General features: G+C 33.3%; 6 protein-coding genes and 1 long non-coding RNA gene across 7 annotated transcripts; 5 read left to right on the forward strand and 2 right to left on the reverse strand.

The window, feature by feature from the left end:
- The first annotated feature begins 1,588 nt into the window (after nt 1-1,588).
- LOC133191906 (sacsin-like) lies at nt 1,589-80,070 on the forward strand. The gene is made up of 7 exons (XM_061327656.1): nt 1,589-1,604; nt 19,654-19,764; nt 20,200-20,307; nt 23,177-23,324; nt 24,759-26,354; nt 26,509-36,713; nt 79,770-80,070. The coding sequence occupies exons 2-7, from the start codon at nt 19,663-19,665 to the stop codon at nt 80,058-80,060; spliced, it is 12,450 nt and encodes a 4,149-aa protein (XP_061183640.1). The 5' UTR covers nt 1,589-1,604; nt 19,654-19,662; the 3' UTR covers nt 80,061-80,070.
- Nucleotides 80,071-85,111: 5,041 nt separating this feature from the next.
- LOC133192523 (uncharacterized) lies at nt 85,112-90,758 on the reverse strand. Its single transcript, XR_009721823.1, has 4 exons — nt 90,610-90,758; nt 87,432-87,502; nt 85,775-85,939; nt 85,112-85,314 (listed from the first exon to the last, which is right to left on the reverse strand). It is a non-coding gene; the product is annotated as an uncharacterized LOC133192523 (long non-coding RNA).
- An 8,255-nt stretch (nt 90,759-99,013) lies between these two features.
- On the reverse strand, nt 99,014-103,130 carry LOC133192524 (uncharacterized). Its single transcript, XM_061328515.1, has 3 exons — nt 103,022-103,130; nt 102,230-102,348; nt 99,014-100,754 (listed from the first exon to the last, which is right to left on the reverse strand). The coding sequence occupies exons 1-3, from the start codon at nt 103,054-103,056 to the stop codon at nt 100,015-100,017; spliced, it is 894 nt and encodes a 297-aa protein (XP_061184499.1). The 5' UTR covers nt 103,057-103,130; the 3' UTR covers nt 99,014-100,014.
- A 2,320-nt stretch (nt 103,131-105,450) lies between these two features.
- LOC133192525 (aldo-keto reductase family 1 member B7-like) lies at nt 105,451-114,357 on the forward strand. The gene is made up of 10 exons (XM_061328516.1): nt 105,451-105,585; nt 107,754-107,921; nt 108,601-108,717; nt 109,478-109,558; nt 110,338-110,454; nt 110,556-110,662; nt 112,368-112,449; nt 113,084-113,167; nt 113,345-113,427; nt 114,073-114,357. The coding sequence occupies exons 1-10, from the start codon at nt 105,493-105,495 to the stop codon at nt 114,119-114,121; spliced, it is 981 nt and encodes a 326-aa protein (XP_061184500.1). The 5' UTR covers nt 105,451-105,492; the 3' UTR covers nt 114,122-114,357.
- A 3,168-nt stretch (nt 114,358-117,525) lies between these two features.
- Nucleotides 117,526-123,107, forward strand: LOC133192526 (aldo-keto reductase family 1 member B7-like). Its single transcript, XM_061328517.1, has 10 exons — nt 117,526-117,765; nt 117,941-118,108; nt 118,267-118,383; nt 118,601-118,678; nt 120,579-120,695; nt 120,874-120,980; nt 121,466-121,547; nt 121,712-121,795; nt 122,051-122,133; nt 122,911-123,107. The coding sequence occupies exons 1-10, from the start codon at nt 117,673-117,675 to the stop codon at nt 122,951-122,953; spliced, it is 972 nt and encodes a 323-aa protein (XP_061184501.1). The 5' UTR covers nt 117,526-117,672; the 3' UTR covers nt 122,954-123,107.
- Nucleotides 123,108-124,274: 1,167 nt separating this feature from the next.
- On the forward strand, nt 124,275-125,330 carry LOC133192838 (uncharacterized). The gene has a single exon (XM_061328845.1). The coding sequence runs from the start codon at nt 124,275-124,277 to the stop codon at nt 125,328-125,330; it is 1,056 nt and encodes a 351-aa protein (XP_061184829.1).
- Nucleotides 125,331-129,271: 3,941 nt separating this feature from the next.
- LOC133192527 (innexin unc-9-like) lies at nt 129,272-131,261 on the forward strand. The gene is made up of 2 exons (XM_061328518.1): nt 129,272-129,345; nt 129,983-131,261. The coding sequence occupies exons 1-2, from the start codon at nt 129,329-129,331 to the stop codon at nt 131,259-131,261; spliced, it is 1,296 nt and encodes a 431-aa protein (XP_061184502.1). The 5' UTR covers nt 129,272-129,328.
- Nucleotides 131,262-144,179: the final 12,918 nt, after the last annotated feature.

A 144,179-nucleotide genomic window follows, 5' to 3' on the forward strand; every position in this document is an offset into this window, starting at 1 on the left:
AGCAGTGGTGGAAATTGAAACGTAACATAACTTTTTTGTTTACCATGACTCCATGCATGTGATAGTCACTTCCTAGAGCTCTACACTTCCGTGAATAATTCAGCTTATCCGTTAACAGTCTCTCCGCAGTCTCACGAAATCTTGTCAGAGCTACTGCGAACTCCTCTGGTATTATAATGTGCATGCCCGATTTTTACGGCGAAGATTGGTGCTTAGTACCTACCGATTTTCCAAAGTCGCCAATAACCTGGCAGAAAAAATATGTAATAGCTACTACAATGAAAAACCTTTGTTTACCTTATACGAGGGGTGATAAAAAAGTTCGCAAACTATCTCTATATTTACAAAACCATAATTAAGATCAAAATGAAATTTGGCACACATATAGTCATAAACATGTTCTACAAATAGCAGATGTTAAGTAATGTTTTACTCCATGTTTGTGACGTCACAATTTGAAAAAGATGTCAGTATGTAGATAAATGGTTGAATCATTCGTACTCTACCAACGGTAAAGTATATCTTGGAAATTCCTTTGAAGTAGCATATATATTAATTTGTGCAAGGTTTATGAAGACTTGCTAGAAGTTTAAAAATTAATTGGAATGATTGTTTTAGTAAAGGAAGGGAGATGTTTAAAAATAATGTTAAAAAGGTGTCCATACGTTATCCACAATGGACAAACGACGCACCCAATTAAGACAGAGGAGTCGGGTTGTGATGGTCACCATGCTCATTCTTGGGAAAGATATCCTTATCCACCCATTCTATTGCCGAGATTCGACCATTTGTGAGAAATGGACTATTCTTGTTATAAAAATAACTTGCATGATAAGAAATATATGACTTGGAAAAATAATTTAGCTTCTGTGAGCAGAACGCAACAGAGCATGTAACGTGACAGTGTGGATCACATGAGACAGTCTGGATCACATGAGCAGAAAAGTGGCAGATGTGCATTAAAATAGGAGAGAGCTGCTGTAAAAATAATAAACACTGAAACCTAATTTTATGTCTTTTATAGAAGAAGTAATTCAATTAGTTCGCGAACTTTTTGATCACCCCTCGATGGCTATTGTTATAATTTTTATTGCTTACAGCGGATCTTACCACGAACCATTGTCCAATCATTGAATGAATTGCAAGTATGTTGGTCAACCACATGTTTACATTTTACTTACGCGTGGTTCAGGTCAATCTATGATACAATATTAAATGAAGTTGCGAGAAAATCAATCGAAAATAATAATTTTTATTGTTTGTATTAAAAAAAATACAAAGATAAGAAACATACAATACATATACAATATATATCTTACAACGCACCCATTTACCACTCTGGTTTGACTTGAACAGCAACCTCCCATGCAGAGTTGGTTAGTTCCTCTCTCAGACGCATGCCCCAACCGATTGAAAAATGCATGAAGCGTAACGATTTTTCTAGAAAGCTTGAAAATGTACTCGCACATTACGGGAATAAACTGATGATAGAGGGTGCTTGAACAGTTTAAAGCTGGTTGATACGTTCCTGTGACGTAATTTTTTTTACTGAAGTAGCGAAGGATTGTATTTCATCTTCACTTTTTGATCTCGGGACATCAGTTGTAAGTACAAGTTGAGCGTCTTAAATGCCGTGATGGTTTATAATGTTTTGTTTATAGGTGTTTTTTCGTTCCACATTTACAGAACCCGTTTATCACCCTGCAGGTTTGCAGAAATAGGCACCATTATATAGTAATATTTTTAGAAGTGAACATGGTGAAAGTTATTTTTTCTGAGAACGAGTCAAGAGGCTCGCTACAAGATTAATATGTGTACTTTGTGTACTACAGTGAAGCTGCCAATTACGGGTCACGTCAGACTGTTTCGTTGATATTTTCCAAAGAGGTTCGATTTATATTTAATGCAATATATGTATTGGAAGTCCAAGAGTCTTTTTGTATTCAAAATAGAGAAACGGGAACAATATATATTTCAACAAAGCTTAGTTCCCCCACTTATGAATCTTTTTCATTTCCTTTTCTGGGTCATTTGACGTCATGGTCTTGAAATATTAAGGGATCGTTTCGGAACACGATTTATATGATGTTGAAAAACGTAAATAACACAAAAATAACAGTTTTAATTATTTAACAACACAAACGAATTGCAATATGCAATCGAAAAATCAACAGTAATGAAAATATGACTATATCATATCTATTAGATTTTTTGTTTGTTTATAGTTTAACGTCCCTCTCGAGAATTTTTCACTCATATGGAGACGCCACCACTTGCCGGTGGAGAGCTGCAAATTTTGACCTATACTCGGTACTTAGAGCCATTGAGCAGTTAAGGAATTTTTTTCGTGCCAGCACCTACTGCGACACGGGACCTCGGTTTATACAGTCTCCACGTCCCACAATGGGATTCGAACCCGCGACATAAGGATCAACTCCTTCATATCTGTTAGAATTGATATGAAAAAAAAAAAATACCGAATATATGATTTAATCTCTGTGCCCTCTGGAATGTTCAGTATTTTTTTTTTTTATTTCAGAGAGTTAAGAATTAAAAATCTTTTATTTTGTAAAATGTGTAATTAACAAGGATTGACTATCCCATTCACCAACTCTTCATTTTGTGAAGGCTTGGTGGAGGGTGTGTATGGGTGGGACTTGAAACAGGTTGTCCAGTGAGATCAGCTGTAATCTCTCACATTCCATCTAACATATTACAGAAAATTGATTTTTCTAGACCTTAAATACAGGTAATAATGAGGATTTAGAATGAAAAATAATTATATTAGGATTAAAATAGTACAATTAAAGTTATAAAAAATGTATTTGGAAGGTAAACTCCATTTTATTTTTTTTTAAATATTTTCAGGCAGGCAGTAGCATTTTTAGATTCATTACAACAGAGATTTATAATTATTTATTCGAAAATATTTGCAACGTTCTACCAGTTTTCAGAAAATATGAGTCCGAAATTATCATACCCACAAAATATGATGACACTGCCTCTTTTGAAAAGAATGAAAATATGAAAGCTTCCAATTCTGCAAACAAATCGGAAAAAAAACTTGTAAGAGTATCTTGGGAATCAATGCGAAGAGTAATATTATGTCATTCATCTTCTGCCAAATTTTCTGTCCAACAAGACGAAATACCAGAATTAATGAAAACTTTGGGAATGCAGATATCGCAACCCCCATATTGGATCTTTGACAGTGTAGAACATACTCGATTAAATGTAAATTTCTTCTCTGCAATATCTGTTATCCAGTTTCTGAAAACGTACAAAGACCACAATGCATATATAAGCAATCTCATTAATACAGATGTTCCAGTTGCACAAACAGGGTTTAAAGATTGCGAGACGGTTCGGTCTGTTCTGGAATACTGTGTGAATAGCAAGCCTTTGTCCATAACATATATAAAAAATGCACCTCTACTTTTGACGTCAGATGAGTACATAAGAGATTTTTCAACAGATCGAAAAGTTTTGCTCACATCATTTCCGGATTTGCTACCAAAGTCAGCAAGCCAGATTGCTCACAAAAGAGAACTCTACATTCTCAGGAAGCATAAAACGTTGTTCTCAGATTTTGTGGAAGAGTTGAATATTGAAAATTTTTCTGAACATTTTATTAAAAATATGGGAAGAAATATGTGTAAAAACATTCCTAAACAATGTTTTCATTCATCAGAGCTGTTATCGAAGAAAGAGTGGATGCATGACTTTTGGAAATTCTTATCTCAACAGTTTGATGATATTTGTTATGAGAAGCAAGAAACAAAGGAATACCATAAAGCAATAATGCCTTCAAGAGAGTTGTTCCACTTGAGCAGCTGTAACCTTAGTTACTGCGAATTAATGCCCTCTTCACACAGAGAGTTTAATTCGCAGTAAATTAATGCGAAGTAAAATAATACGAATTAAAATAATGCGAATTAAATTGCGTTCACACGACAACTAATACGAAGTAAACTAATGCGAATTAAAAATTTATTTCTACTATATATGGCTATTCAGTAAGGCTATTATGACGTCATTTGCACATCACGTCACATTGTGCATTTGACATAATTTCATAGAGTCTGTACAGTTTTAAGTGATTAACATAGTTTTCCTTTGTTTTCCTCTCAAAAATAGCACAAATACCTGTATTTGACCACCGACATGTGGCATGTGACTTAAATTTGCCCTTAAGCATGCGTCAAAACTTAATTCGAATTAGCTTCGCTTAGCATTCACACGGAGCTAATGCGAAGTAATTTAATGCGAAGTAAACTAATTCGCATTAAATTCTCCGTGTGAACGCGGAATAAATTTAATTCGCAGTAACTTACGTTTAATTCGAATTAAACTCTCCGTGTGAACAGGGCATAAATTTGATCCGCGTTCACACGGAGAATTTAATGCGAATTATTTTAATTCGAATTAGTTTACTGCGCATTAAATTACTTTGCATTAGCTCCGTGTGAACGCTAAGCGAAGCTAATTCGAATTAAATTTTGACGCATGAGTAAGGGCAGAAGTTTGTCACAGACCACATGTCGATGGTCAAATATACGTACTTGTGCTATTTTTGATTGGGAAACAAAGGAAAATTATGTTAATCACTAAAATGTGCACAGACACTATGACATTTTGTCAAATGTGTATCTGATCTGCACAATATGACGTGATTTGTAAATGACGTCATTATAGCCTCACTGAATAACCTTGTTGTAGAAATAAAATTATAATTCGCATTAGTTTACTTCGCATTAGTTGTCGTGTGAACGCATATTTCATTCGCATTAGTTTAATTCGCATCATTTTACTTCGCATTAATTTACTACGAATTAAACTCTCCGTGTGAACGGGGCATAGAATTAAAATTTAAATGTGCATTAGTTTAGTTCGCATTAGCTGTCGCTAGATCGAAGGCAATTTATTCCCTGTTCACGAGGAGGCTTAATTCCAGGTGAATATAATGTTACTGCGAATTAAACTTGAACTGCGTTCACATGGTGAATTTATTGCGAATAAGTTTTATTCGAATTAATTTACTGCACATTAAATTACTTTGCAATAACTCCGTCTGAACGCTAAGCGAAGCTAATTCGAATTAGATTAGCAAAATTGGGTCACATACCACTTATCAGTGGTCAGATGTAAGAGCTTTTGCATTTTTAAGTGAAAAACAAAGAAAATTAAGTTTATCAAAACAAATGTGTGCAGACGTTATGATATCATGTTGAATGGGTAAATATATGGAGACGAAATTTAATATTTTTTTTCTATCTGAGGCGGACATTTTGTAAAGGCGGACAAAACGTCATATTTCCGATATAGTGACAGAAAATTTAGAATAAAGACATAACCTGACGAATTTTTCCAAAACAGTTGGATATTTTGTGATGGCGGACAAAACGTGACTTTTTCCCTTTAAAATGAGGCGAACATTTCATGACGGCAAGAAAGTGACATAACATCTGCATTCATTTTTTTTTTATTTGTTCTGTTTTTGTTCCAATGTTATATGTAGCTGTTCAAAAAAATCTTACCAGACTTTACTGGATGCAAGCAATCCAATGGGAGATTTATAGGAGAGGTTACAAAGCAATGCATGACTTCAGAGAAATTATTACTTTCTTACGAGGGTTATGTATTTTTTCTGCAACAGCTGCGACATTAATTCCCGTACTAACAATCAAGTAAAGCATTTTATTGTTTAGATTAATTTGATTCCTTAGGATATATTTAATTGCATTTTATTTCCGAAAAATTATTTTCTTTACTGAAATTAATCAGTCCCTTTTCCGAAAACTTTCGTTACCTTTTTTTCTGATTTTTTTTTCTTTAAGTCCGAGGGACCACTAGAAACCTTATGTACATTGGTACATGTACAAACATTCATACCCATCGTCGGAAACTCACAGTTGAGAGAAAGATACGTACAAGTAATCAATCGTTCGCTGATGAGTCATACCTCGTTTTCAACGAAAATCATATTCAGATTCAAATCTTTGTAAGTTGTATTTATAATTGACAGTTTGTAACGTTGATACAGTTACTTTTTCTTCATATCTAATTAAATATGTAAATCGTATTATCACCATTTCCCACTCCGAGATTTTTGCATTATAATAACCGGTCACCCAATTTTTATCCAATATGGTATATTTAATCTGTAGGTCATTTGATTTTTGTAAGCAACAATGTAATGATCAAAACTCCGAAAGCATTCGAACATGCTAGATTACCTGTGTATTACACCTGTATAAAAGGGTATATATATAGTGATGGGGAATCCATCCCTTTTCCATAACTCCTCTTAAACCACTTGCACTGCATGTAGTTTAATGAAACTCTAAAAAAATTATTACATAATTGCATTATGTGTCTCCTATTTTATTTATTCGTCGATCAAACACATATTTGGGGTTTCTCATAGAAAAGCATGTACACCGCCATTCTTTCTATAATATTGGGGTACCCATCCCTTATCAGCAATTTCTCCTATGATTACGTGTATTCAAACTTCTTTGAAAGTTTTGTCAATGTCCTTTTTTCACGTTTTAATTTCTTTTTGAAAACGTCAGTCATCTTCAACATAAAATCGTGTGCTAAACAGTGTAAGGTATATTTCTTGCTTGGATATGGCTTTAAAAAATTTAAATTTCATCCATGCTTAATGCATTTTTTTCAAAATCTGATGACAGTCAGGATTATCAAAAAAGTTCAAAAAAATTTGCGATAGATGTACATGTAATTAGTTGACATATGGTTCCAATTATGCTCAAGCAAAGCAAAATAACACAGGTATTTGCGTTATGGCCAAAATTATAAATTCCTAGTTTGGTTCCGAATCTTAAATGAAATACAAAATAGTGCCATGAATAATTCAACTTTTTTTTAATGGCGCGCAATGTCCCAATGTTATTTTTTAACAAAATCAACAGCAAGATTGAGTGATACACATGTATATGATAAAAAGAAGTATGTCAGGACGCCTATTGTCTTTTCTACTCGTTCTACAATCTGGTTGTATCACCCAGCTTCCTGATGTGTATAAATCCTGTTAAGAGTAACCTTATAGTTATCCATTTGGCGGTTCTTGTGAAAAATCCAGATTCATTGTTTATCAGAAATTCGAATTATTTCAAATACATATAAACACAATGACCTCCCTCGCAAAGCTCAATCTGTATCCCTAGTTCCTTATAAGGTGGAGGTATATTTTTTATTTAATAAAAAGCTGAGGAGGGAATTTTTGTCGCTTATCAACACGATTTATTAAATCTGCGCCTCTCAAACGGCACAACGTAGTCGTAGATTTTTGAAAATTTATTGATTTCTTTCCTAATTTATAGAAAATGCTGACATGTTAAATAGTGATTTGAGAAAATCCATTTATTTTGACAAATTCTTCCGTTATCTTTACTTCTTAGTCATTTGAAAATGTTATGTAATCTTTTAGCCATTGAGGGTGCATTTTATTGTAAAGAAACCTTGATATATAAGGAAATGTTGTCGCATGATAATGCATTTATAAAATTAATGTGCAATCGGTGCGCATGAATTTCTGTTGTGCACAACTCTGTCAAACGTAACAAAAAGGAGGAAAGCTGACAAATTAAATGTTTGTTGCTAGCTCACCTGAGCTAAAAGTTCAAAAGAGCTTTTCTGATCGAAGAGTGTCAGTATCTGGCGATCGTCTTTCTATCGCCTGTCGTCTGTCGTGCTGGCTGTAAATTTTTCACAATTTTCAACTTTCTATAGCTAGAGGCAATTGGCCAATTTCAACTCAGAAAACATCCTTGGGTGAAGAGGAAACAGATTTGCTCAAATGAGGGGCCGCATCCACCTCCAAGGGGAGATAATTAAGAAATTCTGAAAAATTGGTTTCATTATTTAAAAATCTTCTCCTCATAAACCACTGGCCAAGAAAAGACGAAAATTATGTAAATACTTCTTTATTATATAGTGTAAATTTGAGTTAATTCATTTCATTGTCCCCAGGAGTAAGATGAATATTTTCAAATCTTTTTTCTCAAGAACAGGATGGCTTTCCTAAATGATATTTAAATACAAGAATTCTAAGATAGTATAGATTTAAAAGTTTCTTCATACATGTATCATGGCCCAAGGGCGTAGGCTAGTGTACAATAAGGGTCAAAGTTTTACATTGGAAAATATAGGGAAAATCTTTAAAAGTTTTCTTCTCAAAAATAGAAGGGCCATGGTCAGAATCAAATTTGTTCAGTTCATGGCCTTCCTTTTGTGCATTAATCACGTGGAGAATAACCGTATCTATATAATTATGTTGCCGGAGAATAAACGTATCCACGTGACCGGAGAATAACCATATCCACGTGGCCGGAGAATAACCGTAAATAAATATTCTGAGTATTCTTAAAATACAACAATATTCAACGACGAAGAAATGATGTTTTGCTGATAGAACGCAAAATACATGAAATTACAAGTTAGATATTTAAATTGTCTTAAATTCTTGGGTAAAGATAGCATATTCATATAATACTTTGTTTATTTAAGGTGTGTTTTTAAGTTTTATGTGAGTTATCGGTGTGTGAATCGCACAGACTAGTCACGAAGGCATATTTCATGAAGCGAGCTAGCTAGCGCTTCATGGGAAAATATGCCTACATAATGTTCGTGCAAGTCTGTGTGACGAAAACACCAACAATTTACGCTAATCTTAAAAGCATTCTTTATATTTACATAAATATAAAAGATAAATCTGCCACTTCCAAAGTTGCAAATCGGCGCCCGCCAAACTCTTGTTTTACATAAAAAAAACAAACATATATATAATGTGGTAGACCATCACTAACAGAGTTCTAAACTACCTTTAATACAGGTAAATCTCACCTGTCATGCGAGAAAATTACCTTTGATAAAAAAATACCCATGGGAAATTTAAAGTTCCTGTAGAAAAATTGAAAATCCTGAGGGATATTATCCTTCAGAGTTTCATCATTTCCTGCAGGATAGTTAAGAATTCCTGCAGGAATTAAATTTAACAAGGGAGAATTTAATTTCCTAGGGGAATCTACTTTACTATGGGAGAAAGACAAATCCCATAGGAGAAAAAAATATACTACAGGAGAAAAATTCTCATAAGGGAAATTTTTTTCTCCCTTAGGAAAATAATTTCCTATAGGATAAAAATTCCCTTAGAATTTGAGAATTATTCCTATAGGATTATTTTTGGACCTTGAGTAAGTCATAACACATTGATAGTTAATCGATGATCATATACTCATGTTTGAAGTTATTTCAATCAAGAGCCAAGACCTTTACCTTTGAGACATCATGTTGATTCGGTATTAATACACAACTATGTGTCATAGTCAACATCATTATTCTAAGTTTGACTTCACTTAAATCACGGATTTGAGAGTTATGACCCAAAAGCAATTTTGTGACGGACAAGCACTCAGACAGACTAATTGAAAAACCAACAACTAAGCCAAAACTAGCTATTGTCTCCCAAAGAAATAAAGAGAAATAAATTGCCCCCCCCCCTCCTTTTCAAATAAAATATTCAATCAGCATTTATTTACATATCATGCGTACACATGAAAGTATGAATCTAATGTATTGTCTTTTCCAAAATTTCATCTGCACACTTGACAAGTACAAGCATTAGGCCCTATACTCAGTTAAATTGTTCAATGTTCTCAAATTATTAGTATAATTACACACAATACAGTTCAGTATATACACTAGAACCCTCCCCCATTCTATTCACTTATTGCAAAAAAATTAATTGATCACAGGGAGAAGCGGATTCGTAAACCATACTAGAGGAAAACAAAATGTTACCAGATGTCGGATGTTTATTACATAGTATTAATAATTTCAACAAAATAATCAAGAAAACACGGATTCCCTATTCTGAAAGATACATAAAGGAAATGTCTATGAGAAGTGACATCACCCGTCCATTTGTAATAGTTATGTTTTTTCCTTAATTTTTTTCGGGGGGGGGGATCCATCTGCACCCCCATCCCCGTTCTGAAATTCCTGAATCTGTCACTAAAACGTGCAGATTGCATTCTCTGAAGATCAAAATATTAGAAGAATATACATGTAATTATGTTGATGCTGTTTAATATTGTGAAATATGTAGAATTATAATTATATGTCAAAGTGAGAAAGACAGAGAGAGAAATTCCTCCCCCTGCCCTTGACATCAAACCAAATGTTGTGTTAATTCTTTTTTCGCCGTTTTGCAAAATCAGTCACAATCATTCTTTGATAATATATAATACACATTAACTGACACTGTTAAAAAAAATGCAACTTCAACAGACGGCTTTCGACACCTCGATGGGAAATCCCCATAAAATTACATAAAAAAGTAAGCGTATACCTCCATAGTTTATACTTTATTAATTTGCGACCAGTTGTTACTCCATTCGTGTGAATTTTTATGTCCAGCTACTGATCTTTTCTTGAAATTCTCAGTGACCTGAACTTCTGTGCCATTTTTGTGATTGTAGATTATGACGTGTTTATGAAAATGAAAAAAAGTGAAGACAAACAGTGATCGATCTCAAAAAATATAGGGCATTATACACGAACCCTGGGAAATTTCAGAGGTGGGATCAGGTGCCTTGGAGGGGTAAGCATCCCCTTTTGACCAGTCACATCCGCCATCCGGCTTATGTATTGAACAGGTAGACGGAACATTCCGTTATCAAATTCAGCATAAAAATAAAGCCCTACCAATTGGCACGAAAGATGCCAGCTAAAATACGACCCAATGAACCCAACGAGGGGTTATATCCGCCAACAAGGTCACTACAATGACCACAGAATTTACGAAATGCCGACTTTAAATGACGTTGTTGATATCCCTGAAACATAAATTCACCTGTCAGCAGCCCATCCCGGTCTTAAAACCGATCGTACTCGGAGCATGCTCTTGATTATAGAAAACATCCCTCCTTATGTGCTCGGAACCTTTTATTTTTCGGTGTTCTGCAAATTATAATACCAGAGGAATTTGCAGTAGTTCTAAAGAGAGTAAAGTGCATTTCCACTGATATTAAGCAGTGGTGAAAATTGAAACGTAACATAACATTCTGTTTACCATGACTCCATGCACGTGATAGTCACTTCCTAGAGCTCTACACTTCCGTGAATAATTTACCTTATCCGTAAACTGTCTCTCCGTAGTCTTACTAAATCTTGCCAGAACTACTGCGAACTCCTCTCGTATTATAATTTGCATTCCCAATTTTACAGTGAAGATTGATTGGTACTTAGTAGCTACCAATTTTCCAAAGTCGCCAATCATCTGGTAGAAAAAATATGTAATAGCTACTACAATGACAAACCTTTGTTTACTTTATGCGAGGGGTGATCAAAAAGTTCGCAAACTATCTCTAAATTTACAAAACCACAATTAAGATCAAAATGAAATTGGACACACATATAGTCATAAACATGTTCTATAAATAGCAGATATTAAGGTATGTCACTCGTCAGCCTTTTAGAAAATTTCAGTCAGAACCTCTTACTTAAAAACTATTTATTACAATTCAATCTTTATAACATATTTAAATTAAACAATATAAAATGTTCAACATTCAATTAAAAAACTGCTCAAAAATTCACAAAGAAGCAAGATTTATAAGGGACTATTTCTTGTGGCGGAAGGATATTTAGCAGAAATTTCTGCAAATCTACACATTTATTAAATTTAATATCTTGGAACTTTAGCCTCACATACTTTTACTCAGAGAATATTTTCCGTTATGATATGCCTGGAATATTAAATATAGGTCTCAATTTATATTTTTATAACAAAATTTACACCTTCGCTCAACAAACATTGCCAAGAAATGAAGATATATTAAGGAAGTCGAGATAAAATTTACACAGTTTTTTGCCTGAAAATCGCATATTTTGACCAATATTTCAAAATTTACATCACTGACCCCAACTTTTTCTTTCATTATTTTAAACTACTCGATACTTTTGACCGATCAGCACTTAAGTCGTAAAAAGTTTGATACAAGAAAATATTCTATTGCCTATTTAAATTTTTAATACCCCAAATATGATACTTTTTTAGTGCAGAAAGGTCACACAATAATTTATGCGCATTAATTTGCATGATTTGTTCAATGATAAATATTATTCAAACTATTTTACGTAAAATAAGATTGTTTTTTGCCATGGTTACATCTTATAAAATATGATAACGGTTAAAGTGATTAACCAAAGAGTTACAATTTAAGTGCAAAAAGGTCAACTTAATTGTACCGTAGCTCAGTTAGATGCACACTGACCCCCTATTTTCTCTGCGATTTTGAGTCATACTATATGAGTACTTATCCAAAATATACTTCTCAAAAAATCCTTGATATAACAAATTTCACGAGTGACATACCTTAAGTAATGTTTTCCTCCATGTTTGTACGTCACAATGTGAAAAAGACGTCAGTATGTAGATGACTTGTGACAAAAAATGGTTGAATCAGTCATACTCTAGCAACGGACGGCTGTAAAGTTTAACGTATATCTTGGAAATTCCTTTGTAGTAGCATATATTAATTTGTACAAGGTTTATGAAGACTTACTAGAAGTTTAAACTTTTATTGGAATGATTGTCTTAGTGAAGGAATGGATATGGTTAAAAATAATGTTTGTTCTGATACCCAGTTAAAAGATGTGTCTTTAGTTGTGCAATTTTTAATGAAAAATCGTCAAGTTACAGTCAGAAGAATAGGTGAATATCTTAACAATAATATAATCATTAAATTCGTAAAATGTCGTTTACTTTAGACTTAAAACATATCAGATATGATAAAAAGAGAGTCGGGTTGTGATGGTCACCATACTCATTCTTGGGAAAGATATCCTTATCCACCCATTCTGTTGCCGAGATTTGAGCATTTGTGAGAAATGGACTATTCTTGCTATAAAAAATAACTTGCATGATAAGAAATATAAGACTTGGAAAAATCTTTTAGCTTCTTTGAACAGAACGCAAAAGAATATGTAACGTGACAGTCTGGATCACGTATTTCGCGAATGGGCAGAAAAGTGGCAGATGTGCATTAAAATAGGAGAGAGCTGCTGTAAAAAATAATAAACATTGAAACCTAATTTTATGTCTTTTATGGAAGTAATTAAATTAGTTCGCGAACTTTTTGATCACCCCTCGATGGCTATTGTTATAATTTTTATTGCGCACAGCGGATCTTACCACGAATCATTGTCCAATCTTTGAATGAATAGCAAGGTATGTTGGCCAACCACATGTTTACATTTTACTTACACGTGGTTCAGGTCAATCTATGATACCATAATAAATGAAGTTGCGAGAAAATCAATCAAAAATAATAAATTTTATTGTTTGTATTAAAAAAAATACAAAGAAAAGAAACATACAATACATATACAATACATATCTTACAACGCACCCATTTACCACTGTGGTTTGACTTGAACAGCAACCCCCCACACAGAGTTGGTTAGTTCCTCTCTCAGACGCATGCCCCAACCGATCGATTGAAAAATGCATGAAGTGTAACGATTTTTCTAGAAAGCTTGAAAATGTGCTCACACATTACAGGAATAGACTGATGATAGAGGATGCTTGAACAGTTTATAGCTGGTTGATACGTTCTTGTGACGTATTTTTTTTTTTTACTGAAGTAGCGAAGGATTGTATTTCATCTTCACTTTTTGATCTAGGGACATCAGTTGTAAGTACAAGTTGAGCGTCTTTTGCCGTGATGGTTTATAATGCTTTGTATGTAGGTATTTTTTGGTTCCACATTTACAGAACCCGTTTATCACCCCGCAGGTTTGCAGAACTAGGCACCATTATGTAGTAATATTTTAGAAGTGAACATGGTGAAAGTTATTTTTTCTGAGAGAGAGTCAAGAGGCTCGCTACAAGATTAATATGTGTACTTTGTGTACTACAGTGAAGCTGCCAATTACGGGTCACGTCAGACTGTTTCGTTGATATTTTCCAAAGAGGTTCGGTTTATATTTAATGCAATATATGTATTGAAAGTACAAATAGTGAGTCGTCCAAGAGTCTTTTTGTATTCAAAATAGAGAAACGGGAACAATATATATTTCATCAAAGCTTAGTTCCCCCACTTATGAATCTTTTTCATTTCCTTTTCTGGGCCATTTGACGTCATGGTCTTGAAATATTAAGGGATCGTTTCGGAACACGATTATATGATGTTGAAAAAACATAAATAACACAGAAATAACAGTTTTGATTATTTAACAACAACACAAACGAATTGCAAATATGCAGTCAAAAAATCAACAGTAATGAAAATATGACTATATCATATCTGTTAGATTTTTTGTTTGTTTATAGTTTAACGTCCCTCTCGAGAATTTTTCACTCATATGGAGACGCCACCACTTGCCGGTGGAGAGCTGCAAATTTTGACCTATACTCGGTACTTAGAGCCATCGAGCAGTGAGGGATCTTTTTCGTGCCAGCACCTACTGCGACACGGGACCTCGGTTTATATGGTCTCCACGTCCCACAATTAACTCCTTCATATCTGTTAGAATTGATATGAAAAAAAAATACCGAATATATGATTTAATCTCTGTGTCCTCTGGAATGTTCAATATTTTTTTTTTATTTCAGAGAGTTAAGAATTAAAAATCTTTTATTTTGTAAAATGTGTAATTAACAAGGATTGACTATCCCATCCACCAACTCTTCATTTTGTGAAGGCGTGGTGGAGGGTGTGTATGGGTGGGACTTGGAACTGGTTGTCCAATGGGATCAGCTGTAATCTCTCACATTCCATCTAACATATAACAGAAAATTGATTTTTCTACACCTTAAATACAGATACATGTAAAAATGAGGATTTAGAATGAAAAATAATTATATTAGGATTAAAACAGCACAATTAAAGTTTTAAAAAAATGTATTTTGAAGGTACATGTAAACTCCATTTTATTTTTTTTTTTAAATATTTTCCAGGTAGAATACTTTTAAAACTCTAGGTAAATACACGGTCGCCACTAGGTTTTGTACATGTACATTGAGTTTTGACAGGATTACATGAACCGCAATTGGAGAAACTACAACAATTTGATTTATTAATCAGTGTGATTTTATTTGAGCAGTGATCATTATGATTGATTTCTGAGTTAAAACTGAATGCATGTGCCTTGTTTATGCTAGTAATTACGTAACCGATAATTTGGGATTTGGATACAGAGTTTACAAAGCATAGATTATGAAAAATATTTAAATAGCATTTTTATGACTCCTGTTTTAGATGGTGGATCCGCAAGGGGGTGGGAGTGGGGCAAAGTTTAGTTATTAATTTTTTTTTAATAATATTTCCATTAATTATGAAAATCTTTGAAGATAACAAAATGCTGATGTAATATGAATATCCAAAAGTGGACTTGATCTAGACAATTTTCAAATTGTCTTACCTAAGTTTTAATATTTTTGAGATTAATTTTTGCGATGTTGAACAACATTTAAAAAATCATATTCTCTAAAATGTAATTAAATGTATAAATATACAGTATATCAGATTTACATTTGTATGTTTTCATTGTATCGAAGCTGGTAAAAAATCAATCTGATTAAATTCAGATCTTTGTTACGCTCCGATATTTTGATGATCGCTGTACAAAGTGCAGCGACCATCAAAATATCGGAGCGTTACAAAGATCTGATTTTAATCAGATTGGTATAGAATGAAAAAATCATGCATAACTAAATGGACCTGTTTCAGACAATGCTACAGACAGTGTTGTCTGTACACATTAAGACCACGGAAGATTATAAACATGCAGTTTACGTCATTTCCATCTGTTACAGTCAAAACATTCAATAATGATAGACGTTAAACAGACGTCTGAAAAAATTCTGGATTGAAATTCCAGTTTGAAATTCAAGCCACCCACAGAGTCTCTACTGTTTGATCCAAACGACAAAAAATTTCAATTCTGAATACATGAAGTTTGAAATTAATGTAGAAATAAGAATTTTCTATCCAATATTTTTAAGGACACACAAAAGAGATATATATAGAAGATATAGTCTAAGATACTTTCTTTCAGGGGACGGTCATTTGATTCTAAAGACAGAGATGGGGGCTGGCAAATTTTGTGGAGTCAGATTGTTTGTGTTCATGCCTTCACATATATAGCAGAATATATTTATTTCAAGGATGATAAAAGGAATCTTCACGGAAAAAAATTTAACAGCCCGAACGGGGAGGGAGGGGGTGTCCAAACTCAAAAATTCTCTTATTTATTACCAAGATCTTTCAGTTTCCTCCCCCAAAAAGGAATAAAATGGTCGTAACCTTTTTTTTTATTTCTTTTAAAGTACTGGACAGAAAATTCTGAACTATGTAAATTTCAAACTTTTCCGAAATTGAATTTTTTTGTCTTTGGATGTTTTGACTGTAACAGATGGAAAAGATGTAGGCTGCATATTTCCAATCTTGCCAGTTAATGTTCCGCCGTCTTATTTTACTTTGAAAAATGCCATTCCTCCCTCTGAGTGACATTTATTTATTCTTTAAAATTCCTGAGGAAATAGATGTATTGTTAAGTTTTACTTTCAAAATAGCTGGCCACTAAGAAATTTGAATTAATTTAGACTAACCAGCAATACTTTATATTTTCCTTCTTCAATAACATGAATAATGTAAAAATTTCACTGTTCATACAAACTCAAGGTGAATTGATACAGTGATTGGCATCAGCAGAGATTGAATTTCACTTTGCACAACTTTCATTAATGGGGCTCATTTTTAGTATGAGTCATGACAATTTTATTAAATAGCCCAGGGGGGTTGGGGTTGGGGGTCATCTCTGATACTTTTAACCTGTACAAAAAAAATCAAATCAGTCCCTTTTTCTGTCAACACTAATTAATAATTTGTATAATTAACAAACTGAATGAAATTATACATTCAGTGTAGGTAGAAATATTTTTTAAAAGGAAGACTTTATTAAATTCTAATAATCTCAATAAAGGTCAAGGTCAGAGGACAGGTCTAATGATGTGTATCTACACTTACATGTGTCTTGACAAACAACATTTATTGTTTTAAATTTTGTTAGCATTTTAAAGTAACATATGCCTCAAGAGAAAGTATTTTTATAAAGTAAATCAACCTATTAATCAATTCATCCAAAATAAGGAATCAAGGATGCAAACTTTGACAGATATTTGTATTCACTGGGAGCAAATTGGTCAACCGTGTCTAATATATGTGATATTGTTTTGTAATAGATCTTGTACTCAATACGTAATTTACCATTTTATCTTGGCCATTACATTTCATGCATTAAATCAATAACATGCCAAAAAAAAGTACGCATTCTAGTTTTAGAGCGAACTCAATAAAAGCGGAATTAGCGTCTGTGATTTTTACCCCAGGGAGATGTGCGCGAGGCAATCAATGTCAGCAGTTTTGAGGGAAGGATCTTAAGTTTTACTGGTTTTAAATTAAAGCTAGAATACATGTACTTATTATTCAGAAGCCTTTGCACCTTTTTTCCGTTTTTTTTTTTTTTTTTTTTTTTGTTTTGTTTTGTTTTGTTTTTTTGAAGGGGGGGGGGGGATTTTCCATGCAAATCATATGCGGTTAAAAAAGTAAAATAGAATAAAAAGAAAGTGAAATAGATTATAGTAAACTTATTAATTGTTCATTAAAAATTAGACGCCTTTCAAGTTTTTCAGTGTTTCCATATCAAACTATTTTTTTCCTAGTATAAATTAACATCGGGCACGATGAACTTGGTTGTTGTGGAAGTCTCTCGCCTTATTAAGGTATCATACCGGTAATTGACCAATGAAAATGAACTAAGTCAATTGTAGTTCCATACATATCAAATTATTATTTTTTCCTTTTGATTTTTTTTTTATTTCCTTCCAGTCTATTTTTACAATTTTGGTACCTGTGTCTAGTGCATTTTACATAATTATTTTGTAAACAAATTAAGGTTTTTGACAGGAACAATTTTTTCAGGGCATAGGAGGCTACTTCCTGGGGTAGAAGTTTATTTTAATTTCTTTTACTAAGAAAACGGAAAACTTAGTATCCACCCCCTCAAATCTGCTGCCGTTAATTGTCTCGCCAGCGTTAGGGGAATATGGGTGATTTGCATCAATTACACTTTTATTGACTCCATCGCTGAGGAAAAATAGACGGGATTTCTTGGCATGTTCTCAGTTTTATCATGCTTCTGTTTATTGGCGGTTCAAGCAAATTCTCTACGAGTTTGGCAGGCGCCAATTTGCCTCTTTGGAAGTTACAGATTTATCCGGCACAGTGATATACTGGATAGTTGAATTTCTTGCTGCTTTATATTGTTATATCTTTAGCCTCATATCTTTAGCCTCATTGTGATGTCACTTTAGCGTGAGTTCCTCCGTGTACATGTACATTTCTACGCGTGAGTTAGTCCTAAAAATCTTACGTTTTCCAGGCTTTTCTCACGATTTTGATGCTTGACATGCCAGGAAAACGTCAGAACTGGTACAATTATGAAAAGTAGAAATTTTTCCGTCTCCAACTGAAATCGATTTGCAAATCGAATTAAATGTCAAACTCACAACTTATCGATAGCACAATGTCTCTACTTATCACCAATATCGCTTAAAAAATATATATTATTCCACATTTCGATACAGATCTCTGAGATTTTAAGATGCACAAAATCAAAACGCACCTCGACAGTTTGATAAAATGTTTTCATCAGACACGTTATATTACAAAAGAACAATAAAAGCGATATTGGTAAGTACTAGAGGCATTGTACTGTTAATAAGATGTGAGTTAAACATTTAACTCGGTTCGCATGCATCATAAATCGACCTGAGAATGCCGGGTGGATGCGGCGAATTTCCACTTTTCTGATGTTTTCCTGGCACGTCAAATATCAAAATTGTGAAAAACGCCTGGAAAACGTCAGATATTTCGGATTATGCGTGAGTTTATACGAAAATGGCATTCAAATCAATTTCATTGTTGGTAAAGTAGAAAAACAGCAAAACACAAAAATGGCATTCAAATCAATTTCATTGTTGGTTAAGTAGAAAAACAGCAAATGTAAATATTTTCTTACACATGCAGCAAATTGATAATCAAAATAATAATTCGATTAAGTAAATATACAAGTATGCTAAGATGCGATTTAAAAAATCATTCAAAATCTTCAGAAAATGGCTGTTGCTAATATGATTCTTTACGCTTTCTTGGGTGGAACATACAAACAAATATTTAACATGAAATTTTTAAGTATGAAAATAAATTCACCCTTACAAGTTTATGGGTTTGTAAGAAGCAGTTGCTTTGCACTAGGGGAGTATGATTTATCTTTGCGGAATAAATCTTCAAATTTCCTTCACCATAATGCAAGAAATGAAAATAATTTCTAAAAATATTCGATTCTGAGTAACATACAAGAGTAGGAATGTAGGATGTGTAGTGAACAACCATGTCCATTTTGATCTGATGATCCGCACCCATAAACTCATCGGATCAAGTTGTTGTAGTGTTTATACATCACACATGAATCCTTTGTAACATACACTTAAATTTGCGCATGTATATTAAGAAATTTAAGTTTATAGTGAAATAGTAATTTCTCTTTTTTTTTTGTAAGGTTGAAAAGATGCCCCCAAAGGTGAAATATAAGCCTTTCAAAAGGAACACACTTCTTGAGGAACTCCAAAGTATTCTTCATGAATATCCAGATAATGAACAAATTATCAAGGTAATATTTTTTTTTAAAAAAATGTGAGACCTTCTCAATTACATGTAGTTCTTTGTTAACTCTGGTCTACTACTTGAATGGGAACTGTGCAAAATATAGTATTTCTATTTCTATCATGTTGTAATTTTTGAATTTACTAAGGACCGGAGGTAAATGCAAAATTTACAACATGATAATCAGTTATCATGTTGTAAATTTTGCACTTATACCTTCCCCCTAGTAATTCAAAATTTACAATATGATATTTCTACTGTACTTGCAATTTGATGAATTGATACTTTTACGTGATACGTGTACACCATATTTATTTTCCATAACTTGAGATTGATATTAAAGGTACAAATATGCCTTATTATGGGCTGAATATACATTGTATTGCATTTAAATTCAAATTTAATTTAAAAAATGACGTAATTTGAAAATTAATAATTTTAGGAATTGCTACAAAATGCCGAAGATTCAGGAGCGTCTGTGGTTAAAATGGGATTTTGTCCTTCATCGAATGCAGATTATCTACCTGATCCCTACAGAAAATACCTATCGGTAGGATGTTGTATTACATGTATTAATCTTTTAGAAGGAGAAGCTCCAAGAAGATTTCTGATTGCAAGAACCAAAATATAAACGCGCAGATTCTGTCATCCTTTATTGGTCTGATGTATGTCTTCATCTGTCTGTGGTACATGTACATGTATGTTATTAGCACGCTTAGGCCAATGACGCTGGTATGCTTTTCTTATCGAAGTTTGTCCATCGTCGGTCTGTCTGTCGGTCTGATAACTTTTTGAACATTTTGACTTCTCCTAAACCAATTTACCAAGTGCATCAAATTGGCATAGAGTATTCTTGGGTGACGAGATTAAAGTCTGTTTAACCCTTTTCAAAAGAGATACCTTATCAAGAGTCAAAAAGGTTCATGTCATTTAAAAATCATTTTCCCAAGAGGCACAGGGCCAGAAGATATGAAGCATATCCTTTCGTTGGCAAAAGATTTTAAAGAATGCTCATCAAAAGGGGGGTAATAAAAAAGGTCATAAATAAAATATGAACAACAATCTTCTTTACTCCTGGAAATCGAGTAATTAAATTGTTAGCATGATTGTAATAATCATTGAGTCCACTACCAAAATTTTGAAATTCATGGCCCCAGGGTCAGGGGTTTTGGTGCTAGGGCGGAGCTATATAAATCATACAGTGAAAGTGCATTATTTCTTTTGAAAATCTTTTCTGCTCCTGTATTAAGCAAACTAACTAAGTACATAGTTATGATGAGCAAGGGTGCTTAGTTCAAAACTGTGAATTTCAAAGCCCCTGGTTCAGGGTTTCCGATGTTAGGGCGCGGCTGTATTGATTATATAGTGAAAATGCATTAATTCTTCGGAAAATTTTCTTCTCTGCTCCTGGGTATTAAACCGATTAAATACATATAAGTACATAGTTATTATGATCAAGGGTGCCTCTTAAAATATTATGAAATTCATGGCCCCTGGGCCAGTGGTTCTGGTGTGTGTGTGTGGAGGGGGGGGGGTGTTATTGATTATATAGTGAAAACGCATTATTTCTTTGAATTTTTTTTCTTCTCTGCTCCTGGGTATTATTTAAACAAACTAAGTGTATGGTTATGATAAGAAAGAATGCCCCTTCCAAAAATATTGAAATAATGGCCCAAATGTCGGGGCGTCTAGAGAAAGAGGAGGCTATATTGATTAATTAGGTAGTGAAAAAACGTAATTTCTTTGAAAATATTTTTTTCCAGTCCTGGTAAGAAAGCAAAGAAATTAAGTGTAAAGTCATGATGATCAAGAGTGCTTCTTCCAGAATTGTGGGTTTCATGGCCACTGGGTCATATGTTCTGGTGTCCTATTGATAATATAGTGAAAATGCATTTATTCCTTTAAATGACCCTGTCTGCTCCTTAGTATTGAGAAGATAAACAAAGTGCATAGTTACGATGAGCAAGGGTATTTCTTACAACTTTTTTTAAAACTTGTGATCCCAGGGTCGGGGGTTCTGGCGTTTTTCGGTTGAGGTTAGGGAGCTATATTGATAATATAGTGAAAATGTGTTGTTGTTGTTTTTTTTTTTTTTAAATATTTAAGTAAGTGCATAGTTATAAGTTCGAGGGTACCTCTTCCAAATTTGTGGTTTTCATTACCCTGGGTCATGGCATCTGGTGTAAGGGTAGGGATGTGTTGAATCTGTAGTTAAAATGCATTATTTCTTTGAAAATCTACTTTGCTCCATATCGGAGACACGCAGTGTTAAAATTTGAATAAGCAAGGGTGTTTTTATCAGATTTTTGAGCATCTGGACCATTTGATCAAGTGTTCTGGCCCCGGCCAGGGCTCTATTGATTTGTATTCTACTGAGATATTCCCCTTAGCCATTCACTGTAAATAATATATTTGAAAGGTTACATGAAATAGAAAAAGCGAATTATGCAAGAATTTTTATTGTGTAATACAAAAAGTACTTTTATAGTTTAAATAATCAGGTAGACATGTAAATAATAGATTAATAAAAATGAGACGAAATCACTTATCTCTTTAATTGTTCTTCAAAGACAAAAAGAAGCCAATGCGAGAGGTTATGATATGGGATTAAAATAGTACAGTAGCACTCTTTGTTAAGAGTCTGCATAGTGTTAATAATAAATGGGGGACGGATTAGAACATAATTTTTGTGTTGTTAATGAATACTAGACTAACTATATCATTGATCCTGATCACCCTATTTCTCTTGCTTTTAAGCAATAAAGCTTCATCTATCTTTTTTTTAATTTTTTTTAATCTATGGATCCTCTGAATTGTTGTATAATATTCAGGTGAGCGTTAAGGCCCTTAAGCCTCTTGTTTTAAGTGTGCTTTTCTTTTTTGAATTAATTTTTGCACTTATTATGCTTTTTTGAGATTAATGTTCCTAAAAAAAAACTCAGAATATTACTGAAAGATTTGTTAAGGGCGGATTAATTGGTGTATTTTGTTCTTGTGGAGTAATCCTTTTTATAATGCAAGCATTAATATTTAGTGTAGATTCAAAGTTTGTCCCCCACGGGCCAGAGTGAAACTTCAATAGGGGCAAGTTTTATTACATGTATATGGGAATTTAAAGAAAAAAATCTTAAAATCTTCTTAAGAATAGCAAGAGTGAGTCAAATGAACATTGTGGCCTTAGGACCTCTTGTACGGACGTGTCTGTATGTCTTTCGATTTGTCATTTAGATTTATTGATCATACATTTAAAATCTCTCACAATTAAGCATAATGATTTTTTTTTAAATGTATACATGATAGATTTTTTTATGTACTGAAAAGATCTGACTGAAAATGGAAACCATTTGGATAAATAATATAAACTTATAAGCCTAGATTTTTATATCTTGCTTGTATGCATATTCAGCATCACGTTTCAGGGCCCCGCTCTTTGCTTTTACAATGACGCAATCTTTGAAGAGGAGGACTGGGATGGAATCACAATGGTCAGAAAGAGCAATAAACAAGATGATCCACTTAAAGTTGGGAAATTTGGGATTGGATTTAAATCCGTGTTTCACATAACAGGTAATATAATTGTTAAATTTATAAAATATTTCAAACAAATTGTAGACTTCTATTTATACACATAATGTTTAAAAATATTGAATTCAGGTTAACGACGAATAGTGACCCCCATCGAAAGATGACCCCTGCATAACATCTCTTTATTCCCGTACTCTTTGTCATTTACTCATTTGGTTCATTGATGGATTTTTTTGTCGTTTTCTACAACCAATTTGCAGGGGGATGAGGCAATTGATCCTTAAAGTACTGTGGGCACTGTACTAGTATATGCAGTACTGTTTCAACCAGTCTCAGACTTGATACAAATGTGGTAGCTGACCATGTGTATAGGAAATGTCTCACTCATTTTAGTTCACAGCCTATGGTCAGAGTTAGGGTACGGTCTTACCAGTGTTGTAGACATGAATTGTACAGTATCATTTAATTATTGAATCCAAACCCTGCTTCAGAGATGGAATGCTTTTTAATTAATTGAGGCCAGGATTTCAAAAGTCAGTGAAAGTTATCCTGATTCCTTGACAGCGTTGTGGATGCGTTACCTAGAGTACAGGTTGACCTTTTCTTCTCAAACTTCTTAAAGAGATGATATGTAAGAAGATAATATGCTGATTCATTTGGGGTTTTTTACATTGTTTTGGACTCGATATGTTGAGTACAAAATACCTTGCAGTCTCAAATTTGATACAGATGTGGTAGAAAGCAGGAAAACAGACCTACACATTTTAGCTAAAATCAAGTTCAGAGAGTGCAAAAGGTGTAAACTGTGTTGTAAACGAACTGAATGGTCTCATGTTCTATAGAGATACATGGTGTTAAGGGGAGAAAACTCATTGAATAAAAGACGACTAAAAGATCAAAGGCTAAGAACAATTGATATTCATAAATTCGGAACACCATATCAAAATAATAGAATGAGTACAATTTAGAATATATATAATAATGTTAATTACTTTATTGTATAAATCTTTTCAATTTAAATTTGTTTTTGCAAATACTGAAAATTGTTTAAATATTTATGATTGCGAGACATGATTACATTTTATCATTGAATCGTCAATTTTGTTGTGCACTTTTTCAAAAATGACACAATGTTGACAAAAAACCCAGAAAAATTGGCATAAACGTTTTTGCAATAACCTTCTATTTAAAAAAAACACACACAAATGATTGATAATCATATGATCGATCATTTGTGTGTGTGTGTGTGTGTGTTTGTTTTTACCACTTTACATCTCAAATATAGGTATATTTATCACTTGACATTTGAGGTAAAGGTATTTAAATTTATTTTATAAACACTTTACCATTGTGATTCTGTATTATATCATTGAGACTTCATATTTTGAATGAGTTAAAAATTAGACTAATTAAAAAATGAAAACAAACATCGAATTTAGATCTAAATCATGCCATGATTATTTGCAACTTTTTCAGATTTCGTGTGTGTCATAAGTGGTGAAAATATCCTTTTTATTGACCCATTGCGTGAACAGATAGACCCCAATACCATGTGTCCCTTCAATACAATAGAAGAATTTACAGACCAGGAAATATGTGGTAAAAGAGGGCTAGAGCCACTTTATGGCTTGTTTGAAATTAATGAAAAAATAGTGGAAAAAGGACTTTATGATGGTACTTTTTTCTGGTTTCCTCTTCGCAAGTCTGCTTCAGAATTGTCCGAAAATATATACACACAGGAAAAAGTAGAAGACCTCTTCAACTCTCTCAAAGAAGAAATTGGAATTGAACTTTTATTTTTAACATCTGTTGAAGAGTTACATGTATGCAACATGTCAGGTAGCACTCTTGACACAGAAAGCTCTATTTCAGTAGATAGAAGTACAAGTTGGCTGGATAAAATGCCGGCAGAAAGATCTCAATACAAAGAAAAAATAAGGGAAATAGAAAGAGAACTCTCTAATGATGACTCAGCATTTTTCCACAACGATCCTATTCTGTTGAAAACAATTGTACAATACAAAATTCATCTGGATTCACAAGATTTTTTCCAGAAATGGCTGGTTGTTCAGTATTTTCACACTGGAAGTGTTTGCAGGGATGAGATAAATGAAAAATTGTCACAACTTGTAAAAACTCGGCACTGTAAATATAGACCCTATTTAGGTATTGCAGCCAGACTTGATTCACCCACTTCATCAGGGCGTGTATTTTGCTTTCTTCCATTGCCTTCTACCAATGAAAGTCCCACTGGTTTACCTGTGCATGTCAATGGATATTTTGCCCTAGACAGTAATAGACAACATTTAAAGTGGCCATCGCTTGATCAAACTGCTAGCAATTCACACTTGGAAAAGGATATGGATTGGAATGTATTGTTGGTACACAATATTTTACCAATTGTATACAGAGAGTTCTTGAATTCATGGAGCAATGACCTTAAAACTGAAATGGAAACTCATTTGGGAATGTTTTATCAGTATATACCAAGGGTATCAAAAGTTGATTCCCAATGGAGGCATGTTTGTAAAGGAGTTGAAGATCATCTTATTCACTCGGAAATACCCTGTCTAGAGAAAAAGCATTGGATAAAATTTCAAGATGCCTTTCTTGCAGTATTCCAAGAGGATGTATCTAGAAATGTACAATCAACAGTAAAAAGGTTGTTTGACAAATGCACAAAGAAAACAGTTATAATTGAAAATTATTCGGATCTGTACAATGAATGGGAAAAAATGTCATTTGTTCCGAAATGTACAAATCCAAAAGAAACGCTGAACATTCTTAAAATATGGAAGAACTATGAGCAGATGTCATCAAAAGAAAAGGAAGATCTGTTGATTTACTGCTGTAGTGATAGGCACTATGGACTTTCAAATTTGGATGGAATAAAACTAGTTCCAGTAGCCAATGGTGATTTTAAAATATTTTCAAGTGATAAAGCAATCAAAGAAGAAAGAATTTATCTTTGTGAGGAAAATGAACTTGAAATATTGATCGGCATGGAAGGATATCTTGTGAAAAATTCCAATACAGAACTTGGGAATGTTTTGAAATCTTTAGCAGCATCAGGTAAGAATAATTAAACATTAATATATTGTGACATACTTTTTTAAATAGAATATATTCATTTATAATCAATAGTTTACAATGTTTTACTTTGAGGCTTGTGTTGAATTTATTAAGGTGTACTCTTACAATGTTTTATGACTTTTTTCCGTTGCAGAGTTATACAATTTTCAAATCCTTGATGAAAACGATTTTTTGAGACTGCTGACTGATGTAGCTCCCGCGGAGGAAAGTTATGAAATAAAGCTTATAAAAGGCAGTGGAAAGGTGTTTGGAGACAAATGGTTACAGAAAGTATGGAATTATTTGAAAATTCACTGTCAAAACACCCTTTCTCCTGTAGCTGGAATGCCTCTTGTGAAAACGAAGGGGTGCGATGTTTTGAGAAAGTTATCAGACGCTTTTATCAGTGAGGAAAATATCGAATTTTCCATGAGAAACATCCTTGGGTATTTTAACATTTGGATTATTGATACTGCTTTTCATGATCATCCTTTATTGCAACCTGGAAAGGGTATAGTATTGCCATCATCGGACAATGGAAAAGAAAAGATTCTGTTAAAATGCATTGAAAAAGGAATGAACTCATTGAATTCTGGTTCCTCAGAAGAGAAGGAATTATTTAAAACATTCCTACCAAATACAGTTTCCCCTCCACTAATCAATGCAGTAGGAAAATTGGAAATATTCAAATGTTTCTCAAATGTTCAGGAAATGGTCAGCTATGCCTTTTTAAAGGAATGTTGCCATGTTTATGTTGGAAATGAGGATTTCCCTGTCTCATTCCCATGCAACATGATCATAGCTTCTTCAAAACACGAAGAGACACTATTGCTTAGAAACCCTCTATCGGTTAAAGTAACCTTAAATGTTGTTGTGGAGAAATGTTTATCAAAAATGAATCAAGATAGATATTTCTTGAAAGAGAAGGAGAGAAGGAATTTTTGCTTTTATGTTTTGGAAATGCATTCTTCTTTAACAAATTGGATAAGCATTCAAAGGAGTATAGCTGATATCAAATTCATTGAAAATAGAAGTGGGCATTTGCGTTCTCCACATCAGCTTTATGATCCAGATGATGACATTTTGAAAGATCTATTTCTTGAAGAGTCCAAATTTCCATCAGAGGCTTTAACAAAAGAGACTTTGTTAAAGAGTGCAAATGTGCAATTTCTGACAAGAACAAGTGCTACTCTGAAAGATGATATTGTGGCCACATGCAAGGGTCTTCATGAAAAAGCGTTCAGTTCTGCAACAAGTTTACGAAAGGCAAAAGCTCTGAATCAAATTCTTAACGCATATCCAAATTTATTTGACTCCATTTATTCATCGATAGAAAGATACAATATCATGCAATATCAAACCAACAGACCTGAAGACTATCCAAGATCACTCAAGTGGTATTCCGGCAAGGAAATTCTAGTTTCATTAAAGGAAATTTGTTCTGAAGAATGTGGATATCTGATGGGATCAATATTTCCAACTGCTTTGAAGGATTGGGAAAACCTTGTACTTACAAAACCCAAAGCTGTACCACTGAAATATGTGATACAGCATTTTATCAAAGTTACTGAATGTTACTGTGAGGAAGAGCTTGATAATTACAGATATGTTGTAAAAAAGATATACCAATATCTTTCAAAACAATCCGAAGTCAATATTTGGAAGAATCTTCTTCCAGACAAATGTATACTCACAGAACAAGGTTTTATGAAACCAGAAAGTATATATATTGAACGATACAACAATGATTTGAATTTGACTCCTTACTTTTTTCCTTTGGAGAAAGAATATGGTGCAATTCAAAGTCTTTTCAAAAAGCTAGGATGTAATACGAAACAGACAGCTGATTTGCTCATCGAAACTCTACACAAGATAAACTCTAGTCATTCATCAGAAATGCCTACGTCTGATTCTAAATGCGACTTGAAAATAGTTCAAAATATCTTAAAAACTTTAGCAAAAACATATTCCTTGGAGGTACCCAATTTGAGGCATAAGATAATCGTACCAATTCACCAAAAAGATGACAGCTATCTTGTGTTTAGACGTTCAGAAGAATGTGCATATTGTGAATCAGATTGGTTTAGTAGAACCTTTACAGATGAAGATTATATTACTCTAGTTCATTCACAAATTGACAAGGAGGATGCTAAGGCTGTTGGGGTAAGATCCTTAAAAGAATTAACATTATCTGATGCAGAGGATATAATCACCGAATTTGGACAATCTGAACCCCTCACATCTCGATTGAATCGTCTTCTAGAAGAAGGATATACTGATGGACTCTCTGTGCCAAAGGAACTTATTCAAAATGCAGATGATGCTGGAGCATCCGAAGTGTGCTTCCTTTATGATGAAAGGGAAAACGAAAATGCTAGAAGTTGTCTTTTAGACCAAGGCATGGAAAGCTGTCAGGGACCAGCCTTATGGGCTTTTAATAATGCGGATTTCACACCAGAAGATTTCGAAAATATCCAGAAATTAAGTGGTGCTACAAAACGAGATGATGAGACAAAGATTGGAAGATTCGGATTAGGTTTCAATGCTGTATACAATTTGACTGATGTTCCTAGTTTTCTTAGTGGAAAATATTTAGTTTACCTAGATCCCCATCGCAAATATCTAGGAAATACGACCTTAAATGAGAAAAGCCCGGGTATTAAGCTGAATCTTCACAACAAAGTCATGCTTGAAAAATTTGAAAATCAGTTTAAGCCATACTATAATGTTTTCGGATTTGTACCCACAGAACTTGCTAAAGGCAACTGGTTTAGTGGGACTTTATTTAGATTTCCTTTACGAACTAATGAACAGGCAAAAACCAGTGAAATTTTGCAGAAAGCATACACAAGGAACGAAGTAGAAAAATTGTTGAAAGTGATCTGCAAGTCATGTGGGAACATGCTTCTTTTTACTCAGAATGTTAAAGTTATTAAGATATTTCACTTAAAGAGAGAAGGAAAAAATCCCGACGAGGAAATGGAACTAGTTCTAAGTGTTCAAAAAGAGGAAAAAACAGTCTTTAAGACTCATGCTGAAGAAAGTTTCTTAGCTTGCGCTGCAAAACTCAGCGATAAATTGGAGGGTTTGACAACAATTTGCAAGACAAGAATTACAATAAAGGGTATGTGTCAGTCTTGGCTTGGCACAACTGAGCGTATTAACCATGGTGTAGATTGGATATTAGTCTGGACAACAGGGAAATCCGATTCACTACAACTCTACAAGAAAAAGAAAAGTGATGGTGCATTACCAATATCCAGTGTCGCCGTGCCCATTGAAAATATTGAGGAAAACGCAATTCCATTGCTTTTCTATAATGAATTTCAAAAAAGATATCAATATGGTTTCTTTGACACTGGCCATTTATTTTGCTTCCTCCCACTACCAATACAAACTGGGTTGAACTTTCATGTGAATGGAATTTTTGCCCTCTCATCCGATCGGAAAAGATTAGTGATGCAGAGTGAAGATGACAAAGAAATATCGGGTCAAAGTGTTTGGAATACCAGTGTGATATCTGATGCAACGTTAGAGGCTGTATTGTTATTGCTGCTAGATTTAAAAGATCGATGCTCTGAAAGTTACAATTATACAATGTTATGGCCAGATCAATGTTCTGATGGTATTTGGGAAGATTTCCAAAGAATATTTTACAAAGCATTAGCTGAGCGACCATTAGCCCTTTTCAGGACGCACTTCGGATGGAAATCATTTCAGGAATGTGTGTTTTTACATCCAGATGTCTGTGCAGATGTGAAGCTGAAAAACATTGCATTCAATATATTACAAGGCAACCACTCAAATGGGAGAGTGGCGGTTGATCTGCCAAACAATTTCTTTTCAAAATTTGAAAAGTTCACTGGAACGGATTTTAAGAGGCAAGTTATAACCTATGAACATTGCATAACTGAATTATTTCTGCCATATCTCTCAAATTTTCAGGGACAAGAATATGATGAAATCGTTATAGAAGCCATACAGAGCGGAAATAGTAACATTCTAGCTGCTATTAAGGAATCGGAATGCATTACAACACTTGCTGCTGGAATAAGAAAAGCGCCTGGAAATCTTGTACATCCGAAATCTTCCCTCAAAGAAATTTTTCTGCCTGACGAAGAGTTTTTTCCAGAGAACAACTTTTGTAAAGGTGACGTTTTAGATATTCTTGTTGACCTTGGTATGATGAAAGAACAGATTCCATGGGAACTCCTACTACTACGAGCAAAAAGCGTCATTTTAACAGGAGACCGCTGTTCTTCATGTGCGCTTACATGTTCAAACGAAATTCTAAAACATATTCATAATTTTTTTGATCAATTACCAGATGAAACTAGAGAGAAATTGTCTTATGTGAAATTTTTGCCATCAAAAGAGAAACCAAAAGACTGGCAATGGAAATGGTACACCGGTACATTGAAGCAAACCACTGTATCACAGAAATGCACAATCCACAGGTATGATGAATTAGGTCAAAAGAGTCCATTCTTACTCTTTGAAAAACCTTCGAATTTATTTTTTCAGTCAAACAGAAATTTGGTTGCTTGCACTGAAGCAATTCTTGATTTTTACACTGAGGAAGACTTATACAGTGTAGTATTGAAATCAATAGGTGTAAAGTGCAAGAGCGATATAAAACAGCAGACATTAAAGTTACAGCTTCAGGAGGTAATTGAAAACTCAGATGATGCAAACGATAGAATTGTGGAAGAGGTATGCTTTGCAGTGTATGAAGCTCTTGAAGAAAAGCTTACAAAAGGAGAATGGCATGAGTTTGTTGAAAATGACCTTTCAATGTTGCCATGCATTTTGATCAGTAAAACATTTGTTAATGCAAAAAAAGTGTTTTTCTCATTAGGAATTGACTGTAGTCCTTACATATACGGAATCGAGAAAACATCCCTGGGGCGATACTCAAAATTGATGAAAACACTTGGTGTGAGAGAAGAAATTGCCACTGAGGAAATCATCCAAATTCTATCAAAACTCGAGAAAAAATACGAAGGCAAGCAGTTATCAGATACAGATTTGAGTTTAACTTGCAACATTATAAAGCTCTTAGAAGATTCCTGTAAGATTCCATCTGGAGACATTTATCTCCCTGATACAAATGGACACCTTCGACTTGCCAGGTACTTGTGTATGAACGATTTTAAATGGATTCCAGAAAAAGATTCGATGTATTTCTTGCATGAAAAAATATCTCCTAAAGTAGCGACACTTGCTGGTATAAAATCAAAGAGAGAGCATTCTATTCTTGAAGACTCGGAAGATATTGGATATGAATTTGGACAACATGAAGATCTTAAAACTAGAATTAGATCTATCTTGGATGGATATCCAGACACTAGTATTTTACAAGAGTTGCTTCAGAATGCTGATGATGCTGGTGCATCAGAGCTTCATTTCATCATTGATCAGAGAAGTCATGGAACAGAGAATGTTTTCAGTGATAATTGGGCAGAAATACAGAGACCTGCTCTTTGTGTTTACAACGACAGCATATTTACTGAGCACAATTTTCAAGGAATTCAGAATTTAGGTATTGGAAGTAAACGTGAAGATCCAACTGCAACAGGACAGTATGGTATAGGTTTCAACGTTGTTTATCATCTTACAGATGTGCCCTCATTTCTCACAAAAGATTCATCGAAGTCTCTAGATACCTTATGTATTCTTGATCCTCACTGCAAATATATTTTAAGTTCCTCTCTTAAAAAACCTGGTAGAATGTTTCCAAATGCATCAAAAACAGTCAAAGTGAATTATGTAGACATCATGCCATGTTACCTGGAAGATACCGATATATGGAAAAATTTTCGTGGTACATTATTTCGTTTTCCGCTTCGACAAAGGTGTGATTCTGAACTGTCAACAAAAACATATTCAATCGAGAACATAGAACGAATGTTTGAAGATCTGCAGGAAAAAGTACCAGAGTGTCTCCTTTTTTTACACAATGTAAGATCGATAATATTTTCAAAAATAACAATTTCTGGGTCGTTAGAAAGAATGTTTTATGTAGATGCTAAATGTGAAAATATATTACCTAGCAAGGTTTCGTTATTTTCTCTCTTGGGAGATTCAAAGAAGCAAATGGTTGAGAATCCTGAAGAAATCTGTAAAATCCAGCAAAAAGTGTTCAAGTGTTATCTAGAAATGGACATCAATGGATTACAAACGCAAAAATGGTTGTTAGTGAATGGATTTGGTTTCAATGCGCAATACAGTAGTATTCCTTTCTCTGTCCGGGAGGCTTATAAGATTGGCCGATTAGCATTGTTACCTTTTGCAGGTGTTGCTGTCTTCATAAAAAATGAAAACATCGCCGACATAGATAAAGAGGCGAGTGAAAGCCAAGGACGTGAACATCCGTCAATGTTTAAAGCTTTTTGTATTTTACCTTTACCAAATGCCACCGGTTTACCAATGCATATAAATGGACATTTTGCCATAGACTCTGAAACTCGTAAGCAAATTTTTTGGGTACCAGATGACTGCAATAGTATTAAACAACATTGGAACACATGCTTAATAAACAACGTACTGGTGCCAACCTATGTCTCAGCCGTCGAACATGTTCGGGACATGCTATTCAGTACAGATATAATAGAAAGTAATTCGGAAAGCATTGAAAGATTCTACAAAGTATTTCCCAACAATCGAAATATAGGAAGCAAGATTTGTGAATTCATTGCAAAAAAGATTTATGAATATTTATTTCAGAACGATTGCAACGTTCTGCCAATATTTAATAAATACGATAAGCCTGCAAACAGCACAACAACAAAATATGGTAAATGTTTCCCTTATAAAAAGAAAGCGAGTTCAAAGGATTCCTCTTCTGAAGAACCAGAACTGTTAAGAGTATCTTGGGAATCAATGGTAAAAGTAACATTGAACAAAACTTATTCTGACAAATTTTCTGTAAAGTTGAATGTCATACCTGCATTGATGAATACGTTTGGAATGCAAATAGTAGAGCCCCCAAAATGGATCTTTGATAGTATAAAACAAATCGGATTAGATGTAAATATCTTCTCGCCAATTTCTGTAATCAGTTTTCTTAAAAAGCAAAAAGATCATGAGGCATACAAATTTAATCTCTTAAGGACCGACGTTCCAGTTGAACAAACAGGGTTTAAGGATTGTGAAACCGTTTGCTCTGTTCTAAACTTCTGTGTCGGAAGCTATTCTTTACCAAATGAAAATTTAGAGAATGTGCCTCTACTTTTAACCGCAGATGGGTTCATAAGAGTTTTTTCAACAGATCGAAAAGTTTTGCTTACAAGTTTTCCAAATTTGTTTCCAATGTCGGCAAGTCTGATTGCTCACGAAAAAGAACTCCACATTCTAAGAAATTGTAATTCTATTTTCTTGGATTTTATTGAAGAGTTGAGAATTGAAAATTTCTCTGAACATTTAAGTGAAAATTTTGGAAAAGAAATGTGTGGAACCTTTGTTAAGCAATGGTGCCCTTCTTCGGAGATGTTACCAAACAAACAATGGATGTATAGTGTCTGGAAATTTTTATCAGAACAGTTTAGTGACTTTTGTTTTACATGTAAGAGGAAGGAAACTTATCATATTTGTACTCGTTCAAAAGAGCAACTTTTAAAGGAGTTTTCAGATTTATTATTGTTACATTTGGAAAGATGTAACATTTTACCTGTGACAAGAGGAAACAATGGACTATTCATTTTTCCGCTCAGAAGCGGATCGAGAGTCCTACTCACACGGGGATATAAAAGAGAACACCAAGCTTTGCTGAATATGAATGTTCCATTGATTGACTTAGAATGTATCCCTAACGAAGGAAAATTTGCATATGATTTATTGCACAACTTGGTAGCAGATATGAACAATGTTTTTTCCGTGCTTGAATGTCTTCAGTGTAATTCTTCTAGCCTGATATGTGATAACAAATCTGTTGATACCATACTAACCTTTCTCAAAGATCAACTAGAGATTCTTCGAACAAAAGAGGAAAGTAAACAAAAATTGAGAAATCTACCAATATATTTTAGTATATCTGATACATTTAAATCTGTAAAGGACAGAAAAGTAATCCTACTTACAGATGAAATTCCCAAAAATGGACTGTTGGAACTGGGTGATGTAGAGAGAGTCATCTTTCTGCCTGTAAACAAAACGTTTTGTCGGCTCTATGAATTTCTAGAATTCACGGAACCTAGCAAGTATGATTTATATATCATGCATATTATTCCTAAGTTTGAACTTTTACCAACCCGTGCATTTGTAGAACACTTGGAATTTATCAGGGACAACCTTCTGCCTCATCTTTTAAATACTGAAATAATGAAAGAAAAAAGAGAACAAATAAGAAAGTTGTTAAAAGAAACAGCTTTTTTAATGAGAGAAGATCGTCATCTTGCAAGAGCTTGTGAATTTTATAATCCACATGAGGTATTGTTCAAGTTCGAAAATCAGCTTTCTCTGGCTTCAGAATTGCCACCAAAACCATTTAATAAAAAAGTGTGGGAAAAATTTCTCATATTTTCTGGAATGATGTGCGAAATCAATATCACTGCTGATATATTTATTGCATTTGCTAAACGTTTACAGAGTTTGGCAGATAACACGGGCATCAATGACATAGTAGAAAACAATTCCAGTCATTTGCTGAAGATCTTATTCACTGGACCCTTTAATTTCTCGGAGGACCGAACAATCTTACGTAAAGTGAGGGAACTGAGAATTATTTGTCCTCATAAGATGGATGACATTTGCTTATCCTTCCTCAAACAGTACACAGATTCAGGGCGTCTTATATGTTATAGTGAAGCCACGTTACCATCGAATGGTTTGATTGCATGGTCACAAATGAATATTATTTCGAACAAAGCAGACCCATCTCGTCTTCTGCAGGATAGTCTTCACCTACCATATGTCATGGTAGAATTAAACATACGCAACCCTACTCTTCAGTCCGTAGTTGCTCATATTCAGACATTTTGTTCCTCCCTCCAACCGTTACTAGAGCAATTAAAGTATGAAATTGTTGAAAAGGAAGTAGCAAATATCATGCAAGAAGCCTATGAATACTTGTCTCTACATGGAAACGCTTGGTCAATTGAGATCTTAAGTGCCGTTCCATTTGTTTTCTTAAAAGAAAGAAAGATATTGACAACTCCTAATCGTGTTGTTCTAAATTTGAGAGAAACAGACGAAATTTTTCCATATCTCTGCAAAGCATCCGCATTTTTTGGTCAATATCAAGAACTTTTTAAAAAGTATGGAGCAGAAAAAGATGCAAAAAGCAGTCACTATGCAAAAGTTCTTTATGAAATTAAATCAAAGTCAAGTGATAGGGAGTTAAATTTAGACGAACTGAAAAGCGTTCAGACAGCTATTAAGGCGATTTTTAGCATTAGAAGGTCCGAAAATATCGATGTACATTTGGGCGTGCGCACGCTGTATCTCCTGACTAAAGCAAGTAAGTTGGAGGACAGCAAAGAAATGGTGTTTATCGACAACATTCTTCTGCAAAGACGAATCGGCGTAAACATGCCTACTATCAGTTTTTTCATAGGTTTTAATAGTCTTCAAATGGATGTTAAAGACCAGATGTCAGAGATTAAGCTTCTACCCGAAAAAGTCAGACCGCAGTTACTTTCCAGACTTGTAACGGAAGTTTTAGAAGTGAATAGCAGTAAAACCATAATAAAAAATTCTGTTACTGCTTTGTGTCTGGAAGCTTTTATTTGTTCTCCTGAATTTTTGGAAGGAATATACAGAATTATTCTAGATAAACATTCTCGATGTGACATGTCTTTCTCGGAGGCGGAACAACTGACTGTGGAACGCAAACTTAAAAACATTTCTTTCACTCAGCTTGAATACCTGACAACTGTGCTGGAGTATGACGATAAAGTTCTGCCAAATACAGAAGAAACAAACACAGTTTTCGCAAAGAGGAAAACAATTGCGAGTGGTGAAATGCTTTCCATTTACTTCACAATGTGCGGATGTACAAGTACAATTACATGGATGAATACAAATTCAATATCAATATCAACGCAGATAAATGATTATCTTGACAATATTCTGGGAGATAGAATTATATTCCTGCCAAAAATTCTAGAATGCTTCCAAAATGCTGCTGCCATCCCTTGTGTGTTAGACAGTCTGAAGATAATGAAATCTGACGGATCAATTCCTGGTCCAACAGTCCAACCAGAAACACTTGTACCAGTTCCAGCCCTTCCTCCGTCGGAAAGTGAACCTCAACATGAAGAAGCCAAAAGATGGATATTTCAAGCAGAAAAGGATTTTGTTGCTGCTTCCAACGATTGCTTCCCAGATTATTATAACTGGGCCTGTTACAAATGTCATCAGGTAATCCATTTGATATTTGTAATTCAAAAAATCCCCCCTTCTCTCTTTCTCTCTCTTCTGAGAAAAACCTGTTAAAATCTGGGGGGTTTTAAGGTCACCTGAGACACTCAGGTGACCTATTGCTATCTCTTTTCGTCCGTCGTCGTGCGTCGTGTTTTATCATATGTACATTTTCAGCTTCTTCTCTGAAAAGGCTGAACCAATTTGAACCATTGTTGCATATAGTATCTATGGGTGAAGGGGAACAAAAATTGTGAAATTCATGGCCCCTGTCCCCCTGAGGCCTGAGTGGTTGGGCTAAAACCATCAAAATTAATGAAATCTTTTAAAATCTTCTTTACTTCTGGCCATCAAGCAGTCAAACTATTAGCATGATTGTAATAAGCATTGAGTCCTCTACCAAAATTGTGAAATTCATGGCCCCGTGTCAGGGGCTCTGGTGCTAGGGTGGGGCTCTGTTGAATGTATAGTGAAATGCATTTTTCTGTAAAAATCTTCTCTTCTGCTCCTGGATATTCAGCAACCAAACTCAATGCATAGTTATGATGAGGAGTGGTGCCTCTTCCAAAATTGTGAAATTTATGGCCCCAGGGTCAGGGGCTCTGCTTCTAGGGTGGGGTGGGGCTCTAATGATTATATAGTGAAAATGCATTTTTTCTTTGAGGATCTTCTCCTCTGTTCCTGAGTATATACGAAAGAAACTAAATACATAGTTATAATGTGATGACGAAGGGTGCCATTTTCAAAATTGTGAATTTCATTGCCCTTGCGCAGCTAGGTTATATTAAGTACTCCCATATCTACGTCAGTCTATGGAGAGGTTCAGGAAAGCTATTATGGCGTCACGTTAAAACAATTCAAATGGACCTCGAAGAATAAATACTATATGATCTTTTTAAAACACACTAAAATACTTTAGTTTCTCATAAATATTATAAAAATAAATGAATGTGCAACTTATCTTGCCAAAATAGCACTTTGAGTATGTAGAATGAAAACCAGCTTGATCTCGCTGTACTTACTGAGATGACATCATTTCTTTGTTTGACACGCAGTTTCTCTGTACTTGAGGCGTGGATCAAGCTATTATGATAATCGTAGCTTGTAAAAATAAAAATAAATACGAAACAAACTTAATTGGACTAAAATAAAGACATATTTTAAAATAAATTTATCATCATTTGATTATCAAACTAAATTGATAATGTGTAGACCTTATATATAGCCGTAGGGAGCACATTTGTACAGCAATGTGCTAGAATGAAGGGTCCAGCCCCTCGGAAATATCAAAAGTTCAACAATATCCGCTTCACTATAAATTCTGAATTCTTTAAGTACGTGTAGCTATTATTCCTACTATTCTGAAAAGTGTTGGGAGCTGGTTGTGCATTGTTTATTTATTCCGTCATGTAACATTATTCTAGTGCTTATTACATCTATGTCTTGAGTTTCTAGAAAGACGGCTAAATTTTACAAAATTCATTAGCATGCGGAAGTTGCTCCCAGCACTTTTCATGTTAAGAAATTTGTCTTTAAACAAAACAGAATAAATTTTATAGCGGAAAGATACCCGTTTATCGTTGAACTTTTACGATCTTTGTAGTAGTACATATATGTTCTAATTTGAAACTGTCACGTGACAAACAGCTGATGTAAGCGATGTCGCTTTGGCCGAACTCGGCAGAGACCCGATATATAAAAGGCAAACATCACAAAGCATATTCATCAAAACTAATGATGTTAAATTTAAAATTGTATTCATTTTCTCTAAATATATAAGGCGTATATATATGGGCGTCCTTAACCTTGCTGCATGGGTCAGGGGTTCTGGTGTTTTGGGCGGGGCTCTTATGTTCATATAGTTGAAAATTTAAGTATTAAGCCCATGAATTAAGTACATATATATTATGAGGAAGGAATCCTATTCCTAAATTGTGAATTTCATGGACCCTTGGTCAAGGGTTCTGGTGTTAGGGCGGGGCTCTAATGATTATATAGTGAAAAGTAAACAGTAAAATCCATTAATTTTTTCGAAATCTCCTTGTCTGCTCCTGGGTATTAAGCTGATGAATCAAGTACATAGTTACAGACACGTGCCATAAGTCACCGGCAAAAATTAAAAATGGCGGCGAATGAAAAAAATATCGCAGAATAAAAGCATTGTTTACCTTCAAAAAGCGTTGTTGTCTGTTCTATTTTTAGTATTTTGGAATTCCCCCGGATTTCTTGTTACGTAATTTCCGGAAGCTAGATAGTCGTCTGCACTATTTTTAATAGATTGTTTACAGTTTCAAAAATGGCAGAAAAAAGGAAAGAATTGAACCCTTATGTGAAAAATATTATTGTTTCAATGTGGAATGAGGGATATACATTACAGCATATTGCTGATACACTCAACATTCGTCGTCGAACAGTTTCCGATGTTATAGTACGATTTAATAAGAGGGGGAGCACTGAAAACAAACCTCGAAGCGGGCGACCACGGATTCTTGATCCCAGGGATGAAAGGTGTTTAGTGAGACTGGTTCGGACAAACCGTAAAACTCCTTTGGGTGATTTAACCAACAGATTTAATCAACATAGACCCAGACAAGTGTCTCAACGAGCAGCTCAGAGGTGTTTATATCGGTAAGGGTATCACAGACGTGTTGTAAAGAAGAAAGTGAGAGTGAGGGAAGTGAACAGGAAAAAGAGACTGAACTGGTGTAGGGGTAAAGTCAGGTAGAATGTAAATGGTCAATGGGATAAAGTCATTTTTACTGACGAAAGCCAGGTTGTTTTGGGTGCGAATCAGAGGATTTTCATATGGCGTCGCAAGGATGAAGCCGAGTCTCCCGAGTGCGCCTGTCCTCCAGCTCAACGAAAGGTCAGTGTTATGATCTGGGGTTGCATAACCTGGCATGGTGTAGGAACTGTAACAACTGTTGACGGTACTATTAACAGACACAAGTATATTGAAATAATTTATGGCCCGTAATAGCACGGCACTTTCCTAATGGAAATTTCTTGTTTCAAGATGGCAATGCCCCTATACATAGAGCCAGGGATGTTGAAAATTATAAGGCTATGAATAATATTAATTCTATAAGCTGGCCAGCACAATCGCACGATTTGAATATAATAGAAAATGTGTGGTTGAAACTGAAAAGACGATTGCAATGTCGCGCTGAAAACATTCAGACTGCTGCTGAACTTTCACATGCAATAACGCAGGAGTGGCAAGCTTTGACAGTAGAATATATACAGGGCCTCTACAGATCTTTACCAAAACGTATGAGAAAAGTAATCAGGGTGAAGGGGGAAATGACAAAATACTGAACACAGGTATGTCATTTTATTATATTTATTTTCCATTTAAACAATCCCGTAACACAACGTAAACAAAGCCGTGACGCCATTTTTGCCGGTGACTTATGGCACGTGTTTGTATGTTGAGGAAGGGTGTCTCTTCCAAAATTATGAAAGATGTGGCCCCAGAGTCAGGGGTTCGAGGAGGGAGTTATGTAATACATACTGAAAATAAAATAATGCTATGAAATTCTTCTCCTCTGCTCCTTGGTATTAAGGAAACAAACTAAATGCATAGTTATGATGAGGAAGGTGCCTCTTCCAAAATTGTGAATTTCATGGCCCTGGGTCAAGGGTTTTGGTATTTGAGAGGGGCTCTATTGAGTTAAAGCAAAAAATACATTAATACTTTTAAAATCTTCTCCTCTGCCCCTGAGTATTAAGCAAACAGACTAAATGCAATAATATAAAATATTAGATATGAATATAAGAAAATATGCCTTTTCTCTGCTCCTGTGTATCTAGAAGGAAAACAGAGTACAGAATTGTAGTAAGTGAAGCAAATGCGAGTTACTCCTCTTTGCTAAATTTGTGAACATTTAAGAAATTCTTGTATATAATTTAATTACAGGTTATTTGATTGAATGAGAATTCAAGAAAGAATATTATATATATAAAGAAACAAAATAAAAATGAATGTTTGGTTTAAGCAAGCAAAGCAAGCTCAAAGTAGGGCTTTTGCTTGGAAAGCAATATAAACGTTTGTTTTGAAGATTATTTATGTAGCAAAGGGCCAGTTATATTTATTATGCATATACTTTTGTGTCTTGTTTGACAAATGATGAATTCATTTCTGTATCGTTTACCCCCTTATGAACAATATTACAAAAATAATGCTACCAGACATCTAGAAGGGAAAATACTTTCACATAAAATAAAATTTACTTTTTAGGTCACCTGAGTTACTCGGGTGACATATTGCTATCTGTTTTTGTCCGTCGTCGTGCGTCATTCGTTAATATTTGAACATATTCTGCTTCTTGTCTGTACCAATTTCAACAAATTTCGGCAGATAGCATTTATTGATAAAGGGGAACAAAGATTGTGAATTTCATGGTGCCTGTCCCTTTGGGTTCTGGGGGGTGGAGTTAAAATCATCAAAATTGGTGCTATCTTAAATAATATTTTCTTTATTCCTAGATATCAATCAGTCAAACGGTTGGCATGATTGTAATAAGCGTTGAGCCCTCTACCAAACTTGTGAAATTCATGATCCCAGGGTCAGGGGCTCTGGAGTTAGGGTGGAGCTCTATAGATCAAATAGTGAAATGACTAGTACATTATTGCTTAGAAATTCTCCTTCTCTGCTCCTGGATATTAAGCAATCAAACTATGTGCATAGTTATGATGAGCAAGAGTATCTATTCCAAAATTTAGAATTTCATGGCTCCTGGGTCAGGGTTTCTTGTGTTAGGGTGGGGCTGTATTGATTATATAGTGAAAAGCATTGTTGCTTAAAAATTCTTCTTCTCTGCTCCTGGTTATTAAGCAGTTACATTAAGCAAACAACTAAATGCATTGTCATAATGATCACGAGCACCTCTTCCAAAATTGTGAATTTCGTGGCCCCTGAGTCAGGGGTTCTGATGTTAAAGCATTGTTCTATGGTTTATATATTGAAATTACATTGATTATTTGAAAATCTCTGAGTGCATGGACTTGATGAGCAATGGTGTTTCTTACAAAATTGTGAAATTCATAGCCCTTGGCCAAGGGTTTTGGTATTAAGGTGGGGCTCTGTTGAATATATAGTAAAAATATATTGTTTCTTTGAAACTTTTCTTTTCTCCTCCTGACTATATACAGTGTAGCAAACAAAGTAAATGCATTGTTTTGATGAGCAAGGGTGCCTCTTCCAGCATTGTTAATTTCTCGGCCCCTGGGTCAGGGGCCCTGGTGTTAAGTTGGGACTCTATTGATTATATATTGAAGTACATTATTTCTTTAAAAATATTCCTCTCTGTTCCTGGGTATTCATCAAACAAACTAAATACATTGTTATGATGAGCAAGAGTTCCTCTTCCAAATTTGTGAATTTCATGGCCCCTGGGTCAGGGGTTCTGGTGTAAGGGTGGAGCTCTATGGATTATATAGTGACAATGCATTAATTCTTTGTAAATCTTCAACTAACTGTATAGTTTTGAAGAGCAAGTGTGCATTTTACAAAAGTTTGATTTTTATGACCCCTCGGTCATTTGTTCTAGTTTTAGGGTGGAGCTGTTTTGAAACTATAGCAAAAATGCATCATTTGTTTGCAAATCTTTTTTTCTGCTCCAGGGTATCCAGGAGAAAACAGAGCACAAAGTTGTCATAATCAAGGGTAGTTTCAGCAGGTTTTTGAAATTCTGGACAACTTGATCAAGTGTTTTGTTGCTGAGCAGGGCTGTATTAATTTGTATTGTACTGAAAGGAGTCTTTCTCCTTTTCTGTTTGCCTTATGATACATGTATTAAAAGGACAATTGAATAAAAGAGCTTTTCAAGAATTTTTAGCTCACCTGAGCCTAAGAGACTCAAATGAGGTTGTCTGATCAAAGACTGTCCGGCGTCCGTCAGTCGTCCGTCGTCCCTAAACTTTTCACATTTTCGACTTCTTCTCAAGAACCACTGGGCCAATTTCAACCAAACTTGTCACAAAGCATCCCTGGGTGAAGGGGAATTAAGTTTGTTCACATGAAGTAGCACACCCTCTTTCAAGGGGAGATGATTAAGAATTCGTGATTCGTGAAAATTTGGTGGCATCTTTTAGAAATCTTCTTCTCAAGAACCACTGGCAAGAAAAGATTACTTATAAACTTCCATGTATGTGAAACTTCATTACATACTCTAGATTCAAGTTTGTTCATATCATAACCCCCGGGAATAGGGTGGGGCCACAAGAGGGGGTCGAAGGGGTAATAACTCTTTGAAGGGTCGAAATTCATATACGTAGGGTCAACTGCAAAAATCTTTTACGGAGTACATTCTCATGGACAATATCGAAGTTTTACATAGGAATTTATAGGAAATATCTTTAAAAATCTCCTTCTCAAGAACAGCAAAGCCATGATTAGTCATAGTATTATAGAAGTATCCTCAGGTAGTGTAGATTCAAATTTGTTCCATTCGTGGCCCCTGGGGGTAGGGCAGGGCCACAACAAGGTGTCAAAGTTTACCATAGGAACATATAGGATCTTCAGATCTTCTCAAAAATAGCTAGGCCATTATTACTCATATTTATATAGAAGTATCTTTATATAGTGTAGATTCAAGTTTGTTCAAATCAGGACCCCTGTTGGTTTGGTGCAGACACAACAGGGGGAAGTTTAACATGGGAATATATTAGAAATATCTTTTAAAATTTCTTCTCAGGAACAGCTAAGCCATTTTTAGTCATATTAATACAGAGGTATCCTCAGGTAGTGTAGATTCAAGTTTGTTCAAATCATGACCCCAGGGGGTAGGAAGGGGCCATAACAATGGGTCAAAATTTAACATAGGAATATATAGGTGTAATGGTTAAGGGCCAATTGCGTAAAACGCATTGAAGACTTCAAATAGTGGAATGACCTGACAACCTTTGGAATAACTAGCCAAAGTGTATATAAGACAAAGCTTTGGGAAAGTCAGGCATTCAGAAGCTAGCTGAAGAAGTTGGCCATTGAATCAACAATAAAGAAGTTAAGGGTAAGAGCAAAGTAAATGTATAAAAGCTATAAGCACCAGTGGCAAGTATCCTAAGGGATTGTTGTTAAGTTCTGGGTGTAGTAAATCTGAAGAAGATTGAGACACCCGGTTCTTATTTATCAATAGGAACCTAGGGGAGAAACAGTACAAGTAGTACCTTACCCAGTCCAGGTCTCTAGATAAGAGAAAAATTTTAGTACTGAGTGATTTACCCTCAGACAGATAGGTCTTAATTAGGGATGGCAACGAATATTCGAACATTCGAATATTCATTCGATAAGTTGATATTCGAATATGAAATTAAGATTCGAATATTCGGCGTTTTTCAGATTTCATAAAAAGAAGTACTGTGATTAATAAATTTTGATTAGAACAGTGCTGGAATTACCCCTGTTTAATTTACTAGCGATCAATTTCGATCGCCTGATTTCTTTCACTACTTTCTTATCTTATAGATCTCTAAAGTACATGTATTTCGTTTTGAGTAAGATGGTAAAGAATTGTACAATAATGCTTTATGTATAATACAAAAATTACTTCAATGTTTTTATTAGTTAGATACAGTCGAATCTAGAATCGAGGGCAACAAAAGAAAAACCTTCTTAGAATGTCTAAAAGACGGGAAGAGTATACACCACCAAAATAAATTTAATTGATCAATGAATGAATGTCCGATAGAATGTCCGATAGAATTTGTCTGTAATTAATGTAAAGGGCTCAATTTAAGAATACCGGTAAATGTGTAAATTACTTGATAATATCGGGAAAATAGTTAATTACCTATGACAATTTTCTACGGAAATATTTGTTTATATTTTAAAATCATTACATCAAAGATTATTGTCATATCTCTTATTAGGCAGATAATTGTAATTTATTACACATATTGAAATCTGAACAGTATACCGTTACGACTATCTTGCCTTTGATAAGATGACTGGTTCCTCAGTTGGAGCTACTATAAATACACGTTTCACTTTTTAAAATTATACTTCTCTACATTTAAATCAATTATCTATTTTAAACATTGACAAATATCAAATGGAATTTTTTATTTTATACCTACAAAAGTCTTCATACAATTTTACTTCCAATATAAGTATACTATACGCTAAACCTTTCATGAGAGTAGGATGATGCATATTTAAAATAAAACAGATCTGATTTATTTTATCGAATATTCGAATATATTCGAATACTTTCATTGAATATTCGAATATGAATTATTGACAAAATTGACATTCCTAGTCTTAATAATCACTCCAATCATTAACTCAGCTGTATAGCTATATATCCGTTATAATTATAAGGACCTGATCATACACGTTTCATAGGAAATGCCTTGAAAAATCTTCTTCTCAAGACCAATTAAGCCATTATTAGTCATATTACTACAGAAGCAACCTTAGGTATTTGTGGAATCAAATTTTTTTCAAATTATGAACCTCAGGGGGGGGGGGGGGAGGGGACCACAACAGAGAGTCAAAGTTTTACACAGGAATATATAGGAATCATCTTGAAAACATATCCTGCTCAAGAACAGCAAAGTCATGATTAGTCATATTAAAGAAGCATCCCCCAAGTAGTGTAGATTCAAATTTGTTCAAATTTAGGGTAGGTAGGGTGGGGCCACAATAAGCGATCAGAGTTTTACATAGGAATAAATAGAGGGAAATTCTTCTACTCAAGAACAGCAAAGACATGATTAGTAATATTGATATTTATTTGTGTATTTATTCCTTATTTTTATGCAAATGTGTTTAAGAAAGTTTCATATGAAACAGTAGAGAAAAAATAGTTATACTCTTTTTAATCATTTCTAGCTGTTGGCATATTTTATCCCCACTCCGCTTACATCCACCACTCATAAGTTTGAATTATGGTCATCCATTTCTAGTAAGCTAATTTTTTTTATATCTGAACCCATACAGTTGTTTACCCTGAAATAAAATATATAAATCCTTTGATCCACCACAAGTATTTAAAATTTTATTGTCCACTACTCTTGGATCCACATTCAAAAGTTTGGATCTTGTTCACACATGACTTTGAAGTCAACTAGAAATAATTATTAAGGAATAAAAAATTTTCCCAAAATCCACCTTCAAATATTTTGGATCCCAATCACTCATTGAAAATATTCATGTTGATTTAAAGTATTGATATTTGAGGTTACATTGAAAATAAAATAATCAACAAATATCTTCAAAATCTTGAATCCCATTCCCTTTGGATTTGCCATCAATGTCTGGACCTTGATCATCCAACCTGCCTCGGGTAAGACAAATTACACCCCCTCCCTAATATTCACCTCATATATACTGATCAGAATCAATCATGCAACTGTTCATTAAAGTGTTTCACAGTTTAATCTTTTTTTTAAAATGCTCACAATCTTATGTCCTATATTTGTAATATTGTTGCCAAATGATAAAACGGTTTTAAAGTTCAGAATTCATTATAAGTCCAAAAATATTAATTTCACAAATACAATTTAGAACAAACTGAATTTCACAAAAGAATTTCGTAGATTGACTCACATACAAACTCTCTCACATCTAATCTTTGACAACTCCGCCCACTTTCGCACTGTCCAGCCAATTAACTTAAGGATAAGAAAGTTGCATGAACAGGGGGAGGGGGGTCCGTATGACATTAATTTACTTGACATAGGTAGCTCAGATTGTGATCAATACACATTAGTAATTAGCACCACGAGAAACGTTTAAGCTCTTACAGTTAAATAACCTGAGCAAAAAAAAAAAGACACATTCGTACCTGTGCATAATTATATTGATATTAAAAACAAAACTCACCTATAGCTACATCGCAAATCTCAATGGGAAAAACTACTTTCATGCAACTACAAGGCACAAAACAACAAATATACAGGTCTATATGAAATGTACTAAAATAACTACCCTGTCGCATGCATTAACATATATACACCTCAGAATCATTGCTTTTTAAACAAGAAAATTATAACAGTCAATAAAGTGTGATCGGACAGCTTCACTGACTTTCGCATGGCAGATAGTTGATGTTACACAAGAAGTATTGTCTGTGGGTATGCCAGCTCTTGACTCTCTGTGGCTTGTGACTTCGACCGACAATCTTCTGGACTCGGTGGTAGCCTTCACTATAAGAGGAAGCCCTGTAGGTAATAAAGAACTTCGGATCATCATGGTTCTCATCTCTAGGTCGAATAAGTGGTTGGATAGTCATTTTAGAGCTAGGGGAAAGTTTCGGAGCCGGAGTCTGGTCCATTGGTACATTTTGCATGGCCCTGTTGGGAATCCTCATCCACGGAATGAAGCGTCAAGTGTGGGTAGGAGGCCATGCATACCAAACACAACTGAGCACAGAAGTTCAGAAAATGCAGATCGTAGCTCTTCCGTCAAACTAAATTTTACGGGTTTTTTTCCATTAATTTCTGCTCTATAAATTGGTAAAGCTTCGAGAATCAAATAATCCAATCAAATTGATGAGTGATGTTGAGTTGGTTTATGTCCAAAGTTTGCTGTCATTTTCACTAATAGTTTGATTTGGGAAATATACTCCAAAATTTTCACAGCTTTTTTTTTTTAATCTAAAGACGTAAAAAAAAAGTCCAAAAGGTAAAATTACGAAAATGGCTGTCTTCTGGCATTTCAAGAACAGTTTGATTGGGCGAACAAAATTCAAAATATTCAGAGTTGTTATCCATGACGTAATAATTAAAAGTCCAAAGAAAAAAAATTATTTAGATTCTCCACCATGTAATATTGTTGCCAAATGATAAAACGGTTTTAAAGTTCAGAATTCATTATAAGTCCAAAAATATTAATTTCACAAATACAATTTAGAACAAACTGAATTTAACAAAAGAATTTCGTAGATTGACTCACATACAAACTCACTCACATCTAATCTTTGACAACTCCGCCCACTTTCGCTCTGTCCAGCCAATTAACTTAAGGATACGAAAGTTGCATGAACGGGGGGGAGGGATCCGTATGACATTAATTTACAAGACTGGAATTAGGTAGACCTAAGCATAACAAATTCAAAGAACACAATCCTAAGATCTAACCATGAAGTTGATAACACGTATGAGTAAATGACATTGATATCGCGAGACAGGAAAGAGATGTCAAGGATTAGATATTGCTACCATGTGCAAAAATGCCCTTTCTAAACATCAAATAGAAACAATTAACTTTCAACTACAGATGTCAAACAAGGCTGAAAATTAATAGAACAAATATATAGAAATAGATTGATAATTAATAATTTGTCATTTATAAACCCTCATAATACATAATCATAACATATTAATATCAACAGATTGTATACATGTGTAGTAGTCAAAATAAATCAAATATTTTTCATCATGTTCCATTCAGGTATATACAGGCCTAATAACGTTATATAGGTCTCTCATTCAACTTGCCAGGGTTTATAGCATGCCAATACTGAGTACTTACATCAGTTACATCTATAAACAAAAGTTGCTTGTCTGTAATGACAGCAGAATGGACAGGTTGGTGATGTTAGTGGAGTAATTCACACACGCTAAATATCAAAAAGACTGATTTAAAACTTGCATTAATTAATTCTTGTTAGAACTAACTTCTTACTTTCATCAGGATACGATAGCTGACAGTGACAGGTGACATGAACTTGATTATTAGTCAGCCCGCGGACTGACTAGTTATCTTACGAAGACCTTCAAATGCGCTTGCGTGTTCTGGAATTCTGGGAGGTAGACTGGTACCCTGACATTGGTTAACCTAAAGGAGCGCAAACGATTCTGGGAGGTTGACGTAGAATAATTCACTCCTGTTGATTTCGTTTCAGTAAAATCAATACTGATTAAACAACGACATCCCTATTTTAACACCATATACCAATAAAATGTAAATACAAGTTTAAAAAGTAAGGCGTTTGATGCTGTTTTCTTTGGAAAAACTGCCTATATAATATTGAGGTTTTGTAGTTTGCATTTTCAACAGTTTTATAATCTGGTTCGCAGTAATTTAACTGGTTTGCATCTATTCATAAATCGTGTGTTGAATCTACGCAACGAAGCATAAAATTGTATAAATTAATTTTACTCAGTGTTTGGCGCGTCAGTTGAAACTCTTTTGAAAAGTATCGTAAGCGTATTTTACATGTGTATTCAATTCTGCAGCAGAAATATTGGATTATTTCAGATTTTGAAGCTTTCCAGTTTTTATTGGTTTTACACTCGTTTTCATTTAAAGCATTTCGATCCCGATGTTAATTACCAAATTGGCCAATATTATTTGTAAAGGCATGCAATGGATAGATCGAGAGAGAGAGACAGCTAGCTTCGCCTGCTACATTCACTTTAAGCTCACCTGAGCTGAAAGCTCAAGTGGGCTTCTCTGATCACCCGTTGTCCGTCCGTCTGTAAACTTTTCACATTTTCAACTTCTCTCAAGAACCACTTGGCCAATTTTAACCAAAGTTGGTACAAAGCATCCTTGGCTAAAGGGGAGTTTAAATTGTTAAAGTGAAGGGCCAAGCCCCCATTACTAGGGGATATAATCAACAAAAGACCAAAATAGGGTGGGGTCATTAAAAAATCTTCTTCTCAAGAACCACTGGGCAGAAAAGCTGAAACTTATGTGGAAGCACCCTAGGGTGGTGTAGATTCTAAATCATTCAAATCATGACCCCCGGAGGTAGGGTGGGGACACAATAGGGAATCCAAGTTTTACATTGAAATATAAAGAAAAAAAAATCTTTTAAAATCTTCTTTTCAACATGTTCAAGAACCACTGTGCCAGAAAAGCTGAAACTTATGTGGAAGCATCCTGGGATAGCGTAGAATTTTGAATCTTCAAATCATGATCCCCTGGGGTAGGGTGCAGCCACAGTAGGTATAACAAGGAGGAAAATCTGGTGAACAACGGCAAAGCTAACGTTACGCAGGTGAGCGTTGTGGCCCATGGGCCTCTTGTTTATATTTAAATCCTTATTTGTTCGTCTATCTTTCATTAAATTAGACTATTAGGCTGTGGAAATTCAGGTTGGCTTGTAATTATATAGTTATAAGCATGAAAAGATTGGTAATAAATTTGTAAAAGTGTTTTATTTTATTTTCAAATTCTACATTATTTCAAATGTCAAGTAAAGCATCAAATTTAGTTAAGGAAAATAAGAAAAGTCGATAGACTAAAATATAAAATAAAACGCAAAGTACAGGCTGTAACGAAGCTTATATGTTACGTGCATGATGTCTGTGTTGTTCAGTAAATATTTATTTTTTATATTCTAAAAGTTACAAGATTCAATATTTTGCAATTGTCATTTATTTATAGTCTTAATTAGGGGGTTCAGTATGGCTGTTAAGGATAAAGGTGTCTCCTCCTTTGTCTGGGTGCAGTTGACCGAGACAATCTCTACCAGAGAGCACTTTGCAAGTTTCATGCGAGGTTAGTGTAGTGGGTTTTGAAAGCTGCCTAAACGCCTTTGTTGTGAACACGCCCCCCCCCCCCCTTTTCATAAAATCCTAGATCAGCCTGATGTGAGCGTCTGCTGACTTTTAATGGAATTATGCTTTGTGAATTTGAACATACATAATTAAACTTTTCGTTTTTTATTTAATTCACAAAATAATGCGAGAACCTTCATGCATGGCACAGGGACTTGAGTCAATCTTAGCAAAATCGGGTATATAGTATAATAGGGGAGAAGGGACCTAACGAGCCGCCATTAATTCCCCGGTGCCTTGCTTCAAACTCTAAAAACTTCGATTTATATTCAAAAACCCCATGAAAAAGTTTTGCCAGTCGAAAGGCAGAATGTTGTCCTTTATTGTCATAAATTGATCATTTACCTTACTTCATTAAAACTTAGAAAAAAAAAAATATTCGAACTTCTGAGAATTAGGTCGCCGTCGTTAACCCTACACCATATTTTCCATGCAATTTTCGTGCATTACCTTAATTTTTCCGCACTTGTCATCTGTTGCACTCTATCTTAGAGCAACGTTTAAAAATATACTGTTTTTGGTCATCCTCACAATATCTGAGGGACCGTTGATCGTCCGTCTCGAGAGATCAGCTCTATTTTCACCTTCGGTTAGCCTCTGAGTTCAATCGGGTTATGTTTCAAATTCTTATTTTCTTCCATGACCTTAAATGCTTTAAGTCTTGACTTTTTAGTAATGTTAACAAATTAATGATGACAGTGTTTGAAACAATACTTTACTTTTAATTACTTCACTCTAGAACTATGATTTATTAAATTATCGATTAAGAGATATAATACACTGCCGCATTTTAGTGTTTTCACTATCAGCCTTCGGGTCATCAGGTCATCAGGTCATTGTACAGTACAACGGCCAAACGTCAAAACCAGTAAAAAAAAATGTTAGGTATCAGTGGCATACAGGCTATAAGTTAATATGCCCGCTAAGTAACAACGACAATTGTTAACTAATTAAAATTGCTCTGATCCATGCATATGATTAATGATGTACTTTCAAATCAATAAATAAGATATTAATCATTATTAATAATTCTTTGATCTTAATTCCTTCAAATTGTAAGTTTTAATTACACACATTATATAAATAGTGCACGTTTTTGAGGGTAACAGTTAAAATTGACACCCCAAGGAAAACCATTGTCAACCGACGCGTCAGCGGAGGTTGACAATGGTTTTCCGAGGGGTGTCAATTTCAACTGTTACCCTCAAAAAACGTGCACTATTTATTTTATTATACTGAATGTCTTATTGATTTCGGATGTCATAAAAAAAAATTCGGAGATCGTCGTTAAGTTCACGCTTAGAAAGCTTTCAAACGGTTAGAAAGCTTTCAAACTCACCGCTTCTATTTTTCTCAATAAGAAAGCTTCGGAAAAGATATACCAACCTCTCTATTGTTTGTTTGCTACTCAAAAAGTCCTCGCAAGGATGTTTCGTCTGTCGTTTGTTGTTTTCAAGTAAGCTACATCGGACGCAAGCTTTTATTGACGTCGTTTATTTGGCTTCTTTCAAACGCACAACTGACGTTTTGAGAATTCTACGGTGAACCGTACGCGCATGATTTGAACGCATGTGACATTTTCGTAATGTTACCCGTTGCCAACTGTGTTGCTAACGCTGAGGGTAATATTACGGATTGTTAAATGCGTCTAAACCAATCAGATTTTAGTATTTAACATGAAAGTATAATAATTGTAAATAATATACGCATAGCATAATTTTCATTCCTATATGATGGAATATTATTTGACTGCCGTCATGAGAAAAGGGCCCTTATCTTTTGACGTCACAATGCGCAGAAAACGACGTCAAAGTCGCGGTATTGTAAACACGGAAGTAATTTTCTCGACTGCGTTTCGTGAACAAAAAATAAAATTGGATTTCCAGATGTTACAAGAAAAACATTAAATCATATGAAATTTGATGCCGACATTTTTAATAAATAATATAATAACACACTAATATATGCATTTATTAATTATATTGTTAAGGTATTTAATTGATATCACATAATTACGCTAAGTGCGACATTGAACTCCTTGTTAATTACGACGATATATAGCGATGCGTATATATATGATGCATGGCTTAAGTTTTCTGAGCAATTTGCAAATGTTTAAATTTGACTCATATTACGTAGACTAAGTCTTAATATTAAATGGTATTCTGCATACAGGTATATTTTTTTCAGAGAGAGAGAGAGGGAGAGCAATGCACGTACATGTATACACTTCTTAATTCTAAAAAAAACACCTAATGTAAAATGTATTTAGCCATTTCTATTGATCCACAGTCAATAATATCGATATGTGCAGTTAGACCAGCTCAGAGTGAAGCGTCGATATCCCATTGTGCATGTTTGAGGGGAAGGGGAGGGGGTGGGGCGCAGATCATTGAAAAGCAAAAAAAAAAAATCTCCTTATAAAACATCAATCGGTAAGAGTTCAATCTAAAAAAGAGAACCTATCTTTTTTGGGGGAGGGGGATATAGTACTGGTATCTGATATTATGGGAGATTCGAACCTCCTACTTCAGTAACGAATGAGAGAGAGAGGGGGAGGGGGGAAAACGGCCCCGATATAGATATTTCTTTGCTAAGTTAACAGCAAGAGAATATGCTAAGGGGAAAAACGGAGGAGGTGGATGCCACGGAAATTTTGCAAAAAATAAATTATGATTAAGAAAACATTTTTAAATGATCAAATAAATACATAAAAAAGTAGTTTCTGATCAAAAATGACTATTGTATCAATTTTCTTAGATGGTTCCGATAAAAGCTGAATTGAAACTGAATTGCAATACATTTAGGATATAGATACAACTAATGTGGACTTTCTCCAAAAGCATTATGATTAATGATGAAGAAAATAACAATTACATCGACGATGATATTAGGATTAAAAATATTTATGAAACAAAGGAAACAACAGATTAAACAATAGATTAGGCTGAAAAGAAATAACAAACTTTTGGTAAATATTGATAATGCGACATCTTTTGAGAATAAGTCACTGACAGGGGAATAAGAACTAGCAACAAGTGGTTATGGGTGTCAAATTCAAATGTTAAGAAAACTTTCAAAATATCAACCACACCAGTCGTTAGACAACAAAGACAGTGAAGAAATCTATATTTTGATGAAAAAAAAAAATAACACTGCTGATGTTTCGAGCGGAAAAACGGAGGTTCAGGCAAAACTTTGATAACCATAAAATGTGTTAAAAAGGCATTGGGGGGGGGGGGGGGGCTGACTGTTGCACAGGCACTTGACGTTTTTAACCTTTCTTTTCATAAATAAAAAATTCTCCATACTATTATAGTATGGAGAATTTTTATATATGAAAAGAAAGGTTAAAAACGTCAAGTGCCTGTGGACTGTTGTATTCATGTACATCTGTATGTAATAAATTAGTCACGTTTCATGTTGAAATCTTGACCTTCGAGTCTCAGCTCTGATATCTCGATACCCGGATATCTCGACATTTTTTGAAAGTTCCTTTGATATAGGGATACTGAAGGAAAAATATTAAACAAGCACACACGTCTTTCTGATTTTAAAGAAAAAAAGTTTCTATTTCAGTCCTGTGGTAACAGGCAAAAATAAGAGTCTGGCATGCTCTTTAATTTCGAGATTCTGACAAATTGTTATTTTTTGAAACAATAACTGGGAAAAATGGTTTGTCTATTTTATCTTTAGCTTTCAAGACAAAAGCAGATACTAAGTCGATCGCCCATCAAGTTCCAGTTAGAGTGGTAGAGTTACAAACATTCAATGGGATATTGCTTAACCGAATCGCCTCATATACCAAAAATGTATACACATATATTTGATATTGTTTAAGAATATAATTTTATGTACATTTCATCGCATCGAAAAATGAAAAGATTAGGTGTCATGTTAGCTGATGCCACAGAGAAAGATGAATAGATGATCTTAATTATGTTCAAATACATATATTCAAGCAGGTCTGTAGTTAGTTTTAAATGTTCGGGGGGGGGGGGGGGGGGTCGGGGGAGGGCAACTTCCTCCAAAAATCTGAAAAGCAAAAAAAAAAAAAAAAAAAAAAAAACCAAACAAACAAAAAACAAACAAACAAACCTATGTTGACTAAAGAGTTGGGGGGGGGGGGACAACTTCCCAAAATAATCTGACAAGCAGAAAAAAGGGAAAAATTTACCTGTACAAATCCTGGAATTTACCAGTGCTCCACCTTACAACAACAAAAATGGGGGGGGGGGGGCGGAGGAACCAGCACGTATAAGACGATAAAATGCCCCCCCCCCCCCGCGTTCAACGGGCCTGTTAAGTCTCGCATGATATTCGGTTTCAATTTCAAAAAGATTTCATAAATATTGTAATGCAACTGTATTTCATCTCGCTCAGAAAACTCCGTTTAGTTTGTATGTATATCAAGTTTTTTTTTTTTTTAAATTAGCGGCCCTTTTAAGAAATGATGAACGATACTGATACAGCAGTAGCGTCGAGGGCACAGGTGCTTCAAAATTTAAAAAAAAAAAAAGGGACAGAAACATTTTAAACCGCTTTTGATTGTGTGATTTACTGAAAAAAGTAAGTAGTTGACAAAAATTTTTCATATACAGAATAAACGTTCATAATACAATCCTTGATATCGTTATGTGCCTCTTTGTTATGTTTCTACTCCATGACTAAGACAGGAGAAGAAATTGAATTGTAGGCCTATAAATAAACAATGGAAACTTAATTATTTAATCATTTTTATTAGAGAATTAAGAAAAAAGCTAAATAAAATAATCCCCTTGAAAGTAGTGAACAGATTTTTGTTTTTTTTTTTTTAATTAATTATGGTGTTTTTAATAAAACTTAAAAAAAAAGAAGGGAAAAAGTTTACACATCATGGCGTATCTGAATTTATTTCCCGTTAGAATTTTTTGGTGATACAGAAAATACATGAGGTGTTATTATCCCTTCGTAACAAAGTTATAGGGGATAAAGTAACGTGCGTACATGTGGGTGAGTGAATGCGTGCTTATATCGAAAATATTTTTTTATATCGGGATCGATGTGCTCTTTCGCGAGGGGATGCCCCGCTTTAATTGCAAGAGGTGCATTTCTGGGACATCTATATAGAATTTTTTCATATTTTAATAATTAATACAAGTGCTTTATTTCTTTTATAAATTGAGCTAGAGTAGGAATTTTAAAAAGAATACCTTATGATGTGGAATTCAACAAGTATTAATTTTTCGACTGAATAAAAACCGTTCCTATATCCTGTCTAGACCCCCATCCCACCCTTTACGAAATTACTAGACTTGCTCTAATAAAGTATGAGAATAGTATGCGACTTCCCTCATGAATAATTACATACTAGTTGCTTGGAAGAAATTTTTTTTTTCAAGTTTATATGAGTCAAAACGATTAAGGTTATTTAAAAAGTGTAGTTTTTAAAGAATGTTTGGAAACTGAATATTACGCACGCGACGTCATTACGTTTTCAGTAAGTAACGTCAACGTTGTTTTGAAGCGGCCTTACTTAAATGCTCATAAAATACTTATAAAGTGAGATATTTTAAAAATTGATGTTTATTTGTATTCAGAAAGAGTCAGGCTCTCAAAATTTAACAAAAAGTCAATTTGTGAAATTTTGACCTTAAGGGCCTTTTTCTCATGACGGCAGTCATTTATTAATTTGTTAGACTTCATTCATCAGAATTGTTTTCAGATGTGAAACAGTGTTATGCTTGTGGTGATAAAAAGGTTGAAGTGGAAGAATTAATAAAAAAAAAAAATGTCAGCGTGTAACAATTAATATGGTGAATATTATGCCAATGGTTCAATAAGCTTTGTAGTCCGATGCTATTTTGATTATTTACCCATAAACATAGAAAATAAAAATATTTGTCTTCTAACATATGTTTTTTTAAACAAAGGAAATAAAGATACAACTAATTTCAATAACTGCATTTTAAACTAGCACTGCACCTTTGCCCCCGTTAACTTATCATAATTATCAAACTCACTCAAATTTGATCATATGATTATACAGATGTATGCTTTTTCATCAAATTAAAACATGTGAAAGTGTCTGTTTGAAAGAAAGATTGTGAGATTCAGTTCATGATTGCCCTTTTCAATGTTTCGGTCGTAATAAATTGGACCGTGTATACATCTTCAGACTACCCTCTATTGTTATCGATTGGAATTGTATACCCTGTATATACATTATAGTACACACACACAGGAGTACAGGAGAGCGGTTGCAAGTGCCCGAAGAGAGACGGATCCAGTACATATTTCCCGTCATTCGAAAGTACATTTAAAGGAGGGAAATCCGAAACAAGATATTATGATAATACAAGCACTCTCAAATTGCCCTTAATCAAGTTCAAGTTCTTTATTTCTTTGCGTCATACGACACATCAGATTACATATATTAATAATTAAACACTAGACTTTGACCCGTGCGTGCACGGGTTGACATTGTTATGAATGCATCCATGTGCATATCGGACATTTACAAAATAGATACATCGACACATTCATATTGTAAGGTACTTTTGAGATAAACAATGAATGTGAATATAATTCTGGGTTTTTTGGGGGTTTTTTTGTTTTTGTTTTGTTTTGTTTTGTTTTGTTTTTTTTTTTTTTTTTGCAAAATTGTTGCGTAACGGCGTAGCGCAGAATGGCTTTGACCACCAGTTAGCTATAAATCAAGTCATGAGTTAGAATCACGCCGGAGCTTACATAAATTTCACCTTTCCAAACAAATTTAATAAAAGAAATTATGGATATCTATTGAAAATATGACAACAAAGAGTTCAGCACTGCTGATACATATCAAGCAAAGTAATGAAAATGATGAAATGTGCTACGCTGGTATTTTTACACAATCAGTAAACTAAAGGTGTAAAAAATTTTGTAACAATTTTAACACTGCAGGTCTCAACTTGTTCAAAATATGACCTCAACAATAAAAGAGTTAAGCACTGCTTATACATATACTTTATATATACACAGGTAATAGACATGTATAGAATCTGTTAAAGCAGAAATGAAAATGGACAAATGCGCTACACTGGTATTTTTACACAATTTAGCAGATGTGAAGCAGGAAAGATTTTCTTGCAAATACCCCCCCTCCCCCCCCAAAAAAAACATACTGGTTGTTCAAGAGATCATAATAAAAATTAAGAATATCAAAATTTTAATGTACTTTATATATGATATAAGAAAATGCTCTCGTGATTGTCTGTTTTGATAAAAATTAATGTGATATCCTTGAATTTGTACAGTATAAAATATATGGGAAACATAAATTATCATTATTATTAGATAAACCAAGCTTAGTAGGAAAGTAGGAACTTGAAAGTACTTCTTGCTGCAATAATGAAGCCTTTTCCGGGGCGGGGGGGGGGGGGAGGGGGGGGGAGTTACAACTCTTTTTGGATCATACAATATCATTTCCATTTTTTAATTGAAATCATACAATGTAATCAGAAACATTTTAAAATAAATGTATCTGATGTAATTATTCAGAGCATAATTTTTTCCAAAATATTTAGTAAAGTCTGAGTTTACTGACCTTGACGGATTTTATTTGGGACAGCCAATGAGAATTTGGGAGCGGGATCTTGAACTGAATGTGGGAATTTTTCTTACTTCATACGTAAATAATGCAGCAAAAATAAAATACACACCTCATAAAAATTTATATATCTGTTTAGTGATAACAAAAGGTAATCTACTGCAGTATTAAACGTTTTCAATCAAAAGTCATTACATCACTTGAGAACTGTCATGGCTGTTGAACAAGACAACTTGTTTCCAGCTGGTGTATTTTTTCTTGTGGCGATTTCATAATACGTTAGTTTGTTTGCTACGATTAAATATAATTCATTTCATCAATGAATAAATATTTTTTAAGATCTTAATTTTGTCCCACCTCATAGTTTTGAGATTTACTATGCATGGATTATATTTTAAAAACGATCGATATTTTTAGAAGCATTGATAGAATGAACTGTACGGACCGCAAGGGCCGACTTCAGACTACCTATCAACGTAGTTACCATGACAACCTTTACATATTTAGAAGAACAGGCTGTCCCTTCTATATAACGTACTAAAGATCAATAACAATAATTTACATATTTCACCCACAAGAATTTTTTAGAGGTGAATTTAAATATAAACAATAAAATGCTTTCTTTGATGGTTCACGTGGGAAATGCACGGCGCAAGCATTGCAGGGGATGTTCACTGTATTGTTGACATACTAGGGTCAGAGGTCATTACATGTATTTACATAACAAAGCTATAAACCTACAATAATGCTATTGATTTCACTAAACTTCTAAGAAATATTATGTGAATTTTTTGCATGGAATCAAATATTTCTTTGCCCTTAGTTTATGTTTCATATTTACCGCGTTATAAATTTCAGCAGTGAAGGTAATAGTAAACATGGCGAACAAATTCAAGTTGCAATCATTTAGACACATTTCAAATTGAAAATATCGCATATATCGACGATATTTAATTACTTCGATTTATTTCAAAGTTAATAAATGAAAATAATGTTATTGTAATTTTGGGCGGAAAAAGAATGCCTACTTCACTAAGATGTGATTCTAGCTGGAGTTGTAACACCCCCCCCCTTCCCCTCAAAAAAGCATAAAAGAAAGGAAGGATAAAATAAAATCGGGTAGTTATATTAATATTGCTCCTACGATCATGAGCTTTTTGCCCCCATTGTGATGGCCAGAGACATAAATAACATACAATAAATGTGTCTCCGAGATGGCGAATGATTACCCACGTGGCCACAATATCACATATGTATGGATAAGCTCAGAAAGATAATACAAATACGTGTAACTTTTCATTGGAAATTTGCTATATATTCTGTTCATATATATTTATGATTTCTTATTAGAGAAATTATAAAATAACAAATATATATCTACTTCGTACTTCTTTTGTCTTCTCTGATTTGAACACCGTGATTTAGCGTGAATGTAATGCGCAAGCGCAAAATTGTAAAATCCAAAAAATCCAGATGATTTCCGGAATTTTCTGTGGAATTTTCGTTGATTATTAATTAGCAAAGGCTAATTGAGAAAAAATAAAAACAAATTGGTAATCTTCAAGTACCAATTATGTTTAAAATATATAAAACAAAAGACAGTACTCTTCCGATTTATCGGTATTAAAGGCCAAAAACTCGAGTCTATTATTTTAATATAGTAGTATAGATATATACAATATTATAAAATATAACAATATGAGAGTGAGCATAATCAATAAATAGCAAGTAAGCTATGTAGGACGTGTTTTCTAACAGGCAACTGTAATTATAAAATACTTAAAAATTTACAAATGTTTCATTCTTCTAGTGGAAGCTTGATATAAATATTTTCCAAGGTTACAAAGTTCCTTTATATTTTGTACACTTAGAAGTTGAATTAATTTCCAAACACTGGATTTCTTATAATAATACTTTTTCAAATACTTAGATCTAAGGTCATGATAAAAAGGACATTGTAAAATAAAATGAAATTCGTCTTCGATAACATTCAAAGAGCACATTTTACATAATCTGTTTTTTCTAATTTCATTAACATATCTACCAGTTTCAACATTTAGATTATGTGCAGATAGTCTAATTCTAGCACTTTGTATTTTGTACATATAATTAATAGGTTTACGCAAGTAATATTGTATACCAAAATTATCAACCAAATGTTGGTATAGCGGGCTACGGGCATTGTTACAAATATTAGAAATCATAGTATGGTTATTCACCTCAAGGAATCTTTGTTTTACTAACATGTAAGTATTATCAATGCAATCTGCATCAAATATATAGCCAAGTCCCAGTTTATTAAGTTATTAAGTTTATTAATCAATTAATCGCAATTATACAATAATAAGCACAATGTATTGTCATAATCACCACTTGTTCAGTAATTAGATACCTGACAGGCATACAAAACTCTCATTCAGTCTAATTAAAATTAACCCCTCCTTTTTATTATTTGTTACGGCATAACAGTAATAAAACGTAGGGGCTAATTTTTATTAGACTGTGGCATAACAATTAAAATGTTAAATTAAAAAAAACGTAGGGTTAATTTTAATTAGACTGAAATCTCATTTTACAAAAAAAGGGGGGTGAGGAGGGGAGTTAACTTAAATAAAAAAATCACTATTCCAGCACGTTCAATCACCTGCAAACAACGTCGAGCATGTAAAATTCATAATTATGAAGTATGCCTTCGCAGATCTAAACGACGGGGTAGGGGATGGGGGGTAGGAAATGTTGAAACCCCAGTCTAATTAAACTGTTGGAAACCTCCTCCTTATAGAAAACACGGACCCCTTGTGAAATAGTTAGGAAAGTTGTTTGCTTGACAAAATAATTTCTCAGTTCGATATTGTATCTGTGCCTGCGGAAAATTTCCGACTGGATCCGCGCATGATATAGTTGTATATTCAGGCCCGTAGGAAGCAATTTTAATTTGGAAAGGGGTGGGGGGATCCAAACAATTTCAGGGCACTACCGACCAAAAATACCTCGTCGAGAAGCAAAATGAATATATATATATATATATATATATATATATATATATATATATATATATATATATATATATATATATATATATATATATATATATATATATATATATATATATATAATAAATAAATAATATAAATTATGTAATATTACTATCATATAATGAGGGGCATATCCATAAAGTAGCTTTGTTTTCTGGTATAAATAAATCCTACAGGCCTGGGGGTCGTAACATAGAGGGTACTTAAGTCTAAGACCATGCTTAAGTAGGACTTAAGTACAGTCTTAAACTTAAGACCGTAACTAGAATCCTTCTAAGATTTGACAATCTTAGCAAAACTTAGGCGGTCGGAAGAGGTGACTTAAGTAAGTCTTAACTTTTTTATACACATATTTAGAACTATTAAATGTTGAATCTCGACGTTATAACATTCCTCTATTCATATTATGCATTAAAAATAAATATCTCTAATCAGTACTGGTATAAGAATTTTTGTTTTTCGTCGGTGTGTGTGTGTGTGGGGGGGGGGGGTATTGATTATTGATTCCAATATCACTCTCAACATGGCATAAATGAAGATACTAAATTCAATTTTTCTGGATACTTTTGAAATACTAGTGGGAGCTAGGTTATAAACCTTAATCATTATAAGTAAATTGTACACAATAATCATGGATTTGTGTGTTACTGTGAAAATGCGAGATGAAATATTTTTAACGATGGTGACTAGAAAGCCAACAAAGAGTGTGTGAAAATTAGATTAAACGTAGAAAGCAACAAGCGCAGATTCAGACAGGGGTTCGGATTCAGACAGGAGTTCACGACCGTCAGAGAGAGAGAGAGAGAGAAGTTGATACAAAAAAAATTCTTTCCGATCCTTGATTAAATTGTAAATAAGTATATCATAAAATGTCTACGGTCTTTGCTTGTTGGCATTCGCTGATAAGAGGGGGTTTATTAGAGTTTCAATTTCAAGTAGATAGATGTTCGGTTATCGTGCCATGTCTGCGAGAATGACAAGGCGAGTGAACATAGAATAACAACAAAAGGTAACTGAAAATATTGCAGTCTCGAGTGATAAACAAAAGTCATGCATTTAAATTGAACCCTGGTCACTTTGTGAACGTGCAGTATTTGTTTTTAAATATTAAGAATAATGTTAACAGAATTATATTAATTTTTTAATACGAAATCTAATCTAACCTAACTTAAATCGATAAGTAGAGACGTCGACTTATATATATATATATATATATATATATATATATATATATATATATATATATATATATATATATATATATATAATTCAATTTAATTCAGTATATTGGCATCACCATGTTGGCATACAGTCAAAATAAGAAATCAAATGACAGATAACAGAAAAAAAGAAGAATATTATACCATAATTGCATGCATTTCAATTTTACACAGTTCCTTGTGGACCTTGGGATTGTTTCCTCTGCATAAAGCACTTATCTAAGTAGATACATAAACGTTTTGTAGTATTATAATCACATGGGTTAACAATTTCTTTAATGGGATCAGTACCACAGTATAATTTATCATAAAAAATATCACAATATTGAAATCGAAGATTGTCATACAGGACAGTAAAGTACAAAATGTTTTTCATTTTCAACCAATAATTTACAAGCATAGCTTAAACGTTTTTCCTTAGGGATTATTGGTTTGCAGTATCTATATGTGCCTGTTTCAATGAATAGTGAATGTGCACTGATTCTTAATTTTGTTAGCTGTGATCTTTCATGCTTTTTTAAAGGAAACTTTAAGTAATCCTGCAATTTATAATCAGTACAGTTTAAGATTTTACTATAAAAATAAAGTTTTCCTGAGTTAGAAGATGAGATTTTGTTCAATTGTTCAAAGGTCATAGCAACAAAAGTTTTATTTAACTTAAGCCTCAAATCCTTATGGGAAATATTTAAAAATGTCAAGTTTAGTTTTTGTTGAAGATTGAAAATCTTGCTTTGCCATGAAGTATAACCCTTTTTCAGAGCTAACTCTTTGTCCTCTTTGAAAACTGATACTAAAAGTGCATTATTATATGTGGAATTTGATTCCATATTTCTTAATCTGTTATAATATTTTAATATGTTTTCATAACATAAATAGTAAAGTGGATAACAACCTAGTTCAGCATTGACTGCTAAATTTGATGCTTTTCTATGTACACCTAGAATATCTTTGAGAATATGATTTTGATTTTTTTTCAAATGGAAAACATTTTGAAGATTTAATATCTAATTTATAGTCTGTGATCCATATTTCAGATCCATATGTTATAATTGGAACAATCATTGAATTGTATAGTTTAAGTAACATTTGAACTGAAAGATTGTTATTTCCAGGTATACTTGATTTCAGTGCATAATATGCCTTTTTAGCACGTTCTGAAAGTTGCTCAGAAGCAAACTTTAGTTTTCCATTTGATGTAAACTCAAGTCCTAAATATTTATATTGGTCTGTTATAGGTATAATGTTATGCTTAAAACAAAATCCATACATATCATTCACTGATGCTTTTCTAGAGAAAATCATTACATTGGTTTAAAGCAAAAATGCAAAAAATCTATACTATAAAATTAGTTTATTTACCAATTAAACATGTTGCTTGAAACGAACGCCGAAGTGGATTCCTCTATTTTTAGCTCACCTGAGCCGAAGGCTCAAGTGAGCTTTTCTGATCACATTTTGTCCGTCGTCCGTCTGTAAACTTTTCACATTTTCGACTTCTTCTCAAGAACCACTGGGCCAATTTCAACCAAACTTGCCAAAAGTATCCTTGGGTGAAGGGAATTTAAGTTTGTTCAAATGAAGGGCCACGCCATGTTCCAAGGGGAGATAATTAAAAATTAATGAAAAATTAATAGCATCTTTTAAAAATCTTCTTCTCAAGAACCATAGGGCCAGGAAAGATGAAACTCATGTGGAAGGATTCTAAGCTAGTGAAGATTCAAATTTGTTCAAATCATGACCCCGGGGGTAAGGGCGGGGCCACAATGGAGGATCAAAGTTTTTCATAGAAATATATAGGAAAAATCTTTAAAAATCTTCTTGTCAGGAACAGCAAAGATTTGATTGGTCATATTTATATGGAAGCATCCTCAGGTAGTGGAGATTCAAATTTGTTCAAATCATGACCCCTGGGGGTAGGGTGGGGCCACAATGGACGAAAAAAATTATACATAGAAATATATAGGAGAAATCTTTAAAAATCTTCTTCGCAGGATCAGCAAAGCCATGATGAGTCATATTTATATGGAAGCATCCTCAGGTATTGTAGATTCAAATTTATTCAAATCATGACCCCTGGGGGTAGGGTGGGGCCGCAATGGGCGATCAAAGTTTTACATAGAAATATATAAGAAAAATCTTTTAAAATCTTCTTCCCAGGAACAGCAAAGCCCTGATTAGTCATTTTTATGTGGAAGCATGCTCAGGTAGTGAAGATTCAAATTTGTTCAAATCATGACCTTGGGGGTAAGGTGGGGCCACAATGGAGCATCAAAGTTTTACATAGAAATACATAGGAAAAATCTTTTTTTTAAAAATCTTCTTCTCAGGAACAGCAAAGCTTTGATTAGTGGAAGCATCCTCAGGTAGTGAAAATTCAAGTTTGTTCAAATCATGACCCCTAGGGTATAGTGGGGCCACAATGGAGGATCAAAGTCTTACATAGAAATATATAGGAAAAATCTTTAAAAACCTTCTCAATAACAGCAAATCCATGATTGGTCATTTTTATGTGGAAGCATCCTCAAGTAGTGTATATTCTATGTTGTTCAAATCATGACCCCAGGGTGTAGGGTGGTGCCACAATGGGGAATCAAAGTCTTACATAAGAATATATAGGAAAATATCTTCCTCTCAAGAACTGCAAAGCTATGATTAGTCATTTTGATATGGAAGCACCCTCAGGTAGTGTAGATTCAAGTTTGTTTAAATGATGACCCCAGGGATAGGGTCGGGCCACAATGGGGGATCGAAAATTTTACATAGGAACATATTAGAAAATATCTTCTTCTCAACTGCAAAGCTATGATTAGTCATTTTGATATGGAAGCACCCTCAAGTAGTGTAGATTCAAGTTTGTTAAAATGATGACCCCGGGGATAGGGTCGGGCCACAATGGGGGATCGAAAATTTTACATAGGAACATATTGGAAAATATCTTCTTCTCAAGAACAGAAAATCATGTTAAGTCATTTTGATATGGAAGCATCCTTAGGTAGTGTAGATTCAATTTTGTTAAAATGATGACCCCAGGGGTAGGGGGGGGGCCACAATGGGGGATCAAATTTTTACAAAGGAATATATAGGAAAATGTTTTTAAAAAATCTTCTCAGGTACAACAAAGCCATTTGTTATATTGACATGGAAGCATCATAAAGTAGTTTAAAATTCAAGCCCCCCCCCCCCCGTAATCTTTCAGTAATCTTTCAATACTGTACTGATTTGTGCTTTTGCCTAGCCAATGTGCTCAGGTGAGCGATGTGGCCCTTGGGCCTCTTGTTAAATAAAGGCAAGGACCCTTTCAAAGAGAGAGAGAGAGAGAGGATGTACAAATCAGACATGATTTTAGACACATGGTCATTTGACTGCTCCTACAGTATACATGTAATGTAGGGGACCTACCTATAAAAATATATTTCTAAAGGCAGTTGTATTGTGCAGAATTATTAAATGGTCAATTAATATTAAATATGGTGAAATCATACCAATATATGGGGCAAGAGAGTGTGATTTATGTAAAGTTCACTGCTATTTTTATTGGTCTGAGGCTCAGGGTTGTTGACGGAATTCATCTACTGAAATGAAAGCAAATAATCTCATAGATATAATAATGATTTTAAAGAAAAGTACATATATAAAGAAACATTTGTGTGTCCTTTAAAATATAATGTCGCACATGGATTGATTCTTCTGTATCAAAAGAAAAAAAATGGGAAAAAAAATATTATTGACTGCTTAACCCAGCAACTCTAATTAAGCAGTTACTAAAATAATTGATGAGTAAGAAAAAAAAATAGTGAAAGTAAATTGAAATAAGGAGAAGAAACAGTGTCTAGATGGCTGATACAGTTGATCTTCGATATCTCAACAAACCAATATCTTGAATACCAGGCCTAGGGATATCATATGTCAAGCGAGTTGTTGTCTGTCCCAACCATATGTTCTTAATGTTTTTTTTTTTTTTTTACATTTAGTTATCTCACATCTTTGGTTTTAATTTGGTCCCATCGAGTTCGAGATAACAAGGTTTGACTCATCAAGTAACTCAACAGCTCACTCTGCTACATGCAAGACAATTTCCCTGATTGGATAAATCATAATGCTATACCTTGGTATCTATATTAGCTAATAACTACATGTTGACCTAATTTTTTCTCAAGATTTAATTGACCATTTGTAGTACTAATTAAGTCCTGTACCATTTCAATTGGAATTTTAGATTCAAAAAGTGGAAAAATGGAGAAATATTGACATCTTGTGCAAGTTGTATTCTACTGCAAAGTAAGACTTCTAAAAGATAGATTGTAAGTTTATCATTTATATTTTTAATATTCACATCTCAGTTTATAAATTAACCAATCTCAAAAATAAGATTTCTGATGAATTAAACAGTGCTTGTCAGGGGAATTTATCTTGATTTTTTGGGTGATTTTAAAAGGATCGGAACAAGATTTGTTTGGGACTGGGTCATAGCTGCATGGCTTCTACTGGACCTACTTGCATCAGATATATACACATTTTTACATAGCAATAGATACATGCCATTTAACTTTGTAATACAATGAAATCAATGGTGTTTAATAGATAGGTCAGTCATTAGGTGTGTTGGGTTTCATGTTTTCTTTTGGATAATATGTACAAAGATTGCTGTTAAGGTTTGGTCAGTTAAAAAAATGTAATATACAAGGGATATCTTAAAGTGATTAATACATAGAATTTTTGGAATTAAAAAATATGATTCTCATCTTCATTATCTCAAACCTTCAAAAGTTTTAGAAATCAAGCAACACCTATACTTTTTAACTGCTTTCAGTCATTCCTTAATTTCTTTGCAGTAGTATACTTATTATTTTGTGATATTTAGGGCCTTGCATAAAATGCGGGAGCCCAATAAGAATCACATTGTCCATCCATCTGTCCATCAACACTTTGTTTTGACAGGATAAGTCCAACAATTTTTAGATTTTGTACAGAAGTTAATTCTTTACAATGAAAGGAGTACCTATATCATACAGATTACTTGTAAACATTGGTAATTGGGAGTGATCAAATTGTTGATACCAGATTTAATTTTATTTAATTTTTTTAATAATATAAATTGTTTGAAAGTTAGTATTAATAAAATATTATCAGCTGGAGATGTAAATGGAAGGATCATTAGTAGGTTATACATGTATTAACATCTCAACTGACAGACCCAGAAATTAATCTTTTTCTTACAAATTGTTTTGTTTTTCCTCCTTGATTGCTTCTGCTGTAAATTTCAATGTGATTTTTAAGTAAACCTAACTTTTAACCACTCTCAAACTTATTAATGCTGTTGTCAGTGCATAACAAACAAGTGTAGGTTCTGGAATCAATGGGAGGTGATAGTGAAGTCTTTTATCTGCCTTTTTTAAATTTTTAATTTTATTTCCTTATAATATTTAAAAACAAAGATATATTAGTATGTGTTTACAATTTAATAACAGATAATAGGGATCAAAATCTTAAATCTTAAGTTGTGGATCCAAAGAAAGAGGAACTCTATCTAATCACAAATACATTGATTTAATTTCAAGAAAAAAAATCAAATATAGATCCAGAGAATTTTGTCGTGGATCCAAGGGTCTTATCTTTTGAGAGGGCGATCCAAGGGGAGTGGGAAATATTTTATGAATTAAAAAGTTTGATATATTAAAAGTATTTTTATATTTAAGAGTAAATGATTTTGATATGTGAACCAGGTTTCAAGAATATGAATAATTGATAACATAGGCATGTCTAATGTTCACGGCTGTGGATCGAAAGGGAGAGGGACGTAGCTGATATAGTATAAAGTTTTGATTTAAACATAATAATGGTATTTAAAGTTCCAAGTTACATAACTTTAAGCTAAACATGAGTGAGTTATATAGCTCCAAAGAAATAAGTGGTGGATCCTAGGATCCATGTTTTTGAATGGGGGATCCAAGGGGAGTGGGAAATAATTGATCAATTAAAAAGAATGAGATATTCATGTAAGAAAATTTGAAATATAGCAGTGTAACTCTTCTATATGGAAGATAAGAAAATTTATCATTTATATGAATGAGTCTTAGGTAGCTAAACACAGTTTCGTATAAAATCCAGGGGGGTTTCCTCAGAGAAAAGCATGATGGGTAGGGATTTCCCTGCTAATTTTATGCAGTGTACATGAAAATTGCAGCTTTTTTATTTTTATTTGCATAAAGTAGAGTCTTATCTTAAGATTAAATGAAAAAAGTATACAAATATTTTTTGAGAATTATTTTTTGTGTGACTTTTTAATAGTGGGAGATAACTCTAAAATCACCCATTTTTCACATGTGCAGAATTGCATGATTTGAGTAGCAGGTAAAGTAGCTCTTTAAAAAGCTGGAAAATGTACCCTAAAAGTACAACAAAAAGAAACCTAAGGACTTGCTCTGTTAAATGCACAGCACTTATATTTTCTGATTTCTGCGCTGTTTGTGATCAAGGGAGCTAAAAATGCATAGGTGTACTACAATTAGACGCATAAACTTCCCTATTTCCCTCATGTTTCATGTGTCAAATACACCTTATTAGTAAGTGATAAATGCAATATATTTATATATTTATAAAATTCACAATTTTATCTTTCTACTGATATATAGATGTCTATGTAGCAAGTCTTCATATTATTTCTTTATGGGGGTCACTTTTGCATGTCCCTCATTTAGTAACGTCATGATAACGTCATACATAAAACTGTGTTTTGCACCCTTAAGGAGTGACACTAAATGACATTTTCCTTCATTTATCTATCTGTAGGTCAGAGAATATTGCTATCTTAGCTTTACTTAATGTATGAAACCATGCATGAAAGCTTCATGTTGACATTTAATCTTATTTAATGCATAAGGTACATGTTTTTAGCTTTGTTACATGTTATATTATGACGAGTCGGATTGTGATGTATTATTTTACATTATGATGAATTTGCATTGTGACATCAAAGTGTGACGTCATGTCAAAAAGGAAGCTTCATGAGGTCGTGACCTTGAATATAATTGATCATAATCAAGGGATATATGCATTTATATCACATTGCATAATGAATATTTTGCTATGTTGATACAGTCTGGTCTTCTAAGGCAATCTCTCAATTTAAGACTGTGACGTACCCCCCCCCCCTTTTTTTTGGTTCATACTGCAACCAGAAATTTGTGTAAAATATAAAAATTTGTATTTTTCGGATGCTTTTTAATTTATATTTTAACATGTCATTCATATTCAAATACTCATCTTCCTCGGTCATGTTCATCGTATAAAATAAAGTAAAATTTGTAAGCTGCTAGTCACAGTTTTGAAATTTATCTCCAAAGTCCTGCTTAAGAAGTCGACCAATGTCAAAGACATGTAATACTAAATTGACAATTTCTTGGCTATTTCTGGACCGAATTTAACTTTGTATACACCAAACTGTTTGGAATTTTGTCCTCCTTGCATCTAGACACCAGAAAGTGAAATACAGAATTTTTTTATTTCCTTTAAGGTAGCTAAACACAGTTTCGTATAAAATCCAGGGGGGTTTCCTCAGAGAAAAGCATGATGGGTAGGGATTTCCCTGCTATTTTTATGCAGTGTACATGAAAATTGCAGCTTTTTTATTTTTATTTGCATAAAGTAGAGTCTTATCTTAAGATTAAATGAAAAAAGTATACAAATATTTTTTGAGAATTATTTTTTGTGTGACTTTTTAATAGTGGGAGATAACTCTAAAATCACCCATTTTTCACATGTGCAGAATTGCATGATTTGAGTAGCAGGTAAAGTAGCTCTTTAAAAAGCTGGAAAATGTACCCTAAAAGTACAACAAAAAGAAACCTAAGGACTTGCTCTGTTAAATGCACAGCACTTATATTTTCTGATTTCTGCGCTGTTTGTGATCAAGGGAGCTAAAAATGCATAGGTGTACTACAATTAGACGCATAAACTTCCCTATTTCCCTCATGTTTCATGTGTCAAATACACCTTATTAGTAAGTGATAAATGCAATATATTTATATATTTATAAAATTCACAATTTTATCTTTCTACTGATATATAGATGTCTATGTAGCAAGTCTTCATATTATTTCTTTATGGGGGTCACTTTTGCATGTCCCTCATTTAGTAACGTCATGATAACGTCATACATAAAACTGTGTTTTGCACCCTTAAGGAGTGACACTAAATGACATTTTCCTTCATTTATCTATCTGTAGGTCAGAGAATATTGCTATCTTAGCTTTACTTAATGTATGAAACCATGCATGAAAGCTTCATGTTGACATTTAATCTTATTTAATGCATAAGGTACATGTTTTTAGCTTTGTTACATGTTATATTATGACGAGTCGGATTGTGATGTATTATTTTACATTATGATGAATTTGCATTGTGACATCAAAGTGTGACGTCATGTCAAAAAGGAAGCTTCATGAGGTCGTGACCTTGAATATAATTGATCATAATCAAGGGATATATGCATTTATATCACATTGCATAATGAATATTTTGCTATGTTGATACAGTCTGGTCTTCTAAGGCAATCTCTCAATTTAAGACTGTGACGTACCCCCCCCCCTTTTTTTTGGTTCATACTGCAACCAGAAATTTGTGTAAAATATAAAAATTTGTATTTTTCGGATGCTTTTTAATTTATATTTTAACATGTCATTCATATTCAAATACTCATCTTCCTCGGTCATGTTCATCGTATAAAATAAAGTAAAATTTGTAAGCTGCTAGTCACAGTTTTGAAATTTATCTCCAAAGTCCTGCTTAAGAAGTCGACCAATGTCAAAGACATGTAATACTAAATTGACAATTTCTTGGCTATTTCTGGACCGAATTTAACTTTGTATACACCAAACTGTTTGGAATTTTGTCCTCCTTGCATCTAGACACCAGAAAGTGAAATACAGAATTTTTTTATTTCCTTTAAGGTAGCTAAACACAGTTTCGTATAAAATCCAGGGGGGTTTCCTCAGAGAAAAGCATGATGGGTAGGGATTTCCCTGCTATTTTTATGCAGTGTACATGAAAATTGCAGCTTTTTTATTTTTATTTGCATAAAGTAGAGTCTTATCTTAAGATTAAATGAAAAAAGTATACAAATATTTTTTGAGAATTATTTTTTGTGTGACTTTTTAATAGTGGGAGATAACTCTAAAATCACCCATTTTTCACATGTGCAGAATTGCATGATTTGAGTAGCAGGTAAAGTAGCTCTTTAAAAAGCTGGAAAATGTACCCTAAAAGTACAACAAAAAGAAACCTAAGGACTTGCTCTGTTAAATGCACAGCACTTATATTTTCTGATTTCTGCGCTGTTTGTGATCAAGGGAGCTAAAAATGCATAGGTGTACTACAATTAGACGCATAAACTTCCCTATTTCCCTCATGTTTCATGTGTCAAATACACCTTATTAGTAAGTGATAAATGCAATATATTTATATATTTATAAAATTCACAATTTTATCTTTCTACTGATATATAGATGTCTATGTAGCAAGTCTTCATATTATTTCTTTATGGGGGTCACTTTTGCATGTCCCTCATTTAGTAACGTCATGATAACGTCATACATAAAACTGTGTTTTGCACCCTTAAGGAGTGACACTAAATGACATTTTCCTTCATTTATCTATCTGTAGGTCAGAGAATATTGCTATCTTAGCTTTACTTAATGTATGAAACCATGCATGAAAGCTTCATGTTGACATTTAATCTTATTTAATGCATAAGGTACATGTTTTTAGCTTTGTTACATGTTATATTATGACGAGTCGGATTGTGATGTATTATTTTACATTATGATGAATTTGCATTGTGACATCAAAGTGTGACGTCATGTCAAAAAGGAAGCTTCATGAGGTCGTGACCTTGAATATAATTGATCATAATCAAGGGATATATGCATTTATATCACATTGCATAATGAATATTTTGCTATGTTGATACAGTCTGGTCTTCTAAGGCAATCTCTCAATTTAAGACTGTGACGTACCCCCCCCCCCTTTTTTTTGGTTCATACTGCAACCAGAAATTTGTGTAAAATATAAAAATTTGTATTTTTCGGATGCTTTTTAATTTATATTTTAACATGTCATTCATATTCAAATACTCATCTTCCTCGGTCATGTTCATCGTATAAAATAAAGTAAAATTTGTAAGCTGCTAGTCACAGTTTTGAAATTTATCTCCAAAGTCCTGCTTAAGAAGTCGACCAATGTCAAAGACATGTAATACTAAATTGACAATTTCTTGGCTATTTCTGGACCGAATTTAACTTTGTATACACCAAACTGTTTGGAATTTTGTCCTCCTTGCATCTAGACACCAGAAAGTGAAATACAGAATTTTTTTATTTCCTTTAAGGTAGCTAAACACAGTTTCGTATAAAATCCAGGGGGGTTTCCTCAGAGAAAAGCATGATGGGTAGGGATTTCCCTGCTATTTTTATGCAGTGTACATGAAAATTGCAGCTTTTTTATTTTTATTTGCATAAAGTAGAGTCTTATCTTAAGATTAAATGAAAAAAGTATACAAATATTTTTTGAGAATTATTTTTTGTGTGACTTTTTAATAGTGGGAGATAACTCTAAAATCACCCATTTTTCACATGTGCAGAATTGCATGATTTGAGTAGCAGGTAAAGTAGCTCTTTAAAAAGCTGGAAAATGTACCCTAAAAGTACAACAAAAAGAAACCTAAGGACTTGCTCTGTTAAATGCACAGCACTTATATTTTCTGATTTCTGCGCTGTTTGTGATCAAGGGAGCTAAAAATGCATAGGTGTACTACAATTAGACGCATAAACTTCCCTATTTCCCTCATGTTTCATGTGTCAAATACACCTTATTAGTAAGTGATAAATGCAATATATTTATATATTTATAAAATTCACAATTTTATCTTTCTACTGATATATAGATGTCTATGTAGCAAGTCTTCATATTATTTCTTTATGGGGGTCACTTTTGCATGTCCCTCATTTAGTAACGTCATGATAACGTCATACATAAAACTGTGTTTTGCACCCTTAAGGAGTGACACTAAATGACATTTTCCTTCATTTATCTATCTGTAGGTCAGAGAATATTGCTATCTTAGCTTTACTTAATGTATGAAACCATGCATGAAAGCTTCATGTTGACATTTAATCTTATTTAATGCATAAGGTACATGTTTTTAGCTTTGTTACATGTTATATTATGACGAGTCGGATTGTGATGTATTATTTTACATTATGATGAATTTGCATTGTGACATCAAAGTGTGACGTCATGTCAAAAAGGAAGCTTCATGAGGTCGTGACCTTGAATATAATTGATCATAATCAAGGGATATATGCATTTATATCACATTGCATAATGAATATTTTGCTATGTTGATACAGTCTGGTCTTCTAAGGCAATCTCTCAATTTAAGACTGTGACGTACCCCCCCCCCCTTTTTTTTGGTTCATACTGCAACCAGAAATTTGTGTAAAATATAAAAATTTGTATTTTTCGGATGCTTTTTAATTTATATTTTAACATGTCATTCATATTCAAATACTCATCTTCCTCGGTCATGTTCATCGTATAAAATAAAGTAAAATTTGTAAGCTGCTAGTCACAGTTTTGAAATTTATCTCCAAAGTCCTGCTTAAGAAGTCGACCAATGTCAAAGACATGTAATACTAAATTGACAATTTCTTGGCTATTTCTGGACCGAATTTAACTTTGTATACACCAAACTGTTTGGAATTTTGTCCTCCTTGCATCTAGACACCAGAAAGTGAAATACAGAATTTTTTTATTTCCTTTAAGGAGTGACACTAAATGACATTTTCCTTCATTTATCTATCTGTAGGTCAGAGAATATTGCTATCTTAGCTTTACTTAATGTATGAAACCATGCATGAAAGCTTCATGTTGACATTTAATCTTATTTAATGCATAAGGTACATGTTTTTAGCTTTGTTACATGTTATATTATGACGAGTCGGATTGTGATGTATTATTTTACATTATGATGAATTTGCATTGTGACATCAAAGTGTGACGTCATGTCAAAAAGGAAGCTTCATGAGGTCGTGACCTTGAATATAATTGATCATAATCAAGGGATATATGCATTTATATCACATTGCATAATGAATATTTTGCTATGTTGATACAGTCTGGTCTTCTAAGGCAATCTCTCAATTTAAGACTGTGACGTACCCCCCCCCTTTTTTTTGGTTCATACTGCAACCAGAAATTTGTGTAAAATATAAAAATTTGTATTTTTCGGATGCTTTTTAATTTATATTTTAACATGTCATTCATATTCAAATACTCATCTTCCTCGGTCATGTTCATCGTATAAAATAAAGTAAAATTTGTAAGCTGCTAGTCACAGTTTTGAAATTTATCTCCAAAGTCCTGCTTAAGAAGTCGACCAATGTCAAAGACATGTAATACTAAATTGACAATTTCTTGGCTATTTCTGGACCGAATTTAACTTTGTATACACCAAACTGTTTGGAATTTTGTCCTCCTTGCATCTAGACACCAGAAAGTGAAATACAGAATTTTTTTATTTCCTTTAAGGTAGCTAAACACAGTTTCGTATAAAATCCAGGGGGGTTTCCTCAGAGAAAAGCATGATGGGTAGGGATTTCCCTGCTATTTTTATGCAGTGTACATGAAAATTGCAGCTTTTTTTATTTTTATTTGCATAAAGTAGAGTCTTATCTTAAGATTAAATGAAAAAAGTATACAAATATTTTTTGAGAATTATTTTTTGTGTGACTTTTTAATAGTGGGAGATAACTCTAAAATCACCCATTTTTCACATGTGCAGAATTGCATGATTTGAGTAGCAGGTAAAGTAGCTCTTTAAAAAGCTGGAAAATGTACCCTAAAAGTACAACAAAAAGAAACCTAAGGACTTGCTCTGTTAAATGCACAGCACTTATATTTTCTGATTTCTGCGCTGTTTGTGATCAAGGGAGCTAAAAATGCATAGGTGTACTACAATTAGACGCATAAACTTCCCTATTTCCCTCATGTTTCATGTGTCAAATACACCTTATTAGTAAGTGATAAATGCAATATATTTATATATTTATAAAATTCACAATTTTATCTTTCTACTGATATATAGATGTCTATGTAGCAAGTCTTCATATTATTTCTTTATGGGGGTCACTTTTGCATGTCCCTCATTTAGTAACGTCATGATAACGTCATACATAAAACTGTGTTTTGCACCCTTAAGGAGTGACACTAAATGACATTTTCCTTCATTTATCTATCTGTAGGTCAGAGAATATTGCTATCTTAGCTTTACTTAATGTATGAAACCATGCATGAAAGCTTCATGTTGACATTTAATCTTATTTAATGCATAAGGTACATGTTTTTAGCTTTGTTACATGTTATATTATGACGAGTCGGATTGTGATGTATTATTTTACATTATGATGAATTTGCATTGTGACATCAAAGTGTGACGTCATGTCAAAAAGGAAGCTTCATGAGGTCGTGACCTTGAATATAATTGATCATAATCAAGGGATATATGCATTTATATCACATTGCATAATGAATATTTTGCTATGTTGATACAGTCTGGTCTTCTAAGGCAATCTCTCAATTTAAGACTGTGACGTACCCCCCCCCCCTTTTTTTTGGTTCATACTGCAACCAGAAATTTGTGTAAAATATAAAAATTTGTATTTTTCGGATGCTTTTTAATTTATATTTTAACATGTCATTCATATTCAAATACTCATCTTCCTCGGTCATGTTCATCGTATAAAATAAAGTAAAATTTGTAAGCTGCTAGTCACAGTTTTGAAATTTATCTCCAAAGTCCTGCTTAAGAAGTCGACCAATGTCAAAGACATGTAATACTAAATTGACAATTTCTTGGCTATTTCTGGACCGAATTTAACTTTGTATACACCAAACTGTTTGGAATTTTGTCCTCCTTGCATCTAGACACCAGAAAGTGAAATACAGAATTTTTTTATTTCCTTTAAGGTAGCTAAACACAGTTTCGTATAAAATCCAGGGGGGTTTCCTCAGAGAAAAGCATGATGGGTAGGGATTTCCCTGCTATTTTTATGCAGTGTACATGAAAATTGCAGCTTTTTTATTTTTATTTGCATAAAGTAGAGTCTTATCTTAAGATTAAATGAAAAAAGTATACAAATATTTTTTGAGAATTATTTTTTGTGTGACTTTTTAATAGTGGGAGATAACTCTAAAATCACCCATTTTTCACATGTGCAGAATTGCATGATTTGAGTAGCAGGTAAAGTAGCTCTTTAAAAAGCTGGAAAATGTACCCTAAAAGTACAACAAAAAGAAACCTAAGGACTTGCTCTGTTAAATGCACAGCACTTATATTTTCTGATTTCTGCGCTGTTTGTGATCAAGGGAGCTAAAAATGCATAGGTGTACTACAATTAGACGCATAAACTTCCCTATTTCCCTCATGTTTCATGTGTCAAATACACCTTATTAGTAAGTGATAAATGCAATATATTTATATATTTATAAAATTCACAATTTTATCTTTCTACTGATATATAGATGTCTATGTAGCAAGTCTTCATATTATTTCTTTATGGGGGTCACTTTTGCATGTCCCTCATTTAGTAACGTCATGATAACGTCATACATAAAACTGTGTTTTGCACCCTTAAGGAGTGACACTAAATGACATTTTCCTTCATTTATCTATCTGTAGGTCAGAGAATATTGCTATCTTAGCTTTACTTAATGTATGAAACCATGCATGAAAGCTTCATGTTGACATTTAATCTTATTTAATGCATAAGGTACATGTTTTTAGCTTTGTTACATGTTATATTATGACGAGTCGGATTGTGATGTATTATTTTACATTATGATGAATTTGCATTGTGACATCAAAGTGTGACGTCATGTCAAAAAGGAAGCTTCATGAGGTCGTGACCTTGAATATAATTGATCATAATCAAGGGATATATGCATTTATATCACATTGCATAATGAATATTTTGCTATGTTGATACAGTCTGGTCTTCTAAGGCAATCTCTCAATTTAAGACTGTGACGTACCCCCCCCCCCCTTTTTTTTGGTTCATACTGCAACCAGAAATTTGTGTAAAATATAAAAATTTGTATTTTTCGGATGCTTTTTAATTTATATTTTAACATGTCATTCATATTCAAATACTCATCTTCCTCGGTCATGTTCATCGTATAAAATAAAGTAAAATTTGTAAGCTGCTAGTCACAGTTTTGAAATTTATCTCCAAAGTCCTGCTTAAGAAGTCGACCAATGTCAAAGACATGTAATACTAAATTGACAATTTCTTGGCTATTTCTGGACCGAATTTAACTTTGTATACACCAAACTGTTTGGAATTTTGTCCTCCTTGCATCTAGACACCAGAAAGTGAAATACAGAATTTTTTTATTTCCTTTAAGGTAGCTAAACACAGTTTCGTATAAAATCCAGGGGGGTTTCCTCAGAGAAAAGCATGATGGGTAGGGATTTCCCTGCTATTTTTATGCAGTGTACATGAAAATTGCAGCTTTTTTATTTTTATTTGCATAAAGTAGAGTCTTATCTTAAGATTAAATGAAAAAAGTATACAAATATTTTTTGAGAATTATTTTTTGTGTGACTTTTTAATAGTGGGAGATAACTCTAAAATCACCCATTTTTCACATGTGCAGAATTGCATGATTTGAGTAGCAGGTAAAGTAGCTCTTTAAAAAGCTGGAAAATGTACCCTAAAAGTACAACAAAAAGAAACCTAAGGACTTGCTCTGTTAAATGCACAGCACTTATATTTTCTGATTTCTGCGCTGTTTGTGATCAAGGGAGCTAAAAATGCATAGGTGTACTACAATTAGACGCATAAACTTCCCTATTTCCCTCATGTTTCATGTGTCAAATACACCTTATTAGTAAGTGATAAATGCAATATATTTATATATTTATAAAATTCACAATTTTATCTTTCTACTGATATATAGATGTCTATGTAGCAAGTCTTCATATTATTTCTTTATGGGGGTCACTTTTGCATGTCCCTCATTTAGTAACGTCATGATAACGTCATACATAAAACTGTGTTTTGCACCCTTATATGTAGGTTTGATTCATATATAGATTCAAAGAATTTAGTGGTAGATCCAAGGGTCTATTCTTTTGAGTGGGGGAACCAAGGGGAGTGGTTCATAATTTATGAATTAATTAATAAACCGTTGTATTTGTATTTCCTTATATTTATAAACAAATATATTATATGTGTTCACAATTTAATAACAGATAGTTGTGGATCCAAAGGAAGAGGACCTTTATCTAATCACATATACATGTATATTGATTTAATTTCAAGAAAATAATATTCAAGGTCCAGAGAATTTTGTGGTGGATCCAGGGGTCGAATCTTTTGAGAGGGGGATCCAAGGGAGTGGGAAATATTTTATGAATTAAAAAATTTGAGATATTAAAAGTATTTTTATTTAAGAGTAAATGATTTTAATATGTTAACCAGGTCTCAAGAATATAAACGTCTTAAGTTCAGGATGTGGATTGAAAGGGAGAGGAATGTAGCTTTATCTGATAATATAAATTAAATTTTGATTTCAACAAAATGATATTTAAATACTTAACTTTAAGCTTAACATGAATGAGTTATATAGCTCCAAAGAATTAAGTTACGGATCCAAGGTTGATGGATCCAGTTTATTTGGAGATCCAAGGGGAAATTTGAAGAAAAAGAGATATGAAATAAATATTGAAATATACATATGTAAATAGCAATGTTACTCTTCTGTATGGGAGATAAGAAATTTATTCTTTATATGAATAAGTCATATATAAATATATCTATGTAACATGAATCATACACAGATTCAAAGAATTTATTGGTGGATCCAAGGGTATATTCTTATGAGTGGGGGATCCAAGGGCAGTGGGACATGATTTATGAATTAATTAATAAACAGTATTTGTTATTACTAAGAATCAATAATTTTGTTATACTAACCAGGTTTCAAAAAAATTGAAAAAAATTGAGAACAGTCATGTCTGAAATTAGTATATTATCTTGGGAAATAAGTTTGAGAATAAGATAAAACAATAATTAATGTCTCCTTCATTCCAATTATCATGAAATCAAAGATACATAATGAAGATTACATGGGGTTTTATTTACCCTATGCAACAAAAATGTGGGGGGAAAAACCCACATGTAATTTTTAGTCATATATGGGTTTAAAAACCCCACGAAAGGTTATATTTCTCCCATTGGGAAAATTTTAAACCCCATGGGGTTTTTGTGGGGGTTTTCATGGGGTAATTTTAAGTACATGCATGTTTCCCCAAGGGATTTTTATCTTTGCCACTTTAAAATATCTCAAAAACTAGTGAAAATCTATGATTTTTTTAATTTCAGAAATCAATTTAAATATAAAAACCCCACCATTTAAAAAATTCCTAAGATGATAGCTTTAAAGGAAAAGGGTGCGCAAGTTCGGAAAAATGTCCATTCCGAAGTTGTCCGTCCCACTGTATTATATATATATATATATATATATATATATATATATATATATATATATATATATATATATATATATATATATATATATATATATATATATTATAATAGATAGAGAGTAGAGAGAGAGAGAGAGTTTTCATTCATGTCAATACTTATTTTAATTGCAGGCGGCTGAAAAGGCATTGAAAGCTCTTTGGTATGAAACAGGTGGAATCGAAAGAGTTCATAGCTCACACAATCTCAAAGAACTGCTGCCTTCAATTGCTGATATATCATTACGCGACCTTATCAATCAGCTTGAAGGTGTAACAGGGAATTATTTCGGCATGCGTTATCCCGATGCTGTTTCAAGGAGCTGCATTCCATCCGAACTTTACACGGAAAGCGATGCGACAACGGCAAAAGAACTTACAAATGAAATTCTACAAATTGTGAAGAACAGACTATCCAGACATTGATTTCTGTAAGTTATTAACGATAATGATATTAACCATGCTGTTCTTAAAATTTTTAAAAAGTTTGATTATTTTTTCTGATCAATTTTCTTTCAGAAAAAAAAAATGCACCCCAAAACAAGGAAAATAATAGGACATGACTGAAAACTAAAGAAAAAAAACAGAGAAGCCATGTTTTGTTTGATTGTTTGTTTGTTTTTTAAAACTACTCTTATATTTTGTGAGACTATTAATAATGCCTGAAATTCTACTTACTGTATATAGCAATTGTGCTTTTATTTATTCACATGTATTAATTGTGTATTTATTGTTTTTAGTAAAATGAAAATGTACCAAGATAATTTTTTTCCTCTTAATTTTTTTTAATATGAAAAATAATTTTGTTAATTTTTGAAATAGATATGCTATTGTTCAAAGTGATTTTTTGTGTAATATCTATATTTTCAATGCCCTAATAATTATAATTATACTGAACTATATGTCATATTAACAAATTTTTTGTTGGTCTTTACTGATGTTTAATTTGTGTTTTGAATTTCTAATCAACATTTTATCTTCAGAGAAGCATGTACTTCAAGCTTTGGACATTTAATCTATCATATGTTCAAGAGATTTTCACTAGTAGCCTATATATGCAGTGAACACACGAAGTGCCTGTGACATTCAAGTTTGCTTATAAGCGTAATTCATTATATCCGTTAATTGTTCAATATACATGTATTTTAAATCAAGGGAAATAAAAATCACTTTGCTATAAGGCGCAATTCATTATAAGTGCGTTCGCTATAAACGTGTTTTACTTGTACTGGGATCTGATTCATTATATGGTGGTGGAGGTACCTCAATTACTTACTGTTTTACCTTCATGCAGTTGCTACATGTATGTCTTTACATATATGTATGGTAAATGTCCAGTAATTGTTGTTTATATAAACCAAATCTGAAACCAAAATCATGATGAAGCCTTTATCAAAATGCACCTTCATGTGTTTGGAACTCTGATACTAATGCTACGACAACAAAGAAATATGTGTCTTGTAATTGGTTTTCCCTTTGATAGATGTGACTTAAGTGTTGAAATTTGGGTGACTATGTAAATATCTGAAAATAATTTACATGTTTGTAGATAATTTACATCTTTGTATGTATGTAAAATAAATACATCTTTTTATGAATGTAATTAATTTTCATCTTTGTATGAATGTAGATAATTTACGCCTTTGTGTGAATATAAAAAATTACATCTCTTTATGTGTGTAAGTAATTGAAATCATTGTATGTTTATAAATAATAATTTACATCTTTATATACATGTATGAAAATAATTGACATCTTTGTATGTAAAACATGTAAATAATTGACATCTTTTTATATATGCAAATAATTGACATCCTTGTATACATGTATGAAAATAATTGACATCTTTGTACGTAAATGCATGTAAATAATTGACATCTTTGTATGCATGTTAATATTTTACATTTTATATGTACATGTATGTAAATGATTTACATCTTTGTATGATTGTAAATAATTTAAATTTTTGTATGTAGCTAAATAATTTTCGTGTTTGTATGTTAATAATTTACATTTTCGTATGAATGTAGATAATTCACATTTTTGTGTAACACAGTTTCATTAAAAGTATATCTGTTTTCCCAGACTTTCTTTGTACACGGTTTTGGGCTTGATAACACAACATTACATACTGTTCTAAATTAAACAAATACATGTATATTTCAATTAATTTAAATATGTTACCTGTGTTACCGAGGAATAAAGATCCCGACTGTGTTAATTTAATCTACACGTATATATAAAAATACTACATGCAATTCCTGTATGCTATGATGATAAAATTGTTGTTCTGAAAACATGTACATGTACCTGTCAATATCAGAGATTTTCCACTCCATTTTGTGAACGGTGTCTGGGTCCTTGGAATTAGGAATTTAACGACATTTTATCATTAATATGGAATAAACACTAATGATAAATTTTGATATTTTAGTTTTCTAGCAGTCCCAACCTCACTTGTCTTGTTTTACACATACATGTAGTCTTTATCTTTATGTGGGAAGTATGAAGATGCTTATCATTTCTTTTTTGCCTGTAGAAATTATCCAAACGCTAGGAATAATCATTTTAACCAGCTATTTAAACTTGACGAATTGGTCATTATTGACACAAATTTGTTATTCTGGGGTGATGTAAATTTGCCTTTACAGACTATATAAATATTTTTGCTGCTGTGCATAAATTTATTGATGAAATCACCTGTAGATTTTAATTGCTATGTTACTGAACAGAATTAAGTAAGTTGTAAGAACTTGTCTGTGATCCTTTTGATTCATTCAATAAAATATGTTCAAAACAAAGAAAAAAACATGTAGTCTGATCCAGTTAAGCTTGTTAATTTTTTGTGTCGTCGAAAATTGAACACGCAGTTCATTTGGGGGAGGGGGAGAGAGGGAGGTGTTTTGCAGTAAGAAACTGGGCATAAATACGGCCAAACACAGGGTAGTGGAAAATCTCTGAATACAAGTATATATCAATAAAATTCTGGATAATTGATATGGAACGCCGAGACTGTCTTATATGAGGATTAAACATTATATGCAGTGTTCTCTTCATTATATGTGGTACTATTTTAATTATATGAAGTAGTTTTTACAGTATATCGTGTGCAACTTCCATTATATACAGTACTTCTTTCATTATATGATGTAGATGTGTCATTATATTATGTACATCTATCATTATATGAGGTGTTTTTATCATTATATGAAGTGCTTTTAACATTATATGCGGTAGATCTAACATTATATGCAGTGAACACAACAATATATTATGTACTTCTCACATTATATACAGTATATTCATCATTATATGTAGTATTTCTGTTATTATGATGATGCTGATCGTTAAATATTATGCCCGGTCCTGTTAGCATTCCGTGCGGTAGATTTTGCATTTCGTTATGATGTAGACACAGTATTATATGCGGTGCTTTCTTCTTTATGTGTATGATCTTTCGGAAGCTACCTTTCGGAACTCTCTGTTAAAAATTCGGTACCTTGAGAACTGCGACCTTTCCTGTTGAATTCAGTACAACAAAAGCATGCGTATATAACAATTAATGCTCCGTGAACAGGTTAAAATGTTTTTTTAAAGATATGAAGTATAGGGTAATAGAGTAAAATAAAATCCATTCTATTTCATGGTATGAAGTAAAGAGAGAGGGGGGGGGGGGTGATGATAGAAATATTTTGGGAGTGGAAAAAAAATTGAGGCATTTTCTATCTTTTTTGTGAACAATATGACTTTCAAAAAGATTCATATCATATATAGGACAATCAATGTCAAAAAGATAATAAAAAAACAGGGGCGTCGGCAAGAATTTGACATTGGGGAGGCGAACTGGATCGAAAAGGGGGAGGGGTCCTAACCAACTAAAATAAGACTTCAGCCAAAATCTTGATATTTTTATTTTCTTATTAATAAAGAACAATTAAACATGCAACCCAAAAAATGTTTTATGTGAATTAAGTTATATGCACTATAGATTTAAAAAAAAAACGGAATATTTTTAATTAGCTAGGAGCTAGTGTTTTTTTTTTTTCCGAAACGGCATAGAAAGAACTTTGAAGGGTTTATGAGGTAAAGATTAAAATACATATAATTTTCTATTATTGTATAATATTTATAGTTACTCGCCGAAAGAATGCATACATGCATGTAGTCACGGTTAAGAAAAATTTACTTGGCTTTGGATTGTATCTTATATAGTCAAATATCTGGATTTCAAAACTGCGTTCAGCATGGATAATGCTTACAAGTGAAATGGCAAGCTTTTAAATAAGGACCTCTCCGTTTTTCACGAATTTCATTCAATCCGAAACATAGGAAAAAGTATGCATATTTTTAAAATCAATTCAAGAAAAAAAACTAAAAGGGGGGGGGGGGGGGGAGCTTTTCGGTCTTGTTACATGGGAAGAAATTCTGTGGATTTTCTCCGGTGTTGCTTTAGACTGAATACAATCAAAGCGCAATTAACGCTAATCTTTATATTACCCGTGAGAGTGATGCGAGACAAATGATGGCAGCACTGTTGAGGGAAGGATCCAACATTTTTCAGATTTAAAATTAAAGCTGTAAAAGAACAATATAAGACCTTTCATTGGAGGGGGGGGGGGGGGGGGCGTGATTTCAATTTCTTAAGTGCTCAATAATAATAATAACGAGTTTAAAATGAAACATATAATTATAGAAAATAAACGAGTAAACAATAACACTGGGTGAAATAAGCAGTTTCCCGTCATGGGAAACTATATGGAAACCACATGGAAACCTCATGTTTACATCATGTTTCCTAGTGGTTTCCGCAGCGGATGCCAGGTTATTCCGTCAAGTTTCCGTACCACGGAAACTACTACGCTCCGATTCCATAAGGTATCCCGAACCACGGAAACCTCAGGAAACCTGAAGTTTCCTGAGCCTCCATGTAGTTTCCCGTAATGGGAAACCTGAAGATTCCACTGGTTTCCATAATTAGGAAACTATGTGGAATCGGAGCGTAGTGGTTTCCATGGAATGGAAACTCGATGGAATCCTCAAATTTCCCATGAACGGAAACTAGAGGAAACCTCGTGATTCCTCAAGTTTCCATGACTCAGGAAACTATATGGAATTGGAGCGTAGCGGTTTCCGTGTGATGGAAACTTGGTGGAATTATCTGGTGTCTCATAAAAGGAAATTACAGGGAAACTTCAAGATTCCCTTATTTTTCTAAGACGGGAAGCAATGTGTAATTGTGGTGCAATAGTTTCCATACCATGGAAACTACAGGGTAGGTTGAGCATTTCAATTTCGAAAAATGATTGACAAGCAACTGGAAGCTCAAGGATCCCTGTATTTTCCATGGTTAATCTTTCTTGTCTAGAATGTGAAAAGAGAACAGCAGGTTTAAATCAAAATATATATTATTAATTTCCTTGGTAAACTGTGTTTTCTTTTCAAAATCTATCAAGAAAATGTATAAAAAGGAAAAAGCATTATCAAATCATATGTTTAATAATTCATTTGATGTGCAAAAACATTATTTGAAAATGATATCAAAATAAATAAAATCATATATCTTGGTACACAATGAAGTAGTCTTTCACATCTAAGTCCATTCATAAAAACTTCTTTAAATACTCTATACTTCTTTCAACATCAGCTTCCGTTGTATTTTCTTCACATCATCTGCATTGATCTGCAATATATTTTCATATAAAATTATTATTTGATGTAAGAATTGTATGCTTGAATATTATTTAGAAATCTTACAAGATCACTCAATGTCCTTTAATGTACCAATATCAGTGATTATAATTAGTTTCAGTCTTTAAATTTAATGACATGAAATCCGAATAATGAACATTACATAGTAAGGTTTTAAGCCAGATTAATATTAAAGCAGGTAAGATTGAGAATATGACCATCTCGTACATGTAGAACACTGCTTTTAGTTGAGTGAATTGGAGAGAAATGTGCTCTGGACAAGGATATTACGAATCTTTTTTTTTCTTATTGACATTTGACCTAGAAATTTTGTTAAAGATCACTAAAAACCCTTCATCCCATGGCACACAAGCAAGATCATACCAAGGGAGAAAAATTATGCTCTGGACAAGGACTTTAAATAAAGATGTATAGTGTGTTTTGATACTGACCTTTGACCTTGATAATTGGTCCAAGGTCACTTTTTACCCTCCATCCACAGGCACTCTATGAGTTAAATTTGAGTGAGATTGGGCTAAGAGGAGAAAAAATATACTCAGGACAAGTGATATCAGATGGACAGACAGATCATCTCATGGCATCTGCAGAACAGGACCCTAAAAAAACAATGCACATACATGTTAAGCTATATCCATACAAGTCAATATGAATTCATCATATGTTGCATTGCATACACATGTTTTAATCATGTTTAATACCTTATGAATAATTTCATATTGCATGTACACTCAGTTTACATACAAATAATCTAAATTTCATCAAAAATGACCAACATATCAGCCATTCAAGATTTAGCTAATCAACATTCAGTACAAGTTCTATATGCTATATCATATGTACAGACACTTACTAGTATTATTTACCTGCATTCTAAATCTTGTTTTATGTCATTGAAAATTAAGGCGATAGCCATTACCGATAACCAGTTTTTACCCCCAATTTACATACACGAATGTTGTAATGTTTGTTCAAAACTTCTCATTTATAAATATTATCTTATAGTATATTTAGTTAACATATACCTACAGTTAAAGCTTCAAAGTGTTTCATTGAATATTTTAGAAATTACAGTCATCAAAATACTGACCAGCCAGAAATCAGTAAATTTTTATTTTTCAGTTTTGTCTTGTTTCATTTAACATATTTCAATGTTAGAAAGTTTTAGTAAGTTATAATATTTACTACTTTAGCATAGCCATACAGTTGAACTTTGGCATCTTGAATACCACAGATATGTCGAAGTAATTGGAAGTATTCTTTAAATATTTTACTCCTGATATCTCGAATCCTCAAATACATGTATCACAAAATAATTTTAATTGAACTTTGAACCTTGACAAAAGGACTCTTAAACAAATATTCATTATTCTTAAAATAAAGTCTACAGGTTACAAAATTATAAGTTGCTCAACAATGATCATATCAATAATATCTGAAAGAGTTGATCATTTCCCTTTGGGAGGGGGGAGGGAGGGGGCTTCCTCTGTACAATTTAAAATATCCTTACTTTGTGTCAACCTTGGTTAAAATTAGTGGTTCTTGAGAAGAAGTTGAAAATGTGAAAAGCTCACTGATGGATCGACAGTTTGATGGACAAAAGACAAAACAAAAGGTATCAGAAAAGTTCACTCGAGTTTTTAGCTCAGGTGAACTAAAATCCTCACTGCATGGTGTATATTATGCTAGACATCATCCAGACAGAAAATTTTATAGAGAAGTGAAAAAGACTCCAAGCCATACAATTTCATAAGGCCAAACAAAAAAATATGTTTGTTTACTGTTACATGCTGAAATAAAATAGGGTTGGTAGGTAGATTAAGATGCATGTAAAAGTTAAACTGATGAATGAGTGACTTATGGATTTTTACAACGAAAAAAAAATTGTGTTGGCTATTAGATATTGGGTCGGGGGGGGGGGGGGGGGGGGGGGGGGGGGTAACCATAAACAAACATTTTTTTCTATTATGCCTAACCTGTTGTAGTTTGCAGCTGGTAGTTCAACATTCCAATTAAAATTGGAATCAAGTTCTTTTCTTTTAATGCAATTGTCATACATGCCTATTTATGATTGAATTTATTACCACTTACCACATGATCACATCTTGATTCATCATACATCTTTAGTTACTGGTTCTCCTTTAATGTCAATTTTCTTCTCTCTGAAAGAATATATTATGTACAGTTACTACACTGTATTGCATTCTGATTTCACTTATAAGACCAACAATAGCACTTTGGGTAGGAAAAAGCATAAATCAGTTCTGTATTTAAAAGTAAAATATAAAAGTGGTTCGGGGGGGGGGGGGGGGGGGGGGGGTATGAATTCTATACTTTCGAAGGATGCTTTTGAATTAATATGATACATATTAGCATTGCTGTTCTTAAGAAGAAAATTTTTATTGATATATTCCTTTTCTTCCTTTTTACAGTAAAACTCGGTTATTACGAAGCCACTGGGACCTGTGAAATTACTTCGCTATATCCTTAATTTGTTATATCCATATAAGGAATTAGTGAAATTTATTTCGCTGGGGATCCAAGAAAACTTCGCTATATCCGTGAATTCACAATATCCGTGTTCGTACTAAATGAGTTTTACTGTATAACTATGATTCCCTGTTATGGCCCCTTTATTCTCCTGAGGAGGGAGGGGGGAGTGTCATGATTTGAATAAATTGAATCTACATTACTTCAGGATGCTTTTATATTATTATGACTAATTTTGACTATATTGGTCTTGAGAAGAATTTTAAAGATCTTTCCTATGTATCAGTATTGTTAGTAAAATGTTGATCGCCGATTGTGGCCCCATCCTACCCATGGGGGTCATGATTTGAACAAACTTGCATCTACACTACCTGAAGATGCTTCCATATAAATATGACAAATCATGGCTTTGCTGTTCTTGAATAGAAGAAATTTCTAAGATTTTTCCTATGTACTTTGATCCTTCATTGTAGCCCCGTCCTACCCCGGGGGTCATGATTTGAACGAACTTGAATTTACACTAGCTGAGGATGTTTCAACATAAGTTTCATCTTTCCTGATACAGTGGTTCTAGTGAAGAAGATTTTCAAAGATTTTATCCTATGTATTCCTACGTAAAACTTGATCATCAATACGTTTTATTTCCATCAGTGAACTCTTCAAAATTAGAGGCGCGTTTGGCCGTCTGACTGGGACAGCATGGAGTTGCGGATAATACAAACCTGCCAATCTCAATCCAGTTTTAAATGTTAAATGTATTTGTCATTCCAATTAAAGAATAGAAGAACTAAAAGACATATGTGAGAGAGTGAGAACCCTAAATTTATCATCCATAATGGTCCATTAATAAAAAATACGACATTTCCAAGGCATGTGTACCGGTATTGTATTTAGAGGTACCATACGATAAATAGATACTGTATCATACATACGATCAACAATAGACATAAATTGATATCGTTGTCATTCCTACTCTTGATGTATATAAAGTTCACAACAATAAAATATTTCATTTGCATTTTCTTAGGATTTGTTCATTGACATTCAACATATTGTTTACCATGTTTACATGTTTATGTTAGTTTGTCCCAGAAATCCCGCGAGATTTGTACATTTTCCGACTTTTTCACAAAAGAGTGGCACTGTGCACTAAGAAGTATAACTCTTCCATAGTGGAAATAGAACGTATTGTGGCCCCACCCTACACCCGGGGGTCATGATTTAAACAAATTTGAATCTACACTTCCTGAGGATGCTTCCAAATAAGTTTAATTTTTCCTGGCCCAGTGGTTCCAGAAAAGAAGATTTTAAATGATGCCATTAATTTTTCATTTATTTGTAATTATCTCCCCTTAGAAGAAGATATGGTCCTTCATTTAAATAAAGTTGAATCCCCTTTACCCAAGGATACTTTGTAGCAAGTTTGATTGAAATTGCCCCTGTGGTTCTTGAGAAGAAGATTCAAATGTGAAAAGTTTAAGACAATGACAGCGACAGACAAATTTTGATCAGAAAAGCTCAATTGGCTCAGGTGAGCTATGACTGATTTGTTTGATGTACTCCAAAAGATCCATCAAAATCACCCCTACCCAATCATTTTTTTTAAGTATTTTAATTTTACTTCATTTTTTTTTGGGGGGGGGGGGGGGTTCCAGCGAAATAAAGTTTGTTTCATTATAAAGTTGAGGTTTATAATTTCTCCAAGACACTTGTTTTAACGAGAGCAATAAATATTAAACCTGTCTAGCTGTCCAGTGTGTAATGAAACATCAATAAATTTCTAATTCTGTGTTTTTGTATGACAAAAAATCAATTTGTTAGATACTGCCAAAAAAAAAAATCTACCTACCTACTTACCTATTTTACAAAATTTGGGTCGAAGTACACAGGGTTGTCCCTATGAATTGAAATAGAAGGGGACATTTAAAATGTAGAAGGGGAACTGGGGTTCCTCCCTTACTAGGGAGTTTAGGAGGAATATCGAAATAACCAGGGGATTATTTACATCATTATAGTTGGGGAAATTCCTCGGCCCCCAGGTCTTAGAGACAACCTTGAGTACATCTGATCAAACAAAAGTATTTTTAATAATGGCCAAAACTTCAACAACTATCAGGGAGGAATAAAATAAACAAACAAAAATTTATCATTATCATACAACATATATCAAACAAAAATTTCAAACAAATAACGATTCACTCATTTTTACCATTAGACTTCTATGATGTTGCGACCACCATCAATAACTGATGATTGTTACTCAGATGATTCATTTGCATTACTTGAAATACTATCAAAAATGATCAATATTTGTACATCTTGTAGGCTTATTATTTTTAACATTTTCAGTAAATCTCTCAGCAGGTCACACATGAGAAATTTTGTCTTTTGAACAGTAAACTATTTCAATTTACAATATATCACTAGATTGTTAAACAGTTGTTATATTATTATAGACAGTACTTACAAACCAATACATTTTCCCTATACATATCATTATGCATATGAATAAGGGTTGTGTTATGACTTTGCAAGATGTATATGTACTCTAGTTACAGACAATCTATTTAAATTGTTCTAATGATTCTTCATAATTTCTAATATTATCTGCCAAATAAAGGCGGCTTACAATAGTCAGAACTCTCTCTTTTAACTGTTTAAATTTCCATCGATGATGATGTCCTTCGTGAATAATCTGATAAGCTGAGATTGCGGACACTTTTTGTTTAAATATTGATGACTTAATCGTAATTTAGTAGGAGAAATAATTCATTTTTACCTTGTCGTTACATCATAAAAAGTTCTAGAAGTCCAAAAGTACAACAAGTTGCATTCCGAGAACACATGTATTCAAACCGGATATATGTTTGTCTGTATTAACAAAGAAACCATATTCGGTACAAACATTATTATCCGATTTAACAACGAAAAAAAAATTTCATACACTTTTCATTTATTTATAGAGAGAGAGAACTATTATAGTAAGCATTCATTTTCATTAAAAAAAATCTACAAAGGCAAAACGTTAACATACAACATACATCATGGAAAAAGACAAATGTGGTGCCATAGGGCCTAACTATACAAAGTCTACTATCTATACATCTATGATTGAACGTAAAACACTAAATATTGTATAATTCAAGTTTCTCTTTCCGTTTTTTCAATGTGTAAACTAACATATTTAAAACTTTGATATCAAACTTTTCAAAATGGCGTCAAAACGAATGTGGTCTTCGATGGGAAAGATTTGTTCTGCCCAATATTAATATTATTTACCGTAAAAAGTATATAAAAATATACGTACACTAATCCTTGGTTGTTGATCATTGCATTTTTCATAGTTTTAAAGGCACTGGGTGGCGAAAACATCGTTAACTTTTCACATTTGCACCTTACACCCGAGTCCATCTCCGTCTTGCTCAACTCCAAAAAATGGCGCATCGTGAAAATTGACCAATGAAATTAAAGCCTCTGCAGAGCGATGCATTATGGGAAACGGAACCTGTTTACGTTAATTATGTTAGAGGGTAATAAAAGTTTCTACATATAATATAATTTCCCTATTACGGTGATTATGAGTTCATATCCTTAGTGAAGTTCTTCACTAATCATAGAAAGGGGGTGTTCCTCAATAAATTTGCTGATAATTAGTATACTATAGAAAACAAAGAGGTTTTCTGAGAGTGACATTTTATGTTTCTGGTGTGACCCCTCAAATTATTTGACTTGGGGGGGGGGGGGTACGTAGTGCCCATCCAAACAGAAAATGTCCGATTACCCCCCCCCCCCTACTTTTTCATTAAATTATTCATTATTCTGATTAATGTATAATGTCACAACGAAAGATGCTAAACCTTTATACATGTATACATGTTTTAGAATTTGAAGCGTCAGAAAATGAATATTAGTTGAGGACCGTAGAAAATTAGGGGGGGGGGGGGCATAGTGGACATGCCATACGTCCCTAAACATATTTTTTACAGTATAGAAAACAAAGCTTATTTCCTGTTGCGCCCCTCAAAATAAACGTTTGATGACTCTTTATCAGCTGTTTTTTATTTTGTGACAAGAATGTTGTCCTTTGAAGTCTGCCGTAAATTTTGATCTGCATTTGGCATGTAAATGAACTACATGACATGTATACAGAACAGTATATTTTATTTTTAGTGATGATGGAAAAGTTCGGTGTCAACAATTGCTAGTTAGTAGAAGGAATCAGGGTATGTTAGACTAGTATACACTAGTGAAAATCAAGACAAAATAATTTAATTACCAGCAAGGACGGTTCAAGAATAATAAAGATTTGATGATTTTTTTCTCTTGTTCGTCTTTAGATACTATTTTGAACCCCCTCCTTTTTTGGTTTCGATTTTAGCCTGATATCAATAATAATCAGTGGACGAAATTGCTGGACTTTTTTCTATTTGCTATATTTTACTTCAAACATCTTTGCCTTTAGTTAAGATAATTCTCACCGTTATAATGTATCAGAATTTTTCACATTAAGTTTGAAAATTGATTTATAAAAAAAGAGAGTAAACACAAGGTGGAAAAAACGAATCAATATCTAGGCAAAGGTAGGGAAAACAGTATTTTGATTTGGAAAACACCGGCCCGTAGAATGCCGGGGGGGGGGGGGTGAAAGTAAATGGTTATGCTCTTCTTATTTTTTTTTGTTGGCTTGTCAGATTTTTATGGAAGCCCCCCCCCCCCCCCCCACACACACACACACTTTTGAAACTGCTGCTACTGACCTGAAACACATAATTAATATAAGCTCAGAATTATTGTAGGTAACCTACAATCATGTCCATTGCGTTCAGAATTTTAGTCGTAACTGGTAACAATTTGTCAATATTTGATCATCTGATTTGTTGGAAAATAATGCCCGGTGTATACTCGTTGATGTGCAGGGCTGTATATATATACGTGGCTTTAGCCGTTCAGCCAGTACCGCCCTGTATCTTTCATATATAACTTTTTTCTGGTAATTTCTGGTAAGGTTTGCTAGTTAAGAACGTATTAACTTTCTGGTAAAGTTTGTGCCCCAAACTGAAATTATACAGGCCTATGGTTTGAGTAGACAGTTTTCAGTGCAGTTTTTTTTTTTTAAATAAGTAATGGTGCATGTAGGGGTATAAAAATCAAGAAATGGACGGCATGTATAAAGAAATGTTTGTACATGTAGAAGTATTGACAATCACCACATCAGTACATTATACCTAAATATCGAAAGAAACTATTTTCTCTCCATTTTTTGAAGGAGGGGAGGGGGCTTAAATTTGAAAGGGGTAACCTTCCGTTTAACATAATACACGATTTAAAAATATTAAGTTTTCGCTAAGCATCTACGTGTAAAACAATTAATTTTTTTCTTCTTCAATGAATTGCCTTAGCATGCAGTTCTTCAGAAGACGTTGTTCTTAAGGAAAAGAAAATCATGTTATATAAATATCATAGACTTTTCTTTATTTAGAGCCAGCATTGGTCTTTGTGTACAAAATGGCTAAATTAAATATACGTGCATGTATGCATTTAAGACCAACATTATTGTAATTCCCTGCGAAAAATGAAGACATATCAGGGTCTGTGTACAGATATATATATAAAATAAGTTATTTAGTTAACACTCATTAATTTTGTATATGAATATTATTCTGCTGTGTTATCTTATCAATGTCTTTGTAGAGGACTATATACGAAGTTCACACAAAACATTAGTAATTTAGTTCTTATGTTGTATAATAGATCCACCTGCATCCTTTCTCATAAACAATTTGCGAATTAAGCAGGCAACAAAGTTGATAATTAACAATTCTTTCTATGTTTTCAATATTCAAAGTTTACATTGATGTCAAACAAGGACGATTCGTTATTTACCGATTAAGAAATTTTATTTCATTTATCTATGCACTTACAAATTTGTTTGAAAAAGAATTATGATTTAACACATAACGAGAATTTAGATTTATTCTAGACCGATAGAAAAGTATATTTAATTTTTAAATGGTTAGGAAATTTTGTTTTGTAATCAGTAATGAAAAAATAAAATACAATTCTTTTTTTTTTCCTTCTCTCATTGAACATCTTAAAATTAATGTAGCTTATTTTATAAATATTCTGTGGTCTTATTGATAATTTAAATTATTTTTTTTTAAATCAAATCAATGGCCAGCAGTTATCACGTAAATTTAAACTGAGTTTGTGGAGACTATGTGTATGTACATGCTTGACCATAGCCCATTGTTCCCCTTAGGGAGAAAACCCTCTCAAATCACATAGAATATACAAAAAATACACAGTCGCAGGTGTCTTCGCGACACGTGTCTCCACCTGTGGCACGTGAGAACAGGTGCCCGCAATTACAAGGGTTAGCGCAATGATTGAATTTTATCTGAACAGTTTACACTGATTTTTCTAAAATTAAAAGTTGTATTAAATCTTCTCTTACTACTAATTCCAATTCACGTGTCTTTATGAGTTTTACCGAGACTAAAATGTTAAAAAAATCTTTTATTTGTCACAGAATGTTCAATTTTATTACACAGAATTACACAAACAGTTTTTTTATTATTCTTTTGATACACGTTTCCAAAATGTCTATTATCGGGAAAATAGGTGTAAACCACAGCATACGTATTTTCCATATCTGGAAAACATGCAGGAAACTACAGGTTGATTGCTTCCATATCGGGAATATACGTGGAAACCACTACTGCATGTTTCCGCGGTTTCCCATATTGAGAAACTTACGGGAAACCACAGGTTGGTTGTTTCTATATCGGGAATCTACGTGGAAACCACTACTGCATGTTTCCACGGTTTCCCATATTGGGAAACTTATGGGAAACCACAGGTTGATTGTTTCCATATCGGGAATCTACGTGGAAACCACTATGTGGTTTCCATAAAATGGAAACTATATGGAAACTACTGATGTCACGATTCCCATATGTTTCCATCGGGTTTCCAAATTTGGGAAACCTGGCTTTTCATCCTGTGTAAACAAATTAAAATAAAAAGGAAATTAAAATACATATTTGAGTTTGTAACCCTTATTTTGATGTTAGAAAGCATAAGTATATCACAGGTTACTAATTTACGCAAGTAGTGCCATGTAAAAACACAGTTTTTTTTCATAAATATGTCTTCGGATGTATAAGGGTGGAATGGGCTGATTTTAGGGCATAGATGGGAAGGAGAGTGTCTGGGGGAAAAAAATTAAAATTTCAAATATTGAGAAATATTGCCTTTGAATGCGTAGTAGGAAGGGTGTAAATAGGCCATGTTTACCTTCTTCTCAAGGGGTAAGTTAAATATGCAGGGTATGGGGTAACTCACGATGTCTTAGAGGGACTTGTACACTATAGATTCTCCTTAGATTTGAAAATATTTTAAGGCTATAATAAAAAAGAAATCGCTAAATTTCAAGATAAATTTAATTAATTCTAAATAAAATTTAAATAAATTCCACATGCAAAAAAGCAGAAGAACGCGTGGTAGCAAAATAATATTGAGCATATTAAAGGAAATAATGCTATAATTATCAATGACATCCGAAGAAAATATTTGTAAAAGTATTTTTTTTTAGATCCACCTCCAAGATTCTGCCATAAATTGTCTCGAATCACTCTTAGGGGAATATCGGTGATTAGCGTTAATAGCACTTGTATTGAGTTCAGCTCAAAGCTAAATGTATGAAATTTAAAATGAACAGGGTGATTAATCCCCCCATTTTTGAAATGCAGAAATGTGTATGACATAAAAAAAATCATCTGAAGTTGTTTTAAATAGTATTTGTTACCCAGTATTTTAGTATATTGCTTTAATTTTAATAGCTTACAACTTCGATTCATCAAAGATTTCCAAACATCGATAGACCAATTCATTAGACAATGAACAGGCCTGTTATACGCGGGGGGAAGGTGTCAGGAAGGGGTGCTCTAATTTTTTTTTCCCAATTTCTCCACTTTTTCTGAGAATAGGCTTAAGTTTCGATATGTAGAAATTCATTAACGCTGCTGCCCTCCCCCCTCCTTTCATGCACACTATCTGTTGCTGTCAGGTCGAAATCGGATAAATTCCAAAAGAATTGAAAAGAAAAAAAAATCCGGCAACTTAGAGAGTCCCCCCCCCCCCCCCAAATAGAATTTCCAAAAACGTTGCTAGCTGTGGGCCTGATGAAGAATTTGTAGCAAACTTGCACGTAGAGCGATGGATACCATGCTTATTGTTTACAAACGCCAGGTTTAGGTATAATTATACACGTACACGTACATCCCAATTTGCGTCTGTGTAAACAGTAGCTTTCACACTTCGCCGCTCCATTGACCACAGATATTGCCATTACAAATGTTGTGATTTTGTTTTTCTCATTTATTTTTCTTTCATATTTCATTCTTTTTTTGTGTGTGGGTGTGTTTGTGTGAGTGTGTGTGTGGGGTTTTTTTTTTCAAAATTATCGGGGCGGCGATCGCCGCCCCTTTGCCGACGCCCCTGAAAAAACTAACTGCATTCCTACGCCTTCGAGTACGCAGGGCTTTAACGACGGCTTATAGAAAACACTACATGTATTTACTTATTTGTTTGTTTTTTAGGGGTGGGATGTGCTAATTTTTCACAATGTAAATTACCCTTTTATCTCTCATTTTATTTGGAAGAGGGGGCTCCACATGTATATATATATATATATATATATATATATATATATATATATATATATATATATATATATATATATATATATATATATATATATACGTTGTATTATTGTGTAATTTTACCATATATCTTTTTAGAAGTAAAATCTTGAAGTACAACCCACGACTCAATACATTTTCTGTTCTGAAAATCGTTTATCTTTTCCTGATACATTACATAACATTCACATAGTATTTAACTAAAGACAATTTCAGCAACTTTTTTTTATACGCCATAGTTAAACAATTAATACTATGGAACAATAAAATTATTTCAGTAATACATTGTAATAAGTGCATCTCTCTCTCTCTCTCTCTCTCTCTCTCTTGTTGTAAACTACTGAAGTATTGATATGACTTCGAAATTCCTTTAATATAGGGATAAATATTGTGTGGTATGTGATTATTCCGCGATGCTTTGGCTGACGTGTGGTTGATTACCAATTATTAAAGATAACCCAAAATCATATCTAAGAACGAAAAAAAGGTAGAACTTTCTAAATCTAACAAGGGGGGTTCCGAAAGGTAGCTTCCGAAAGATCATACACATAAAGAAAAAAGCACCGCATATAATACTGTGTCTACATCATAACGAAATGCAAAATCTACCGCACGGAATGCTAACAGGACCGGGCATAATATTTAACGATCAGCATCATCATAATAACAGAAATACTACATATAATGATGAATATACTGTGTATAATGTGAGAAGTACATAATATATTGTTGTGTTCACTGCATATAATGTTAGATCTACCGCATATAATGTTAAAAGCACTTCATATAATGATGAAAACACCTCATATAATGATAGATGTACATAATATAATGACACATCTACATCATATAATGAAAGAAGTACTGTATATAATGGAAGTTGCACACGATATACTGTAAAAACTACTTCGTATAATTAAAATAGTACCACATATAATGAAGAGAACACTGCATATAATGTTTAATCCTCATATAAGACAGTCCCGGCGTTCCATAAATTGAATCAAGTATTCATGACCATATGATAGATCAACGAAAACAAATGAGCTCAAGATTTGACATTAATTTATTCAATTCAATTGTTACTTTCAATTGCATTCCTAGTTCAAAGGAATCATTATACGATATAAAAATATTTGTTAATTACTTTGAATTTTTATTATGGTTTTATTACGATTTTGTACTGAGTACTTAAAAATAAAATTATTTTCTATATTTATTTATGTATATTTATTGTTCTTTGTGAGGATTTTTAATTTGACACAGAGAAAATGATGTAGAAATTTAAAATATATATTTAATTAATTATAATGCACAATATTCAACTTCCTGCATCATCTATATAGAAATCACTATAGATCTCATATATAATCATTCATTCTTTGCTAAAGTAATTGAAGAACAAAAGAACCCAGTAGGCCTTCATTGTTAGACAGCTGAGTATTACATGTATTCAATATCTTTAAAGTGTCAGCTACATGTAGTCCAGATAAAAAAAATGCTCTTCTACGGTTTAAATCAATACAATTTTTTTTTTTCATTTGGCACAGCCAATTTGTTCACCTTCAGTCAACAAATAACTTCTTAGATCATACTCTTAAAATTACCAATGGTCAGATGCAAATTTATTGTCAGACATCAATTTCTGCCTTATATCCCCAATATGAATCTGAAATTCTTTTTAAAATCCCTGTGCTTATAATTACGGCGCCGTACTCGTCCACAGATAATGATACCAAGCAGACTGTGGAACCCATTTTCAGCTTGGTAATCTGAGAAGAGGCAGATGAAGTGCCAGAGCCTATGGAGGAAACATAACAGACAAATCTCTTTAGATCGAAGCTACAATTTAGATGTGGTTATCAATAATTCATTAAAGCGACAGAAAAAAAAGAAACCAAGGGCTGTCATTTCCATGTTCCCTTTCTCGTACAGAAAAATGAACATACAATGAACACAAATCTCGGGGCCAATTTTCATTACTACTTCCATGTAAAACAATTTAACATTTATTAAGGCCCATCCTTATCTCAGAGGCCATGGCTTTTAAAACGTTATACATCTACATTTAATTGGCACACCTGTTACTGAGATGACTCCAGTATTTTTTCCCAATAAATTTTAAATTTTACCTTTGCATTTGTATGTACATGACATCTGACATGACCCAATCCTAGTCTTAGATGCCATGATTCAAACAAAGTTGAATGAACATTAGTCAATATAGAGGAAAAAATTAGCCCAACCTCTATAACTAATGTTTATCACTTTTTATTCACAAGAAATTTATTTTCGCATAAATACAGGAGACCCTCTGCTTGGAAAAAAAAATTCTCACATAAATTTATAATTCTAAAGATTATATACAAGAATATCTATAATAATATCTGGCTAAAACTTACTTGAGAAAATGAGTTGTTTTAAAAATATGGTGATCTACATTAGATGCAACAGAAATTATAATTATTTTGTGATTATTAGCTCAAGTATTTTTGAAATAAAGAACAAAGTCTTAAAAATTATACACCCTATAATGACGTGAAAGCTATTTTGTATGATTTGGTTTAAAAGAAAAAGGGAACAACTCTTTAAATCTATCCAAATTTTTTTGCTGTGTATAAAAACATCTAACTACATCTTAAAATTCCATCTAATAGATTTTTATTCACTTGCTTTCTCTTCAAGATAAAAAAGTGCACTAAAAAATGGGCTAAAAACACTGTCATGAAGAGTTATGCCCCTTTTTCTACAGTAATTCTTATTTTAAAAAAGTAAAGCTTTCCACTCTAGATTTTGTTAGAATTTCCATCATACAGTAAAACTCGGTTATAACGAAGTCACTGGGACCTGTGAAATTACTTCGCTTATGCTATATCTGTAATTCGTTATATCCGTATAAGAAATTCGTTAAATTTATAGCTGGGGATCCAAGAAAAATTTGCTATATCCGTGAATTCGCTATATCAGTGTTCTTACTAAACGAGTTTTACTGTATATTATTTGTGAATAGTACAGTTTACATTTTACATAATGATTTCTGTTGCAATTAGGTTGATGTTAAACAATGAATTGACTAGATACATGTATACTACATGACGGTACACTATATTAGAATGCTTTCATTTCAACATACTACATTCATGTACATGCAACTGTGGGTTTACTAATTGAGAAGACTGACTTTGATTCAACTTCAGTCCTCATATACACTTGTTGTTCTGTAAAATGCATGGAATTACGGACAAAGGGAAATAACTTCAGCAACAGAATGTTACATGTATCTCTTTAAATTGATGGGGACATTACACAGAATATAAATAAAATTTTAATATCTTAAATTCAAAATCAGAATATATTGCAAATTTACATAATACATGCATATTCATGTATAAATTTGATCACTAAAAAGGTAATGTGCATTGCACTAAATAGTATACAATATACATAGTTATGATGGTGAAGAAAATACCCAGTTATTTTTCTCAGCTACTAAAAAATGATATAACACTTTGAAATAAGCATTTCTCATCTTTGTCAATGTGGCATTTTAACTGATAACATTCTCCCAAATCTTCCCATACATGTACAGTGAGCTCATCTCCCTCTAAACTCTCGCCTAAATAATGAGATTGAATCTTACTGATTCCCTTCCCTAGATTCTCTTCAAAGCTTGGCAGGGAACCAGTTCTGGCTGCATGGTGGGCAGCATCTTTGGCATATCGGACATAAGCACTCCAGGTAGTATGGTTATTCATATCAGTGTCACTCCATGCCACTTTGGCTTCGTATATGCTTGTTTTTTCTGCCCTTGGAAACTTCTCTAGTTTGTAAGACTGAAAGTTTTTAGCTGTCTCTGCATACTTCATTTTCCACCATGAGGGTAAGGGCTTAGGTCGCCTGGTTTCAAAATCAATACTGACAACCTGGTTGATGTTGCTGATGAGGAGTTCATTGGTTTCTGTTTTCAGGAATGAGTGTGAATTAAAGGACGTGTTTCCAATGTAACCTCCTTTGACAGTTGTCAATAGTGTACTTTTAGGCACGTCCGGATCATACAGGGCTTTTGTGAAACACACTTCTGAAGTCACAAGGAATGTTAAACAGTCACTGGTCAGTTTTTCAAAGTCCCTGAATGTTCTGCCACTTTCATCTAATGGCTGATGGTGAACAAACATCCTGCCAGACACCACTAAGTTCATCATGTTCCAAATTTTTGGCTGCCCTAAAATTTGAAACCAAATAACAAATATTACAATGAATTCAATTGTATAACTTAAATTACTGTGAGTAGTAATGGCATTTTAATCTTTTCCTCATCAATGGAAAAAGTATAGCAATGCATGGTAAGTATGCTCAATGCTTTATTTTGATTAAAATTTCCTTTTAATTATAAATACTATAACTTAAATTGTTCAACAAAATATTTTGTTGTAATATATAAAAAATATATATATTTTTTTAAAATCTAATTTTTAGCCCCAAGTTTGATAAGATTTTCAATTATATATATATATATATATATATATATATATATATATATATATATATATATAATATATATATATATATATATATATATATATATTACAAATTAAACTTTTTCAACAAGATATGTCCAACTCTTAAAGAACCAGTCATCATTCAAAGACATGTTGTCAACTAATCAAAAGTTATACCTGCTGAAGCAACAAACCAAAGGAAGACAACTCATAGTAAGTGACAACGTAATAATTGTGTAGAAATACAATTTGAGAATTTTTTTTTCAGATTCTCAGATTCTTTTGCTGTGTCTTATCATTTTCACTGAGATTATGGGTTAGGAGGGAATAAATTTCATTCATTTAGTCCTTTACAATGTAATAAAGATTGACTTTTGTATAAGCTAGGACATAATTTGTTTATGTATGCCAAAGAAATCAAAGACACACAGACTTACTGGAAATTTAACTAGCTGGCAAATTGCAAGACTTGGCATTGATGCATAAAAATATTATTAAAATACCACTGAAGAAACTAAGACCACAATCATAGTCCAGGCCCCATAAAATTTTATTTGAATGATCTATAATTTTAGTATTTTACTGCATTATGAAATATGCTTTTTCTGTGTTAATAAAAATAGAAAAAAGATTATTACTTTTGAATATTTTTTGTGAGGGTCTATAAATTGTTTTATCCATGAGTTGCTCATTCTATGACTTGCCATGTTAATGAATTGTCTTAAAAAAAAAGCTGTGACAAGTTGAAAGAAACCCACATTCACAAACATGTAACACATTTATTATGGTACTGGACATGGCTCAAACAATTTTTATTCTGATTTAAAAAATCAATTATGTGTCAAGTATTTTCTTTTAAAGATTGGTTTAATTATCTCTCTTCTCTAACAAAGTAATTCAAACTATGCTTGTTTTCGTTTTAATTTGCACAAATAATGCACATGAAGATGGTATAAAGAAATTCGTATATTTCAAATACAAACACTGCATCAACATACACAGCTCTTACTCTTTTATGAAAAGCAGTTAATGATGAAAAAAAAAAATAATGCTTACTTTAAAAATTTTCTCCAAGGTTTTTTTTTCTGCCTGTGTAACTTTTGCAGAGAATTTATGATTATGGTAATTTACTACGTACATGTAACTACATGTATGTAGTAAACATGTGATGCATAAGTTGCAGTTTGAATATAATTACCATAAACATCGTAATCCGATACTGTAGGCCCTGGATGACTGACCACCGCTTCCACTGCTGTTTCATCAACTGAAAGAAGCTTGAATCCACAGTTCTTCAGAAAATGTCGAGATATCCTCCTAAAGAAAATAAGATTTTAACTTATTATATATATTCAATTGAAAATCATCAGAAAACATCTAGATGGTACATGTAAGTTTTAAAAAAAAGATTAGCATAATGGGTATATATTACAAACTGTACATGCATGCATATTTTACTTGCAAATATGTACTTTTACACCTTGGTCCTGTACTACCACCTGTTCTTAAAAAATGATGCAATATTTAGAATCAGGGATTTATATACGTCCCTGCTACAATATTATATAATTAAAATGCTGCATGAAAAAAATCATATACTGTACATATTATTTGTTTCTGTAATCTACTACATTTAATATTTCTTACAATTATCATTAAAGTCGTTTTGTTTACAAAGCACATCATTCTGGAATGATTTTCACTAAGATAGAATTCTGCTTCTGTTTAATTAAAAGAAAATCCTGTATAGTATATATGTATATTTACATGGACTTGTAGAACAACACACTTATGCACTCTTAGTTAGAATAATCTAACTGTGTCTCGGGACAATTAAGCCCTCACCACAAAACCGGGTCCGTAGGACAATATCATTTTAACGATAGAACGTTCTATCTAATGCACTCTTTAAAGCTGTTTTAGGTCCATTCTTGAAAGAACAAGTTATTGAAGTACATTCATTTATTTTATCATATCAAACTTTTCATACTTGTAACCTGGATTCCGAGCGACTGATGCCATCATTCAATCTTTTGCATGTGTAGGACGATGTTTGTTTGTAGGCCTAATAGTACACAAAAATAGTCGTCCGTTTTGCTTTTGGTCTAATTATACACTGTATCACGAGCCCGAACTACATGTATTTCCCCCCACCATACCCGATCTTTATCTTTAACCTAGCTAGCGTATTTTCGACATTTAACATGTTTAAACGCCGAGGCTGTGAAAGGTTGGTTTACATCCGGTAAGTATGAGGAAGGGACAGGGCTTAATAAAAGCAAATGTGAAGTTCTGAGCATCTTCCAGATTGTGAAAAATTAAAAAAAAAAACTAAATAATAAAGTCACTTTAAATGTTGTTTATGCAGAGTTTGCTCTTTAAATAATCAACAAGTCATACACCATTATAGTTAAAACTTTGGATAAAAAAACACAACCAATAAGCAGAAGAATAAGCCGTCAAATATTTTGGTTATAATTTTAAAATTAATAAACATGGCGGAGTTGCGAATTTCAGTGTCTTATTTATGTTGCTGTTCCTGACACTTTATTTACATGTACTAGACAATTAAGCTTAATACTATGCATGTTTTAAAATCACACCAAACCAACAGACATAATGGAAACTCAACAGGGTATTACTTGCCCCTGCAGTATCTTTCTTAAATTTAAGCAACTTTTAATCAAAGTATTCCGTAAGACGAACTTCTATTGCTATGTTTGACAATGTAACCTGTAGATTACAGTTACTGTAATATTGACATTTTCTTCTATATGTTTTGCAATGGATTTCTTCCTTAGTAAAGTAAACACGAAGATATTTTTTTTATTGAGAGATTATGGAATTCAAAGATATCTGTCTCTCAGACAAGAACAAATTACTATAATAGCTCTTTGAACTGAATATATGTCTCAAAAGAAGATTGTGTATTTTATTTTACCTCCACTATGTAAATTCAATGTATATACATGTATGCATCCACATCCTCAAAACGCCAGGGGTCCTGCATGAGTCCACTCGTTGCCGTGGACCACGGCCACGTCCCACGAGTGAACTCAGGACCCATGATGTTGTGAGGATGATGTACCGCATGCATAGTAGAACAATTCTAAAGTACTTTAAATTAAAGAAAATGAATTCCCTTGAAACTGGCCGTATATACCAATTAATGCTTATTAACATGAAATAAAATTGAAAGTTACATATGTGATATTTTGCAATACATGTATATGATATGTATATGCATCACATATTAATTCACGTTTTTTTTTATAAAGGTTGATGTATAAAATGAGTATAGAATTAAGAACTATAGAATATCACATTAGAATAGAACCTGATTATGAATGTATTGTCGAACGCTAAATTAATTATACATGTGCATGCATGTACAGCACTGCATCTGCACTTTTCCAAATATTTTTATAGTTATTATTAATTGTCAGTACGTGTCAAATGACCAGGGAGTAATAAATCCTTTACCTATGGTGTCCGGATAGGGCCATTTGCAAAAGCTCGACAGCGCGTTCAGAAAAACACGCCGTCACGCTATCACAAAACACGACATCACGCTAACACACAACTCGCCGTCGCGCTATCACAACATTGAACAACACGCTGTCACGCTAACACAAGTTCGCACAACAAGCCGTCGCGCTAACACAAAACACGCTGTCACGCTAACACAAGTTCGCACAACACGCTGTCGCGCTAACACACAACACGCTGTCGCGCTAACACACAACTCGCGACGGCGTGTTGTGTGTAAGCGCGACGGCGTGTTGCTTGAAAGCGTGTTAGTGCGACGGCGTGTTGTGCGAACTTGTGTTAGCGTGACAGCGTGTTTTGTGTTAGCGCGACGGCGTGTTGTGCGAACTTGTGTTAGCGTGACAGCGCGTTGTGTGTTAGCGCGACGGCGTGTTTTTCTGAACGTGCTTTTGAGCTTTTGCAAATGGCCCTATCCGGACACCATATTTACTAGTGATGCAAACTTTTTGTCCCTGGACCTCAGCAAAATAGGAAGCACAACTACTCGTGGACAGGATTGTCCCTCCCCAACCCCCACCCCTTGCAGTAATTTTTTTGTTTTGTTTATTTATTATCTCCGACAACTTCATCAATATGTATTTGTTTGAAAAATCAAATAATTATAAATCAGATGCAATTAACTTCTTTTCGACAGTTGTTTCACATATAAATGCGTGAAGTAACTGTCAAAAGAAAATGCATCTGCTGATTGAAAAAAGGGGGATAGGGACAACCCTACCCACGTGTACCTGTGATAAGGTGGGGTGTCCCTAAACTTGACATACATCCACCATTGTAATTTAATGTACAGTGGTGCTAATGGAAGACCTTACATATAATGACCTTGATAAAAACACAATCTTCATACTTAATCTTTATCTTACTCTGTCCCCATTTCGATTACCAGGATACACTGAGCTTTTATAGGGTACCATGACTGCTGAAAAAGTCCCCGTTGTTCCAATACCAGGAACTTGTGGATATCCAATGATAGGACTTGGGACCTTCAATGACTTTCAGAGAAGGGTAAGATCAGATATTTCATTTGATGATTTACATGTACCATGATCATGAAAACCAGGCTAACATTCCTCCAATGAAACAAGGCATATCTTAAAACATGGCGACATCCCTCTATAGTGTGCTCGGCTCCAACAGTGGTCAGTCTAAAACCTAGCTAGTTCCCTATCATAACGGTTACGTGTAGCACCATAACGTGGATTGAAATTAGACGATTTTGACATGCACTTTACGACAGATTAATCTTATGGATAAACATGTATGATTGAAGTTTAATGAACTTTTATTTTTTATTGCATTATGAATTCGCCCGAGTTATTCAGATGACCTGCTTCTACTGAATATAATTACGGGGCTAATTTCAACCAAGATTTTTTTAAAGCTATATATGGCATATCTGAGCTAAAAAATAAAAATACACATGTACGAGATAGAGTGTAGATAAACATTATATATGATATTTACGTTCAAATTAAAATTTTCACCGATTTTAAACTTAAATAACCCCACTTTTCTAGTTAAATTGACTTTAAACTGTGTCTGTTAATTATATGCGGAGTCGGTAGATAAATCGGTTATTGTTTTAAATTTCTAATGTCTTTAAAACATGATTGATTTAAATTGTGTAATTCACAGGGAAGTCCTATCTTTATATAAAGTAATACAACAAATAGAGAGATCTTTTTAATTTTAGTTAGTCTGAACTTATAAAAAAGTACGCCATATATTACTTTAAAAAGAATCTTTTGGAAATTAGATTTAGTTTGCTCAAATGATTATTTTTTTTTCTAAAACAATAGTTGCTCCATTTACTGATGTAACCGGTCTGTAGGCCTCTCAATATTGGTATAATATTCACCTTTTCATTGCTTTATTATATATATGAAAATTGATAATTAAACCTGGTTAGTCTGCTGCTGTATATATGAAACTTGTCAAAATTAAAGTTGATTAAAAACAATCCAATTCTTATTATAGTAATCTGATTGTGTCACTCGTGCCTACTTAAGAAACAACAGCAACAACTTTTTAGCTCACCTGAGCTGAAAGCTCAAGTGAGCTTTTCTGATCATATTTTGTCTGTAGTCCGTCTGTCCGACCGTCCGTCTGTCTGTAAACTTTTCACATTTTTGACTTCTTCTCCAGAACCACGGGGTAAATTTCAACCAAACTTGCCACAAAGCATCCTTGGGTGAAGGGGATTCAAATTTGTACACATGAAGGGCCACGCCCTCTTCCAAGGGGAGATAATTAAGAATTGGTGAAAATTTGGTGTCATCTTTTAAAAATCTTCTCAAGAACCATTGGGCTAGAAAAGTTGAAACTTATGAGAAACCTTCATTACTTAGTGTAGATTCAAATTTGTTCAAATCATGACCCCTGGGGGTAGGGTGGGGCCACAATGGGGATCAAAGTTTTACATAAGAATATATAGGAAAAATCTTTAAACATCTTTTCAAGAACAGGAAAGCCATGCTTATTCATATTGATATGGAAGCATCCCTAGGTATTGTAGACTCTAGTTTGTTCAAGGCATCCTCCAGTAGAAGGGTGGGGCTATAATGGGGGATCAGAGTTATACAAGAGAAGATTTATGGGAAATATCTTTAAAAATCTTCTTCTCAAGAACAACAAAGCCATGAATAGTCATATTGATATAGAAGCATCCTCAGGTAGTGTAGATTAAAAATTTTTGTTCAAATCTTGACCCCCCACCCCACCCACCCCCTGGTAGGGTGGCAGACATCTTTACAATTCCGTTTTCAAGAACTTTAAAGCCATGATTAGTTATATGAATATAGAAGCATCCTCAGAAAGTTAAGATTCAATTTCATTCAAAACATGGCACCTGGGGGGGGGGGTATGCCTAGGACAGGCGATCAAAGTTTTACATATGAATACAAGTATATAGGAGAAGAAATCTGCTGACGAGGAACAGCAGGGCCATATTGACTCAGGTGAGCGTTGTGGCCCATGGGCCTCTTGTTTTTCTGTTGTACCACCAAAAGGTAAATGATATAAACTCAAATATTAATCGAATTTCTAGAAAGTATCATGTCAAGTAAAGGGAACAGACCAATAGGGTGATATTAAAATAAAAACAGTGTTAGACTAATAAAAGTGTATCATGATGGAATCCAATGCTGAAACAAACTGTGATAGGTTTATTTCAGGGAAGCAACGATGACGTAAAAGAGGCTATAAAATACGCCATTGACTGCGGTTATAGGAGCTTTGACACTGCGTACGTATATCAGACCGAAATAATGGTTGGTCAAGTAGTCAACGATAAAATCAAAGAGGGTGTCGTGAAAAGAGATGATATATTTATTACGACCAAGGTATGTCTCAAAATATTTTCTTTTGGCATTTCTTTTAACACGTAGAAACTTTTTTGATTTGCAGTATTTGTTTATATTTTCAAATTGGTTTAAACTGTCTCAAAAAATTCTAGATAGAGTTAATTTGATTATACGAAGTCTAATTATCAACCCTTTTCAAAGCATTGCAAAATGCACTGCACTATTATAATAGTAATCACCACGTCCATACGTGCATCCCAAACACTTAATGTGACGTGAATACAAGAAAAGCAGACACCACAGTCACCCTTTTATTGATCTCCATTCTTAAGAAAAGAAGCAAAGCGAACCCTTCACTCAGTAACATAGAATTTTTTTTTTAGAAATGTGTAAGATGTTATTTTTCCCCTTTCTTACTTCCAAACAAACGAACATAGTGACACTCATAGAAAATTTGACAAAACTGACAAATTTTATGATTTTATTTTCTTATTTATGCTCGAAGCATTAACATGAATTTAAATACATTGTACATGTGTAATAATCATAATTTAAAAAGATATTATACTTCATTGATTTTTTTTTTCATAATTATACAAATATTTACCTCTGCATGTTTTTAAGTCTGAATAATGATGAATGAAAAATGATGTCGAAACACAGTTCGAATCATTGTGCTTTTTTCCTTCTTTTTTTTTTCTTCATTTTTATATTGTAGCTCTGGAATACACATCACAATCCTGCACATGTACGTGTCAACTTCTTTAAATCCCTCCAAAATCTGAACTGTGAATATATTGATCTGTATCTTATCCACTGGCCTTTTGGATTCGAGGTAATTTTTTCAAAAAAATTAAATTGAAGTACTGCATGTATTTTCTAAAAAAAAAAAAAAATAAATAACTTAAAAACAACATTGAGAACATAAAAAGGGTTCCTTTTTTAATTATAATATTAGCTGTTTTTAATCACTTAATCTAAAGCGGGCCCAAGAATTCGAAAAAGGATCTTATTTAAAAAATTCTTATTGTTAGCATCATAATCTTGTCGCAACAAAATTACTACGGCATACCGCTATTGTCCTCTACATTACATGTACGTGTACGTGCGCTTACCTGCTTACAGCTTGTGTATATGTGTGTCGGTGTATGCTTTCATATGTTGTGTATATGTTTGTCAGCGTATACGTTCATAACTTGTGTAACATGTATGTGTTTTGGTGTACATGTGTTTTTAACAAAACTTGCGGTAGCATAGTGCAATGATGTGGTTACTCGTCTTAATCCCCGTATCCCAAAGAAAATAATTTCAACAATTGAATACTGAGTTTAAGACCATAGGCACTCCCCAGCTTAATTTGTTAAAAATATATATCTACTATACTATAAATAGTTATGTTATGTTATGTTTATAGTATAGTACATACATGTATATATTTTTTAACAAATTAAGCTGGGGAATGCCTAAATCGATGTTTAAGACTGACCGCCAAACTTGGGTTTATTTGCTCATTTAAACGCGATTTGTCAGCGGATTTAGATATGGCTGTTTATTTCATTGTGATGGAAGATGAGATGTTTTTAATTTTGATCCAGGATGACGCGAGCGAGGCCTTTCCTATGGATGACAAGGGATATGCTAGATTTTCTGATCATGATTACATGGACGTGTGGACGGTAAGGTGGTATTTGGTAAAAGTAATTGCATATACAATGGAGAAAAAATTCTAAAATTTGACAGTCACTATAATCTGGTAATTTTAAAATATCATCCTTGCGCATGCACATTGGTTTCAAAAATATATCTTCTCTGATCCTGCAATAAGATAATTCTGGACTGTAACAGAAGGCAAGTAGTCCTAGTCCTTAGGATGTACATGTATGTTGTGTTAAAGTGACAAATGTCCTATTTTTCGTAGAAATCAGCCAGTAAGTATTTAACTGTTTAAAGAGTGCCCAGAGTATTTGTTTGTTGTACCCAGGTAACCTGCGGTGCAGCATTACACTTATCCTGCAAATTAAAAGATTTTAGCGATTGTCTTTTGTGGTAACTTTTGTTGTTCATTTTGTTGATACATGTCGATTTTCCATACGTGCAGTATTATCTCTCAACCCGGTCACTTTACTGATTTTCTAAAATGATGTTTTTTATAGGTTTATTTTGTGTAGATTTCTGCGCCCTACATCTCTCCAAAATTGTCAATTTCATTAATTTTGTAAACTCCTGCAGTGAACTTCAAAGGCAGTTGTTCCAATTTAAATCACACTGTATAACTTGTAATGATGCTTGGTTACATTATAACGACCATACTTTCAGTCCTTGTATTCTTTGGATATTGCCCCCCCCCCCCCTCCCACCCATCCCCATTTTTTTTAAATATGAGACGGAATGTTTGACATCGTTTAAAATATTTTATTTGCAAGGATATGGAAAATTGGTTGATTTTATTTGCAAGGAAATGGAAAAATTGGTTGATGAGGGTTTGGTAAAAGCAATAGGACTTTCTAATTTCAACAAAAGTCAAATTGAGCGTGTCCTGCAAAACTGCCGAATTAAACCCTGCAATTTACAGGTAAACAAAACATGTTTTAAATGAAATCTTTCTATTAAAAGCACATTGTTTACATATCTGTGTATACAATTTAATCAGAATTCTAAAATTTTAATATTCAGATTGAAGTCCACCCCTACCTTTCAAACAAGAAACTGATTGATTTTTGCTCATCAAAAGGAATTTCAGTTACCGCTTATGCACCGCTTGGGAACCCAAACAGATCTTGGTAAATTGATTTTATTGTCCCCCGCTTTCGCGAAAGCGAGGGGACATGAAATCTCATTCGTCTGTCAGTCTGTCTGTCTGTCTTTCTAGCTGTCCTTCTGTCACAAAAACTTTAACCTTGGTCATAACTTTTGAATGAGAAGAGATAGGGCTTTCATATTTCACATGTACATTACCTGTGACAAGACCTTTCTAAATATGCTTTGATTTTTGACCCCGTGACCTTTGACCTTGAAGTTTTACCTACTTTTCAAAAATTTTAAAATTAATTTAAATTGGTCATAACTTTTGAATGAGAAAGGATTGGGATTTCATATTACATATGTATATTATCTGTGATAAGTCCTTTTTAAATGTACTATGACTTTTGCCCCCGTGACCTTTACCTTGAAGTTTGACCTTCTTTTCAAAAATTTAATCTTTGCTTATAACTTTTGATTAAGAAGAGAAAGGACTTTCATATTTGACATATGCATTATCTGTGACAAGACCTTTCCAAATATGCAATGATTTTTGACCCCATGACATTGACCTTGAAAATTCACCTACTTTTCAAAAAATTAACATTACTTTAAATTGGTTATAAAATTTGAATGAGAAAAGGTAGGGCTTTCATATTACACAAGTTCATTACCTGTGACAAGACCTTTCCAAATGTACTATGGTTTTTGACCTTGACCTTGAAGTTTGACCTTTTTAAAAATTTAATCTTTCCTTATAACTTTTGATTAAAAAGAGATAAGACTTTCATATTTAACATGTATATTACCTGTGGCAAGACCTTTCCAAATATACTATAATTTTAGACCCCTTGACTTTGACCTTCAAGTGTGAACAAGACAGTTACTAGATATCCCATAAATAATGGCATCGCATCCACTAAGACACCAAAAGTGGGGGACCACAATTCTTTGAATTTGCTTGTCGATACATTGTTCTAGCTCACCCGAGGTCAAAGGTACCCAAAACCTTTTTCTTTGAAAACTGAACTAGAGTTAACTCTCTTTTGACAGAGCTTTTGTTTAGTTATGATGTTTCAAATTTATTTAAACCCCAAAGGGATGCTGATGAAAGTTTTTAATAAAAAAAGTCATCACTATCCTTAAAATGACAGTTACTTTTTGACTGCTTGTAATGTAGAAGAGACAATTGCAAAGTCTTACAATTCACTATACTTAAAGGGAGCCTTTTCTACGTCTATGTAAAGTCTATCTTCGTAATAAGTGTTTTCTATAATTTTTTGTCATTTTAATTTCGATTTCTTCCCCGACAAATGAGCCGTTTTCCGATAACTTGTCTTGATCCAAGGCAATACGATTATAAGTTGAAGGAATTCTGAATTTTTTTAAATGAAGGGTCTTACCTGGTATCATGAGAAATGATTAAGTAATGTTGACAATTGGGCTGTAAAAATGCTGTGTTCGGCTGTCCGTGAAAAATATACGGAACCACAGAGTCGACCCCCCCCCCCCCCCCGAAATTCCAAAGGAGTTTCTCCTGGAAACCTCGTGTATAGTTTGGAATTTGTTGACTTCATAGTTCAAAGATCTATAAAACTTTTTTTTCTTGATAATATATAATACACGTTTCATGTTGTTAAATAATTTTGAATTTACCATGTGGAGGTGAATGCAAAATTCCTCCACTATAGTAAATTCAAAATTTACATGTATGAATAGCTTAATTTTATACTTGTTTATTTCCAGGGCCAAAGGAAAGGAACCTACAATCTTCGAAGAACCCATTTTAAAAGAAATTGCAGAAAAGAAAAATAAGACCATCGCACAAGTAAAAAAAACGGTTTCCCTATTCCTTTATCAATCAACATGTCAAATATGCAGGAATGACTTTGACTGCGCATGCACAATCATTTACTCAACAAATGAGTTGTAATTCTACTTATATACCCAAGTGTGTATCACTCAATTTTACTGTAGATTTCGTACAATCACTTGACGGTGTGATCCGACTTTCCGGATCACCACACTGTGGTTTTCTGAATCCATATCACCCCTCTCTGAAATTGATGACGTAGTACACAGAAACGTGACGTTATTTTTCATGCGCATCAAAAAATTCCTTGACAAAATGCTTTGTTTAATAGGAAAATCTTATATAATTGATCTCAAAAGTTTTTTTAAAACTATATTTTGCTAGTTGTAAGGGGGGTATATAATAAATTTATCATTATAACAGTAACTTGATCCGAAGAGCCGTATCACGTCTCGTTGACAGGCGCGGATCATCAGATCAAACTCGACGCTTCGCGTCTCGTTTGATCTGATGATCCGCGCCTGTCAACTCGACGTGATACGACTCTTCGGATCAAGTTACTGTTATAATAATGTATATATATGTATCTAATTGTTTTGACATTTTACGTTTAAAAATATTTTATTTATCATGCATTGTTTTTTCAAAGGTATGTCTACGATTCCTGCACCAGAGAAACATCATTGTGATCCCAAAAAGCGTGACTCCAAAAAGAATCAAAGAGAATATTGATGTGAGATATTGAAGCTTTTATTTAAATACAGAAAATCCAAAAAGAAAAAAAATTATGGTCCATAAAGTTTATAAACAAATAGGTCTTAATCAATTAAAGTCTCAATGACAATTAAATTTTGTGATTTTTGTTAAGAAATAAACAAAATGATTCTTTGAAAGCAAATATATGTTTCAGATTCTGGATTTTGAATTGAATGATGACGAAATGAAAGCCATTTGGAGTTTGGACAAAGGATTAAGAGTTTTAGAAGAACCCGCGTAAGAATGCACAGGCCTATTCATAATCGTTGTTATTATAACCCCCCCCCCCCCCCCCCGCTTGAAAAGAGGAGGAGGGTAAATAGTGATCGGGGGGTGTCCGTCCTCAAGTTCGTAAGTCCGTCCGTTACGCTTGGGGGTAAACATCCCTTATTCGCAACTCCTATCACACTACTGAATGCAATTTAATAAGATATTCACAGAATCTTCATTATATAGTGCCATTGTGCACTTCCTATTTTATGTTTCGATCGAACAGATATTTAGGGTTTCCCATAGCAAAACTGCTATTCTTTCTATAAAATTGGGGGTACCCGTCTTTTATCAGCAAATCCTCCTGTACAATTGAATAAAAATAATAAGACTTTCACATAATCTTTATTACATATTACACCTCCTATTTTATGTTCTGACTGTAGCAAAACATGGACTTTGTCCTTATTCTCATATTGGAGCCGGGGGGGGGGGGTATCATATTGTAAGCTCAGTAATCACAGTTACTGTATCTCTAGTTTGTTTTTTTTTACACCTGAATATTAGACATTTCCCTGTACATGTAAAATGAACCTGATTTACAATGCAAATGGTACAACTCATTTATTGAATATATATTAACATGTATGAGTTAACGCTTTTTTTAAACAGAGCCAAATGCAGAGGTCACAAGTATTACCCTTTCGACGATGAATATTGAAAGCAATGCTATGCAATTTGGCCATTGGTGCATCAATGTAGATAGAAGTCAAAGGAGTCTCCGCATCATCTCTCTGTCATTATTTAATGAACTTTTTTTAACCAAATATTTTTCCTAAACATGAGGCTGTTTTTCTTTGTTTGCTTTAATTTGTTTGTTTGTTTATTTTTTGTTAAAGCAACTTTATATATCCTAGTGTACTGTAGCTGATGATTGTCTATATTTTTCTAATAAACTGTGAAACTCAAAATGGTGTTGGGATAATTTTACATGTCAGAACTTCATAATTCATTCAAATACATATACAAATGTTTCAACTACTACAAAACTCAGTCGATAGAGCGCTCGGTCCTCCAAAGGTCGTGGGTTCAAGCCCTGGTGTAACGAAGAATTTTGATCTGGTTTGAAACTGACCCAAGGGATCATTTTTCAACGTTGAATATTAAGAACAACAATGTGGACTTTAGACCCTTGCCAGTGAGCTGCATCGTGGAATTTTGATCATCAACCCGGATATAAATTCAACGCCATAAAATAAATTGTAATATAATGGAATGATGTTCACAATTATGATTTTTTACTTTAAAATATTATATACCTTTGAATTAATATTTTGCTTAATTTATTTTTATCCTTTAAATTTCTTGAACATTTTCTAGGCCGACTATTCAAACCGTCGGATGATGACTATGGAGATGAGAAACTGTGTTACCATATTTGTCAATCCTTAGAAAAATAAAGCATATGGCAGTAGCTGATCAGAAATTTCAAGGCGGTTGGGGGGAGGGGGAGGATAGTGGATGGATCGTAAAAATATTTCATGGAAGGGGGGTCAGTTTTCATAGACAGGCTTCTTCCCTTCAAATATAATATGACTTTTCTTTCTAAGTAGGTGAATTTGTGTTTTCGGGGGGGGGGGGGGGCATTTTTAGGGTATTTTGCTACTAGTAATTTCAATAACTCTTAATATATCACTCGGTCTCCAGACCCTTTTTTTCACATGTATGTTGAATTTATATATCTATTATCCTAAAATCAAAGGAACAAAAAAACCCTCTTATTTGTAAGAATTCGACAGCTTCCGGGTGCTTCGCCCCAACCAGGGCTTTGCCCTGGACCCACTGGGGGCTTCAATGCAGCCTCAGACCCCCCTGCCTTTTACTGCGCCCCTCTTTGTGAAATTCCTGGATGCGCTACTGAAAACTACATTGCCCTTACTGATAACTAGGTAATTTTTTGCTACAAAAGAATCACGAAAACACTAGAAAAGAAAACAAAAATGTATATTTAGGTTGAAGAGGCATCTTATTGAATATTTCTAATTTTATTTTTACTTGCCTTTGATAAATGAGGTTGCAATTAATATATTAACTTTCAGAAATTCTTATTACATTGTGAACCAAAATATAATCAAAATTTGTATTGATCATTTGGGAACATTCTCTTTTCCTTTAGTCTGGTGGATGAACCCGCTACTCCGTGATCACTACATTTTTATACATATTCAACATCTTGTGTAATCAAGGAAATTTCGAAATCAAAATTGTTTCTTAGATAATTGTAGGGCTATACCGGGGTATATCAGCAACTACACTCCCCTGGACTTCAATTAGTTCATAAATTTGTGTATCTTACATCAATGGCATGTTTGATATTCTGTGTATTTTACTTTACCAAACATTTCAATATTTGACATGGTTTGTCTTATTCATAACCTTGGCGTCTATGCTAAGCAAGGTTTAAGGATGTACAAATACAAGTCATTTGCTGCATACTTTGAAGCCAGGACATGTACTTGTATGAATTACAATAAAAAATGAATTAATGAGGCGATTTAAGGTCAATCTAAGCTAAATTTACTTAACATTTCGCGCATGTTTCCAGAATTATACATTGCTACACTTACAAAGATAATGATATAGGAACTTGGATCGCTAAAGGTTTACAGCTTTCAGGTGAGCATTACGACCTATGACGTACTTGGTAATCTCTGGAAGTTGCCTCATTGATGAGTAAAAATGATTAAACATCCGCAGATGTACTAAGTTTACAATATTCATACACATTCTTGTAAATAATAAACACCGGACAAGAATACTTTATTGGAGAAAATGGGCAGTGATACGTGTGAACTGGAGAATTCTGAGACTCTTTCTCCTACTCTTCGATAATTTTTCATCCTTCAAACTTCGTCGCGAGTGTGTGCGTTCTTTATTTTGTAATTTATGTATTCGTTCCCTAATACTGCCCAGGTGCTTCCAGAGTTGCGATATTACTGTTCTTTAAGGTTAATATATTTACGATGACTTAGCCACCTGAGGAGTAAAAATTCACCGAGCCCGAAGGACGAAGTGAATATTGTACTTTTTCAGTAGCTAAATTATCGTTTTGACTGATAAAACAGCAATAAATGTTTTATTATATTCAATGATTAAATGATTCAAACTCATTAAGCAAACCATACAATCTCTCTTGTTTATGCTTAAGTCCTAGCCAAACGTAGCGAGAGAAGCTTGGTTAAAATAAACATAACCAGTGGTATTAATTTGAAATCTTTTTATCTATTTTAGGTGTGATGTAGAAAGAATAAATGTCAGGCACGCAGCGTCGATTTTGATACAAGGGATGCTTTATTTACATTCAGAAAAGAGTGGGGAGCACGCCCCCCCCCCATTCTATGTACCTGATTGTTACATGTATGTTCACCTGAGTGGAAGTCGGTTGCAGGTGAAACATTGTGTCAGTTTGGAAGTTATCAATCTATTTTTAGTCCAATGTAGAAAAAATAAATCATTGTGTTTACCTACAAGGTCACGTGCAGGGGAACATATTGTAACATTTTTTGTTCTACAATGTTGAATCTCAGCCAATCAGAGAGCTAGGAATTATTCAATCATAATAGAGGCTTTTAGTCTGACCTATATCAACACCAATCTTTTACATTCAAATACTTTCGGGAAAAAATATATATCTAAATTGGTAAAAACATATTTCCTGGCATGACATGGGAATTGGACTAAAGGGAAGGATAAATGTACACACTTTTTACACATAAAATTATCAAAAGGGACACCTTTGAGCTTCACAGTGACCAACTGGGAGGGAATAACTTTACTTTCACCTTAGATGTAAATTTAAGTCTAGGAGAAAAGACCCCCACCTATCTCTCTCTCTCTCCTAGTCTTTCCTGCATATGCAAATTGTAAGCAAATGCTGATTTTTTTATTCATTTAAATATTAACATTAAATACATTGGGAAAAAAAACCTGCAAATTTAAAGAACATCATTGTTTCTTCGGACATTCCATGTGAACTTAACTTTCGCTGCTCGGACAATTGGCCTTATCAATGTTTACAAAAATCGGGATATCCGAAATCTAACTGAGCTTTGCAAATATTTGAAGATATTCTGCCAACGAAACGTACACACGTGTAGAAGAATTGAAAGTCATATAATCCTTTCACGTTAACCTGCCCTTGATAGAGTGGACGACTATCTCTTACACTATACAAGTCTTACGGCGTCCCAATCTCAGTTGTTAAAGTGCAGCATGGCGGCTGAAAAAGTTCCCGTTATTCCAATTACAGGAACTCGTGGATATCCGATGATTGGACTTGGGACTTTCACCATCTTTGAGAAAAGAGTAGGTTACTTTTTTGAATTTAAATTTTTGGTTGATGAAGATAACTGAGGAGTTTTATCTAATTTTTCAATTGAATGCTGTATAAAACGTACGTCTTCATTCAGCTGCATATAGAACACAGGCATATTTGTTTATCAGCATTTAGATGTATACTGTGCACACGTGTTCATTTCAGGGAAGTAACGATGAGGTCAAAGAGGCTGTGAAGTGCGCTATTGACTGTGGCTATAGAAGCATTGATTGTGCTTATGTCTACCAGAACGAGGCTTCAGTTGGTCAAGCTATTAGTGATAAAATTAAGGAGGGTGTTGTGAAAAGGGAAGATTTATTCGTCACAACCAAGGTATGTTAGATCAATATATAAAAAAAAATCCTTTGAGATTTTAAAACTGGTGATCATGTTGATATTTTTTATATTTGAAGTTTCAGATTGTTTCATGAATGTTTTACAATGATGCACAGAGATTTGGTTAAATGTTGAATAATTGTATTTTGTTTCAGCTTTGGGATACACACCACAACCCAGCACATATTCGAGAAAACTTCTTCAAATCTCTGAACAAGCTTGATTGTGGATATGTGGATCTATACCTCATGCATTGGCCTTTCGGTTTTGAGGTAATTTTAAATAGAAGTTAACTGAAGTAAATTTTTAATCTAGAATGAAAGGAACATTTTCTTAAGAATGAATTGTTGAAAATTTTAATTGCAGACAGTTTACTTTAAATGCATTAAATTTTGAATGATCACATTTGACTACAGAGGATACATGTATCTTGTTTTGTTTTTCAAAGAACTGTTCGAATTTGTGTTAATTAAATGCCTTTTCTCCCAGGATGGCGATGTGTGTTTTCCAATGGGGGACGATGGAAAGGCGAGATTTTCTGACCATGATTACTTGGACGTTTGGAAAGTGAGACATAATATTCAAATTTTGTTCCCTTGCCTGGTAGACTTAGTGTATCAATTTAAGTCATACATAACAACAATATTGAAACACATACATGTAACATTTAAATGTACAACATACATAACTAATTATGAGTAATATACAGGGTGTTTCATTATATATGAATCTTCAATTTCACAAACACAAGAGAAGATATGAACAAGTGTTTTTATCGACTTGATGCATGTATCTGTAAGATTCATTATGTTCAATTACCAACTAAAATATTACACATTGGACGAAATCTCAAACATCAATGAAAATTAGTGAAATTTCTAAATTACGTCATTTTTGTTACGTTGAATTTCACAACGTCAAAAGCCCACATTACATGTTCTTAATGATCTCCACTATTTCAACTACAAATGAAAGTTGCTTCTCGAAATTCTTATCACCTTGTCACACATTTTTGCTCAGACACTCCTCATTTGAGCTCTTTAAGTATCTGCAGTCTAGGATTGTAGACCCTGTTCCTAAAGAACCCCTACAGAAAAAGGCCCAAAGATTGAGAGGTCAAACTATTTCCTTTGGGTATTGCATTATAGAAAAATTGTACGCTGATAACTTCATATCCTATTTCAAACTTCAATATATATGCTGGAAAACTGATATTGCCAGCATCAATTTCTGAAAAACATCTATCTGACACTTTTCTCAGGAGTTTGATAAACAATCTCAGCGTCTACACTTCACCAATGAAATCTTCGATTATTGAAGTCCTTATGCTTTCTGGAGCACCGTGTCATTTATCGCATATTGCCCGTCCCTGTCCTTTAACCTTGTTACTAGCCTTCTGATAAGCATTCTAAAAAGCTTCCATTCTTTTGGAATATTTCCTTTATCAACCTCTGAATGAATATTGACGACATGTATTGAAAAACAGCTTTACAATTCAGCAATATGTTGATAAATTAAGTCCATTTCGAAAAATATTCAAATTATGAAATCGGCGTTTACGTCAGAATTAATCATTGTGATACCATGATTTCCTTGACTTTTTCACATGGAATAATATGTAGGACTTGGTGTTTAAAATGATATATGGTTTGTAATAGAATTATGATAGGTAAGAAAAATAATTAGATTTTTAAAAAATGTAACATATATTATGAAACACCCTGTACATGTACATGTGCCTATAGTACATATGTACATATGTATTTACATTTCCAATGTCTTTGTCCGAGATAAAATTTCAAATAGTAAAAATACTTTATTCTTCATACATTGTAAATCTACTGGTTCATCGATAGGCGTGGTGAAAAAAAAAATCACGTGCGAGGCGGGACAAATAGAGACAGAAGCGGGGCTTGTAGCACGTGAATTTGCAGAATCAAGAGCATGTAAATATAAGGAATAACTGTTAGATTTTTTTGGTTTCATGACGACGATCAATCGATTGGCTTGCGTGATAATTTTATGCATAAACGCCTTCGGCGATTATGCAAATAATCACGCAAGCCAATCGATTGATCACATCATGAAACCAAAAATTAGACAGTTATTCCTTAAATAAATGTTAAAAAATGCGAATCTCAATTTTCCGTAATGCAAATTAGGTTAGAACTTGATTAACTATTTAATTTATTTTGCACATTACTTGTGCAATGTAATGAATATATGTTTGTAGTTGAATAAAATCATGAAAACTTATTGCTATCAATATTAAATAAAAGCTTGTTAATCTATCAAAGTCTAGTTCTAAAATCATAAAAACCTGAGATTGTTTTTCTTTTCTTTTTTGTGGAAATATCTTTAACATTAATCCAATATCTTTAACATAAATCTAATGAAACGTTTTGTATCAATTTGGTTTATCCATGTTGTTTAAAAGCTTACATATTCCTTAAACATTATTTTCAAGGAAATGGAAAAGTTGTTTGATGAAGGTTTGGTAAAAGCAATAGGACTGTCTAATTTCAACAGAAGCCAAATTGAGCGTGTCCTACAAAACTGCCGGATTAAGCCAAGTAATTTGCAGGTAAATAAGCAAAAGTGTTTATTGATACATGTTTAAAGCCTGGCCGTAAAAATTAATTTTCATATTATACACAAGTTCTTATAAAATCAAAATGTATGATACACTCTGCAGCCCCCCCCCCCCCCTCCACACACACACAATTAATTTGAAACATTTTCCATTTTAAACTTTTATTCAGATTGAAGTCCATCCCTATCTTTCAAACAAGAAACTGATTGACTTTTGTTCTTCAAAAGGAATTTCGATTACCGCCTACGCACCACTTGGAAACCCGAACAGAACTTGGTAAAATTAATTCATATATGCTTAAAATAGAAACAATGGCAATTAATTCATTGTTTTGTTTTGTTTGTTTGTTTTCGTTTATTTTAGTTATTTGAAGGTACTGTATAGAATCCATGAACTCTCTCATCGTTGGTAATCCACCGGTTCCTATCCGTTCACATTTTTAAACTACCTGTATAAAAGGACAGAAAGTCTTGGATTATAAACGATGACATTTTAGTCAAAACATTTTTTAAGCATGATTTATACAGCATGAAATTGACATTAATTTGAATTTGGACATAAAACTTTTAAGATTTGACTTCATTTACATAGTGACTGTTTAAAGGAATGTTGACTTGCCTTTCATTAGTGAACGATGTATTAATCAGGCATTAGATTCAGATAACATTAATTTTATTTTAAAATCTTTTTTTAATGAAGAGTTACCTTATTTTACAAGTGTGGTGATATGTATTGTATTTAATGGGTTTTTTTTTTGTAAGGGCGGACAGTAAAGATCCAATTGTCTTTGATGAACCTGTTTTGAAAGAAATTGCACAAAGGAAGAAAAAGACAATTGCACAAGTAAATTTATACACATCAAAGTGTAACGATACCTTTCTTCTAATTTAAACTTTAAAAAATGAACTTTTTAAAGTTATTAAGATAGATATTGATTGTAATTGACTATTTTATTTGTCTTTTGTGCACTGTATTTTAAAATTACCTAAAGTTTGCTTTTTTTCTAGGTATGCCTAAGATTTCTGCTGCAACGAAATATCATTGTCATTCCAAAAAGCGTGACTCCTCAAAGAATCAAGGAGAATATTGATGTAAGTTATGGAAGCTTTGAAACAAAGTTGTAATTCCTATGATGTGTTAATGAAATTGGTTACTTGTATCAGAGCGGTCTCATTTTAAGGAGAGAATTTTCAATGCACAGCAAGTATTTTGTACGGTTTAAAACGCAGATTTTGGTGCTAGTAATTCTTTTTATATGTTCTTAACGGATAAGGGTTTAGTTTTCCATATACTACCTTATATAAGCTGATTTTGCCATGATTCTAAAGACATTTTTTTTCTTATAGATCCTGGATTTTGAATTAACTGATGATGAGATGAAAGCTATTTGGAGCATGGACAGGGGAAAGAGATTCTACGCAGAGAGCATGTACGAATGTTACAATAGATACATAAAACATACATAGATTTATTACATTTTCAACAATGAAATACTGTGATTTATTTATTGAATAAAAGTGATATTCTCTCACAGTATGAAAGTATACCAAAATGATATTCTCTCACAGTGTGAAAGGATATCAAAGTAGGTAAAAAATAATTTCTGGCCTGTCATAAGACAGAGATAGTAACTAAGCATCTTGATAAAGCTAAAACTGCAAATTTCTTCCCAGATATGTTGCTAAAATCCATGCTATGTAATGTTTTCAATCACACAACTGCTAAGCTACGATCGACGTCTCAACCGCTCAACTATGACGTCAAGCCTATGACACTGTGTTGAGAAAAGACGGAGGCAAAGGGAAAATCAAAGAAAATGTAATAAACAGAAAATTCAATGTTTTGTAGATGAATATGGAATTTATTTCACTCGTGAGACAGGATTTTTTGATATTTTCACTCGTGCTTCGCACTTGTGAAAATATCAAAAAATCCTGTTCCACTCGTGAAATAAATTCCATATTCATCCACAAAACATTGAATATCCTCTATATATATATACATAAACATATAAAGTACCAATATAAACTAAATTTATCTAACTTAACTTGCTCAAAAATATATTCAGTATTTGATTTACTATTACATGTATATTACATTGAATTAGGAATCAAATTAGAACTTTTATTTATTGTCGCTTTCGACGTCCTCAAAACATTGATTTTCAAGATTAATATTTGTTTGTTATTATTACTTTTTTTTACAGTGCCAAAGGTCATAAGTATTATCCATTTGACGATGAATACTGAAAGATTTGCCGCGTGTGTAACGTTAAAGAAGATCATCGATCAATTCAATACTTGTCTACTTATAAACATGTATATATCTTTATAGGATTATTTGTACTATATGTACATGTATATCACAACATAATAAAGAAAGTAGCAATTAAAAGATTTTATAACGGCGACAAGCTGTGTTCATAATTGAGTTGCTTTTGCACGTACACTGTATGTACTTAAAGGCATTAATGGAAGGACTTGTTTAAATGGATAAAGATATAATTGCGTATTTATTTAAATAACAATTTGTTCAACCAATCATGCAGATAAATGCATACGTTGGGATATGTTTAGCTAAGTAAAACGAAGACTGGAAAATACATAAAACCTACTTTTCTCTTGAAGACATTTTATTTGACTTGAAAGTATGTTCAACCTGACTGTCGTGAAGAAAGTGTAATGTGCCGCGCATCTCTAATTTAAAAAAAAAGTTACATATATTATCAACAAATGACAGGGAATGATTATTCAAATCAATTATTAATTCCATGTCATCCTATTGGTTTTGTTTAATTGAATATATATATATATATATATATATATATATATATATATAGATAGATAGATAGATAGATAGATAGATAGATAGATACATGTATATGATATACTGTATTGTCCTGCTGTGAGCAGAAAGTGAAACATTTTTGCGAATTCACTTCCGCCTGTGTTTGAAACAGAAAAACGGTAAATTCTGTATTGAATTTATATTCTTAAAAAAGATCCCTATGTTGCTTTATCTTTTTTGCTTGGTAAAATACTTCATTGGATTCCATTACTAAGCCTTGAATTGGTAAATAAATATAAATTTTCCCCAAGACGTACCTTCTTTACGTTATTAGATTCCTATCGATACATGTAATTTGACTTCCAGCTTTTGAAATATTGCCCTGTTATCGGGTATCAAAAGAAACAAGCCATTTAATTTTTTTTTAAAAGAAAAGATATGATGCACTGACTAGATCCCTTTGCCGGTCACGACATGATACTTATCACAATGAACGTCAACCGAACAAAACCTATCCGCTTCATCAGATAAATTAATTCTGGTTAACATAGCACAGCCAAGTCCTTCAGTCATTGTAATATTTGACGGTATTTTGAAACATTAAGCATGCCAATTTACTGAAGTTTTCATCTCTGTCCTGTCGAGGTAAATCAGTAAGTATTTTTTTTTATTGGTTCTTAATCTATAATTCGAAAGTGGGCTTAACTTTTGGGGGGTTAAATTCATCCATTTACAAAAGTTAAAATCTCATAATATTTTATTTTAAATACTAGATAGAAAATTATGGATAGCTATGCAGTTCATAATTTGGCACCAAGAAGAGACCCAAAATCACCTAAAAGTGGAACAAAATCACCGATGCTATTGGCATTGAAAAGAACTACTACTAGGGCCAACATTACTCCAATATTAATAGAGGATTTGGACGATTTTGGAATTAACCATCAAGATGAAAGTGAAAGTAACAAAACTTGCGTTCTTTCCCCAAGAACTGCGTTTGAATTCAAGTTGGGTTCAAATTTTGGTGACTACAACCTTGGGGGTATTGTGCGTGTTCGAAAAGAAAAATTCGTTATACTAGACTGTGTTTCTGGAAAGCTCAAAATGTTCAAGAGGGTCACAAACAAAAACAATGAGCTGCAATTTCGTTGTATAACAACTTACAATCTATCAGATCACTCACTTGGTGTTGCGGCTGTGAAGGAAAACATGATCGCTGTGACGTCTGAAAAGAAGATTCAGTTTTTCAGGGTAAGGAGATCCAAAATTAAATGCTCCCCAACAACTATAAAAGCGCCATCTAGGTGTTTTGCCATAACCGGGTCATCAACTAAAGTGTTTTTCATTGGCCAGATCACAGATTCAAAATTTGGTTGCATTAAGTGTTATGAAAAAATCAAAGGAACATTAAAATCACACTGGAAGCTAGACTTCATCGTCGAACGACCATTCAATGAAGATCTTTCGATTAACTCCTCGATGGTAGCTGATGTAGAAGAAGCCACGATATATTTCACAGACCCTTCAAGCAAATTTCTAGCGTCGATGTCCTTTCGTGGAGAAATGATCAGAATCGTGCGTTTTGATTGGACACCCAGAGGTCTGGCAGTGGTGGGGGATTTCCTGATTGTAGTCAACGATACTAATCGTTCTCTCTGTTTGATGAACAAAAATGGACAACTGTTGAAAATCTTGATCAGCAACCTTCACGAGAACCCCTCACATCTATGCTATAACCCGATAAACCAGGAACTGTTTGTATGTGCTCTTCGCTCGCAAAAAATTCGTGTTTATTCAGTAGAGGCAACAGGAACTGCAATGGCTTCTAGCGAATGTTAACTACAGTTTCGTACAGAAATTGGAACAGTTAATCCACAACAAATACATATGGTCTTTTATGTGCATCTGCTGAATTGATGAAACACACTAAATTTAAAATCATGCCTTACTTCCTTTTTTCTGTTGTGCCCCTATTTCGGAAACACTGAATGTTAAAAATGCTAAATAGTTTAGACATATTAGGCAAATTATGCCAATTTGATTTAATATAAAACTTGGTATTAAATCGTAATTGTACGAAAGGTTCACATGATTTGATTAATTTTCCTCAAGGCTTCATCAAGTTGATTGACAAGTAAATTGTACATGTATTTCTCTCAAATGATAAAAAATGAACAAAAATCATAATCCAACTTTAATTCTATACAAATGCTGTTGTTTTTATGATATATAAACTACATGTATAGTATGATGGTACAGGAATTTATTTTAGCACAAGATTTATCCACATATAACTCGACTGGCACAAAGATTATTTCAGTGCATATGAAAAAGAGTAAACAATCATGATTTTCTTCATAAATGGATGCACAATCATGGGCATTTCATATAATATTGTTTCCTCTGGCAATGATTTATGACAATTAAACATTTTGTGTACTCTGGTCAAGAAAATATGATGCAATAAAGTATTTTAAATTAGATTGTGCAAACATTGTACTAGTTTGTAAAATGGTCAGACCGTTTTTCTTTTTAGAAAACTGACTGCTGTCCATGGTATTTGTGTCAATCTGTGTGATAAGGTAATTTTATCGTGCTGTAATAAACTATCATGAAAAGAGTCTCCGAACAAGAAAAAGAAATTGACCATATCAGCTGTGATTCAATCAATCAAAATTTGTAAACAAGCATAAATTTGAGTTTTATATTTTACCCTGTGTGTTTTGTCAGGATTGTGTCTTATTTTTGTTTAATGTAAATATTTTGTAGTACTAGTAAACGATACAATGAAATATTTTGCTAACGTATTTCAAAATATTATATGTTATGTTGTGCAATCATATGAATTTTGATTTCAGCCTTTTTGTGGAAAATCATGTGTTTTAAAGCTTTATCAATTAGTAAAGTTCTTGAACTTCTCTTCTTGTATAATTGCAATATGCCTTTCAACTGGCCAATAGGTACAGGGGGAATACAAAGAACCAAGTCTTACAATGTACAGAAGCAGTTGACTTACTGCAAAATCAAGGCAAAAATATTCTTTTCAAAACCAAATATTACTTATGTACATATTAAAAATATAATTTCAAAGTTTGCATATGAAAACAACAATCTTCTCAGAAAGCCAAGTTTATTCCCTGTTTTCTGTGTTGATGTTCAAATTATTTCTAGCTATACTTTGAATAAAAAATTAAAAGTTTTTGTACAAAGTTAAATTATCAAAATTTATGTTTAAGAAAAACTTTGGACCCAGAAGGACCCAAACGTAGGTTCTGAAAACTGACTTGTAATTATTTCATATGTACTAAGTATTGGCGACTTTTTTAAAACAAAATGATTGGATGGATTTTCCAGTCAGATTTTCGGTAACAGCAGAAACTTGAGCGTTTCTCAATACAATCAACGAGTAATATAAACAGTTCTTTGTTATTAGGGAAAAGTAAGGGGGCAGAAAGACCCCCCCCCCCAAAAAAAAGGACTGTGAAAAAAGTTCTGATCGGTAAATATATTATGTTATTTCCTGATGATTTTCTGAATGCTGAACCCACAATTGCCAAAAAAGATTTATGATTTAAAATTTCTTTATAAATTTGAAAAATTAGTGAGATTTATAAAGCCATATACATGTATATTGAATAAGTAAATTTCATTTGGATATATATTCAGTCTGTAAAACTTCTGAAAAGTATTTTCGATCTCTGGAAAAGGCCGAGTTGGGAATCTCTCTCTCTCCCCCTATCTCTCTCTCATGATAAGGAAGTAATTTCTTTTATATATGATATTCTTCCGAGGATATTTAAAGTTATTGAGCGTGGTTTATATTTTTAATGCTATACGTCAGGGAAAGGACAAAGAGTAGGTTTTTCAAAAATTGTGAAAAGAGGCACATTAAGGTTCACTGATATTCTGATAAGAGAGATAACTCATAATGGCATAAATGTCTATTATTCCTTTATAGATTTGTCAAGATGAAATGTATTTTTATGCCCCCCTTATCGAAGATTCGGGCGTATATAGTTTTTGCCCTGTCCGTCCGTCTGTCTAGCTGTCTGTTTTTCTGTTTGTCCGCAAAAACTTTAACATTGCCCATAACTTTTGATTGGTTGAAGCTATGGCTTTCATATTTCACATGTGTATTCTTTGTGACAAGACCTTTCTTCGGGTTCCACCATATTTGACCTTTTGACCTTGACCTTGGAGTTTGACCCAGCTTTGCAAAATTTTACCCAACTTTAACCTTGGCCATAATTTTTGAACAATTGGTGTTAGGGCTTTTCATACTTCACATGTGTAATCCTGTGACAAGACCAACAACTTTGACCTCTTGAACTTGATGTTGACCTACTTTTGAAAAACTTTAAACTTGGCCATAACTTGTGAACGGTTGACTGTAGTGCTTTCATATTTCACAAATGTAATCCTTGTGACAAGACCTTCCTTTGGATACCAACAACTTTGACCCTTTGACCTTGACCTTCGAGTTTGACCTACTTTTGGAAAACTTTAACCTTGGCCACATCTATTGAACTGTTGGTGCTAGGGCTTTCATACTTCACATATATGATCCTTGTGACAAGACCTTCCTTTGAATACCAACAACTTTGACCCTTTGACTTTGACCTTGGAGTTTGACCTACTTTTGGAAAACTTTAACCTTGGCCATATCTATTGAACCGTTGGTGCTAGGGCTTTCATACTTCACATATATAATCCTTGTGACGAGACCTTCCTTTGGATACCAACAATTGTAATCAATTGACCTTGACCTTGGAGTTTGACCTTCTTTTGAAAAACTTAAACCTTGGTCATAACTTTTGAACGATTGGTGCTTCAGCTTTCATATTTCTCCAGTATATTTCTTGTGAAAAGGCCTTTCCTTAGGCATCATTAATTTTGACATTTGACCTTGACCTGGATTTTTGACTTACATTTAAAGAAACTTTAACCTTTTCCATATCTATTCAATGGTAGCTGGTAGGGCTCTCATATTTCACAGGTATATTCCTCAACACAAGACCTTACTTTGGGTACCAACTATTTCATTTGCATTTGAGAAAGTTTAACCTTTGCTATAAGTTGCCATATGGGGGCATCAGTGTTTCACAAACACATCTCGTTTTGTTTAATTTTGAACCGCAAGCTATGATAGAATTGTTCATTTTTTTTTTTAATAAAATGCAATTCTTTCGGAAAATCATAAACGTTAATGCAACATTTTATATGAGTGGGCGGAGGGTTTATGAACCTTAAAAGAAAAATACAATGTATTATAAAATGAAGGGAAATAATCATGATAGACAATTGATTGAATAAAAATCATTTCTGAAATTCACTTTAATTGGTGACACGATTATGTAAGAAGGATGGCTAAGACTCTGAGTACTTAGCTTGATCGTGATTATAAGATGTTTTGACTTTAACGTTATTTGTATACCGTAAGAATAAGGGGATGACCGCCCCCCTCTCTCTCTCATATGAACAATAACCAATCCATATTGTACCGGTAGACGAAGAACTTTAATTATGGGTTTAAAAAGAATTGCAATGATATCGATGTTAACTAAGGTTGCGATTAATTCTTCTAATTTTCTTTTGTTATCGAAGGAAGCGCTGCACGCAAACTCGATACGTGATATCAAGGGAAATATTTTGTTTCACAAAAATATTTGGTTCCATTAAAAAATCTTTCTTTACATAATTAATCAAATGTAATTAATGCTCCTAGTATCGGACGTTATTTTTTTTTTATCTCTCTGGATTCTTTGCGGCTAATTTGAAGCAGAGCAGGTGCTCCATATTATATATATTTTGGTTTATTGTTTTTCAAGGAGAAAGCTATGCCTTATGTTACATTGTAAGTATTACATAAGGAAAAAACTAATGGAAATTTAAAAATCGAAGAAAAGGTAACAAAGTCGAAAGAATTTTTATTTTTCTATGCACGTTCTTGTATATATTGCTTTCTTCCTTCGTGTTCCTGCTTTCTCCTTTAATATGTTTTGTTACAAGTACTCTTAAAGTTTGATAAATGTTAATATGCCTGCTTTGAATATCATTTCACAATTATATTTTTAAAAATTTAATAAGGACTCATTCTTCCGTTGTTGACACTTTAAAAAATGTTTCCGAAAGTTCCCATTCAATTTTGTGTCTTTTACACATTTTGTTTACGAAAACAAAACACTCAACGGTATGGTTTCCTTTTGAGTCAATATCAAAATTAGTTGGAATATTTTATGATTTGTTTCATAAATAATTTGATGTGCACATGATCTTTTTTACCAAACTGTTGTGAAATTTTAGTATAAATAATCTTTACAATGAATAATGTGACAATGTGCAAAATTTACGTTTTGGTTCTTCGCAATACATTTGATATAAAGTATATTATTTTTTTTTTCAAACCTATTGATTTTATTTCACTAGCTACATAGTAAAATTTCATAATTCTTAACTACACAAAGTTTATAAAGAAATATTCTTTACTACAGCTTAGATTCCATTCTTGGACCTGTTGGAGTGTACGAGGGTCTGCGATCAGTCCGCGATGACAACTTTATAGACCGGATGAGTCACTATTATACTAACATATTCCTGCTCTTTTTTGTCATTGTCGTGGCCACTGAGGACTACGCTGAACCCATACACTGTTGGTGTCCCGACGAATTCACGGACAACGAGATATTATATACACAACAATTATGTTGGGTTTCAAACACCTACCGGATACCATTCTCAGAACCGATTCCCCCTCAGTTTGAACCCAGAAATAATGACGAAGTGACGTATTATCAATGGGTTCCTTTAATACTCTTGTTAATGGGAGCATTTTTCACATTTCCTCGGCAAGTGTGGAGATACTGTTCGCAAAGGTCTGGAGTAGGGATCAAGAAAATGTTGTCTATGGTAGAAGAGTCCATTAAGGACACACCGACTGAAAGAGAAAAGAAAGTCAATATGGTGGCGGAGTACATTGACAGTTGGTGCTCAAACGTGAATCCTTTTCGCGGTGGAATATATTCTGGAATTCGGGAAAAATATGGACGGTATTGTAGTTTGGGTTTCGGGCGACACTATGGGAACTATCTAGTAACATTATGTGTGTTTGTAAAGTTTCTTTACTTTTTAAATGCTGTTGCTCAGTTATATTTTCTGAATGAGTTTCTCGGAGGCAAAGATTTCTGGGTCTATGGATATGAAGTAATATACAAAATTATTTTGGAGAATAACTGGGGTTCATCCTCTCGGTTTCCAAAAGTTACTCTTTGTGACTTCGATTTACGACAACTTGAAAACGTTCAGCGATGGACTCTGCAATGTGTGCTTCCGGTGAACTTGTACAACGAAAAAATCTTTATTTTTCTGTGGTTTTGGATTTCTCTCGTCGCCTTTCTCAGCTTCTGTAACCTTATTTACAGCTTATTTTTGGTCTTCTATCCACGTCATAGAACAACATTTACCAAAAAATATCTAAAAATGGAAGACGTTTACGACAAAGGAAATTATTTGTCAAGGAAAATGGTTCGAAAGTTTGCAGACAGCCACTTGCGACAGGACGGCATCTTCCTTTTGAAGATGATAGCTTTTAATACAAATACTGTTTTCGTGTCTCAGATTATCAAAATTATTTGGGAAAAATATCGTGAACGCGTTCATGAAGTTGGAAGAACAGTTGAAAATGAATTTTACGAAGGAAAGCGGGCAACTACGAGGTATATTCCAGAGCCAAATTATGGTCACTTAACAGATGGTTATGAAAGTGAAGTTTGATGAAATTTCTCTGCTGAATTTTAAAAAATGAAATTTAAGTATTATTTTTTTCATTCATAAAGCACAATTCATTTTCATATTCTTATACAAAATCTTACATTCCAGATTCGGTTTATGTAAAAAGAGGTAAAATCCACTAATAAAACTAAACTTACAATGTATATATTTACATTTTTCTATATATTCAAGGTTAAATTTAAAAATCCTTCTTACTTCCTTTAGATATCTTAAGAATATTTTATGATATTCTTATTAAACTCGTAATGAATATCGGAGCTATATGAAAACATTTCCATCTTTATCATCCTCTCTAACGGTCTTTTAATGTCATTTGTATCAATGTAAACATTTTTTTTTTCGAACGCGTGTTGTATGCTTTAAGAAGGATAATAATAAACATGTATAAAGCAATAGCTGTTTTCTAGTTCTTTATTGACAGTCTATTTATATTTTCAAAAATCAGGCAATTAAATAAAAGAAAATCTGAAAAAAGTTGTTTTCAACAATCAGAACACCCAGTCACAATGTTCAGAGCAATATTACTTGAAAAGCATGATCAAAAGGAATATTACTAGTTCATTCAAAGTATTGAGTTTAAAAACGTGTTTGACTGCGCACACCATTTTATTTGCCTGGTTCTTATTCATAATGACACTAATCACTATACTCCTTGTATACTATATATCTTCATTAAACAGTGAACTAATTTGTTAACTTATTTATTTAATATCATATATTTCACCATAAACTTTGGATATATACTGTGTTCTATCCCAAGTATCGTTTTTCTATCAGAAAAAGAGATAATGTTACTGTTATTCCATAAGATTATTTGAAGCTACTCCTTTGGTGTATTGTTCGAAACTCAATAAGTTTGCCTGCGCTGAAGTCCAAATTCTGTGTTGGTTAAAGATATCAGTTGAAAAGTTGTAAGATCTGTAGAAAAATTACTATGTGAGGGCATAGGCACTGACCAATCAAAAGGAATATCATCAGTTCATTCAAAGTTTTGAGTTTAAAAGGTTTCTTTGGTTTGGCTTCCAACAAAGTGAAGAAAAAAAACTTATGCTCACCGTTTAGATTTCATTGTACAAATTGTTACTACAAGGTTAAATACTCTGCGATCTGAATTCAGTTATAAAGTATACAGTTATTTGCTTTCATAGTATATTTCTCGAGGAGAAAACATACATATATATAAAATCACAGAAACTATCCTGTGCAAAACTTACTTTTATGGCAATGTAAACATAAGGATCAACTTATGGGGTTCTGTTCTTACATTTTAGGATATTTTCATGGATCAAAACAAAAACAACCTCCGTTTTTTATGCTGCTCAATATTGTTAAAAATATAGAAAAGTAAACTTTTTATGGAAGTACATGCGTATTCGCGACAACAATCTTAAAAAAATAAATCTTAATGTATCTACGGTAACTTAGTCTTTCTGACAGTTAAAAAGAATTTAAGGATATGGTAACCGTTGCTTCTTTAAATTCTTTAGGGGTGTGTTTCTCCTGAAATACGATCTGGTTGATTTATAGGCTCACTTCAGGAAAATGAAAAAGTGACACAAACATAATTTTGTGTATTTGGATATGAAGTAGAGCTTTAATTGGGGGGGGGGGGGGTTACTAGCATTGCAAAGAGCTCTACATTTGGGTTGAATTTAGCCAAAGATTTATAATTTTCAAAAACCAATACATGTATTTTTGAAGATAAACATTTACTGTATCAATGTCACAAAAAACTACCATTTTTTAAATGCATGGAGCAAAGGTTTTGCGATGATTAAATATATAGCTTTTACAACATCAAGAACCAAGCTACAAGGAGCTCAGCTACATATTGAAGCATGTAAATGATTTAGGTTAAAAATAAAATGCACGTATAGTTTAAATATAATTTAGACAAAACTGACACTGCCCTCAATTTTGGTTAAGTATAAATTCCGTTTTAATTCCTCTTTTATTCTAACTACATGTAGAACAAAGTTTAACACATGTATGAAATATGCTCATGTATTCATGAAATTCTGATATCTGAATTCCATTCTATATGAACAATTTATTCATGCAAAGAAAAATTTAGAAGTTATTCCGTCATAGATCTAGAGTGTATACATGTCATACATGTATCTTAATAGAAATATAACACTGACAATAGCCACTGGCGATAAGAAACATGTCCATAATAGTAATTACGTCGCCTCTCTGCCATATATGTATGCTATATAAAAAAAATATTTATATTTGCTTCAAAATTGGTATCACTGATTTTTTTTTCTCATTTTGTTTAAAATATATAATCTACATTTAATTAACTGACCGACACAAAGAGCTAAAAAAGAACCAAGGATCTGAAGTTTAAGACGACAAACAATCTGCGAAGTTGCGGCGTACTCCTATAATAATCTACATGTAGCTTCTTGGAGGTCAGGGTTGGTGGACAATTTGAGGGCGGGAGTCCTGCTCTCATGTGACCTATGTCGATCGGACGTCCGCACTAAGCAAGGCATCAATATGGTCACCTCGGGGGAGCTCAGGGTGTCCAGGTTGTCTAAGGAGGGACGTACAGGCCTAGGGTGGAAACACAGCAGGCAGAAGTCCCCGTGTTCTGCAGTAGTGGGATCGCGGCCGTGAATAGGCACATGTTGGCAGCCCGTCCAATACAACTGAACCTAACTCCTTTTTTTATAATTATGTTCACAACATATCGAAAAATTAATGAGTATATCAAGGATTTTAAAAGAAGAATTTTAATGAATGACTGTACTAAATATAACCATTTGTAAATGCATGTTAATTTGCTTTTTAATATTTAATTATGATAATTTAATATTTATCAAATTTCTCAATTTCATGGAGCAATTTACTAAGGGTTTCACAGATAACATATGCGAAGTTATTTTGAGCATTCCTTATCTACTCTGCTAGAGCACAATGCCTTAACCCTCAGACATTTTTTTTAGTTTCCCAAGCATGTAATACACTATAATGTACATCTACATCCACGTGCACGAACCAACTTGACTACCATTCCTCAATTCCCGGGTATTGAGATGTGCTTGTGATGATTTTTTAAGCGTTTAGGACTTTATGATCATGAAACAGGCACGTAGTATCGTATTTGAAAGGGGACAGCCGGATTAATAATTAACAGCTTACCTTAAAATCTCTGACAACCCAAAAAAGGAACATTGTCCAAATTAGAAAATCTTATGTCAGGGTATGGGGGGTTGTGGTCAGGACTTAGGTTCCAATTTTTTTGACAAAAAAAAAATTATGAATATATACGTTAACATGAAGAATTTCACTATACTACGAAAAAGTGAGGGGCCAACCGGCCTTTCAAAAACCATTTTCAAACTAAAATAACAGTAAAAACACAGTATGTTTGTAAATAAGATATAACTGATCCCGCCCAAAGTGTGACGTTTATATGCTGTCAAATATATCTCTTCGACAGGTCCAATATCTCGCTCTGCAGTCTAACATAGATTTTGTTGGACCGCTCGGTAAAACATTGGAAATACTACTAGACTTTTTTCAATAAAGATTTATATAGAAAACAATTTTTAAAGGTATATCAATCTTTATCTTTGATTTTGATAATACAGACAGAGACGGCTAGGTTTGAAACAGGATTTGTAGTACACATTGTCTGAATAGAATTGATCTAAAAATTAGACTTGAACCACAGGGGCATCTGATATGCTCTTTTCTCTACTACACATATAAAAATACACAATGGAAGAATCGAAAGTAGGACACGGTTTGTAATCATAGTCAAAAAACAACTTACTTGAGAAAAGTTATACAAATCCTTAAATGCACTAGCGCAAAAGAAGTAAACAAGTGAAGATAATGAACAGTGATCAAACTCAAAAAACCTATAAACAATACAAATCTGTGAACAGGACATACATGTAAAACACAGACGAAAATTCTAAAATTTGAATTAGGTGCCTAAGGAGAGTAAGCATCCCCTGTCGTCCGATCTCATCCACCATTAGCCATATGTATTGATCTGATGGATGAAAGTTTGAGACAATGAACAGTAATCAAGCTCGAAAGTCCATTGAAACAATACAAATCGCAAACAGAGCAAACACGGACCTCTAAAAAACATGAGAGGTGGGATCAGGTGCCATGGAGGAGTAATCATCCCCTGTTTACGGGTCATACCCATCGTGAGCTCATTGTCATGATCGAGCAAACGGAAAAATTCCGTGGACAATTCAGTGTTTAAATGATGACCTAAAGTTAGTATGAGAAAAGTGCCAGCATTCGACTTAATGATAGATTGTATTTGCTCGACCAGTGATCGTTATGAATGTAAGTAACTATTGTTAATCGTCAATATATCTAAATGTCAAGTTGAAGGCCACAGCAAGTGTCTTCTTCTTCTCATTTATGTTTTTGAATAAATTCTGCTTCATATGAATTCAAAATATAGGTCTCCTATAACAGGGCGCAATTGTTACTCAAGGGAATTCCGACAGATTGTTGGAAAACCTGATCTCCAAAAAACTACAAAGATATTGTCAATCAGAAACTCAAGCATCTTTTTAATATCTACTTCAGAGTACTTGCGTGTACAGAATGTTTTTTAACAAAATTAATAAATAGATGTATGTGTTAGCTGTTCGCATGCATTGTAAGCAGATGCTTCTTTATTAAATATCAAATGTACACTGGCATTTCAATTTAACATAGTTGAAATAGTATTATTTTCATCATTTAATATGGACAAAAGTCCGACAAATCCGACTTCAAATTACAAAATTTGTATCTTAATTATTCCTCGTGTGATCTTTTGTCAATCATTCTACAGTTTTTACCATTTTTTTTTATTTTTGGTTTCATCTATTTATTTATTTATTTTTTATTTATTGCGATATAATAAAAGATCGTATTTAAATAATAATAAAAAAAATTGTCTGTTTAAAGTGTTAGCTCTTATCTCTAACCTACTACAATAATAGAATGATCCAACATGTCTATAACATTTACTCAATATAATCCATCCTAACCTATCAAAATTTATCAATATACTGTAGGAAGAGGTGAGAGAGAGATAAATGCGCATTGCTTTTCATTTTATTTTAGTCAGGGATATTATATCAATATCACACTAAGGAAGTACATGTTACGTTTTCATATTGTAGCAAACGTTTAACGCTGAATAAAACTTTTTTACCTGCATCAAAAACAAGTTGAATGACACAGCCTACGTGTTTATAAAAGCATCATGTAAATTTACTGGGTGGAGATATAAACATTAATCAAAATTAATTTTCATGTTGAAATTGAAATTTTTGGAAACGTAGTATAATTATCATTTTTTAATTTAGCATTATCAAAAAATGCAAGTAAGGTAAATATATATATGTTTATGCATTCTTGACATTTTTAAAATGAATTTTATTCAAGCTGAAAGTTGTAGTGACAATTTATTCATGCAAAGAAATAGTTTGAAAATATTCTTGCATATATAGCGTAAATACATTGAATTGATGTTAACTGAACTTAATGAACAACAGTAAAAATAGCCACCGGCGATAAGACACGTGTCCATAATGAAAGTATGCATGTACGTCATCTATGTACCATATTGCAACGTTTTATATTATAATAAAACAATCATTTGTGCTTCATTTGGTATCAATATAATTTTATTCATTTTGTTTATATTATTTTCATTTTAAAATAATTGACGGACACAAAACTAAAAAAATCCAAAGATGTGAAGTTTATAAGGATAAACAATCCACGAAGAAATCGACTGGGAGTTGTGGCGTGCTCCTGTAATCTAGCTACTTGGAGGTCAGAGTTGGTGGACGATTTGAGGGCGGGAGTCCTGCTCTCATGCGACCTATGTCGATCGGGCGTCCGCACTAAGCATGGCATCAATATGGTCACCTCGGGGGAGCTCAGGGTGTCCAGGTTGTCTAAGGAGGGACGTATCGGCCCAGGGTGGAAACACAGCAGGCAGAAGTCCCCGTGTTCTGCAGTAGTGGGATCGCGCCCGTGAATAGGCACATGTTGGCAGCCCGTCCAATATAATTGAACCCAACTCTTTTTTTTATTTCATATTTTTTTATTATTATTATTTCAACAATACATCGAACAATTAATCAGTTTATGAAGGAATGAAAAAAAAGTTTTATTCAAATTAAATGACTGCTATATACATACCACCATGCATGATCATTTGTTTTCAATTATTTTTTTTTTACGATAGTTCAATATTTATCATGTTTATCAAACATATCCCAATTTTATTGACAATTTTATAACGGTTTAACAGATAATATGTGTGAAAATTATTTTGAGTATTCCTGATCTATTCTGTTAAAGTAGAATGCTTTAACCCTTAGAATTTTTTTTTTTAAATTTCCAGGCATCGTTTGAGGAAAAAAATTTAATACACTGTAATGTACATGTACATCCACGTTCACGAACAAGAAACATTCCTGAAACCCCAGGTATTGATTGTTGTTTAACGTCCCTCTCGAGAATTTTTCACTCATATGGAGACGCCACCACTTGCCGGCAGAGGACTGCAAATTTATACCTATGAAACAAAATTAATGTGTTTATGAATAAGAAGACAACATATATGTATATGTAGTGCTTACCGCGTATAACATTAGGCAAAAGTGAGAGCTTTAGATATACAGTGTAGTTCAATTCTTACCCAAGGATCTCTTTTTTTCTTTTTACATACCTTAAAATACACTAAAAAATAAATATTAATTAATCAGTAAATAATGCAATAAAACAAGGGAATCAAATGTGTAAAAGATGACTCTTGAAAAATGAAACTTCAGTGAACTTATAAAATTGAGAAATATCTTTTCTCAGAGCGAGGGTTGTCGTCACCTTGTACGCCTACATTCTATAAAATTACAGCTAGAAGATATCTTTAATAATACAGAGAGACATGTCTATGTTGTACACATTGTCTGAATAAAATTGATCTAAAAACTTACGCATAGACTTGAACTAATTTTTGTTTAAATCTATGTACTACAATCATCTACTTTTACCAGACTTGTCTCTCTTTGATAAGTTAAAAAAAACACTTTACAAATATAGATTTAACAAATTCCTTTGAATAATCATGAAATTAAAACTTTCTAATAAGTAGAGTACATGTATATAAATAAAAAGATGCATCTTTTAGCTGTTTGCATGTATTGTAAGCAGGTCTTTCTTTATTAGACATCAAATGAACACAGGTAATCCAAATTTTAGATACAATGTAGCTGAAATAGTATTATTTTCATCGTTCAATATGGACAAAAATCTGTCAGATCCTACTTAAAGTTACAAGATCTTAATTATTCCTCATGTGATTATTTGTCAATCATTCTATAGTTTTTTTTAATATTTTCAAAATTGTTTGAAGATAGAATAAATAATTATATTTAGAATAAAAAAAATATCAAAAATGTATCAATTTAGTATTGATGGAGGGATGAACTAATGCGTATTGCAGGACTGTAGCTAGAATTCCTAATTTTGTTTCATTTAGCTAGGGGTTATATATTATTTTTTTAAACGACGATTTGGGTAGTGAATGGTCCATTTTATCAATAATACCCCATAGAATGATATATTCATCATATAAGAAACGTTTAGCGGGATATAACGATTTTCCCTGCATCAGCTGAAGGACACAGCCTAATACGTATACTGAATTGTCAAGTAAAATTACAAGTTAGAGATAAATACATGTATAATAAAAATGTAATCATTATAATGTATAATCCTAATTTACAAATCATGGGAATACTCGTACATACTGACAAAGTTCAGTTTCTTTGAAATATATAATATTTGCTTTTTTCTGCATTCAAAAATGCAACTGAGATTAATAATATGTACTTGACTGTATACAATTGTGTATGTTATGTATTCATGGCCTTTTTTAATAGATTTCATTCTGAAAGATAATAATTTATTCATGCAAAGAAATAAGTCGGAAATAATCTTGTATAGAGTAAATAATTAATGTATGAATTGATGTTAACTGAACTATGACACTAACAATAGCCTGCGGTGATAAGACACGTGTCCATAATGTTACTAACCATTTACGTCACCTTAAGTTTGTACCATATTGCAATGCTTTATACGAATAATTTTTGCTTCATTTGGTATAAATATCTTTTAATTCATTTTCTTTAAAGAAAAAAGTTAATTTGTAACTGACCGACACAAACAGCTAAGAATTCGAAGGATCTGAAGTTTATAAGGATAAACAATCCACGAAGAAATCGACTGGGAGTTGTGGCGTGCTCCTGTAATCCAGCTACTTGGAGGTCAGAGTTGGTGGACGATTTGAGGGCGGGAGTCCTGCTCTCATGCGACCTATGTCGATCGGGCGTCCGCACTAAGCATGGCATCAATATGGTCACCTCGGGGGAGCTCAGGGTGTCCAGGTTGTCTAAGGAGGGACGTATCGGCCCAGGGTGGAAACACAGCAGGCAGAAGTCCCCGTGTTCTGCAGTAGTGGGATCGCGCCCGTGAATAGGCACATGTTGGCAGCCCGTCCAATACAATTGAACCCAACTCTTTTTTTCATTTCAAATGTTTTTTTTTGTTTTGTTTTGTTTTTATTCCAACAATACATCGAAAAATCAAGCAGTTTATGAAGGATTTTTTTTTTAAATGGTGTTTTGTTCAAGGAAAATGACTGCTATGTAGATATCACCATTTGTAAATTCTGCTTTTTATTTGTTTTCAAATATCTTATTACGATAATTTAATATTTATCATGTTTATCAAACATTCCATTTTCATGGACAATTTCATAGGGATTAAACAGATGATATGTTTGAGAATTATTTTAAGTATTCCTAATCTCTTCTGTAAGAGTAGAAAGCTTTAACCCTTAGAATATTTTTAAAAAAATTTCCAGACATCGTTCCAAACAATTTGAGGAAGAAAAAAAATCTAATACACTGTAATGTACATCCACGTTCACGAACAAGTAACATCCCTTAAACCCCGGGTATTGTTTGTTTGTTTGTTTAACGTCCCTTCCAGGTATTTTCATTCATATGGAGACGCCACCACTTGCGGTGGAGGGCTGCAAAGAACGAGTGCACTTATGGTCCCCGGTAAAATGTGAAAAAAAACGAAGAATCAAATTAAGCATAATTTTTCATCTCAGATAATTAATTGATATCTAAACCATAAGATTCAACAAATTTTATCGCTGAAATTCATGAATATACAAAGAGCAAAGCCATACAATGTGGTAGGGGTCAGCCAACATTCGTGATTTTCTATAGTAAATCGAGGACGGTCATTCATTTCAAAGCTTTTGTTTACTGTTAGCCTAACGTTGTACAAACTTGTGCGAATGACAAAAAAACGCATTATACATTTATAAAACTTGTGTGAAAGTAGGAAATTTGTACAAGATTAGGCTTGTACTTAAAATATAAAAAATGTATGAAAAGTTCAATATTTTTCCTATAGCAAGCGAGAGCTATTTACCTGTATGACCTATGTTGAACCCACCCGTGGAATAAATTATTTAAAATACCGGTAGTCACGTGAGTTCTACCCAGGTAAACATTCCTCAAAGGTGCTCACTGTAAAAGATAGCCACGTTTTGTATCATCATTTTATCGAAGTCGTGCCGCATAGAGAAGTTTGTATGTACTAGTATTTGGTTTTAGGGACACGGGAGGGTTAGGAGAGTTTAGTGTCGTTAAAATGTCATCATAAATGAAAGCGTAAAACATTTTTAACATTCATGTAAGACAATGGTGCCGGTATTGAAAGCCACCTAAATCCACTTTTTTCATTTAAAAATTTAAAGGAACTAATGTTAAGACTTACTGTATCATTTCAAATGCAAGCGTGCAAATCTCTTAGTTTGATCACTATGGCTACAGGCATCAATTCAACTTCATTCGTTTTTTTCTTAGGTAAAATAGCGCAAGAAGTATCATTTGGCAAACGCGCCCGTCAATGATCCACCATCAGATTGTTCAGGCGTTCGATTTAAATGTCTCCTCCCCTTGATTTAAATAAACGAAACTCAAAATAGGTTCGGTACGACTTTTCCGGATTTGGGGTATCTATAGGCATTTAAAAATCTTCATTTGTTTCAAATCCATGCTGATTTAGGTGATAATTTAACGTGATTTTAATTACAAATATCCACTTGTGTTGAACTATTACCAAAAGAGAACAATCTGATAATATATTCTAAAGTAATATGGCATTGAAAAGGGCCCATTTAGCATTGCTTAAGTGCACTTGTCCTTTACACCTATGCTCGGCACTCAGGGCCATTGAACAGTGAGGGATCTTTTTCATGCAAACAGCTTCTGCGACACGGGACCTCGTTTTTTAATGTCTAATCCGAAGGACCGGTCTCCACGTCGCGCAGTGGATTCGAACCCGCGATGTAAGGATCAGATCCTTACTCTGAGACTCTAGAGCAGATGCTCTAACCACTGCACCATGCAGGCGACCCCCGGGTATTGAGATGTGGTTTTAGATGGTTATTTCTAAAGCATTTGGTGTTTTATGATGAAGAGACAGGTACGTACATTTAGTATCGATTGTAAGGGGTGGAGGCCTGAAAAATAATTGACTATTTATCTGTTTGAAAAATATATTTGATAAAATAAAATTGTTCCAAACTAGAACATCCCATTTCGGTGAGAGGCGGTGGTGGGGTGGTTGGGCTCCAAACTTTTTTGACTAAAAACAAACCTTGATTGATTGATTTATTGTTTGTTGTTTAACGTCCCTCTCGAGAATTTTTCACTCATATGGAGACGCCACCACTTGCCGGTGGAGAGCTGCAAATTTTGTCCTATACTCGGCACTTACGGTCATTGAACAGTGAGGGATCTTTTTCGTGCTAGCACCTACTGCGACACGGGACCTCGGTTTATTCGGTCTCATCCAAAGGACCGGTCTCCACGTCCCACAGTGGGATTCGAACCCGCGACGTAAGCATCAACTCCTTTCTTCGCGACTCTAGAGCAGACGCTCTAACCACTGCGCCACGCGGGCGACAAAAAAAAAACAAACTTTGAATACATACATCTGAGGATTTCACTATCCTATAAAGTATTATAAAATAACAGTAATAAAAACAGTATATTTGTCAAAAAAGGGTTCAGATTCCCTGATACTATGTACATGTGAGACGCAAAGATTTTAAGACATGTGCTTGTTAATGACTACTGTTAATGATAAAATAGATATTTTTCTTTTGATATCATACTGGTATCTTTATGATATTCAACGCTTAAGTACCAAAATATCTAATCCAGAGTATAAATAAGGGTTTACAAAGCAAGGACAATCCCTTGCTCTAAACCAATATATTTATCAATTTTTACAAATACACTGAAAAATAAATAAATTTATCAGTAAGTAATTCAATAAAACAAAGAAATCAAATGTGTAAAAGATGACTCTTGAAAAATGAAACTTCATTGAACTTATCAAACTGACAAATATCTTTTCTCAGAGCGGGGGTTGTCATCACCTTGTACGCCTACATTCTCTAAAACTACAGCTAGGGGATATATTTTTAAATAATACAGAGAGACAGGGCTATGTTTTACACATTGTCTGAATAAAACTGATCTAGAAACTTCATAGACTTGAAGGATTTTCTGTAAATCTTTGTACTACAATAACTACTTTTAGCAGACTGGCTCTCTTTGTTAAGTTTTAAAAAACACTTTCGAAAATATAGATTTAACAAATTCCTTTGAATAATCATGAAATTAAAACTTTCTAATAAGTAGAGTATATAAATAAAAAGATGCATCTTTTAGCTGGTTGCATGTATTGTAAGTAGATCTTTCTTTATTAAACATCAAATGTACACAGGTAATCTAAATTTTAGATACAATGTAGCTGAAATAGTATTATTTCCATAGTTCAATAGGGACAAAATCCGTCAGATCCCACATTAAATTACAATATCATGGGTCGCCCGCGTGGCGCAGTGGTTATAGAGCTTCGCTCTAGAGTCGCGGAGTAAGGAGTTGATCCTTACGTCGCGGATTCGAATCCAACTGTGGGACGTGGAGACCGGTCCTTCGGATGAGACCGTATAAACCGAGGTCCCGTGTCGCAGTAGGTGCTGGCATGAAAAAGATCCCTTACTGCTCAATGGCCCTGAGTGCCAAAATTTGTAGCTCTCCACCGGCAAGTGGTGGCGTCTCCATATGAGTGAAAAATTCTCGAGAGGGACGTTAAACAACAAACAAACAAACAATATCATGTGATCATTTGCCAATCATTCTATAGTTTTTTTTACTGTTTTTTAAAAAGTTTTGGAGATGGAATAAATAATTGTATTTAAAATTAAAAAAATATCAAAAATATATCAATTTAGTATTGATGAAGGGGGGAACTAATGCGTATTGCAGGACCGTAGCTAGAATTCCTCATTTTGTTTCATTTAGCTAGGGGTTATATTATTTTTTAAAACCACGATTTGGGTAATAAATGGTCCATTTTATCAATAATACACTATAGAATATTTTCATCCTATAATAAATGTTTAGCGCTAATATTACAATTTCTTCCGCATCAAAACGTAGATATGTACATTAAATTAACAAGTAAATTTACAAGTTAGAGGTAAATACATGTACTATAAAAATTGTAATAATGATGATTTTTTTTTTATTCTAATTGAGAAATCATGGGAATACATACTGATAAAGTTCAGTTTCTTTGAAATATATATTAATATATTTTTTTCTGCATTCAAAAATGCAACAGAGGTTAATAATATGTACTGTACATGACTGTATACAATTGTGTAATTACACGTTTATGTATTCATGACCTTTTTTAATGGATTTCATTCTGAAAGTTGACAATTTATTCATGCAAAGAAATAAGTCGAAA

The sequence above is a fragment of the Saccostrea echinata genome, unplaced genomic scaffold, assembly GCF_033153115.1.
Source record: "Saccostrea echinata isolate AGI-Se365-2 ecotype Australia unplaced genomic scaffold, CSIRO_AGI_Sech_v1 ptg000025l, whole genome shotgun sequence".
NCBI lineage: Eukaryota > Metazoa > Mollusca > Bivalvia > Ostreida > Ostreidae > Saccostrea > Saccostrea echinata.

Coding starts and splice junctions, on each gene's coding strand:
- LOC133191906 (XM_061327656.1), top strand. CDS start 19,663: ATGCCCCCAAAGGTGAAATATAAGCCTTTCAAAAGGAACACACTTCTT. Junction 19,765..20,199: donor ATAATGAACAAATTATCAAG/GTAATATTTTTT, acceptor TAATAATTTTAG/GAATTGCTACAAAATGCCGA. Junction 36,714..79,769: donor CCTGTTACAAATGTCATCAG/GTAATCCATTTG, acceptor TTTTAATTGCAG/GCGGCTGAAAAGGCATTGAA.
- LOC133192524 (XM_061328515.1), bottom strand. CDS start 103,056: ATGATGGCATCAGTCGCTCGGAATCCAGGTTACAA. Junction 102,349..103,021: donor GCTCGGAATCCAGGTTACAA/GTATGAAAAGTT, acceptor TATTTTCTTTAG/GAGGATATCTCGACATTTTC. Junction 100,755..102,229: donor ATCGGATTACGATGTTTATG/GTAATTATATTC, acceptor TTCAAATTTTAG/GGCAGCCAAAAATTTGGAAC.
- LOC133192525 (XM_061328516.1), top strand. CDS start 105,493: ATGACTGCTGAAAAAGTCCCCGTTGTTCCAATACCAGGAACTTGTGGA. Junction 109,559..110,337: donor ATTACATGGACGTGTGGACG/GTAAGGTGGTAT, acceptor TTTATTTGCAAG/GAAATGGAAAAATTGGTTGA. Junction 112,450..113,083: donor AAAATAAGACCATCGCACAA/GTAAAAAAAACG, acceptor GTTTTTTCAAAG/GTATGTCTACGATTCCTGCA.
- LOC133192526 (XM_061328517.1), top strand. CDS start 117,673: ATGGCGGCTGAAAAAGTTCCCGTTATTCCAATTACAGGAACTCGTGGA. Junction 118,679..120,578: donor ATTACTTGGACGTTTGGAAA/GTGAGACATAAT, acceptor ATTATTTTCAAG/GAAATGGAAAAGTTGTTTGA. Junction 121,796..122,050: donor GAATCAAGGAGAATATTGAT/GTAAGTTATGGA, acceptor TTTTTCTTATAG/ATCCTGGATTTTGAATTAAC.
- LOC133192838 (XM_061328845.1), top strand. CDS start 124,275: ATGGATAGCTATGCAGTTCATAATTTGGCACCAAGAAGAGACCCAAAA.